The following is a 142,728-nucleotide window of genomic DNA, read 5'->3' as shown; positions in this document are numbered from 1 at the left end:
AGATGTTTTCCTCTTTCTACAGTATATAACCATCCATATGTTTCCTAGAAGCATTGAGGATAACCATAAAACTTACGGTTAATATCCGAAAGAGTTTGTTGTGGTTAAATAACTGGGACATCGTTATTGTTACTTGTCAAGTGTGTTTTGTGTACACAGTTCCACTATACAACAAAAAGATGATTAACGTGCTGTTCTGTATCATATCAGTTTTGACAATTTCAAAGTTTTGTTACGGTAAGTAAATATTTAAATTATTTGAAGGTTTCCTGGTACAGAAATCGTTTTAAAAAACGTTTGCCTCAATGCAGGCAATTTCATTGTTTGATGTTATTGTAACGCAAGCTTACATCAAAAAATTTTGGCGGTTGCCAACCACTGACATAGACAATTAGACCATCGGTCTTAAACAAAGCGTTTTAGGGCTGTTTGACATTGGGTCAGGCCCAGCAACTGGCTACTTAGTTAGTTAAACTTGTTCAAAAAAAACTGACACAAAGTGTAAAGTCACACCCTAATCAAAGCTGTTATTTTAAAGAAACCTAAGCCCCAACCCCGCCCGAAAAGCCCGGCCCAACTTAACTCTGATTCAACTCAACGCAATTATAGAATACAAACTATAGAAATAAGTTTACATATTTTTTGAACCGTTTTTAGCACAAGTACAATCTGGTTTCGTGTACGTTGACTCAAGCTCGATGACAACTAGTCAGAACTTGACTATTCCATACGAAATGTGTTTTTCCACACCGCCATTGCACGTTGAAATGCACGCAACCTCCCCAGCAACGTCAAACGCCACTTTCTCAATCGGTGTGTGGAAGATTAATGTGCTTAGCGTTGACGTTGAATTGACACGTACTGATGTGGCCACTGGATGGGGCCAGATGACGGTTCAGGTGCAATGGAAATCATACCAAAATGCAGGTATTGATCGTATCGCTTCACAAACTGTTATTAATTGCTTCTGTCAGTCATTGTAGACAAGGGATCAGAGTTGTATGCCTAAAGTACAAGCCCGAAACCAGTCACGAACTCTTAAAAAAGTCCGCATTAGACGCGGAAAGTTGTGTTGCAGCAAGAATAAGATAAATGTGAAGTCAGGCACGTTTAGTCATCAATCAAAATCGTTCTAGGCGCACTTACTTCTTAAAAGTAATACCAGTATGAAGGCTACAGCATTGTGCTGTAACAGGCGATGTAAAAAAGGGTACGCCGGAGCTTTTCAGGTTGTAGTTTTCTGTCATAATTAGTACGAGTCGAATCAAAAATGGCCCAACCGATCATCATTGGTTTTGGGCGACAATCTTGTCTTGAACGTTATTTTGGAATTGCTAACCTTGTTGGCTTTAGAAATATGTTGATATTAGTATTAATACTGGCCCTTTCTTGCTGGTCTACCCATTTAAACAGGATTTAGGTAGTACGCAAGAGTATAAAAAGTCGTCAGGTGGTACGCGATCAGTATAAGGTTGAGAACCACTGCATTAAATGACTATCCTGATCTTAAAGTTTAAATGATTTATCCTGACCTTAGGATCAATTGATCTCAAATAATTTTTAGCCGCCTACAACCGGACCCCAGGAAATTACAATATATTCTACTTTCGTTTATCATCTGCCAACATGACATGGAATTCTGCACAAGCATTTTGTCAAACAAAGCCTGGTCGGCATATTTGCACTGCACCACAAATCTGCACCAACAAGAAGATCAGAATAACTGGATCAGCTCTAGGAGATCATTGGGTCCCTGTTAAGTAAGTGTTGCATCTGTTAAGTTCCTAAGTTTAAAGCAGCAGTTTTTTAACTTTTTAGAATAGTGACGCATAAACAACCCATTTTGTCACATGGTACTTTGTGTGATACGCACAATAGCTCATATAAAGTAATATATAGATATAAAATGAAATAAAACGACGCGACCCCGAAATGAACCCGAATCGAACCCGATCCGAAGCCGACCCGAACGAGACCCGAATCCTAACTCGAACCGAACCTGAACCGAACCTGAACCGAACCTGAACCGAACCTGAACCGAACCTGAACCGAGCCTGAACCGAGCCTGAACCGAATCTGAACCGAACCCGAACCTGAACCGAGCCTGAACCGAATCTGAACCGAACCCGAACCTGAACCGAACCTGAACCGAACCTGAACCGAACCTGAACCGAACCTGAACCGAACCTGAACCGAACCTGAACCGAACCTGAACCGAACCTGAACCGAACCTGAACCGAACCTGAACCCGAGCCGAATCGAACCAAACCCGGTCCAAAAACACAGCGAGATTTACAACTCTAACATAATTTCCTTCTTTTACAGCGACACAGTTAACAACTGGATGGCGATTGGTAACGAATATCTTCCGGGTGGGAAAAAGTTGTGCTGGAGGCACTTACAGGGATTCGGGAGTTTGCCTGGTTGGGGAAACAAAGTTGGACCTTGCCCTCCTTGGACATCGAAATTCAACGAATGTTTATTGAAAGGGCATTTGTTCTGTTGTGCACCGGCAGTGTAAGGCATAAAACTGTGTTGTATTTGTAAGTACATCGGAATAGTCTTGATTGAAATGCGTTTTATATTTGTGGTCGTATTGCTTGTGAAATTGAATTGTGATTGTACATTAGCAGAATAACCTCTTTTTGCCCATGTTAACCAACTTTGCATAACCTTGTGTTAGCTTGTGTGATATAAGTTGGAATCGTACATCCACAATACAATAAAAACCAGCAAGAAGGATTTTTTAAATATATTTCCCTATATTAACGATTTACTATGCACACCATTTGACCTACTAGAAGATTGTTTTTCCAATCAAAAACCGATCAGTCCCCACAAAGGACACTACAAACAACTGTTTAAAATTTTAGCACATTAGGGGTTTGTATTTCTGACCTAAAGGAATGATAAATAATAAAACGAATCTTTGGGAGTAAAAGAATGAAAATGGGTAAATAAAACTAAAAGTTACTAAATCATTTAAAAATACCTTGATCATGTACTTTAGTAAGTATAGCCATTTTGAAAATGTACGTTTTAGGAGCCTGTGGGCGAACCGCTTGGTCCTTCGGGATTAAACTTAGTGAGGATTAACTTTGGATAACTATCTAACATGTGCTGTAGACAGAAAAAAAAAGCAAAAAGAAAAGAAACGGACTAAAACAATATGTTCCCTTCAGGGAGAAGAAAAATAATGATTAAAGACTGATGCAAAAGTAAATTAAACAGTTACACAAAGACGATTAAACAGTTACACAAAGATAGCTGTTATGACATCGGACTAATATTTTTGTACAGTTAGGTTACTTACAAAATGCTTCTATTATGTCAGTTTGTTTAGCGAAAGGAAGTTTACCAACACTTTTTCGGAACTGTGTGTATTTCCTTCCGCCAAACCAGTGTCATAACATAGCTTTTATAGTTTAGTAAGGTTTACTATAAGGGTTCAAAAAGGTTTACTATACACAAGACAGCAGGTCGCGTTATTAAGTTTGCGTTATTTTGCTCGATGAAAAAAAATATATTTTGAGAATAGAATTTCAAGAAGTGACACGAAATGATTGAAATATTTAACTGTTTCCAGTTCATTATCAGAAACAGTGGACTTCCTAAAGACCACCTAAACATCAGTCATTATGTGCAACCAACTCGCATAGTCCACTTAGCCCACGAGCATGACAAGTTTCATAGCCATTTGGAAGTACAGGTTGAGTTGAGCTTAGCAAAGTAATGTTTGGTAGAAAAAGTATGCCGTAAAAGCCAAAAAGTGGGCATGTAAACAAAAATCAGTTACGAACGTGATGTGCTTTACCTAGAAACATGCAGGGAAACCAATCAACAATTACAGGATGTGCTTTAAAAGTACGCTTTGCTTGCACATCCTAAAGAGGTATTTGTAATTATAGGTCGCCGAGGCAGTGTAGTTTGTGCTTTGTGTGACATAAAGATGTTTTCTGTACTCTGCTTTTTGGCAGCTGCTTTATCAGTAGCAACGTTTTGTGATGGTAAGTAACAATATTAAATGGTAACTGTTCAAAAAATATGATATGTGCATTTGTAACGCTTTTAACTTACCAGCAACCCTTTAGCACAGTGTTTCTTAACCTTTTTAGAGCTCGTACCCTTTGAGCTTTCATAAAAGTATCTCGTACCCCCTGTCTGCTATGGCCGACGGGAGTAAATATAATTGTAATAAAAGGAATTAAACTCAGTGTATTTATAACTTACATGTTGAATGCATGCATTAAAACAGTCTTGTAAGTTCAACAATATTTACAGCACACCAACAATCAGTCAAAGACATATAACAAAACTTAAGACGCATTCTTCACAAATATGCCTAAATAGTATATAATTTCACGGTGCATGTCGTACCCCCTGCTTTGGTGCTTCGTACCCCCAAGGGATACATGTACACCTGGTTAAGAACCCCTGCTTTAGCAAAAGTGCAATGTTTTAGATAAATGGACTGGCTAAAAGTTTGAGCTAGTTTAGCAAATCGTAAGAAAGAATAAGCAGTAAACTGACAAGATATTAAGACTTTAAATAAGAATGAATAGTAACGCCTTTATTCTTCACACGAAGGGCCAGATGATGGTGATTACTGCATTTTATTATCCGATACAGTTCGTGTTTTTAACTTTGTTTATGGTATTGTCCAAAAACTACCCACTTAGAAACGTTGAACAGAAATTAGGACAATAGCCTCATCAAAAACATAGCTGCAAGACGTTAATCCAAGTTAGGTAGGCTACTTTGTGGGGTTTAACAAATATAATTTTTTTATATAGAACGAACAGATTGCAAACTTTGTGAATCGTTGTGGTAGGTTACGACCATAAACGTTTTGTAACTCGCACATAAAAAATAAAGCAGTGGGCTTTAATCAGTGGTTCTCAAACTTTTTTGGATCTCAAACGACCCCAGTTTGAAAACCGCTGCCCTAAGTTGAGTTGAGATAATGAGATTAGTTTATTTCGCTTGGTGAAACAATCGTAGGAGCACAACCGCACTAAAATATTCACTTCATCGGAAATACCTGCTCAACGTTGAGACGTTATAAAGCACCACATATCAGAGAGCACATTTGGTGAAAAGATGGTAAACGCGCAGCAGCTGAACCGTGAAGAGCGTTTTGTGACAGGAAGTACATTAGAGGGTTAGGTAAGCGCATTTAGGACATCTAAACTGGGTTGGTGGAACCAGTCAAGTTGGCACCTAAACTAACCACCTGTGTTAGGGAAAGAGGGTGGGGTTCGACCAGAAAGAAACCTAATGAAAGAACCCAATTTGGAGAGCTCCAAACGCCGAGAGAAAGAACGCAGAACACACATCGTGGTGAAACATAGCATTCAGTTGTAGCCTACTACACATTGTAAGACTTGAACATTATGGTAGTAGGCGTTGAAATATACACAAAGATAGGTAGAAATCCAGCAGTGGTTTCCAACCCTTTTCGACAAATTCCAACCTTAACAATACAAAACATTTCCATTTCTAATGACAGTAGATGCTAAGCCCAATATAATACATAGTAACTTTAATGCTAAAGCTAAACCACACAAACATCATTTAAAAATAGCTATTTTATCAATTTCTCATATTACCAGAGCTTAAGTATCTATTCACAAACCACATGTACAAATAATAATTAAATTAAATTCTTCCCTTCAAGTTTTAAAAGAATTCGTACCCGGTGGAAACGAAGGATTGAATGTATAGGAACACTTCCTCTAATACCTAAAAGTTATGCCTGCAAATCATGTTTTATTAAACCGTCTACGAATAAAGCTACTTTACCAAGTCCTAGCAGGGTTTTTGAGAAAAATCCAAAAAGAAAATCTTTTTCTTTTCAGCAAAAATAGCCAGTGGTACTGTGTACCTGGATTCAACTTCAACGACAGCGAGTCAAAACTGGACAATTCCTTACGAAAAGTGTTTTTCCACACCGCCATTACATGTTGAAGTGGCTGCAACCTCCCCTGCTACGTCTAATGCTACTTTCTCTATCGGTGTGTGGAGAATTCATACTCTATCTATTGACGCTGAGTTGACACGGACTGATGTGGCTACTGGATGGAGCCCAATGACCGTTACAGTGGCATGGAAATCATATGAAAATAAAGGTACAAAAGTGGTAATACTTTCGTAGCAGTTTATTAGTTGACAAAATGTTACTTTCGTACATATTTTCCTACTTTTAACAATCTACCGTTTTACTTTCAGTGGCATACAATGTGACACCAGGAAATTACAACATTTTTTACACATATCAACCCTCGTTCAACTTTACATGGAATTCTGCTCAGGCATTTTGCCAAACCAAACCAAACCGGCATCTTTGCACTGCGGCACAAATCTGCACCAACAACAAAATCAGATTGACTGGTGCTACTCTTGGAGGCAACTACTGTCCCATCAAGTAGGCGTTATTCATTTGTTTCTTAAGTGACACCCAGGCCTAATCAACCTTTTTTACATCATTGGGCAGTATTACATTGTAGTGTTGTGCGGAGTAGTGTAGTGTAGTGCGATGTGGTGTAGTGTAGTGTGGAGTAGTGGAGTGTATATAGTGTAGAAATGGTTTGTAACATAACTATCGGCATGTTCTTTTTCCAAAACAAGCGAAGCATGTATTTTTGCTTAATTCGATCCCTGGGCCATACAGCATACCTATCGTACGAATTATATACCGATCCAAAAAGCATTTTTCTGAAATTAAGCGGATACTATCATACATAATGTTACTATTATTTTACAGCGACACAGTCAACAACTGGATGCTGCTCGGAAGCACATGTTTAAAGCATTTGGAAGCTTTTGGGGTTTTGCCAGGTTGGGGACAAAAGACTGGCCCGTGTCCACCGTGGACCTCAAAGTTCGATCAATGTTTATTAAAAGGGCATTTGTTCTGCTGCACACAAGTCTAGGTCTACCAGACGTTTTTTGGTGGGCCTCATTTTTGACATGAAACAGTTTGTCTTCCGAAGGCTATAAACATTGCCCAAATGTCTTTGTTAATTTCGATATTTAATTGTAAATAAACAACAATTATGTCTTAAAAACAGGGAGAAATCGTTGTGATCATTGTTGATTGTAGTTAACAATTTAAAAGTAAGGTATACTTCTTCCAATTAGGACTACACGTTATTTGACTGCATGTAATTCATCAAATATATTATGCTTTTATTTTTGATGGGCGCAAAAGTAGCTGTTGATATTCATTGTTAAAAATGTGTCCCCTTTTTGGTGATTAAATATGGTAAGCTACGGAATGTAATCTTTAAAATTCGTCTTTTTTAAGTTTTAAGTCAAAGTAAATAAACATTGATTGCAATACATGTATGTTTTGATTTGTGATTTGTACCCTACGGAATGAAGTGTCTGCTAATGAAAAGGAACAAACTGGGGTTCTTGTGTGCTCATACATACTTGCATTTCATAAGGAAAAGAGCCTAAAAAACCCGAAGTTTTGATAAAAACCCAAAAGTAAAAGTGAAATAACTACACAAATGATTCGGAGTGTAAAGTCCGGCCCGAATCAAGCCTGTTTGATTCAAACTTATGCCTAAAACCTAAGCAAACCTTCAACCTAAACCGATAGATCTGATTTCGCTTCTAATTTCTATGTAAGGATCATTCTGCGAAATTGGGCATTTCACATCACACAGTTTAAAACCTTTAATTCAAGGACAATCAAAAGCTTACACAGTTATCCAAGATGCCAAAGCCAAAACGCAAACAATGACATTTTATTTGAGCAAATTATCAAATTCGCAGACCGCGTTTTACTTTGATAATTATAATCAATGTTTAGTTAGAGCAATACACGACTTGCTTGGATTCATGTCAGAAACTGGCACTTTATCAATAGGTTTAAAACAGGTTTGCCTATCCACCTTTATTTCTAAGATTTGCCCCTTGTTTTGATGGACGACTTCTTAGAAAACATGATGTCCTTGTTTCCTGAGAAATGTCCGTACTTAGAAAACAACATAAACGCGGTTTTTCGACCTGACAGTAGATCATAAAATAGCCTATACCAGGGGTGGCCAGACCTGCTTCATGCTCGAGCCGCATATCACAAAACTAAGTTTCAAAAGAGCCGCAAGACAAAAAATCAAAAACGCATTTATTCACTCACAATGAAGTCTACGCTATCAAATAATGATTGTTCTGTGGTGATGCCGTGTGTCTCCACCTGGGCTGCAAGGTGTTTGAAATTAGGCTGATATGATGGGAAAGTTTTTGTGTTTAGCTTCGTAATGACGCTTCAAGTTACGTAGGTAGTTTTGTAATGATTGAGCGAAGCTGGACAAATAAGACACAGCAGGTTTACCTCCGATATCAATGAATGCTGCTCCTCCCATTCTGTTTTAAAAGTTATATTTCATGTTTATCTTTCTTGTTTTGCAGCTTCTCGACAACGTATTTTGGCTAAACTTTGCAGTCATGGCATGTGCCACATTAAAGAGCCGCAACCAAAGGCTCAAAGAGCCGCATGCGGCTCGGGAGCCGCAGTTTGGCCACCCCTGGCCTATACTTTACTCTCTTAAGAAACACAAAGCAAAACAGTAAAGTCGATAGGTTCAGTTGGGAACCTAATTTTGCTGCAAATATTCTGCATTTCTTCCGGCTTAAACTAAGTTTTATTCGAAATTGGTTGCATAAGTTTTAAAATATCCCCAAAGTTATTTTGAAGGAAAGTTACATTGACCCTATATGTTCCCGTCGATGGCATCCCTGCCTATGAGCATGTCGGCTTTATGAATCAAGTAAATGGTATATTAAACATTTTCTACACAAACTATAATGCCTAAAATACATTTTTCCAAAAAAATGTTATGCTTGAGGCACTTACAGGGTTTAAAGACCTTGTCTAGTTGGGCAAAAAACTGCTCCCGTCATGCTCATAGGATGCACTCAATTTCATTTATGGAAGTAGCGTGAAATTGTTTTATATTTCCAGGTGCTTAAGTTTTCGAAAGTTTTATGCTTTTCAAGTCTGGTAGCTGGCTGAATTAAATTGTAACTGTAGGCTATATTTCCGAATAACTTCACAAATTAAATTAACGCAAAATTATTGGAATATGGCAGTGGTTCTCAAACTTTTTCTATTGCGACGCGCCTGGACAAGTTTTTTGGACTTGCGACGCACCAGCAAATAAACGTTAATGAGGAAACGTATTATTAAAGTTGTGTTTATTGATACAACAACAAAAAACCACGAAACGAAACTATTCTGCGACGCCCTAGGAAAATTGAAACGACGCACCAGGGCGTCGCAACGCACAGTTTGAGAACTACTGGTATATGGTTACCAAGAATACCAAGTAGCCTATACATAACGTCGTTTAGCATGTGTATTATTTAAATGTTGGATACGTGCATCTACAATACAATATAAATAGTGACTGAAAGTATTGTTTGATAAATGAAGACTATTTGGGAAAGTCCAAAAAATAATCAGTTAACGTTTACACCGCTGCAAAAATGACTACTTATACATCAAAGAAAAAATTATGTGTAGTTACTATAGGCTACTTAGATAAAGCTTCTACCTGCCAGTTCGCAAAGGTAACAAGAGGAAGTTTCCCTTATTTTATCACTTTTTAGGGACGCACGTATTTCCTGGTGCCAAACCTGGTCTAAAATGCAGCTTACATAATGAAGCAGGGTTTTATGTAAACAATGTAGCGGGGTTTACTCATTTCGTAATGGTGTTTAGAAAGCAAGAATACTTATAATGCCCGTCTAGCTAAGAATTGTATTTAGTGGTTTAGTCTAATTCGCAACGTTAAAAACGCACGAAGTGGAGCGTACAATTGGTGGATAGATGGTAGGAAGGTGCAACGAAAGTATATAGGCAAAACCTTATTTGGCCTGTTGACTAATCATCGCCATCGCTTGCCAGTGCAGTTCAAAATTCAGATCGCGTTTCTTAAAGATATCAACGCCGATACTGAAATACGGACCCGAACCAGAAAATTTGTTGAAATAAATCCCGAATTTGGCCCGGAAGTTAGTTTTCTCAAGGTAAAAAGTAACAAATGTGTAAAATCTTGTCCATTTTGGCCAAGTTAAAGCCCGAACCCGGTCCGATTTACAATTCTGCGTTAAAGCAAGAGTAAACTAATGCGGCAGTAAACTCCAACGAGTTACTTAATACAAATACGCACACAGAAACGATGCTACGACTTTGCTATACTTCGTTGCTAGGGACAACTAAGTAAAGTTTTTTTTAAACTTTTTGATTCGTTTTTTTTTAAATGCAAATAAGTTACAAATTTGGTTCTCAGAGCATGTCCAACTAAACGAGTGGTTCTCTTTTTCATAATTTTTTTCAAGCGGTCCCATTATTTCGAGGGCTCGCGGTCCTTAAGCCTGATTGTGTATTTCAGAAAAACGAGAGTTGATTGCAGGATTTCAGCTAGTTATGCAGAATTGCGCATAATAATGATACAAAGACAGCTTGTGATATCACAGACAAGACAAAAGCATTACGATTGTGCGCGAACTATTGCATTTTTGATAGTTGTCATTCTATTGTTTAGCAATAGAGACAGTCGATTCTCAATTCTAATTTGATTTTATTCAATGAACTTATTCAGTGGCACAAACTGACGCTAAATAAGATTATAGAATTACTTCAACCGCTTCGTGGTCCCCCCAAAATTCCCTTACGGACCCCTAAAGGACCGCGGACCCGAGTTTGAGAACCACTGATCTAAACCATTGTGCGAAAGTAAATTTAACCTTGTCGAAAACTTCTCCATTAAAAAACATAAACAAGAAAATGTAAATAGAAGTCATTAACGAGCGTGTGATGTTTTGCCGACAACAGACAGGAAATTCATTAAAACTTGTTTACAGTGGGCTTTGAACGTACAGTTTATTTCAAAAACATCCGAATAACTTTGTTGTGATTAGAAAGTCAAGTCTTAGTAATTTGTGCTTTGTGATCGCAACTGTAATACAAAGATGCTTTCTCTGCTTTGGTTTATTGCATCTGCTTTATCAATCCAAGCAGTTTATTGCGGTATGTATTAATATTCTATACTAACTGTCTGAAGGTTTGGCTATATGTGTTTGTAACGCTTTTCACTTATAATGCCAGTCTTCGAGCTGTCGAATAGCTTATCGTGATTTCAATGCAGTGGTGGGATTCAGCCGGTTCGCACCAGTTCTATAGAACCGTTTCACGAAATTGTATGAGATTGTAGCGGCCTCTCTCACTACCGTTATCGTGTGCTTTCATACTACAGCGAACCGGACAGATTGCCTTCTTTCTCTGACTCTCGTCTTATGCGGCGTATTCGCAAATTGTGTTATTCTATTACGATGTACCTCGAATAAACACCTCGCTACATTTGGTGACCCCAAGCGTGCAAAAACGTTATTTTTGCATTATGACAGAAGCCACTAACTCAGAGAATGCTGTAGCAGTAAAGTTACCTACGATCAGCGAATCGGTTAGCATTGCTGGTTACTGTCAATGGACTTTTTGTAACAGAACCGGTTTAAAAATATGGCTTTTGTAATGGAACCGGCTCAAAAAATTTCGAATCCGACCACTGGTTCAATGTATTAGGTAAATAGACTGTACACTTTTTAAAACTAAAATTAACAACTTAGGCGCAATTAGTATCTTCAACAGAAGAATGAGATATGTAAAAAAAAGTGAATGGGTTTAAACCAGTGGTTCTCAAACTTTTTTATTGTCGGGGCCAAATGGTATTTTTTAAGTGTGTATGGGAGCCGCAAAAAAACGAAACCTTGAGAAAATCACTAAAGATTATGACTTTAAAAGCTAAAATAGCAATCTTTGGTGGTTTTCTGAGGTCTGGTGCGAGCCGCAAAATAAGTTGTTGGGAGCCGCATGCGGCCCCGAAAACCGAGTTTGAGAACCACTGGTTTAAACTCTAAATAAGCAGAAATAATAATGCCTTTACTACTTATACTAACTGTTTGGTGATTGTGGTGATTAATTTTTATTACGTACAGTTCGTGTTTCAACAAAAAACATAGATTATGTTAACTTGTTCTATGATAACCCTCGTCGCGGGCGATTTGGAAACGCTAAACACAATTTGACTTCAGGCATGTCAAAAACATTCTGCATGACTCCAAATGCATACAAAATAAAAAGTGTATTCCATTATTATGTGAGGTGCCTGCAGTTAAAGTAATACGGTCTACATATAAACTATTCCCTACAACTAAATTACTTTCATACAAAACCAATTGGTTACAACTTTGTTAAACTGTTGTGAGTATAAAATATTTTTTAAACTGTAAGCGGTGGGCCTTATAACAATACAAGTAATACTTTCAGGTACCTTACAAATCAGTGTTTCTCAACCTTTTTTACTCTGCAACCCCCTTTAGGGGTCGTACAGAAAAACCCCTAAAATTGTGGTTTTGGCCCATGTCACCAAAACTATTTCATGCCTTTTATGTCAAATAAGCCAAAAACCACAATCATACAGAAATATATAATTTCGTTGTTGTGGCAATTAAATCAAACTGCCGTTTCAGTTTTAGCGGGAAAAGTGAACAAAGGCACAGTGACCTTGGATACAAGTTCAACGACAGCAAGTCAAAATCTGACTATTCCCTATGAAATTTGTCTCAACAAAACTCCACTGAAGGTTGAAATGCATGCCACCTCTCCTGCCACGTCTAATGCTACTTTCAGTATTGATATCTGGAGAGTGAATCTTCTATATGTTGACGTTGAGTTGACACGTACTGATGTGGCCACTGGATGGAGCCTAATGACCCTTACAGTGCAATGGAAATCATATAGCAGGAACTTGACCGAATGGTCTGGCGCGCCTGACCCATATACAGACTTAAAAAACCCTGATCGGGATTCGTCCCCGGGAGTGTCCTGGGTTCAAACCCCGTGAAAAAAAACAAAAAAAAAAAAAAAAAAATATAGAACTAAAGGTACAGAAGTGTTATTTTTATTCTTTTTAGGAAACAATTTGTATTTTAGTGGGTTTTGAATTTACCAACTTTTTAAGGGTCTGTATTGTCCTTTCTCCTTATTGAGCCAAAACAATCGGTAGAGTAATAAAAGTTACATATCCCTGTGGTCAAAATCCCATTTCCTACACATCAACGAGAAAAAGTTGATTATCTCTATTTTTATTTCCCCAGCGGCTTTCAATGTGACACCAGGAAATTACAACATTGTTTACACCTACCGACCAACGTTTAACTTCACATGGAATTCCTCTCAAGCATTTTGTCAAAAAAAGCCCGGTCGGCATCTTTGCACTGCGGCACAAATCTGCACCAACAAAAAGATTAAATTGATTGGCGCTGCTCTTGGAGATCACTACTGTCCCATCAAGTGGGTTTTACATGGTTTACTTATTAGTTGTGTAGTCCAGGACTTTACAAAACTACTACAAAACAGTCCAAACAATCTAACTAACAACACATAAAATTATCTACCACAGCAGAACTTTATACACTCACAACCAGGGCTGCCACTGAGAATTTTAAGATATCCCAAGGTTCCCTCACTAAAAATGCCAAAGTTTGTCCAAAAATCCCAAAGTTTGTCCAAAAATCCCAAGATAACCAAAAAATGGCAAATACACAGTTTAAATCCTAGCTGGCGCAGGCAACATAATCTTTATAGTTACACCAGGTCCCAGCTATCACGTACCTTTGAAAAGACGCTAACAAATACTAGGAAAATGCAAAAGAAAAAAGTTTTTGGTGTACATTTTTTTTACTGGCACATGATACATCGAAAAGCCTGTGGTACTGGCCTGACTCAGTAGTTTTGACAGGGAATTTCAAACAACTTACACTGCTTCGAACACAAAATTCATCAAACACTGTCACGCAAATCGTTACATAAAAAGATGATTTTTGCAAAACGATCATTTTTGTTTGCAACAATAGTATTAATTGAATCTTAAACGTATTAAACGGATAATTTCAAAAAATCCCAAGGTTTAAAAAGTTTTTCCCAAGATCCCAAGCTCAGCACTGAAAACCCAAGATCTTGGGAAAAATCCTAAGGAGTGGCAGCCCTGCTCACAACTAACTCAGATACCATGTAGCCAGTTGTGTCGTAACAATGGACGTGTGCAATGGTTGCAACGGCGGGAATTTTTGTAATTGGGGAGCGTTACTGTCCGTTACAGCAACTCAGAACTTATATACTGTTTACGTCCGAGGTGAAATTTCATGCATTCTAAAGATAAAAACGCGCAATATGCCTTTGGCTTGGTTAGTTTTTTCGCTTTTTGCTTGGTTAAAAAGCCCTAGACCGAATTTGTAGTGCTACACTAGCTTACTTTAAAAACTCGGAAGCGTTAATCTTTTTTGCCGATTTAGCAACCCCGAGTATAACGATCATACGAATTATTGTTACTTATATTTTACAGTGACACGGTCAACAACTGGATGGCAATTGGAAACGATTTTGTCTACGGCCAAAAAAAGTTGTGTAACAAGCATTTGGAAAGTTACGGGGTTTTACCTGGTTGGGGGAATTCTGCTGGTGCTTGTAAACCGTATAATTCAAAATTTAATCCATGCCCATTAAAAGGGCATCTGTTCTGCTGCACCTCAGTCTAGGGCAGTGGTTCCCAAATTTTTCATATTTTTTTTAAAACGGTCCCTTTGCTATTATTTCGAGGGCTCGCGGTCCTTAAGCCTGAATGTGTATTTTATAAAAACGAAAGTTGTTTGCAGGATTTTAGCTAGTTATGCAAAATTGCGCATAACAATCATCCAAAGACAGCATGTGAGGGTTACAGGATTTTGTGGTTACCCTTTTTTCCGGACATTTTTTTAAACAGTAGTATGTCGTAGACTACAGTTTTTAAATTTGTCCAAAATTGAAATTATGGGTGCTGTAAATACATGGGCAAGTACCTCCTAAAGTCAATACTTAAACCAACTGTCACCTATTTCGATGAACATAAGGTGGAAAGTTTAAGTTTACAGTTGTTTATGAGGTTTTTGCTGTTTTATGAGGTTATAAAATGCTTATATGGGCCTACTGAAAAAAATTTGTACAAATCCAGGTAAATTGATTCTGGGAATTATTCCCTGTTCTATTACCATTCTTGCTGGGCTTTTATTGAAGAATGATCGTGATTCGTGATTGTAAACAAACTATTAGCCTTTTCTAATTGTAATCCCCTTTTATTGCCCTTTGTAGACACTCTGAAGATGCTTTTTAGTGAAATACATTTGTTCTTTATAAGATTGCAACTGATTTTTTTTTAAGAAAATAACATTTCCCCACTTGCTGTGTATTTTGTACTTTGAAATGAAACAAATCTTTAACTTCCCACTATTATTAGTCGCGAAAATGTGTCGTCGTCGAACAATGTGTACATATGGTATGTTTATTAAAAATGTGATTATATTTGGGGCCAATAACCAATGTTGCAAAATAATTTCCTAAATGTACAATTATTGTTAAATATTATTGAATTCTAAAATACATTTTTATGTAAACGATGTTTGTAGATTTCTTAAAATAACAATGTGGTTCGAATGGAAATAGAACAACAACAAACCTCATAAGCTACAAGGCCAGCATATTAAAAATAGGCGCAGAGTCGCAGAAGGTTTTGAAATTGGGTCATTTGCCGTTTCAAAATAAAGGAATAAACGTTTATTGATTAAAGAGCTCAGAAAAAACTTCAGCTGTCTCCTGTCTGCATCAAATAAAATGTTTTTTTGCCACAACCGATTAAAAGCAATAAGTTACACAAAATAACAATACACACCAACAAAACCACGCTGGGTATTCATTTTGTCTCGGTGAAAGGAACAGTTCACGATTAAATACTACTTAAAAAAGGCAACACCAAAAAAATACATTTCCCATGTTTTTTTTACGATTCATCATAGACATCATATTAAATATTACATTACCTTTCGCTGATCGGATACATGTAGAAATGTCAGTCAATGGCAAACGTTAATGCAGCAGTTAAAAGTGCAAAAATTTACTTTCTATTGTGCAGGACAAACCCTATGTTAGTTTTAATTTCGTCAAAATGACCCTTTACTTAAGAGGCACATCAAAAGTTTTCACTCAAGTAAGAGCTTGCTCGCGGTGTTTAGGCGTTACAACGACGTCTAATGTTGCATACAACAAGCCAACGAAAGCCCTCCTGATTGAGCCTTGTCAACAAAAGGCCTTTCCACTTACGCGAGCGCTGCGCCGAGAACTGTTCACATCACCTCTAGCATTTGCGTCTACAACAGTAAATTGCCCTGGTTTTGCTGAGTCCATCACAGAAGGTGATGTAAGGTGGGAGAAAGCAGCTGGTGATTCGGTAGAGGAGGACGAAACTGTGGCTGAAATAGAAACTGATAAGACGTCAATCCCTATCCCGTCACCTTCTGCAGGTGTCATTGAGGAGTTGCTTGTTGAAGATGGTACAACTGTGACACCTGGTATGCCTCTTTTCAAAATCAACACAGATGGCGCTGCTGCTGCACCTTCACAGCCTAAAGAAGAAAAAGCTCCTCCAGCACCAGCAGTGGAAGCAGAAGTACAAAAAGCAGATTCGGTAACAATTCCAGATAAAGCGCCTCCGCCTCCACCAGTTCCAACCAAACCAATGTCAACAACACCAGTGTCCGAAGTCAAGGTGACACCTAAAGCACCTAGTTCAGCGCCTGAGGTAAAAGTGGTGGGATCGCGTGCGGAGCATCGTGTCAAGATGAATCGTATGCGTTTGAGGATCGCGCAAAGATTAAAGGATTCACAAAACACTGCTGCAATGTTGACGACGTTCAATGAAGTGGACATGACAAACATCATTGCCCTTAGGAACAAATATAAGGAGGGCTTTGTTAAAAAACATGGTGTGAAACTTAGTTTCATGTCTGCTTTCATTAAGGCATCAGCTTATGCACTCCAGGTGGGTACACAAACTACATATAAATATCCTTTGAAAAATATTAAGTGTTTGTAATTTTGAAAACGGTTAAAATGCACAATGTTTTGCATTTACTAAGGTTTGGCCCCGATATCCAAGAGGCTTGAATTATTTTTTCAACTAAAAACTAACATGATTTTAACTCTTTAGGAACTTCCAGTGGTTAATGCTGTCATTGATGATGCCGCAAGTGAAATTGTCTATCGCGATCACGTTGACATAAGTGTCGCAGTTGCCACACCAAAAGGCCTTGTCGTGCCGGTTCTGAGAAATTGTGAGGGAATGAACTACCTCAACATAGAGCAAGAACTAACCAATCTGGCAACCAAGGCAAGAAATAATGAGCTCACTCCAGAAGACATGGATGGTGGTACCTTTACTATCAGCAATGGAGGTGTTTTCGGTTCCATGTTTGGCACTCCCATTATAAACCCACCCCAGTCTGCCATTTTGGGGATGCATGCTATAAATGATAGGCCAGTGGCAGTTAAGGGTGAGGTCAAAATAAGGCCAATGATGTACATTGCGTTGACCTACGATCACCGCTTAGTCGATGGAAGAGAGGCTGTTACCTTCCTCAAAAAGATCAAAGAGGGTGTAGAAGATCCCAGCATCTATCTTGTCGCAATGTAAATTATAGTCAATTTTGTTGCAGGTTTAAACTACCCAGAAATGCTTTTGACATAAGTTCAACATATGCATGTCCATGTATAGTAAAAACAAAATGTAGTAAAAGATGCTTTTGATCAAATATATTCTCAACGATAATTCAGAAATTTTTAGGGTTAGAACGCAAGGGGGTTATTTTTTGGTGTGCCTTATTATTGTTTAATTTTTTTGTGATTCTAAAAATTGGTCAGTTCTAGTTTGTTCGGTTTCCCAAAAATTTTGTTCAGATTAAGAAGTTCATTTTTTGCACAATATCTATTTTTTTTTGAGTTGTTCCATTTGATCAAATCAGTTAAAAAGTTTTTTGATTTGACATACACATATCAATATGCATTGCTAATTGCATGCACTATACCTTGTTGTGGTGTACAATAATATTTTCAATGTTGTCCATAAAATGTTATATCTTGCATTAAAGTGTGTTTGGTCTTGTGTCTAACTGCAGCTACAGACAGCAGTTATGCAATAGATTTAAGCATGGGTCACTGGCCAGATGATGCTAATGTAACTATGTGGTTAGCACAAACAATTGTCTTCACAAGGTTGTCAGGTCTAACCCCGTCCCAAAATTTTGCACTTCCCTTCAATCCAGTGAAATTTAACGGATTTAGGCTACAAACTGCAAAGAAATAATATCTTATAAAAAAGTATCCAACAAATTTGCAACAAGACACAGGTGACAAGCGGACTTATTATGTGCATAACCCACTTAGCCATTACTTGTCCAACAAGAAAGCAAACAAAAAAAACATAGTCACCTTACCTACAAATATTTAACGCTTAGAGAACATGAAACCACAAACCTTCATCAATCTTTGAAACAAAAAACCTGATCCTAACAGCTGATACAAGAAGCATCTGTATATACATCTAAGTTTTTTTGCAAAGTGTGAATGAGTTTTCGAAGATTTTTACATAGAAAATTTATCCACACCTTGCCCTTAGATACTTGAGACTCCTGCATTTTGAAGACACTGGACAAAGATCATGAGGAATTCAACATTAGATGTACACAAAAAATACCAACTTTATTTTCCAGTACTACACAAGTTCAAAAAATATTTCTATTGCACCCAACATGAAAAAATGTTGTTAAAACCCATAGTTTTTTCACAACAAGCTTGTATTTGTTGTTCTTGTTCAATAAAGTTGTATTGCTTTTGGGAACAATTTGTCTGATCATAAAATCCAAATATTTACATTTAAGGCACAATAGCAAAGAATTCAAAATTTGATAGCGTAGTACACTTCTTTCTTCACAGGAAAAGCATATCATACTACCTTTGGAGGCAAGTTGTTAAAATAGCAACATAATGTGGTGCAAAAACATCTTTTTTCTTAACACTCATTGTATATTTAAAAAAATTGTTCTTGTGATAACTATACTGGCCCAAACACTTAATAAGATTATGACCATTATGGTACAGGTTTTTGTTACAACATTACATAAGCCCCTGGCTGTAAACAGCCATATGGGCCCGTACGTTCATCACAACACAAGAATGTCTAACATATCAATTTGCTATTTCAGACTATGTAGATATTTACAAGTTTGAATAGTAAATTTCCAGTTTATGTGTCATACTTGTATTTTTACGCAGAAATTGAATTTAAATTTACTCATCAGACTACCACAATGCTGTACACCAATATAGAGCATTTAATGACAGTTTGAAAGCAGTGATTAAAACAAACAATCAGGTTTTGTACCCAATCTTTACCAGCCAGGATTGTACCGACATGCCTAGTAAAACAACTGGTAATAATGTCATGCACCAACACTTGGTATTAACAATAGAATAAAAGCCTATTTCAGCTCATAGACTGTGGATATTTCATATTGAACCTGTTAATCAAAGAACAAGAAACTAACAGGAACATAGGCCCGCTGGTTGTTGTTCAGAGTCGAGTTTAATTTTTTTGCCGCCGCCATCATGTTCCCATAATCCAGGGGTTTGGATAATTTTTTCAACAAGTTCTTCAAAGGCATACTCGACACCATCTCTCGTTTTTGCACTGGCTTCGATAAACAACATACGATGTCGTCTGGCAAATTTAAGACCCTCATCACGGGTTACCACTCTGTCTTCCTATAAGGGATGTAGTTGGGTAAATGTTTTTTTTTTGCAAGAACAACATAAAAGTAAGAAGTAATAGAAATGTAAAGAGGAAAATTTTTTAAGTTTCAAAGAGGAATTCAACTTTTTTAGATGCTTAATAAAAACTTCCTGCTGTGCAATTTGAGCAACAGTTTTGCAGGTAAAACAAACTAAAAATATTGTGCCAAACCTTGTCAATTTTGTTTCCAACCAGCATCTTAATTGTGGGTTTAGTGGAATAAGTGTCAACCTCAGATAGCCATGTGTCCAACCGGGTAAAGCTATCTTTTCTGGTGCAATCGTACACTGGTTGAAACAAATAAAGTGTCTAATTTTATACTAGCAAGTTGCTAGTAGCAACAACATTAAAATACAAATACTCAATGTACAGCAAAAATACCAATACAATGCTGTGAAATATTATGCAAGTGGTTAAGGATAGGATGGCAGCAAATGTCAAAAATATGCCTCTGATGGTTGTCTAAATCTTGTACTTTTTGTACATTACACAAGATTAGCTTACCAAATATAACTCCTTGCGCTCCACGATAATAGCTCGGAGTCAAAGTGCGAAATCGCTCCTGGCCCGCAGTATCCCAAATTGCTAATTTCACTGTGTTTCCATCAATTGTTAGTGATTTTACTTTAAAATCAACACCAATTGTCGCTGATTGATCAGGATCAAATTTGTCATCAGTAAATCTCAGCAACAAACTAAAAAATACACATGATATTTTTCTTGAGTACATCAACTATTATACTAACATTAAGAAACGGTTTCAAACAGAAATATCCATATATTTTTCATTTATTAAAGATTTTAAACAACTGCAACTTTTTCAGACTAATGTCAAAAGTCAAGAACTAACAAAAATTTGCATAAAGAGCTCTTTTTTCAGTGAATAATATAACTTTTAAGCGATTATATATAGATAAACCAACCTTGATTTTCCAACACCACTGTCACCAATAATCAAAATCTTTAGAGTGGTTAAAACGTCTTCGCCGTCCATTGCTACACAAACAACCCGCAAAAACACAAAACGTTCACTAGCTCAATAGCCTGACTCAAGTTTTGTAAACAATTTATGTTTCGTCAAGAATATTTCGATGTTTCTTCACGTAAACAACAACAATAAAAGTGAATATATCAGCTGACTTGGCATGACAGATTTTCGTGTATGTTTGCTCAGGCAGAACGACGGGGCATTTATGACGTTATTGACAACAAAGAACAGATGACGACGCGATTGGCAATTTTCTTGTGGAAATGGGTAATTAGTTACCAACACAAATTTTCAAAATTTTGTAATTCTGTTACTGGCAATTGACATCTGATGGATAAAAGACACATTGTGTCGCCATGGATTCATAAACTCCAATGCTGAATTTTTTTTGTTCTTTTACATCGGCACACATAGAATGGACCAAAGAATGGACTACGTACTTTGTTCAAGTTGTGTTATCTGTCAGTAGCACCCACACAAACTCTAATATACTGTAAAGTAAGCAACCTTGGTCGATAAAACTCGTTACCAGACAATTTCTGGTGTTTGAACTAGGGATGCCGATTGCCGACCATACCCGCAACAAATTGATACCCATCATCCCCCATATCAGCGTGCGCCCATAAATAGGGGTACAGTCAATGCACCGCACCGGGGCCGATAAAAGTCAGTTGAGGGCTGGGACCCATGACGAATTAAAATGAGCATTAATTTTATTGTTGCTTTAAAGCTAAAAAGATATTGATGCCGATTCCTCAGTACAGCCTTTGGGATTGTATACAGTTCCAAAATAGTAGCCAACATGTCCGAATTCTTAACGCAACCGCCTTGTGCTCACAAGTTTATTCCTTAGATTTATAAGGAATACAATATATCGACCATTTACATCTCTCTGAGCAAGAAACTTGAGAGGCATTGCACCAACACAGAGTAAAATGATTAGTTGAACTTAAGTCTCTATGCAACAAGTTAAAAATAAAGATTTAACGGACTTACAATAAAAAAGCAAACCGTCCACAAAGGAGAAAATGAAACAATCAAATATAGCAGCCCACTCATATGTCCGAAAGGGTCCCGAAAAAGCACCAGCACATTGGTTTTAGGCTACTCCTAGAGCAGTGGTCCCAACCTTTTTGACCTTGTTGCACCCTGTAGTGTTTTATAATGTGCCGGTTACCATCGTGTGTCGTCTGTTGCATGAACCGTTGTGTGCATGGTTATTCTACCTAGCGTGTGCTGATGGTGTGCTGCGTATTGGACAGCAACATTAATAAATCTGGTTTAATCCCGCAAAGCGTGGGTGAGACGCTACATTTGGCGACGAGGATCTGTTTTACATTTGTTTTATCAACATTTGGGTTGATTGTGGATCTTCCGGAAGGTAATGGAAGGAAATCCTGACCTCGTGGGAATGTCAAACAGTGATGTCGGTGCACTGAAACCATTTGATGTTCAAGACGGTGCACATGGTTTATCTCAACGCTGGAAACGTTGGAAACGAGCTTTCAATCTATTCTTGGTGGGAAAGGGAATCACGAGTAGCGTTCAGAAAAAGGCACTGTTGCTACATACTGCAGGTATGAATGTGCAGGAAATTTACTATACACTAGTAAACGAGGAAGATGACAACAAGACCTATGATGAAACTTTAACTGTTTTAAATGAGTATTTTATACCAAAGTGCAACATACCTTTTGAAAGACATTTGTTTCGTCAATTGCATCAAACAAATGACGAATCAGTTGATCAGTTTGTATGTCGATTAAGACAAAGTGCAGCTACTTGCAATTTCGGAAATGAAGCAGATGACCAAATTCGTGATCAAGTAATTGATAAATGTCACTCAAATGCACTACGAAGAAAGTTTCTGGAAAAGGATACACTTACCCTTAAAGATGTGTTGTCAATGTCCAAAGCATTTGAAGCTGTGAATTCCCAAGCAAAAGTGATGGAGGGAAGCCAGGCAGTCAACTACATTGAAAAGTCTGGAAAACGTCAGGTTGCTTCGACATCAAGAAAAGAGGGAAAAACCTGTTTTGCTTGTGGCCAAAAGGGACATTTTAAGAAAGATATGATATGTCCAGCTAGAAGAAAAGCTTGTGCTAAATGTGGTAGAGTGGGACACTTCAAATTAAAGTGTTGGTCCAATGGTTTCAAGCCATCAAAATATAATGGTGAAGAGGGACATCGTCCATTGGGAAGGCGATCGAATAATAACACTGTTCAAAATGGAATAGAGAAGGAAGATGGTGATGGTTTTGTTTTTGGTCTGAAACCTTTAACAGAGTTTTATACAGTGACACTGGTAATTGGTGGTGTTACATTGCCAAATATTTTGGTTGATTCAGGGGCATCAGCAAATATTGTTGACAAGGATACATGGGAATGGCTGAAGAAGCAGAAAATTAAAGCAGAAACCAGAAAGTCTGCAAAGACCCTGTATGCATATGGAAGTAAAGGGCCTCTTGCTACCTTGGGCACTTTTACAGCTCAGGTGAAGTCTAAAGACAGTCTTCATGAGTGCAAGGCAGATTTCATTGTTACAGAAAGAAAAGGTCACACCTTGTTGGGAAAGCGTACTGCAGAAGTGTTAGGATTACTACACTTGGGGCCAAGTTGTGTGAACTCTGTGTATGATGATGTTTTGTCCAGATATCCAAAACTGTTTTCTGGAATTGGTCTGTTGAAAGACTACAAGTTGAAGTTGCACATCAATGATAAAGTTCAACCTGTGGCACAGCCTGTGAGAAGAATTCCATTTCAGCTGAGAGAAAAAGTGGAATTAAAACTTGAAGAGCTGTTGAAGGAGGGGATAATCGAAGAAGCACCTGAAGGGCCTACTGGTTGGATTTCTCCATTGGTGGTTATTCCTAAACCTGATGGTGACATTAGAGTGTGTGTGGATATGCGACAGGCTAATACAGCTATCGTGAGGGAAAGACATCCAATACCCACAGTGGAAGAGTTGCTTTATGAGCTTAACGGAAGTACTGTTTTCAGTAAATTGGACTTAAAGTGGGGATTTCATCAAATTTTACTTGATGAACACAGCAGGCATATCACTACATTTAATACACACAAGGGATTGTACAGGTATACTAGACTAATGTTTGGTCTAAACTCTGCCCCAGAGAAATACCAGAAGATTATATGGGATGTTTTGAAAGGATGTCAAGGAACTGCAAACATTGCAGATGATGTTATTATACATGGGCGTACAAGGAAAGAGCATGATCAGAGGTTGTTTGCTGTGTTGGATAAAATGTCTCAGTGTGGTCTGACACTGAATGCTAAAAAGTGCAAATTTCGTATGGCTAAACTTACCTTTTTTGGACATGATTTGAGCAAGCAAGGGATTAATCCAAGTGAAGAGAAAATAGCAGCAATCAAGAATGCTCAACCTCCCAAAACTGCCAGTGAAGCAAGATCTTTTATGGGATTGGTGCAGTATTCTGCAAGGTTTATTCCCAATTTATCTTCAATTGCAAGACCCATTTTGGATTTAACAAAGAAAGATGTCAAGTTTACATGGGGCAAGGCCCAGGACATTGCATTTGTAAGACTGAAGGATTTAATTGTGAAAGCAGATACACTTGCCTATTTTCGTAATGACTGCACAACAAGAGTAATTGCAGATGCTTCTCCATACGGAATGGGTGCAGTTCTGACTCAGTGGCAATGTGGTCAATGGAGAGTTATATCTTATGCATCAAGGAGTCTTACTGATGTTGAAAGAAGATACAGCCAAACAGAACGAGAGGCATTGGCTCTAGTTTGGGCTTGTGAGAGGTTTAATTTGTACCTGTTTGGAAAGAAGTTTGAATTAGAGACTGACCATAAACCACTTCAGTTTATTTACTCAAAGTCATCTAAACCTCCAGCACGTATTGAACGTTGGGTGCTGAGACTGCAAGGGTATGATTTTAAAGTTGTTTACAGACCAGGCAAAACTAATATTGCTGATGCATTGTCAAGACTTAATTTAGCATGCTGTATTGACAACAGTGTTTCTGAGGACTTCATTGGTCAAGTTGTGGAATACAGTACACCTGTTGCTATGTCATCAAAAGAAGTGGAAAGAGAATCTGAAAATGATGAAGAACTAAGAATGGTCAGACATTGTGTGAAAACTGGTGATTGGTCAAAATGTGTGAATCCAAGCTATCTACATGTGAAAAATGAACTCAGTATATATGGTAACCTGATACTTAGAGGAACTCGACTTGTAATTCCGGGTAGTTTGCGCCAAGCTGTGTTAAAACTTGCTCATGAGGGACACCAGGGTATTGTGAAAACAAAGAACAGACTTCGTTGTAAAGTTTGGTGGCCAAAGATGGATAGAGATGCAGAAACCCTGTGTAAGAAGTGTCATGGATGCCAAGTAACCAGTGAGTACAGCAGGCCAGAACCAATTGCAAGAGTTCTACCTCCAAGTCGACCATGGCAGGATTGTGCAGCTGATATACTGGGACCTTTACCAAGTGGAGACAACATATTGGTGTTGGTGGATTACTATAGCAGGTTCTATGAAGTAGTAATTATGAGGTCAATTACAAGTTCCTGTGTAATACAAGCGCTAAGCAAAATATTTGCGCGATTCGGTATGCCTTACTCACTTCGGACTGATAATGGTCCACAGTTCATTTCTAAAGAATTTGAAGATTTTCTGAAAGAAAATGGTGTTGAACATGTTCATACAACTCCACTTTGGCCTCAAGCTAATGGGGAAGTGGAGAGACAGAACAGAACTCTAATGAAGGCAATTCGTGTGGCTCATTTGGAACACAAAGATTGGAAGGCTGAGATTAACAAATTTTTAATGGCGTACAGATCAACACCACAGTCAACAACTGGAGCTTCTCCATATTATTTAATGTTTGGTCGTGAAATGCGCACAAAGCTTCCGGAGCTTTGTCAAGAACCAAATGTGACTGAAGAAGAGTTTCATGACAGAGACTGGAGCAACAAGTTGAAAGGAAAACTATACACTGATGAGAAAAGAAGAGCAATTTCCTCCGGAATAAAAGTTGGTGATCAAGTTTTGGTGAAGCAGCCCAAAACCAACAAGCTTTCTACAAATTTTGATCCGGAACCTAAAAAAGTTGTCGGTGAAGAAAGTGGTGAAGTTACAATTCAGAACAAGGAGGGGGTGGAAATGAAAAGAAATTCATCATTTCTGCGAAAGTATGTCAATGACGAAAGTATATCAGAGGATGTTCCCCATGTACCACCATTGGTCGATGTGGAAGCCTCATCCCCAAATTCTGATGTGACAAATGGAACGCGAAGTCGCTCTGGACGACAAATTATAACGCCAATGCGGTTTCGTGATTTTGTGTAGCATTGTTATGCACATGTGTTTTAATTTCGTTGTTATGATGTTTAAAGTAAAAGGGGAGGGATGTAGTGTTTTATAATGTGCCGGTTACCATCGTGTGTCGTCTGTTGCATGAACCGTTGTGTGCATGGTTATTCTACCTAGCGTGTGCTGATGGTGTGCTGCGTATTGGACAGCAACATTAATAAATCTGGTTTAATCCCGCAAAGCGTGGGTGAGACGCTACACACCCTATCAAAGAGATAAATGGTTTGCGGCACCCTGGCAAAACTGGACCAATTTTATAAGGTTTCTGTATTTCAAATAACTGTATGAAACAACACATAATGAGTTGTACAGTATAGCGCGTGTAAATAAATGTATTTATTCAAAAGTCAGTGTGAAATTTGGGCTTGGCTTCTTGCATAAAATGTGGAGGCACATTCGATAAAACCACCCGCATTTCTTCCTTGACTATAAGTAGTCGTTCTCGTTTTTATGTTTGTTGATACGGAAAATCCACTCTCGGCATCTGCTTGTGCATAAGCTTAAAATTTCCATCTCTTTCACTGTTTTTTCCTGGGCGAGAAAGCTAAGCTTACCGTGAAGTATAAACTTACCGCCAGCGACTCTCCAGAATGGAGCTGGGAAAACTACGAGACGCGAAAATTAATACTCACTGAAACTCGGTTAGAAACAAATTCCGCACTTAATGAAAGTTAAAGTAAAGAATAGGTGTCAGTATTGCAATATCAATATCTCGCGCCACCCTTACGCATTGCAATTGGAACCCCGGTTGGGAACCACTGTCCTAGAGAAATGCACAGAAGTTTAAGACCAAACTTACCTAACGCCCAAGAGCAAAGTCTTCATTTCTTTTCTTGGTTTTTGAATAAGTGGCCAATGTTTTTATTCACTGCAAAAATCTTGCATGTTTCAAGCAATGTTTATTGGAGTAAAAAAGGAAGAGAAATAAATAGGCACGCGTGTGAAGGCTGAAGTAAGCAGACTATACTCATACTGGAACAAGACATTGAAACGAATGAAAACGTTCATATTTCCGAATGGAACAATACGTATTTTGACAACCAATGAACATTTTTCAAGAGACCAGTTGCAGGGTAACAACAGTTGAATGGAAACTTTGTAGGCCTACTAAAATAGAAAACAAAAAAAACATTTCTTTTCAGATGTTTTGTGACAGGGTAATTTTGTGTTAGACTGTAAACAAAATAACATTCTTGGTGTTAAATTAATGTCTACAAGGCCTGTCATGATAAAATGAAGAAAAAGTTGAATAGCTTCACACATCACATAGAGCGATGTCCGCATATGCTGAATTGCCCATGAAAGAAATTCCCAAATGAGCTTTGTATTTGAATGCAGGTTTTTTTAAGGTTTGGTTTGGGTGACCGCTAAATAGTTTTAAGAGACCGCAAGTGTTTCATTTAAATACCAAAAAATAGCCATTACTTTTCTACTGTAGTTGCAAGTCCAAATTTTGGGAAACCGCTGGAGAAATTTGGACACCTTAAAAAAAACACTGCTTGAATGCACAATGTCACAACATGCACGATACTGTTGTGCATTGATTTATTTCACAAAGTATTCTTTGGATATTTTCATGTACTACGTCAAATAATTTTACACGCACATTTTTCTAGTCTGTGCCTTGTCATATGGGAATGCATGGAAGACCGGCTTGAATCGGTATAACGCCTTCAATGGGCCTGGAGTATTATGAATTTTACACACTTAGGTTTGGTGTGTAAGGGGTGGAAATAAATTGAGGACCTTAATGAAACGTTTGTGTGTTTTAACACTTTAAACACCTGAAAAAAATAGTACTTTACATTATGTTAGATAACAACTTTGCAAGCTCAAGGTATAATGAAAACACGCTAGTCGCTTTGACTGATGTATGCAACAGTTGCAACATGTTGTAATAAACGTAAAAACATATGGAAGCCTTCGTTGCTCGTCAAAAATGAACAGTTCCTTCCGGTAAACTGGAGTTACAAAGCCGGAAATATCGCAAGTCGTTGACAAAACGCAAAATGTTACTGGTAAATGAGGGAAGGTCCTAAAGCATAACAAAAATGTAATATTTTTATTTATTAATATTTAAATAACATTAATTAATTCTACCAACTGCAGAGCAGAAATATTAGTTTAGAATCTTTAGATAATAATTGAACACTAAAAAATGGACAATATCAAAAACAAAATTGACAGAGAGATTGTATGTAGGAAATACGTTGTAATGAAGACGTTTAAATTTTCTTCATGACAATTCTTTGGCAGTTTTATCAAACGTCGTTACAAAAAAGTGACTCATATTGCTGCCATAAGCGAAATGCTTGTAATTCAACCGCTTAGCAATAGCCAGACTTTCATTGTTAGTTTAACCCAAATAGTGTTTATTTTTTACAATTAAACTACTTTAAAGTGTTATATATGGTATTTTATTGTAGTTGTAACTTACCGTTTCGGGTTTAAACGCATTGTAAAGTGAATTTTTTTGGTCGACTGTCAAACCCACAGTGTTTTGCAAGAATTGTTGCAGAAAATTTTTGTGAAAGAATTCCATATCGGCACTCGACATGTTGAACACTGTACCACATATCTCTTCCTACAGTAAAACCGGTTTAAAACACATTCCAAAAACATCCGGTTAATCGCAACTCATAATTGCAATTAACCGGAATCGTAGAAATCGTACAAAGCAAAAGATTCGCTTAAACGCAATTATTGATATACAGTAAACGTCGGTTAATCCGAACCCGTTTGGACCAAAAAATGGGCCCGAATTAACTGATGTTGATTAGTTCAAGTCTCTCCAAATTACAAATCATTTGTACCTCAAGTTTTGTCCGAATTAGGCGAAGATCCGGATTAACCGATGTCGATTAGTTAAAGCTTTACCACATTACAAATCATTTGTACCTCAAGTTTTGTCCGAATTAAGCGAATCTGGTTTAACCTAGGTTTACTGTAGTTTGAGAGCTAGTTTAAAATTAGTATGCCTTACCTGTAATAAGGCATGTGATTTGTTGATAAGAGTTTGAATAAGAACGTTTACAAATTGAAAAAGAACGCCTTCCTCGGAAAACAAATTGTGCAGCTGCAAACATAAAACAAAATTATTCGTTATAGTTTAAGAATTATTAACATTATCGTTACTGATGTTACCTTTTCGAAAAGTTTCTGTCTTTTGTTGAGTTCTTCCAAACTTTCTAGGTTTTGTTTAAATATTGTAATATCTGACTGGAGGAACGATTGACCGTACGCCTTTGCAAAATATAACACAAATTCACACATAAAGAGGCCAAAAATTAAACCACTTAACCATAAAGCACATATGATTAGTCAGAATATTATATAGCGCCATTATTACTAGGAGTTTATAGCGCCATTATTACTAGGAGTTGCGGTTTAATTCACACATTTACGTGTAATAAACAAGACCAAAACTTGAACTACTTAACCGTAAAGCACATATGATTAGTCTAACTGTGTACAATTTAAAAGGTATACCGTCATTATTGCTAGGAACTGTGGTTTATGCGACACAGTTCCAGTTTTGCTTGTGTTCAACGAGCCATCTTGGAGAAGTGCTGCAAGTACAGGACTTGGAAAAAAGTAACGGTGCCTTTTGGACAGAAGACGATGCAGTAAACAAAACAATGCACCTTTCACTTCAGGAGAAGGTCTCTAAAATTCAGTACAACGCGATAAAAATTGGCTGTAACATTGGTTTTAAACGTGAATAAGCCAAACGCGGCAATTTTATGCACAAAATGAATTTAAAAACAGTCACAGCATACGCTATGTTTGCATAACGATATTTTTGTATTCAATACAATTCAGCAGTGGTTCCCAACCTGGGAAGAAATTTATAACTTTAGGGGAGGAATTTACTTTAATTTTTATTTGTGGTTTGTAAATAGACACTTACGCTCTGGGAATATAATCTGTGAAGTTGATAAAAGACCCAATTTTAAATAATCTTTGTATGGTTTAGCATCTAACATGTAATCTGTTAGGGAGGAATGAAAATGTTTTTAACTATTGGAAAGGGAGGAATTTGTCGAAAAAGGTTAGAAATACAGCTTGCACGATGCGGCAGAACCTTTAAAATGAAGGGGTTCTGAACCCATCTAGGTAACTTGTGTTTCCCTGAGCAAGAAACTTGAGTGGCATTGCTCTGGCCTAGCAAAACCGGATAAGTTGAACTAATTTACCAACACTCTCAGTCGAAAAAAAAATCTAATAGAAAATCACTCAACAGGCTTGCAATTAAAACAGGCAGCTCGACGGCGGACTCAATTGTGAACATAACGCATTCAAGCGTTGCCCGCCCACCGAGGATAAAAATGAAACCAAGTAACCAAAAACAATCACAGTAATAGGTGAAAGAGTACAGTCACATATGTGCTTACCTGGCTGACGATTGGGTAAATTTGCTCTACAGCAAGTACAATAATATTCGGAGTAAAGGTCTTGAACTCAGAGCCGGGTTCGTCGATCACTAGTTCGAGAATCTTGATGAACCTAAAAAAGGAGAAAAAAACAAATGTTGTACACTTTGCCATCGACATTGATGTTTAGTTTATTTCGCTTGGTGCAAAAACACTTAAACAAGTACCGACGTATCGCCCCTTACGTCACTAATGTATGACGTCATATTAGTTTAAACACGCTTGGAAAAGGATAACTCATGTAGTTTCATAAGTATGTCTCTACAAATTTTGTTGCATACTTTTCAATGACTCTAACACCGGCAGAGTTTTCGTGCAGAATTGTGGATTGTAGTTGCTCTGGTGTGAAAGTAACGAGGAATGATTGGATGATTGCTGCAATTTGCTGCGCTCCCATTTGGCGTCGCAATGCTCGGAAAATGATGAGAAAGAATCCCATCAAATATTCGGTGATATCTGTAAAGTTGGTTTAAATTGTAAAACGTATTTAAATATATACAAAGTTCTTATAGATCTCAACCAGTGCAACCTTTAACTAATGGCGTATGACCTTAGTACTTGTGTCTTACATAAATTGTGTTTGAATGGGTAGACCAGAAGCCTATTGTTTGACTAGGCTAGCACCTAAAAGACCTGTACTACTGGAAAGGTGGCTAATGTTTTGTAGAAATCTGCCGTTTAATTGTTGTTGATCTGTTTTTACTTTCCAACTGGAAAAATCAACTATCTATGCTTTATCATGAAGTATGGTGTAATCTTAACCCTATTCACAAACCATTACACAAAGAGAACAAACAACAAACAATATTTTATTAATTTTTGTGATTGTTTTACCTGGGTGAGTGAGATATATTGGAAACAATTGTAGAGAAAATTCGATGCAATGTTGTAAAGATCGGTAACATATTTCCCTTGATTTCAAAACCTCATCTGCAATAGCTTCCACTATTTCACTGAGGATCACCAATGTTCGATTTATGACTGGTTTTGCTGCAATAAAAGAAAAACGCGTAGCATAATGAAATTAATGATAAGATTGGTATCTTTTAATTTTCTACGTCCAATTGTCCATGTATGGTAAAACTTTATCAGTGCCTGTCTTAAAACTTTATCAGTGTTTGTTTTGCAAAAAAGCAGCATAAAAAAGACAAAATAATAGAAAGTAGATGCACAAAAATGGCTTGAAAACCATACATTGTCAAGAACAACCCTGTAATTCACAAAAACTTATTTTACTTAGCATTTTAACTACACTATTATAATCTTTAGTGAAAACTTACTATTCTACAGTACAGTATAAATAGGATATTATTCTTTGCAAAACCATATTTGTTGTTGTTTTGTTTTTCAACATTTTTTATACAGTGTATCTTAGTTGCTATTTCAAAACTAAGACTAAAAATTGAATTAAAATCTAAAACATGGCTGAAACCTGTCAATAAATATTAACAAACAATATATACCTTGTTCAATGACTGCAGAATTATGTTGCAAATCTGCAGCATTATTGGAGAGTGCATAAAAATCGGCAAAGAGGCTTTTAATAAATGCGGTGTGGTGTTGTTCACGTACTTCCCATTTTTGTTCACACTCTGGTGTATTGGGCCATGGAAGAAGCAAAAGATTGGAAAGAGCTTTGTATATTAGACACTGAATCTGCGCAGATAACAAAATTATAAAATGCAGTTTATCCAACTAGTTTTGTATACAATATACATAGGCCGTGGACCATTGGTTTCTAACCTGTGGGTCGGGCCCCCCTTTTGGCTATGTTTGCTATTTTACTGGGAGTCAGTTTTGATTAACAATAAAAGGTAACCATCTTAAAGTATTAATTTACAACAGGTTATGTTAGGGTATTTTTGATCCTTTCTGTTTGCCTAAATTCAAAAAGCACATCTACTCTTACTACGAAGCTGGCATGTGCAGCATACAAGGCAGGCAATGGTGCTTGTGATTTGACTTTCGGCGGTTTCTCCACTGAGCCTGTGTAGCTCAGTTGGTAGAGCGCGAGTCCCAGAAAGACTCCTGTCGTGGGTTCGAATCCCACCGCAGGCTGGATTTTTCTAGCCTGTGCCTTGCCATATGGGAATGCTAGGGAGACCAGCTGATTCGGTACACACCTTTAAGAGGCCTGGCATAATATGAGATACAGAAAGGATGACTAAAAATTGAAAATTATTTATTGCGTTTTGATACCTAAAATGCCAAATTAACCTATTTGGGTAAATACCTACAGGCTAAGAACCACTGACCCAGACATTGTAAGATTATCATAAACAGCAGTACTTATTGTTATTTGATTTACTTAGTAGTATTGATATTCAGCAACACAAAAAGACAAAAATATTATTTTTATAATGCTTAAAAAAAACAGGTTATAATGTAAAAACGTTTTCGATGAAGCAGTCACTTCACAAAATTGAACAGAATTGTGAATTTTGTGGCAAATTTATGTTGATTTTTCAGTCTACAGACCTGCATGGCAAGTTTGTTGCATGATCCATTTGAAACGTCACGAAAAAGTTTTTCAACAATTGGAGATTGAGACAAGAATGTTGCTCTGACTGTCGTTACCATTGACAATAAAGTGTGGGAAGCAGATAACACAACCTTGTCAGGCACCTTAATATCATAAAACAATTAAAAAGGGACTGTATTTTTCTTTTACTCATATTGGTAATGTTTTCATGAACCCATACATACCATGTAGTTTTCATTGATAATTAAGCAATTTGACATGTTTTTACATACCAGTCTAAAATCAATAACACAAAACCTAAACCACTTCACGAGAAGGGTGGACTATTTGCAGATAGGTCGGGCAAGCTAGCATGTTGTTGTTTTATCTTTATTTTTAATCCATACTTTTACAGAAACTAGCATACTTTTACAGAAACATCAATAAGTATAACGCCTGTCAAAGGGTTAGATACTGCTCAATCGATCAATTCTAATGTGTTATCAAGTTTGTAGAGCTCTTCTGGCAAATGTAATTTTATTCCGACGTTGTTTCGATGTCCTATACAGGTCGTCTTCATCAGGGTAAATAACACTGAATGCAACTAGTACAGTGCACGATAAACAAAGGAAAAAAGAATAAAACGCAAGCACATCACAACACAACGAAAACACCGCACGATAACATGCTTGCGTTTTATTCTTTTTTCCTTTGTTTATCGTGCACTGTACTAGTTGCATTCAGTGTTATTTACCCTGATGAAGACGACCTGTATAGGATGTCGAAACATCAGAATAAAATTACATTTGCCAGAAGAGCTCTACAAACTTGATATTTTGCCTGGCAGCAATAGCTTATGTACTAATGTGTAATGCTTTTAAGTTTTTTCTTAATTGTGTGTTTTTAAGCCTCATTTTGAAACTGAAATAATTACATTGGACCATAAATAGCAATAAAGCAAGTTTTGTTTAGCTCCTGCATAGATACTATAATAGAGTATGCTGTTAGGTTTGTCTGAAAACTACATACATGTTTTAAGGCTAGGGTGGATAGCACCTAACCTGTTTGGTAAGGATTGGTGAAATAACATCCAAGTAGCCATTAAGATATTGAGCTAGTTGTGCTTGTGAGTCTCCTGCTTGTTGTGCTTCACTATACAAGCGAGATAACCAATGTGAGAACGGTTGCAGAGCTGCAAGTGCCTCTGCATGTCTGAAAAATGATAAAGAATATTACTTATATGCAAGAAATGGTCAACCATTTTAAGGTATTATACAATGCACAGTGTAAGGTATACAGTGTTTGCATACCACCAATATCCAGAAGAAAAACAGGTTACAAAACAGTTACAACCAGTACTAAATTTGTTTATGCCTCCAAACAGATAAACCATGGTAAAAACGGATTCTGTTTATCAAGATCTTCACCTAATTCACACAAAACTTAAGGTACAGATGAATTTGCAATGCTTTTCTTGACAAATAACTTTGATCAATCCAGAATATTGTATCATCATATAAACCCAATCCGGAGAAAACACTACACTTTCTACATCCCCTAATCCAGAATTCTTACCATAGCAAATTCGAACTTTAATACATGTTGCGGTAACATAGAGATTTATAGTTTGAAAAAAATAGATGGTTTATATCAGGGGTGGGCAACCTGCAACCCGCAGAGACGCTTGGATTTCAAAAGTACCGACAAACAAGTCCAATTATTACATATTTTTAAGCTGATCAATGCACCTGATACACAGGTGCGGCCTGCGATTCAATTTTGACATTTGCAATTGGCCCCACAGTAACAAAGGATTCCCGTCCCTGGTTAATATGATCACTTACACTTCAATAACATCTTGTATTATCTGGGCTGGAACTAGTGAACTGTTTTGGTAAAGTTGCAATGGAATTCCATAGTGTGCGATTCTTAAACATCTGAAGAAAAATATTTGTTAGTGGTGTGAATGACATACGTTCAAGTTTTAGTTAGCAAACTGAAAATACATTTATTCCTTACTTTTCGATTAATGCTGATGCTTTGTCCATTCTGTCTCGAAAATGTTCAACGATAAAAAGTTCCGACAGTCGTCCAAAACACTAGAAAAGTTCAACAAAAATGGTACACTATTCTAAAAAATTCGTTGTTGTTAAACAGGATTAAGTATCACATGCTGGAATTTTTTTATTTCCAGGTTTAAAATCAGTTGACAATCCTATGAAGAACAAATATATTTTGCTAAAAAAAGCATCTTCAGTGTTTATAAAGGGCAAAAACATTGGATTATGATGACTCAGAACATATTGCCATTAAACATGTACTATAGTCTATTTTACAACATTCTTTTCGACCTATTTACTTAAACAACATTTTTATAACCTTTGTTTATACTCGCAGAAACACATGGGTCCCTACCCATGCAAAGTTGTAAATGATGCATTTTACGAGATAATGATCATAAAGTTTGGTGCTATGAGAAACATGGCCATCAATATTCTGCATTTTTGCGGTATAAACTATTTAAATCTCTTTTAATTCAACCAATGTTTTAAAAATGCAACGAGTTTAGGGGGTTAGTGGGGGTAAATTTAACAATCAACACCTAAAACGGCACATTCTACAACTGCCAAACTTTATCCAATTTGGACATTGTTTACAAATTTCACCGATTTGGGCAAACCAAAGCCTAATGAGGCAAACAGTCAAAGTTGATCGAAAGATCATGTGTTTGACTGAAACTTCATGTTACAAAATTGACTCTAAAGCCACCTTCAAAATAGTGACTTTGCCGACTTTTAATTCTGACTACAACTGCACAAACCAAACCTGCAAAGCTGTTGTGAGATCTTTTAATGCACAGTGAAGCTGGGAATGATTTTGTTGAGGCTGTTGATGAATAAGTGACCAGTTCGCCTGCAGGTAAACCAATGATGTCTCTTCAAGAATAGGAAACTAAAAATAAACAAATTATTTGTAGGTGATCAAGCAGTAGAAAACTGATAGTATGCCAGGCCCATTGAAGTCATCATAACGGATCTGCCAGTCACAGAGCATTCCCATATGGCAAGGCATAGGCTAGAGAAAAATCTAGCCTGCGGTGGGATTTGAACCTACAACAGGAGCTATTACGAGACTCACGCTTTACCAACTAGCTATACACGATCTTGAGCCCATTCAAAGTCGAATCACAAGCACCGGCCTCGTATGCTGCACATGTCGGCTTTGTAGTAAGACATTGCCAGATTGATCAGAAATCAGTTAAGATGGACATAAATTCATAACCGAGATCAACCCTGAAGCGTTCTTGTATGCCATGTTGGCTGTGGTGGACGACCGCTTCAAGGCTGATCCTAGTTATGAATTTCTGTTCATCTCTTCATGACGTATTCTTTATACACCAGTTCATTGGCAGTAATGTTTATGATTAGATGTTCATCTTTGGAAATGTCAAACATTTCTTAGCTTTGGAAATGTCAAACATTTTAGACAATAAAAAAGAAAATTATAGCTGTCTTCTGCAACAATATTAGTAAAAATAGAAAAAAAACACTTTTAAGGCAGCACAAAACCAAAATACTTTTTTGCACATGCTCCTGTCAAGCAACAGTGATTTGAAGCATTTTTATTACTAATTAAAAACATCTTAAGACATCATTTTTAGCCCAATATTAACTTACCAAAATACTGAGCATTTCAGTTGGATACAATCGACATATTTTTGCAACAATTTCCAGGTTTTCTATAAGATAAGTTTGCCACTCGGTGTGTCCCTAAAAAACAAAGAAAACAGTTTTCAATACCACAGTATCTGACCCTCTGACAGGCAGCATACTTATACACAAACAATGCTTTTTTAGTATCTAAATATGGAAACAGGTTCCGAGGAAAACAATCAGTCTATAAAAACCTAATAAAGTACATAGTTTGCCTATTGCTTTTACAGAAATATACATCCTCGAGTTATAGGTAGAGTTACCAACACCGTTACTCAACTGACAACCTCGGGAGATTCGCTTTCAAAACGGGGCATAAAGAGCTGAATTTTTTTCTTTAGCGGCTATAAATGGGTTGGGTTGGGTTGGGTTGGGAAATAAGTTTTTACATTTTTTCTATTAGTAACTATTTTTTGGGGTTAGTTTTATTGAATTTTAAGTGCTAATACCTTACCCCGACCCTAATAGCCCTAACCGTGAGCATTTTTGGAGATATAACCTATCGACTTTTGGTTGTCAGTTGAGCTACGGTGTTAGTAGCTCTACCCGAGTTATAATCATCAGATTTTGTTTCCTTGGAAACTTGTTTCCACATTTACATTAATTGCACTTAGCATTTAAGATTCTGGGACTCCCAGTGCCATTTTACAGGCAAATAAAGGGAAATATGTTATGAGATTGAGCTTTCTAATTTACATGGTAAAAAGGATTAGTATTCTAAAAGATCGTGGTAGCAAATATAATCACATTTCCAATTTGCAAAGTTTTGTTTTGCAATTGACAGGAATATAACATATATTTTTCATAACAATTAATACACTTTAAATTCAAAATCTGTAAGGAATGGCATTGAATATGCGAGTTACCACAACCATCCAAAAATTGCAAGCCATTTTACCAAGATAAAACTGATTTCACGACAAGGGTACAAAATAGACGGAAAATTTGTATTACTCACATTTTCGTCAGTAGCTACATTGTCCAATTCTTCCAAGTAGGATTGATTTAAACGAAACTGTATGTGCTGAAGAGTGGCAGTAGCAAATTGAAGCATTCCTTCCTTGTATCTACATGTTAATATTAAAACAGCACATTATTACTTTAAAGCACATATGCAAAGTGAAAGATTTATAATGTGGTTTTGTACAATATAAGGTTACCAATGATCAAAAGCAGTGGTTCTCAACCTTACACCATCTGGCGACTTTTTAAAATAAAAATTTGACAAAATTAAAGTGTACTTTATAGCAGATGATGTGTGTTGCCACAATAGTATCCGTAAGACTACAGTATTTTAAATGTGCCTATTTTGGACATTTTATTCAGGAAATTCATGTAAATAGCACTTACCTTGTTAAAGTGGATTTTTTGTCGTCTTTTTGCTGTTCAGCTTTATCTATGATGTAATCAATTAGAACTTCCCATATGTCCATGCAGTTAAGAAAATGTTCATGAGATGACTACAAAAAATTGTTTAAATTACCTCATGCAAATTATACCGTAAAACTTGTCACAACATACTAAATACAAAATCTGGGGGGCGGGAACGTGGCCGAATGGCCTGGCGCGCCTGACCCACATACACCTGATCGGGATTCGTCCCCGGAAGTATCCTGGGTTCGAACCCCGTGAACGACAAAGGGCAAATTTCAGTTCTCGGACTGCCGCCTGATTGTCGAAAAATACAATTAAAAAAAAAAAAATCTGAAACAAAACCTTCAATTAATAGGTTTTTATTTTATCTTTTCAGGTTTTTACGGGCAAAAACGGTTAAATGTTAAAATACCTGATTGAAAGTGAATTTGAAAAGCAGTGTAAGGAATGGCATCAATGGAAAACTTGCGTTCATGTCAATTCTACTAAAGTGCATTGTCACAAAAAGACGAAGAAACTCAATGAACTTCTCAAGATAGCTGTTAAGAAAAACAGGTAAAACTGTGTGTCAAATAATAAAAAAGTTGCATACAGATAACAAAGCCGATCAAAAACAAAATTTGCAATAAGGTTATTCGAACTGGTTAATTGCATACAAGTTAATCAGACAATCTGTATAATTGCATACAGATCGTGCAACCTATCACTTGTTAAAGAATATTCCGCTTATCCCAGTGGTTCCCAACCTGGGTTTGTCGCCCCCCTAGAGGTCCATGGGATGGTTCTAGGGGGTGCGTTAGAGGACACATTGTCAGACAGGTTTCAAAATAGACCTTCTGGCAAACTTTAGGGCTTTGTTTCACTATGAAATTATCAAAAGGATTTGGTGCTGCCAAAAGTTGGGAACCACTGACTTAATTGCACGTAAAAGATTGGTAAATTAGTTATGCAATTAACTGAATTTGAGATTGAGCTTTCTATCCATTTGCAAGACAAAGTATTCACCAATACATAGTGTTCAGTGGTTTAATCAAAAAACACTTAAGTTATAAGTATTTCTTCACCTGTCGTCCAGACCTTCCAAGCACTCCCTAGTGTTGTCCCCTTTAGTAAGTTGTTGTAGCAAATGAAAAGTTTGGCGAAAAATCCTGTAAACACAAATGCTAGTGTGAACAATATGCCAGTAAAAATAATTATGCCAGTAAATTTTTGTTTAATAGAAAACCTAGAGTAAACGACATACATGCAAAATACATTTAAAAAAAGTTGTACATACAAAACCTAGTGAGAACGATATGCCAGCAAAAAATAAATATGCAAAGAATTTGAAGCACAATACGATACAAATAAGCTAGTGTAAACTGCAATTCAGTACAAAAAGTATGCAAGTAAAATTTTGTCAGATGTACAAAAACCTAGTGTAAACGATATGCTTGCAAAAAAAATTGTTCAGTAAAACTAAATGCAAAATACTAATGTTAGTAAAAATGCAAATAATCATGGTTTTCATACTGTCTGTACTTTACATATTTTTTTACTTAGTGCTGTAATACCTGACAAGGAAGTCTTCAAAATTGTGTGGAACAAAGTTTTTTGCAAGCAGTTCATTAATGCAGCCCATTGCATGTGAACCAAGGTCAGATAGAACTGAAAGGCTAGAAATAAAGAATAAAATTGACTTTTTTTCTGTAAAATACCCTAAAAACACATGATTATGATCTTAAGGTTATGTTCATGGCTAGATCAGTGGTACCCAGCCTTTATTGACGAATTTCTCACTTAAAAATTCAAAACATTTTCATTCCTCCCTAATTTACTACACAGTAGATGCTAAACCAAAAAAAGATCATTTCAAATTGGGTATTTTATCAATTTCACAGGTTATATTTCCAGAGCTGAAGCGTCTATTTCTTCCCCTAAAGTTTTAAATTCTTCCCTGGTTGGAAACCACTGAGCAAGATGACTGTTTTCTAATTATTTTGTGTTGCACACAGGATTTAACTGTTTCCTTCTTTGTAAACACCCCAATTGGCCAAATTCACTGTTACATGATATTTTAAGTAGATGTGTTTAGTTATTTAAGCAAGTATACATTCAACAAAAATTTTAATTTGCTGTGCATTGCTTAAAAAGGGATTTGAAACCGACCGGATATGATGTTTATATCGTTTCATCAGACGTTTAAAGAACCTGTCATCTGTTGTAAGACACCCACACACATATGCAATAAGGAATGACTAATACATAAAATTATGACATAGTGTGATTGCATGAGCAACACAAAAACAAAAGACAGAGTGTACCAAAAACACAAAATAAAAAAGGCTACATTAGCTCATATATCCTATCTCACATTACCAGCTGCACTGGTGAGACATTATAGGTCAAAACAGTGTGCACTGTCTGCAGCTTATCAAAATGAAAAAAAATCCCAAAAGACAAGATGTTCTAAAAATTTGACAACATATTAACAGTACTTGCATGATCACAATGAAATCTTACTTTTGTGACTTGTGGCCAGATAAACAAGATCCAAGCCTTGCGTAGCGAAATATTTGGCTCAATAAATCGTTGTTGATATTCACTGTCAAGGGGATCCAGCTGCAAAAAAATGCAAATGTTTCTAAAAGAAAACATGACTCACTTTGCATTTTAGTTTTGTTTATGTTAGTGCTGTTCTTAAACGGCTTACAAGTTCATGACTACTGAACATTGGTTTGGACAAGATATATTAACCAAAATCAGTTAAGTGTATTAAAGCTGTTACTAAGATGAAAATTGTGTATTAGGGATAGACCGGTTATCCGCAGATATTTTCCATACTATTGATTATTATCGGTAGCGACCTTTTTGTTGTTGGACAGCTGATAAATGATATGTTTGTAACTATGTTTTTTTAGGTTGGCCCAACTGTGTCTTGAGCTTAAGCATTGCCCAGTCACTGGTCAGTATCAAGGCAAATCAAAGTCAAAACTTTGGTGCTGTGACAGGGCTTTGAACTACAGTTTTTGTTACTCTGCAAACATTCACCCAATGTTCACAATTTAAACATTGTTGGAGTTTTTTTACTGTTAAAAAGGTATAAATTTAGGCATTTTACTGTAAATAAAATTTTGGCATTAAATATTAGTTGTCACCCTCTGCAAGTACCAATATTTAATTAATGGTATTGGCCTTAAAAAACCCATATCGGTCTATCTCTATTAGGTACACACAAATATAAATTCAAACAGGCTTGCCTGAACAGATGGCAAAGGCACTCCAGAGCATGTGTTATGATGGTAACAGAATGGGGAGAAATTTCAAAAGCGTTCGTTACTCGAGGCAGGGTGCCATCCTGCGTAGTGCCCGAAAATAAATCAAATAAATTTGATTCGCCCGAACTTGGTGAAGGTGGTGGCGTAGTCATTGACACTTCTGTAAGTTGCATGAAATGATGCATCCATTCAGCATGCAACACATCTGTGAAAAAAGAAAAAAATCATTACCTATGAAATATGTAAAAAGTACAAAGAGTCTATGGTCCAAAGCGTAGGTAAAATACGAACCTGTAATGTGGCCTACTACAGTAAAAAAGTTTGTACCCGCTATTCAAAGCATGGTTAGAACAAAAAGAGCAAGGCATATACAGTAACCTTGGTTAACCCAGTTTTGATATAATTTGGACAAAACTTAAGGTGCAAATAAATTGAAATGTGGTAAGGCTTGAACTAATCGACATCGGTTAATCCAGATCTTCCAAAATTTTGGGTTTTAAACGGGTCCGGATGAACCAAGGTTTACTGCATTCTAATACCAACAGGCCATTTTTAAACTCTGTATTGTAAACTTGTTGTTATAATTTAGTTCAGGCAAAACTTGCCAAAATAAATCTTTTTTACACCAAAACAAAATATTTTAGAATCAAACGCATTTTAAATTCTAGAATTTCATGCAGACAATAGAATGTAAAACAAAAAATAATTTTAATAGTCATTTACCTAAAGTAACTTTCAGCATAGATGGAACTTGTGCAAGTAACAGTTTCTTTAATTCTTCCTTTCTTTGGGCAGAAACATCTTCTCTGGGAGCAGCGAGTTCCTCAGAAGCGATACGGAGAGCAATTAGGCCCAAAGTTCTAGTATCTCCGAATTCGCCATTAGAAGAACCTGCCAACTCCAGTAGTCCAGTAAAAAAGTTTGGATAAAACATTGGCCAGTCCACTCGCCCAATGTCCACAATCACTTTGATAAGTTTGTTTGAAATAAACTGTGGAACATCCTGTAAAATAATTTGACAAAATTTTGATATTTAGTAGTTGAATAGGTGGTTTGTTTAAATTTGATTTAACCCCAACAAATATCATGACCATAAGACAGTGGTTCTCAAAGTATGGGTCGCGCAGGGTCAAAAAATGGGTCGCGCTATGATGATTCAATTCTGAACGAACTATTACTGCATTAAGTGAACACAAACGAAATTACCTAATGTAGTAGTAAAACCACCTCACTCGACCACGTTGTACAGTAATATGAACCATTCATTACCATATACAGACGACAGTATGTTATGCTGTGTTGTCGAATGAATCGATCTCGTTAAGCCTGAAGCCATTTTGACATGGGCAGACTCCTATGCGGCGACGACGTGGCCTCAAGATTGCAGTCCGTCCCGTTATCGAACAGCACAGTTAAAAGTCGAATCACAGACCTTTTACTAATTATAAAATATCAAGTGGTCTTTTGAATGTAAAATAGAGCCGTGCATTGAAGATTTATGAAGGAAAAATTTCGGTTTCATCAGCCACCAAAAAACAATCAATAATTTGTTTGTAATAAATCATTATTTAAAAGTACTGTGTACTACAACTGGTTGTCTGCGTCCTTTTTCATGCATATCAGAAAAAAATACATTTTTGATGTTTGAGGCTTGGGTCATGAGATGTTCATAAAACTCAGATTTGGGTCGCGGTCAAAAAAGTTTGAGAACCACTGCCATAAGAGAACACAATTTTTTTTTAACAAGATTTGTGATAACTGTTAATTTATCCAAATTGTAATGCCAAATACTTCTAAAAAAACATTGTCTGTACTGAACAATCTACATACACTGATTGCATTTTCTTCGTTTCAATTAGTTTTTTTTTAAATTAAAAATTACACTATTATCTGCAACCAATACAAGAACATGTAAAAGCATAGAGCCAATAAATGATAAGCTGCAGGCAGTGCACACTGTTTCGACCTATGAGGTCTCATCAGTGCAGCTGGTGACAAGAGATCGGCCGTATTGGCTAGTGTAGCCATCAAACGGCACTCCAGTTTGTGGTGAGCAACAGGGTACAATACAAGAAAACATCAGTAAAAAGTGATCATAAACACTGGACGTGCCTCCACTGATATCTAGCTTTTCTTTTAATATTTGTGACAAATATCAAAGCGACAGTGTGAAAGAGCTGTGATTGAGTACTAAAAAATGCAGAAAGTTGGAAAAAAAAGGGATCAGCTCACACACCAAACACAAAAAGTCAAAATTAGTTAAAAACATGTAGTATTATATATGTTACCTTCCGATGCAGAAGAATGTGATTTAATGATTGTCGTATTTCAGATTTTGCTCCAGGGTCAAATCCAACCCACATTTTGTTCACTAAATTCTGTTGCAATGTTCAAAGCAATTATAATTTTGTTTTGTAGAGAAACCACAATAAATTATTCCGGTGGTTACCTCCAGAACAGAAAGACAATACATCATTACATATTCATTCCTGGTCTTAGTGAATATGTGTAAACAGTTTTTCCATGCTCCGTTTTGGTTTCCAAACTTTGTCAGTTGCTCTTCTAAATAATAAAGTAAATACACTTTACTAATGTGCAAAAATCACCAAAAATATATGTGAGAAGTGCTTTAAAAAAAGGGAACATCTTAAATATACAGGACTGCTTGGATCACTTTACCAGTTGGCACACTATTATAAAATTTGACACACCTTTATATCACTTGGTGCACATTTATACTACTTGGTGCGGCTTTATGCCACTTGCTGTGCCTTACCATTACTTTAATATTGTTTGGTGTATTCTTATATCATTTGGTTCACCCTTGTATTGCTTTGTGTACCTTTACTCCGCTTGGTGCGCCTTTATATCGCTAGGTAAAAGGTCCACCAAGCAATATAAAGTTGCATCATTTTTATGTTTTACAATTTTGTAACATTTTACCTATTTCTCGTTTTCGTTGATTTGAAGTGGATGGATGAAAGAATTCTGTCATCACCCTTTCCAAACCAGTTAACATTTCATCTTCCATATTTTCACTGACGCTTGTATTGTACCCAATGCGCAAAGTAGAAAACACTATTATGTCTTAATTGTTAATTATACTAATTATCTTGTACAAAGGTCAATTTTAAGACAAAATACAACTGTGGTACTTTTGGTAAACAACGCAATGGGCGACAAAAAAGGAAAAAATCTAAATTATTGTTTTTTAGGTTTTTAAAATTATTGGCACATATGATAAACTAGACAGTAAGTCAAACATGTAACATTCTGGTATACACAACTATTTTTAATGTAAATGGTACAAATTTGAAAGCAACGCTAACTACAAAACATTTTTAATTTTTCGCATTTGCTTCCGTCATGTTTCCCGGTCCAATATTTTTCCGCTGGTAATCACTGGACCGTATCCACCAGAAAACCTTTTTAGAGCATTTTTTTAATTTTGCAAAAATATAACGTAATAATTTCACAAAACGTTACTAATATCTGTATTCACTCTACCTATATCCTTTTTTATTTTGTCATTTGACTAAGTTTTACCCAAATTTGAAAAAAAATATGTTTTAAACTTTTTCTGAATAGCAAGTTGTTTGGAAGTATTTTAGAACTCAGAAAGAATATTTATGTATATTGTTGCGATTTGTTTGATGTTAAACCAATTGATTTTGGAGGATAAATGTTTGTTTTTTTAAATTGTCATTTGTAATATATTTTTCTGTAGCAGGTTGCATTTTAATTTTTGGGGAATTTCCCTACTATGAACACCATGACGAGTGAATTTTGCAATTTCAAAAGTTTTTTTTCGAAGGTTCTTTCAAAGTTTAGTCCAATTGTTCTGCTCTGCCACTGACATAAATGAAAATTTGTAGGGTAGTGGTAGCATGTTGCGATGTAGGTTGATATGCAAACCAAAGACATGAGCATTGATTGTATAAAATGATCAAATCAAGTCAATTGTTTTGCTGTTGCTGATTTTAGGCGTTTTCGCACATTTTTTGCGTGTAGATAACTTGTGTTGTGACAAAACTGCAAAATGTTTGTTGGTAGAAAAATAACACAGGAGTTCAAGATGCCTCGGCATTTAGTTTCAATAATAAACAATTCATTTCCGCACACAAGACAAAACATACGGAAAATTACTTCACAAAATCGCTTTTGCAGCAGTGACAACAAAGTCCCTGAAATGGAAACACAAATCGAACGCTTTTTAAAAGAGGAACCAGACTTTATGAAAAGATTAAACAGTGATTTTGCACAGCCATATACTGATATTTATAAGATTCTTTCACCTTTACCAAAAGACGTCAAAAAATCTGGAAGCCCATTGCTTGACCTAAATGCAAACACTGTACTTGAAAAACCTGGATTTGACATAAAAAAGATTATTGCTAACATTGATAAAGTGGAACGGAATGCCAAAGCAAGAAATTCAGCATTAGATGTAGATTTTAAGGAAATTCCTAAACTGCACAAACGTTTAATAATTTTAGACAAGGAAATTGAAAAGTATCAGCAATGGAATAATGAAGTGAAGCAACATGATGATGATCAGAATGATACTACCCTTGAGGGAAATAAAAACATAAATTTTGGAAAATGCATTTTAGCAATTTTGTCAGCAGTCAAAAATGAAGTAGAGCAGTTGTTTTATTTAAACCTGCTCCAAATTCCTAATGAAACTCATCATGAAGTAACAACAGAGGGCATGAATGAAACTGATGGCAAAATTCTTGAGGTTGTTGGCCAAAAAAAGAAATTTGAACATGAGATTTTTGATCACATATACATTGCTGAAAAACTGCAGATTTTAAGGCAGCGGGACCTTGTGGCTTATACAGGGCCTAGAAATTATTACCTAATAGGTGCTGGTGCTGAATTGGAACAAGCTCTTATCCAGTATACCCTAAGCAAGTTACAGTCGAAAAATTTTACTTTAATGACTACACCGAACATAATAAGAGATGGTGTTTTTGAGGGTGCTGGACTCGAAGCAGGGAAAATGGATGAAATGGTTTATTCCATTAAAGGTACTGAACGGAATTTTTCTCTCGCTGGTACTTCAGAAATAGGATTATGTGCGTATTTCGCAAACCAATCTATTCCTCATAAGTATCTTCCTCTAAAGCTTTGCTGCATTAGCACATGCTATCGAAAAGAAACTGGTTCTAGGTTAGACCCAAGAGGATTGTTTAGGGTGCATCAGTTTCAAAAGGTGGAGATGTTTGGTGTTACAGCAAATGAAACAGGCACAGAAAGCCAAGAACTGCATGAAGAGTTTGTTTCCATACAAAAAGAGCTTTATCAAGATCTTGGCTTGCACTTTAATGTGGTAGATATGCCAAGTGGGGACCTAGGACTTCCAGCGTACAGAAAAATTGACATTGAAGCATGGTTTCCCGGGAGAAACAAGTATGACGAAATTTCGAGTGCATCAAACTGCACCGAGTTTCAAACCAGCAGACTTCAGATAATCTATGAAAAAGACAAAAAGTTTAAGTATGCACATACTGTCAATGCCACGGCTTGTGCTGCACAGCGTCTCATTATTGCACTGCTTGAGAATGGCCAGCAGGCTAACAAAACTGTTGCTTTACCCGATTGCCTTGTTCCATTTATGTATGGGAAAAAAATTATTAAATTTGTGAAGCCTTGGACTATGAAATATATAGGACCAAAACTATCACATAAAAAGCATGTTACACCAGCTGATATTTTGTACGGATCTGAAGAATAAATTAGTGCTATTTCAATATGTACTTAAAAATTGTGTTTTAATACATTATAGGAATTTACTTTAGTGCAATTGTAAAGCCACACTGCATCTGTAATCAAACACAATGAGCTTCAAAGTGAAGTTATTTATTTATGACATTTCAAAAGGACTGGCTCGCCAAATGTCACAGAGTTTGTTAGGTAAGTGTACAACATTAGACACATTAAGACATTTTTTGGACAACATGCACAAGAAAAAACTAAAAAATTACGATGCTTGTAACAAGAAATGCTGGAGAATAGCAGTTAAGAATTGTTTAAACTGACATGAATTGATATGTGTTCATTTGGCTTAACTAAGTGATGCATTTGCACTGAACAATCACCAAGCATAGCTATGCAAAATAGAAATGTTCTGTAGCACAACAGAGTAAGAGGGCACAATTGATGGACCTTGACTAAATGCGCTGCAGCTACATTGTATTATGTATACAAGGCATTATATCAAAGGTGGGCAACCTTTTTGCATCCGCGGGTCAAAATGCAGTGATATATTGTGGAGGCGGGCCGCAACGATGGTCATGCAATAATATAGCAGTGCTAGGCAACGTCAAATACACAATGATTTTGTCTTTGTATGTAACAATGCCTATTCTTAGTAACAAACTAAAAACTTAACGTTTAATGTAACAACTCTTTGGTGCAAAAATGGGATTTAACATACACATTCCGTTCGGCCGACCAAAATTAAATACCATTCGCGGGCCGCTTAAAGGTTGCTCTCGGGCCGGATCCGGCCCGCGGGCCGTAGGTTGCCCACCCCTGCATTATATGATAGCAGCTCACCAGACAGTGAGGTTGGCGTAGTGCATCATGGACAGTTAATCTACTTAGCTACTTTGAATAACTTTAGTATTTTTTTACAGGACGACAAATAGAGGGAATTTGGTAAGTAGTTGTAATGCTTTTTGTTGTACACAAATTTTACGTATTATCATAATGAATCAATGGCTTACTAGTACAATTTAGTAACCCCACTAGTTTGCAAATTTAGGCACACATCAATTGTCGTATACGGATCTGAGTTCTTCTTTGGAGGAATGGGAATTGAAAGTTGCCCTCCAGTAAGTTATCAGTACTAAAAATGTTGATTTTTAGACATGTAAAAATACTTGGACTTTTTTGCAGTGTGGAACAGTACTTGGTCCGCCAGACCAGCAAGTAGATGTTGGTGAAACAGAAATACCACAAGAAATGTTTTATGAGTACCTCACAGAACTTGGTCAAGACACCTTTCTGTAAGTTACTGTTTGTTTTATATCTCCAAATAAGTCCCGTTGGTTTAACTTAGCAGACATTTTATGCTGCATGTTTTTAGTGCAATTTTCAAATCTAACTTCAATTTGAACTTTAATTTAAACCTTGGTTCAGCCCTAAAAGCGTTCATGCAGACCAGTGATCACCACACATGTGAGTTTGAATCTCACCGCGAGCTACATTTCTAGCCTATGCCTTGACCTATGGTAATGCTTGTTGACCGGCTGATTCAGTTTAACACCTTCAATGAGTCTGGCGCACTATGACTAAATTCCATTTATTACAGTCGTTTATAAAAAAACGTAATGTTCTTAAGATTATAGTATTTATTTTGCATTTATGGCATGATATTTTTCAAACACAATCTCTTGAAGGTGCTTCAGGTTCTGCTAGGATTGGTGCAAAAAAATCACCAAAGACTTCTTTTTTGTCTGTTAAGCTTATAGATCTTAATGTACGTTTGTTTGCAGACCCAACAAATATTCTTTGTTCGAACACAATTGCAACAACTTCTCGGCAGAGGTTTCCCAGTTCCTGACTGGAAACGAGATTCCATCGTACATAACCAACTTACCTAACGAAGTCTTGCAAACGTAAGTTGCAGAAAGTGCTTCTTGAAATAAAGTAAACCTTGGTTAACCTGGACCTGTTTGGACCAAAAGAATGTCCAGATAAAATAAAGATCTGGATTAAGCGATGTCAAATAGTTCAAGCCTTGACACATTAAAAAGTTTTGTCCGAATCGTACTAATATCCAGGTTAACAGAACACATTTTAACCGATGTTTATTTTTTTTATAATGCTTACATTACAAGTTGGGTTCCTACAGAAAATTTTGAAAAACCATAGCAGTAGATAAGAGGTACTGTTTTTCTTTTTAGGCCATTTGGACAAATGATAAAAGGGGTTGTGGAAAATTTTAAAGTCACTCCTTCATCTAGCAGTGAAACCAGGCACTACTGACACTAGCCTTTCCACGTATCAGTTTTCTGGTATTATGTGCACTCGTTTACTGCATTTTTTAGAATAGTTCAATTTTTTTATTTTTGTTCAATAACATCTGTGTATTGCTTTTGCTGATATATCCAAACTGGTGGATTTATTTTTTGTGTCTTTTTTTCAGAAGAAATGTACTTTTTGTCATTTTTGTAAAGTGTTTTCATTGTTACTATTTTCCATGTTGAATTCTTGGCAATGTGAATGTAACAAACCACAGTTAACCTTGTAATATCTAAAGAATATTGTATTGTAACATAAAATGATTTTTATCTGTGTATTTCACTGGTCCCTAAACTTTATCGATGAATTCCTCCCTTAAAAAATCAAAACATTTTTATTCCTCACCAAAAGACTACATAGTAGATGCTAAACAATACATAGATCATTTGAAATTGGGTCTTTTATCAACCTTACAGGTTATATTCCCAGAGTTTAAGTGTCTACTTACAACCACATGTACAAATTAAATTCCTCCCTAGTTAGGAACCACTGGTGTAACATGTTCTGCAGGACAATTATACTGATTGTAAAATTTCTATCATGAATTGTACTCAAAACAACTACAAAAAAGTATAGTATGCAACAACAACAACAACAAAATTGGTTTTATGCAAAATGCTTTAATATTTTTTTCATCAGACAAATCTGCATGGCAGGAAAGAGATAGGAAGGTATACACTTCATAAATGCAATATAAATCCCCCCTCCACAAATTTAACTTTAAATTGTTAGTTGGACATGCAAAATGGGGTTAGTATTGCAACAAACAAAAGTATAGGTTTATAAGCGACACAGCAATGTAAGGTATACTGCAGTGGTGTACTTGAACTAATACAGGAGGCGTGATTGTGCTAATCGTGAAATGTTTTTGCAACGTACCCATACGTAGTAAGTGCACCACAGTGCTTGTAAAGAAATTTATGGGATGTTTTAAAGTTATGAAACAGCTTCTCAGGCAAGGCAAAGGAACAAAATGTTATATATATGTGTAGAACTTTTGGAAACAAAAAAGGAAAAAAGTTTGTTGAGGATTTTTTGTAGCTTTACACTCCCCCTCCGCTTCGGTCGACCGAAATCGCTTGTTTCTGCTGTAATTCACCGATTTTGAGCAGAGTGGCAAGGCGGTTGGTTGCTACATCGCCTGCGGTGACATTGCTCATCAGCTGCAAAAAAACAAGTTACATAAACTGTTGTCTGTTGCAAAAATGTAAGAAGTAAAATTTTGAAGGCAGCAAACCCAAGCTGGTTTTCAAACAGACCTTATGCAGTTAAATGTAAAACTGTTTGAAAATACTTACTTTGGTTAAACTAAAAAAGTATTTTATGTGAATATTCTACATGTATTGTTCAACGTTTTTTACAAACTTGGACCAAAATGGTTATCTAGGGCAGTGGTTCTCAGCCTGTAGTCTGTGTACACTCAAAGTTATCAAATTAAAAATTGTAATGAAACTGACCCAATGGATCATTCCTGTGCCTCGGACATTTTTCATTAAATGCTAACCATGCAGTTTTCAGAAATATGCTAGTCCATTTAAGAAGAATAAGTACTTTTCTTGGTTGACCCATTCAAACAGGGTTAAGCTGGTACAAGTAGCACAGTGTACTTGATCAGTATAAGGTTGAGAACCACTGATCTATGGATCCTCAAATGAACAACAATTTATTTCACACCTTTGACAGATGACTGCAAAAGGTGGTTTTTAAACCAGTTTCACACATTTCACGCCCAGTGTATGTTTTAATATTTAATAGTAATCAACCACAAATGCAGCAAAACTTAAAAACGCTAGGCACATCATATTCAAACAAAAAAGTTGGTGTTATATAGCTATTAAATCTGTAAGTTAAGTATATTGTATTTTGTGCATGTTTTATGCATAACAGATATAGATATATATAAGCATTCATGCCTTTATTTCGTTAAAATAACATATATTAGTGAAACAAAGGAATTGCCTATCCATTTTTATTGTCTTCTGCAGGTACTAGTGATGGGACGATACCAGGTTTTGAAGCGAGTATGAGTACCACATATATATACAGAGTACTAAAGTACAGTGTTGTACTTAGTATATATTTCTGGCTAATTTATCTGCCATGGCCGGGGTCCAGGCGTGCACTCAAACATGCGAAAAATGTAATCTCCATACAATAGCGAAAAAAATATACATAATCTGGCGGAACTTTTTCCCGATTTTGTGCTGTCTGAAGCAAGTATTGGCATAAAGTTGCCCTATTCTTATGGTGTAAATCGGCCTTTGGTATTCGCACGTTGGTATCGAAAACTGAGACAAAATATATCGATACCGAGAACCGATACCACTAAAATCGTTCGATACCGAGTACCGGGTACCCGTCCCATCACTAGCAGGTACAATACTATAGCATTAATAAAACTATAGCATCATCATATGAACAAATCTTGAACAAATTGAAAACTGATTGGTACACTCAAAATATGTTATGAATATAAATGTATTTAGGAAAACATTTTTTTGTTTGGTAATTAGGAGACACTGCACGTTTTCAACCACACTTAAAATATTATTACAAAAAAGAACAAACTAGTCAAATTATTTAACCACTGTAGCCAAACTATCTCACCAATCCATCAGCTTCCAACGCTTGGAAAATTTTCTGCATCAACACTGTTATTTTAACATGCAGTATTTACAGCCAAAACCATGCCTTACTTAATGCAGCTGTTCTTCAATAGCATGGCTTTAATATCAATCATCAAAAACTACCAAGTAACAATATTTGCAGAAAACTTTGGTTGAAACAAACTTTTTTAAGGCTTCTTGCAATTAAGGAAGACATTTTCGTAACAAATGATACAGTTTTGAATTTAGTTTGTAATAAAAACATGATTAACTTGAATTGTCTGCAAAACAATACCAAATTGTTACCGTATTTTACGGACCATAAAGCGCACCCAATTATAAGGCGCACTGTCAATAAATTGCTTTGATTAGTTTTTTGTTCATACATAAGGCGCACTCTGCTATAGAACGCAACATATTTTAAGGAGTATGGGTTATAAAAGTTTACTTGTTACGTAATAAATGTAATCAAGTCACAATAGTACAATGAGCAAAAGAAAAAATGAGTCTAGTGAATATCACAGTTGCTAGTTGCTTTTACCGTAGTTTATTGTGTAAGACGGTGGTTTATTTATATAATAATAGTATCGGTACTGGAGTGTAGGCAATAAAGCACTACTTGATCCATACATTAGGCTCACCGGCTTATAAGGAAAAAAAAGATCGCACGATCAATTTATGAGGAAAAAAAAGGATTTAAATTGCGCCTTATGGTCCGTAAAATACGGTATGTTACAATTTTTTAAGTGTGGCTTATTTAGGATCAATTTTTTCTTGAGACTATAGTTTTTATTAAGCATTAAAATCTTATATTTTTCCCAGTTAAAAATGCTGTCTTTCACAACAACTTGTCTAAGTTGTCACTGAAACAGCTTGTAACATATGTTGCTTGGTGCATTTAGAAAAATTAAAACTCATTGAGAATATGCATAACAATTAAAAAAAGTAATGAACAAATTTCAGTGTGTGTATTGCATTACAACAATAAATATCAACAATTTTTAGCTCTAAATTTCAAGTATGTTTTTGGTTTAACTGTGTAATGAATTTACCTAACTGGTTTATAAAGTGGTTTATAAAGCAGAAAAGCAGAAAATTTTCACCAATTTTTGAAAAAATACAAATGCCTTTATGTAACATACTGGTACTAATGTTACAAAACATACCACCCAGCATCCAAGCAAAAAAAATTCATTGATGTGATAGCATACAATCAACATGCCGAAACTTATTTGAATGACGAAATAATAGATTTTATGTAAATGGCCATTTGTACAGGCAGACAAACCTTTTTTTACCACACATTACATAACAACAGTGGTTTGCAGGTGATACATGAAAACTTTTCCATGTATAATTTTCAAAATCTAATAAACACGAAATAGTTAACAATCCATTATTAGACCTTTACCTAATTCAGCCATATTACGAACAAAATCTATGAGAGTGCTTCTTAATTCAAATGTGTTTACAGACAATAAATTCAAAATGTCTGTCCACATTTTTATCTAAGATTGTAACCTGCTTGCTTAAGCACAAAACAGGCACAATTCTTTTTCACACAATGTAAGAAAAAATGATTTTTAACTCACACAATTTTTTCTCTTTTTGATGTGGCTAAAGCCGGTGGTACTTAATATCGCATGTTACTGCATGTTACCATGTGATACTGTGTGTTACTGCATGTTATCACATGACAAGCAGTTTTTCTGGACACAAAAATGCTTTGCTAAAGTTCTAATTTTGTGGAGCGCTGCAGTTATAGGTACTTGGGTGGGGGATGAGGGTTTGAAATACAAATAGAATCTAGTTTAATTTACCTATGTTATTTTATCCAGCTTTTTTATGCAATTAACTGGGGCACCAATGGCTATGATGAGATTTAAATCCCTATGCATTTAAATGGACTAGGGAATATGTACCTCTAGAAATTCATCCAATTCTACTTTTCCATTCTTATTAAGGTCAACTTCATTGAGCATGTCCAAAAGAGTATCGTCATCCAAACCGAGGTTGAGGTCCTAAACAGAATAAAATATGCTCTTTATTAAATAATAATAAAATAGTTTGCAACCTAAAAACTTTATGCGGTTCATGCTTAAAACACATGAAAATAGTATGTATTAAACATTTAACTTGAAGTTTGTGCATGAAAAGCAATGCACAGTGGTCAACCCAAAATCTAACAAACATATATAACCGATCAACACAAATATACTTTTACACACACAAAATACCTTCAGTAATAATGAAAACTGATTTTAAGACTAATCTCTTGTCTAAATGAGACATGATAATATCTTAGCAAATAAAACAGTGCAAAATCATTCGTATTTTTTTTGTAAACTAGGTTTGAAAGTTGTTAAAAAATTTAACAAAGGCTGTATATTGTCTTTGTTTGTGCTGTTTTTTTTACAAAATTTGCTAGAATGTTGTAGCCAAAAATATCGCAACATTGACTAAGCAATTAAAAAAATGACTTTGATTCCACTGTGGCAAATTCTATTGATGCCACTTAAAAACTTGACAAAATCGTACCTTCAGCAGTCTTTGTATGTCAACTGTTGTAATGAATCCCTTTCTTTCCTTGTCCACCATGTTAAATCGATGCTTGTATTTTTCAACGTCGATAGCATTCAGACTGATTCCCTTTGATTGAAGACCTTCCTTGGCCTAAACAGTTTAAAGAAAGTGGTTTACAACTTAGCTGCAGACAATGTACACTGTTTCAACCTAAAAGGCAGTGATTCTTACACCTTTTACGATCATAAATCATGAGAACATCCAACTGAAATTTAGTTCCCCCTTGCAAAAAACTAAAATTGCCATTTATATGAGCCATGACATATCACATGTCATATTTTTTGCCAGAAACAATGTGTTCCAGCAACTCGCGATGGCAAAAAATACTTCACGCATCTCACAACAGCTCAGGTATATAGGTTTTCTTTTACTTATAGCAGAAATTTGACTTGTAATTGTCGAAAATAAAGACATTTCTTGGAAATAAGGACAATACATTTTTTGACATGTTGCCCTTCAAAATAAGGACAAATTCTAGAAATAAAGACGTATGGCAACCCTGGGTAAAGGACACCCAACTGGTTAAAGGACACCGATAAAAAGAACATTTCTTACCCCTTTTCCCATCTCAACAGACAGAAATTGCATAGCAGCCTCTCGTTCTTGTTCTGTTCGCTCTTTAGACCATCCTAGATACCGTTGCATGAGGTTGAGTATCTGTGGAAGCGCTTGTTCCGCTGCGTCTACGTTAAGGAATGCTAGCCTAGTTCTTCTAGCAAGGACATCAACCACGGTACAGGCATACTCATAGATGGCATATTTTACCTGTAAATACAAGTGGGAAGGCTTCACTATGCAGAACATATACACAGTAAACCTCCGGTAATCCGGACCCGTTTGGACTTAAAAATAGTCCGGATTAGCCGAAGATCTTGATTAACTGATGTTGATTAGATTAAGTCTTACCACATCACAAATCATTTGTTTTGTTCGAATTAGGCGAAGATCCGGATTAAAGAATCCAGTTTACCTGAGTTTTACTGTAGTAGATAACTTTTTAGTAATTCAGAGTGTGTCGGGCGATTGAAAGCATTAATGCAAATCAAGCTAGTCTCTCAACAATTACCACACATGACAATCAGTCAGCAAAAATCTAGCCAGAGATGGGATTCAAACCAGTGAAAGGAGCCTTTTCAGGGGTGGCACACTGTCAAGTGAGGCTCCGTGGTTAACCCGCCGAAAGTTGAATCACAAACCTGTTGTCTGCTTTGTATGCTGTACATGTCAGCTTTTGCTATTTGAAGCACTACAATGTGATTTAGCAATTTTTACGTCATTCTTACTTCAGCTTCAATGTATGGGAAATCTTCTACCAAGCGCTTTCCAACTACTGGCCATCGTTTGCCTGTTACTTGGGCAATTTTTGCCACATGTTCAGCTTGGTCGCCATAGGTGTTAGAAAGATGTTTGGCCACATCAGTTTCAAGACCTGAAAAACAATGCAAACAGGGTAAAGATCAGTTCAATAATCTGACCAAAGGCTTTTGCTCGAGTCTGTGGGGTTTTCAAACAACCAATACCTGTTTTTCAGGTTGGCTTTTCTGATAACTTACAGGGTGTTTATTAGTATTTAATGAAGGTTTTTTTTACCAAGGGTATGCACACCTCCTGGGGTACGAAGCACTGAAGCATGGGTCATAAGATATGATGTCCAATTTAAAGTTGTGCAGAACCATTTGTGAAAAAGTAATCTTTCAGTTGTGCTTAGAAATGTTTCTTGCATAACATTTTCAAATATGCCACTAAATGGGGAAAAAATTACTTTCCTATATATTTTTCTGTCACATTTACTATTTATTTCTGTCAGATGTTTGGACAAGGGATACATACATATTTTATTCAAGTTCAAAGTGTATGGGTGCAAAAAGGTTAAAAAGCACTGATTTACTGCTTAAACACTAAGTAAAAACCAGAATCAAATAAAGACTGCAATACAACTGTATGATTATTTTTTAAATTATAAACAAAAATTGAGTATTTTAAATAAGTAACAAAAATTTTTAAATGAAAAAAACTAAGTTTGCGATCTTACCATGTATGCACCCTGGTAAGTAGGTAATTTTTGTGTTTAAAGCACTAACCGTAATCTTGAGCGAGTTTAATAAAATGGTTTGGTGTCCATTGATATCCTCCATCAAGTAACATCCCATCTGTACCACTGGGACTCTTCTCAACAAGACCGCAGTGTTTTACAGCCGCGTCTACTGCATCTACAGCCATGGATCTATATGTCGTCCATTTTCCACCTACAATTGTAGTTGTTGGTGGTAAAAGTAAGAAACAATTGGGGATTGAAAAATGTGGCCTCTGTGCAAACCATGACCATTTTATTGTGTCTGTTTTGTGTGTCCATAACCTACATTTAATTTATCCTGCTGGGTTTTGAGGTAACTATTAAAAGTTTAAACTAGTGATGCACAGAAGTTTTGGTTAGCTAAAACATTTCAGCAGAATATGCTGTTTTGCCGATGTTGGTTTTGACCAGAACTTGTTTGAAAATTCTAAACCGAGCTTTTTTAGTGTATGTAACGAATGTGTAAACTTTCAAAATTGCCAATTCAGAACATCGTATTTCAACTAATCGTTATGTCAAGAAATACGAAAAAATTAGTCTGCAAAATATTAGATGTTTTGTTCTGCTTGTATATTGAAATAGTTCTATTGGAGTAACATAAATAAATTCATCAATAATGCAAGGTTTAGTTGAAAACATCTATCAGAAAGGGTATTTTGGGTTTAGCCAAAAATTATAGGGCCTTGTGGCCGATCACACTGTTAAATATGATCAGACTCAATTAAACCCTTTGTGCAGTTTTTGTGACAAGGCACAATACAACAAAACACTAGAAGAGTGGCTTTCTGATATACTTCCATTTTATATATTCTATACGATATTAACCAATTAACTATACACATCATTTGATCTACACATATGATTGTTTTTGTAAACAAAAACTGATGGGTCCCCACACGCGCGTTTGTGCGGATTTACAGTAAACAAATGTTGCGGTGATTTTTACATTCTTAAGGACAAATTTTTAGAAAGCATTAACCCAACAATAAAAAAAAATTGTTCGTATTCTTTTTGCACTATTATTGTCATGTAATTACAAAATTAAAAAACGTAACAAAGACTTAAATCTAATCTCTTGCTTATAGTCCTCCAAGGTCGGGATTTGAACACAATTTTTTTAGAAAGCTGTAACAGTTGTGTTACAGACACTTTAAATTAAAAAGCAATTTGCTACAAGTGTATACATAACAAATTGTTTTTCATTTAACTTTGTTTCGCAAAACGAGTACCATTGACCAGTAGTAACCTCTCAGGGTGCACACGCCAAACGACTGTTTGACCTTTTGACACCGTTTTCAATAGCACGTCGTCATTCGTGTTCAACAATACTGTTAAGCCTAATTTATACATGCCTTGAGTATTGACTCCTTAATTGATTGTCAAAAAAAACGCTACGTTATGAAGAAAGTTCTGAGCTGTGTTTGTAATACCGACTAGTTGACCTTAAGTAACCCGTGATCATGCGGCAGCCAACCTGACAACGAGCATTTAAAAAAACATTTATTTGGCAAAACTCAAGTTAATTTTTTCATCTTAACTTTTATTAACAAAGTTTTTCTTGACATATACAAAACCGAAGCACGGTTATTAGGTTTAAATCACGTCATAGGTGTAAAACCTTCGCCAAAACTGAAAATGTGAGTGACCACTTAATAAAACGACATAGCATTGCTGTGCAAAACAGCTGATTTCTAATCACTGAAACGACGTCTCGTAAAACGTCTGTCCGACGTCAAGCTGAGCCCTCCCGCTATCGTAAACCAGTGAGTTACTCTCTTGGTACTTCTGCCAACTGTGTCTTTCTTGACCAAACGGGCGTTAGACACATTTATGTTTCGGGGGCCTATGGGTGAACCTCTGGGTCATACGGGGTCAAAATTCACATGGACCATATTTAGACCAATATCTGCAATGTGTGTAAATTTGAAAAAGTTTGAACCATTCTTTCTTGACCAAAACGTGGGAACAATAGCCGCGCTAAAAATTTCACGTTTTGGGGGGCTGTGGGTGAACCGGGGGATCAAACGGGGTCAAAATTTACATGGACCATCTTTAGACCAATATCTTTAATGTGTGTAAATTTGAAAAAGTTTGAACCATTCTTTCTTGACCAAAACGTGGGAACAAATCTGCGTTAGAAAGAAAAAAAGAAAAAAAGAAAAAAGAAAAAAGAAAAAAAGAAAAAAGAAAAAAAGAAAAAAAAAACATAGACAAAAACAATATGTGTCCCCTTCAGGGAAGGGGACCCATAATAACCAATTATGTCATACACTGTGACATAAGGCCTATGATGACATAATGTCATGAAAAAACGATACGATGAAAAAAGCAGCATAAACAAAATGAGTGCAAACCTGCAATAGTGACCAAGCCTGTCTTGCTCACTTCTACAACATGGTTTCTTGAAATAGATTGAGTGTTCTTTGAGTTAGGGTCGGTAACAAGGGGTCGAATCCCACTCCATGCTGCTTGAACATCACCTCTGCGAACTACAAAATACTGGCCATTTTAAATGTGACTATAATAGATTTTAGAAATATCTCTCGCTTAACTACAATTCAGGACTTAAATAAGAAGTTGTGACAGATAAACAAAAGTAAATTCGGTAACACTGGGACCAGGAACTCTAAAAACTACGATAGAATAGTTTACCAGAATTAGAGAACTTTTTGTGACAAAGAGCATTAAGGGATATAGGTTTTTAGGACAACAAAAATCTGGTGCACAATCATAAATGTAGTGACCTAAACAGAAAAACAGAAAGATTAAAAAGTATATTTTCAAAACGAGATTGTGCCTTTTTATATTTAAAACCTATGAAAAAACGACCAGATCCCTACAAGAAAGACAATTTGAACTTAAACAACAAATCATGCACTAAAAAATTGGCAACATTAGGTCTAACACTTTTTTTACAAGTCAAATATAGTGCAGTAGTCAACTGACCTTATTTAACTGGTTGGTTAACATGTTTGACAACCCAACGAAAAGTTACATTTTGACAACAACACAACACAAAAATTCACTTTCAGTAATGTAAACATACCATGTACTTCCTTGCCCAAATAATTTTTGATTTCCTTCAAAATAAACTGAATGTCTTCCTCTCTGGGGGCAGGATGGTGTGTTACATCAGTAGGGCTGTCTGTTGTACCGGCAATAGTCAATCCAGCCCATGGTAGGAAAAAAATAACTCTACCATCTGATGTGGCTGGATCCAATAATCCCATACTGTCAGGACTGTAAAATAATTATGATTTCAAATGTACTGGCAAACGAGTCCAATTATTATATTTTTATGAGCAGATTAGTGCGCCTGATGCTATTTTTTTGCGCCATGGCAATAATGTGGCTAAAATCAAATGCGAATATTACTTGTAGTTAGGCATTTTTGGTATGCAACGGAGTAAAATCACCTCGTGTTAAACACTGGTGCGGCCCGCAATCTAATTATCGCAATTGTATTTGGCCCCACAGTGACAAAGGTTGCCCATCCCTGATTTAAAACTATGCTGCAAAAATATTGGGAACCACTGTTAAATATTTTGAGACTGGAAATTTAAATAAACTTAATGATGCACATTGCAGTGGATCCTTGTTTAATCCCAAAATATTAAAGCAATCTTGTAATCCAGTTTGCACAAACTGTGTTCATTTTTTGAGCATGACTCAACATAGTCAAGACATGATTTTTGATGACTCCGCAAAACTTATCAACAAAGCTGTATCACAGGAAATAACCCAAACACAAACCTGTAATAGTCGGGCAGCATAATATGAACGCCGGCACTCGGTTGACAAATGTTTTTTTCCTCTTCGTTGTTCATTTTGCGAATTCCATCGGTAAATGGACCGGTGGAGTTGATTACTGCTTTGGCATGGACATCAAATACCTTGCCTTAAATATTACAGAAAATTCAAATTATTGGGTATTTAGTAAATGGAATTCAACTAGGTATCTAAAAATATGCATTTGGACAATATATACATTAGGACAATAACTATTTTAGACAATAGCTATTGAATATTTGGACTAAAAACACATAAATATTTCATAAAGCATGATTTTTTACTTGTGTACACAAAAAGGGCTGCACTGAAAAGATAGTTTGTACAAAAAGCTTAAGTTGTTTACTATATGCAATTATTTAGATGAACTAAAATGGGTTGACATAAATATGTAACAATTTTATACATAAATGCATTGTAAGCTAACCTGTCATGTTATCGCGCACTGTTGCACCACATAACTTTTCCTCTCCAGTTTTGGGGTCAGTCCGTTTTAGCAGCTTCAAAACTTCAGTGTGGTTAGCAACGCACGCTCCCTGTCTTGCAGCAGTCAGTCCGATAGCAAGGTTCATTCTTGCATCATTATGCTGACCTAAGCAAAAATTCAAAATTCAAATCCTGAAATGATTATATGGTACCACTCACTTAACTTAGTTTTGTTTGAAAGCTACGGCATTAAATTTGTAGAATAGAAGTGTAATGAAATGTAGAATAGAAGTATAACACACTATGTATATATATATATATATAAAATATATATAAGCAGATTAATAAGGTTTATTGCATAAACAGTTTAGTTGCATAGGAATCAGAAATTTTCATAGCGATGTAAGAAAATCGCAAAGTTAATAATAAAAACTGGTTGATTGCAAAAAAGCTTGGCAATATGGTGATCCAATTAACCAGATTTCTCTACATGTGCACATTTATATGCTTTTATGTAATTAACCAAATAATCTTGTTATCCAAATAAAACCTCCAATTTCTGGAAAGCTATTTCTCTGAGCAGAACATAATTTTAATTGGTCCATTTTTATGCAATATATAATGGGATAAATCAGTTTATTTTCTGTTTCAACATTTTTGAAATTTAAAACTGCTACCCATGCCCTAAGACTTTGGTTTTAGTGTATATAACAGTTAGCTGAGTTACACTTTAAAAAGAAGCTAAATTTACCATCATAATATACAATTGCAGCCTTCAGCTTGTCACGCTTAAGCATAGGAAACTTCTCAAGGGCGTTTCGCTTTGAAAGTACATAACTTGGTTTAACACACTGGCTTCCAGCGACCAGGTCATATGCTTTAATTCCAGCCCAGTAATAGGGAACTTGCCAATATCTAAAAAAATAATAATCAATTTGTATCATATGTTAAAAATGTGTTTCAACTAAAAATGTAGTTTATGAAAAAAATGGATACAGAGAATTTGTGTGTTGAAATTAGTTGACATAAAACTTTAATCAGTTGATGTTAGTGGAAAGTATCAACAGACAGTGTATACTTTTACTGACGTATAAACAGGAAGCATAATCGGTAGCGGCCCAGAAAGATGAGGTGCTATACGCAACAAATTTGCCCTTTCATGCAGCGCTTCTTTGACCAGTTTGTACTGCTCATAGTCTAATCCCATAATGGCCTTTTGAAGGTATCTGCAAAGACAAATATAAGGTTGAAAAAATGCATTAACCCTGAATTAACGTGTTCCAAAACAATTTATTGTTGAAGTGTAACCACAACATTAAGAGTGCAATGTAAATTGATTCTCATTAAATGTACTGATTTTTTTCCTGTTTACGACTGATGATGCTTATTTTTGGGCGAAATCTATATTCGCAGTGGTTTGCAATAAGAATTACACCGACTGATTTGAGTGTGCTGATTTCAACAGCTAAGCAATAACATTGAATGTACTGTTTGAGCAAATAGAACAATATTTTTATATTATGACAAGTCTTCTACAAAAAAGTTTATATTTTATGACAATGAACAATATATGCAAACACACCTTACTCCACCATGAATTAGCTTAGTACTTCTGCTACTGGTTCCAGAAGAAAAGTCATACTTTTCCACCAAGGCAGTTTTAAAGCCTGGAAAACAATCAATGGTCAAAAAAAGTACAAAATCAAAGTGCAAAATGTTTTGGTCATTTTTTGTTCTTAAATGGGCTGTAATAAAACCCCTTCTTGTTTTTTATTGCTCAATAAGGGACCTAGGAAATTGAACAGGACACTTTACCTTAAATTGGGTTAAGCATTTTTTTGTAACTACATTGTTGGTAATGCTGCAGACACCTGCCCTGAGAGACCTTATAGGTCAGTGTGTACTGTCTGCAGTTATTGGTTGGATTTATTGGGGCTTTTACATTGCTGTTTAGTACCTTAAAACTAGCTTTGGTCAAACTTATAGTTTTATTTAGGTAAAGCAACAGCTCTAGGGCAAACTTGCGACTTCAAGGAAATAATTTGAGACCATGGGTCATGCAATTCACATAACACACATACACATTAGGTTACCTCTAGTAACTGCATCAAGTGCAACACCACAGCCTGTTGCACCACCACCAATGACAAGAACATCAAATTCCTGAGTGTTTTCCATTGTTTTTAGCTGGACCTGTCTCGAAGGCAGTGGGTTTTGGGTCCATGCTGGGACAGGCCCACCTGGTGGTTCCATAGACATCTGAAGAACAATATGTATTGAAAATAGCAAACTGGCAAAATTTGAAAACTAGAATAAAAACATTACCTGTCGTCCAGCAAGAAACCAAAGACAGGCCCCACCAGTACCAACCACTCCGAGAATCTTTCCATAGTTGTTTTTACTCCAGTGCAACAAACGCTGAGCCATCTTTACTGATTACTGATACCTGTCCTGATTCTAAACGTAAATTGTACAATAATTTCAAGGTTTAGTTCACCGACTAAAATCAAATACGATTGCATTTGCAAAGAGTGCTATAAAATCATTCGAGTTACTGATATTTTTTGATTGGCAACTAATCGCATGGCACCTAAACGCAGTTGTAATGAATATTAAACCGATAGTATTTGTTTTACAGACGACAAATACGATTAGCATATTATTACGATTCGCAGACGCAAACACAATGCATGCAACAGATGGGTTTCGCCGGCAATGCGCTACGTCATCACATAACAACGGCATTTTCACTCATTTTTTGCCTCCATACGTATATTCTAAATCAACAGGAAAGTACATACAGGGACTTTTACGGATGCGTTTAATGCACTAATGCAAATTTTACCTTTGAGATTTTTGCTCGAAGCCGCAACAGGGGTTTTGTTTATGTTTGCCACCGGGGTCGGTCGATTATGACGTCACTTTACACAGGGAAGAAGGCTGCTTTTACTTGTTGAAAACTTTTAACTTATTACCGAACCAGAAATATTTAATATTATACCCAAACCTACTGCTAAAATCGCTACAAAACACATTCAAAACCTAAATATTGCCATAAAATTAGGTGTAAAAAATCAACTTGAAGCTTATATATTGAAGTTTTAAAGTCGTGTTTTTGACGTGGAAAATGAAAGGAAGCACAAGATTGAAAGTTAGTTGGCAAAAAAAAGTGTGTGATCATTTTTATTGGTCTTTTTTCCTACATGATAAGTATCAAAAGGAAGTGAGCCTGCTTTGAGACTTTCATGTTTCTTGAAGGCAAACGTAGTAATTCACACCGTTTCAAACATTGATGATCTCAGTCAGTCATTTATGTGACGGCCGTCATAAAGTTTTAGGCTAATTTGTACATGAGGAAATGAAGTCGATATGTAGGATTTTTCTAAACAAAACACGCTGTAATTGTGTAATAATGTAACTTTTTCATAAAGCACACAACAGATGGTTGTATTTGTGGTAAAAATGTGTGTTAAGTTAGTTGTATGAAAAAGCCGAACCTTGTCACAGCTAAAATGTAAACTTCACTTATCAAAATATAGTCTTTTGATTCGTGTACTAAAAGGATAAAAACTTGCATTCAAACTTTTGTGCATTCAAACTTTTTTTTTGCGTCAAGTTGTAAACGGAATATGATGTGACTGTGTTTGTTGACAATTTTTTTCTAAACTATGTTCGTTTCAACTTTGCCTTTTATTGTTTTAACCTACATTAGATTAGATTACTGAAAGGTTGATTAGTTAACAATTGAAACAGATGATATACCACAACCATGGCTGTTTACTGCAGTAAACACATCATGTTTTTGTTTGGAACACTATACACAGATCTATTTATAAGTTTAACATAACTTTTTTTGCCTATAAGTTTTTTGTGATGCTTGTTTCAAACCTTTTTCTCAATTTTTTATGTGACTTGAGTGTTTATAAATAGGTGTAACTGATGTGGCCCCTCATATCACTGATTATGACCCAGTCTGCAGAACATGGCAGTTCCCGGCGAGATCTCGCGCGTGCAGGACCTACTTGTCCTGCGTGCGCGCGTGCAGGACCCGTAAGTTCGCGTGCAAGACCAATTTCTGCAGGCCACAGGAAGTAAAAGAGGTCAAGACAGGCCAATTTGATGCAAAATTTTCGCGTGCAAACCCCAAAACTTGGCGTGCAAAAATTTTTTTTTCAAAAAAATCGCGCGTGCAGCTGCCATACTCTGCAGACTGGATTATGACATTAGCATTTGCCAAAACTTATTGATGAAATATTTTAAGAAATAGGCTTACAAAAAGTCAGACACAAATGGTTTCTGGGTGGTTAATGTTTTCTCCAGTCTCACAAAAGCTTTTTTAATGTGTTTTGCAATCCAACTATTTAGCAGAAAAAGTTTTATTTCTGTCAATACATGCATTTAAGTCCCATAAATTCATTTTCACATTCAGGCGGACACAGGTTGTGCATTCATAAAAATAGTTGAGTAGTTATCAAATAATTAGACCCATGGTATAATATATATAGCTGGTTTACATTTTCTACATAAATATAGTATCATTAGCTTTTTTCTTAATAAACCTATTTAAAGCAGAAATTAGTCTACTGTAGAACAACTAGTGACGAATTAAAACCAATTTTTACATAGTTTGTGCTTTGTGGCTACTATTCCAAAGTTTTTGAATGGGAGATTTTAGTTTCAAAGTACAAAAGTAATGCTTATTTCAATTTTTATGTCATTTTAGTAGTTGTAAATCTAATATAAATATGAACAACACCTGAAAAACAGAAATGGTCAGCTTCGTTTGTGGGTATTAGCAAGAAATTTTTTAAACCAAGCCATATGTAATGTCGTCCGTGAGCGCTGATATATCTCGCAAAAACCCAACTGATGACTTTGAACTTCTCCAGAGAGTGGGAAGTGGAACGTATGGAGATGTGTATAAGGTTAGTCCGCAAGATGACAGGTTTTTAAAGAACCACAAATTTATCTGTTAAGTTTAAATGGGCCCATCTATTAGTTTATTGTTGTAAACTTTGCATTCCATTTCCAATGTTATTTTAGCAAACAGTCATTGTGGTTATATGTTGTGCAAGTTTTTGTAGATTAGAGTATTCTCTATTCCTAGAGTATTTCTTTTTTCCTTTGTTTCTCGTGCACTGTATTAGTTGCATTCAGTGTTATTTACCAGGATGAAGCCGACCTGTATGAGGTGTTGAAACGTTGGAATAAAAATACACAGTAGTTTCAAAACAAAATTTACTTAACCCACACAATTGTAAAGCTTAAGTTTTCTAGATACACAAAATCTGTTAATATTACATTTTTATGTTATTGTAAATCGGTGGTTTCAACCTTTCTGTGGCCACATACCACTTTAATCAGACAGCTTTTAATTTATAAATCTAAAAATATAGTACAACTAAGAACTCAGCACACTAATGTATTACCTATAACTTTTTAGTAAAAATTCCTTGTCTGATTATGCCATTTGTGTGCAAAAAATGGAATAAATAAAATCCCCAAAGATGCTTTGCATATCACCAGGGATAGCACCGGTTGCAAACCACCAAAGTGAATGGTGCAACATTTTTGTCATTATAATTATTACATTTTTATGTCACATTATTATTGCTAAACTGTTCTATTTGTTGTAGGCTAGACACAATGCAACAAAAGAACTTGCTGCTATCAAAGTCATCAAGTTGGAATCAGGTTAATTTTCACTGTTTTCTACATTTTGTGGTGTGTTACACATTATAGAATTTGGTTATTAGCTTTGTTACTTTTTCGCAGGTGATGACTTTTCAATCATACAGCAAGAAATCATTATGATGAAGGATTGCAAGCACTTAAACATTGTTGCCTACTATGGGAGCTATTTAAGGTATGTATAATGTGAACCACAATCAATTACAACAAGCTAATCTATTCAGGTGTCAGAAAGATTTTTTAAGGACCCAATATATATGTGTAAATACAAAAATTAAAAAACCATTCAATGTGGCAAATGAATTAACCTAACTTTCATTGCTTTTTTATGCTGTTTGATTAAATATGGGTAATTAGCTTGTTTTGTTGGTACCTGACACACTTTTTACTAGGTGTGGGTGTTGACAATAAGTATGCATTAATTTGTTAACCAAGAATAGAAAAACTTTTATGTAAAACCATTGTACGTATGTGATACTTAATGGTATTGCAGCCTGGTAGTTGAATTGGCTTGGGAGCTAACATGACTGACACTGTCAATTTATTTCAAAGTTTAGCTGGTGCCTAATATAACCATTGTGACTGTGACATATGCTTTGTAGGAGGGACAAATTGTGGATTGCTATGGAATACTGTGGGGGTGGATCTATGCAAGATATTTACCATGGTATGTTTATAAGCTATGCACTATGACACCCATATATTTGATTTTATAAATTGTTTTTAAACATAAACAGCAGTACAGTTTCCTTGACGCAATTTAATATGTGTACAATGTTTTCAAAATCGTATATTTTTAGTGACCCACTCTTTGGACGAAAAGCTGATAGCCTTCGTCTGTAGAGAAACACTGCAGGTATTGTAACATTGCATTCACCTGTGGTCTATTAAACTTTTTACAGTGTTTTTGTAAGCCAAATAACTTTATTTTATGGCATTTTTCAACTGTGCTGTGTTATTTTGCAGGGCCTTGCCTATCTCCATCGAGAGAGTAAAATGCACAGGGATATTAAGGTGAGTGTTTTCTGTAATATCTGGCCCATTGGTAATGCTACTTTTACCTTAACATACTATTGAACATCATGCTGTTTTATTTATTTATACCTTGGTTAATTTGGACCAATTTGAATCACAAAAATCGGACTAACTGATGTCGATTAGTTCGAGTCTCACCACATTACAAATCATTAACAGAATCTGATATAACGGAGGTTTACTGTATTTTTTAAAAAAAACTTTTTTTAATTTATACACTATTACTTTCTCAAAGATATAAAATAGCGCTAAAAATTTATCACGAAAAATGCTTTTGTGGGTTTACCTTTTGTTTAAAAAAGAACATTTCTCAATAGGGTGCGAACATATTATTGACTGACGAAGGCAACGTCAAGCTAGCTGACTTCGGTGTCTCAGCTCAAATTACGCAGACTATCGCTAAGAGAAAATCCTTCATTGGAACTCCGTATTGGATGGCACCTGAGGTAGCTGCCGTGGAACGAAAAGGCGGTTACAATCAACAGGTAACAATAATGGATACTGTCATTGTGGTTTTCCCGTTAACGTCACATCATATGCTTATGTACAATAAGTTAGTCATGTTGCTGAATTGTGTACTCAAAAGGTGCTTGGCCAAATTTTGTTTATTTAATGCAGTAGTGTATTTGCAAAGGATTTATTATTTACTAGGGTTTGTCTGGGCTAGGGGGAGGCTGTATGGCTGCTATAAACATCTGTGAAAATCTAAAAAGATATTATTATCTCAAAATTTAAAATTCAAAAAATTGACATTTACTTGTTAGTAGGAAGTACAACTGTGTCAGTGAATAGATTTGTGTTATTACAACTCAATTTTGACATTTAATGCTTGTGTAAAAAACAATTGCTGATTTAAGCATCATAAAATTGCATACACAATGCCAACATTTCTATGACATGTTTTTTCAAGTTTAAATTACTATAAAATGTAGATTTTAAATAAGGAAAAATTAATGGAGTTTTCTATTAACAGAAAAGTATGCACTAAAATCAGTGTTCTGTTTTTTGTTACTGGAGTGTTGAAACTTAAAAAAATATTGGCAAATTCATGTGGCCCAAAAAATAGTTGTGTGCATATCTTCTTTTAATATTATACCCAATTGCATGACAAATTGCACAAAACAACCATTTCCTGTGCACTAGACTGTGTTACTAACTATGTCATAGGAGCTTAAGGACTCTTACTTGGAAGCAAAGGCATGAAATGTCACTTGCACTGACACGTGTCAGTATTCCTGGGATTTATAAATAACCTTATTCAAGTGGATGTGATCGGTGGTTAGCTGGCATTACCAGCAGTCCCTTAGAGAGCTACGATCTACCGCAACGCTCCTACACTAATCTACCCTTATGCTAAAACTTCGTGTGGCTTAGATACCACACAACGTGATGTATGTAGATGTAGCAATTTAATGGTCGAAAAAGAATTTTCGTTATTGACTGCATTTATAAGAGTTTGTAAAAAATAACTGCAAAACTTACAATGAATATTACAAACAATATAAGACACCTATAACAATGAATAAATAAGTGTAATTAAAAGTCTGAATAAGGCCATACAATACATCATAAGTTTTTCTGCAACAATTATTGTTTTAATGATGAAAATAATGGCTCAAATTGACGTAAAACGCGACATGCTTTATTGTTCAAACATTTCGGCAAATCCTCATGCCATCATCAGTGATATGAAGGGTCACATCTGTTACACCTGTTTATATACTACCGCTTGAGTCACAAAAAAGATTTGTAAAAAAGGTTTTACATTAATCTTCACTGTGATTTGGTCTTAGTGTTTTTATTATTTATTATTTTTTACATAAATAATAAGAATTTCACACTATTGCATGTTGAGATATTTGCCTTGTAATGGATACCTGTAGGTATTTTTCACTACCTTGTAATAGTTTCAAAGAAATTAGACATAAAAAATTGCTTACATTTAAGTTTTTCGCCTTCCTGTGAACTTTCTTTTGTCAACATAGTGCGATGTGTGGGCCGTTGGCATAACAGCAATTGAGTTCGCTGAGCTGAAACCACCCATGTTCGATCTACATCCCATGAGAGCGCTGTTCCTCATGTCCAAATCAAGTTTTCAACCACCCAAGCTAAAAGACAAAGCAAGGTAAAAAATCCAAATTTTATCTCTCTATCTCTACTGTTAAGCAATAACCAGTGGTGGGATTCAGCCGGTTCGCACCAGTTCTATACAACCGTCTTAAAAATTTTTATGAGATCAGCGAACCATTTAGCATTACTGGTTACTGTCAATGGAATTTTTGTAACAGAACCGGCTGAAAAATGTGACTTTTGTGATAGAACCGACTGACAAAATACTTGAATCCCACCAGTTATCAAATTTTGCAACAGTTGTAAATAAACAGAAATTTGTTTTGAAATTTGAATTTTTTTCTAATATGCCTGTTCACAAAACAGTTTAACTTTGGCTGTCATATTTTGTGTCAATTAAGCTCTGGATGAGATAAGGTTGCAAAGAATGTAGTGCTATATTCCTTGGTGTGCTCAATTGAAGCTAGGTGTGTTTTTGCATTTTCGGATTGCATTTAGAACAACAATACCTAGCTAGCTGTTGTACACCATGAATTGATGTTGTTATTGTAATTGCTCACACAAACACAACAGTCTCTCTAAACACCTATCTTGTAGTCATTGAGATATTTCTAGCAAAATTAAGTTCAAAATGTTTTTGTGAAGTTTTATCAACTTAAATCAAATTTCCATGCAAACTTTTAAACAAAATAAAAGTTGCAAGTTTGCATTACCAACTTTAGATCATATAAAACACTGGTAAATGGTTTAAGAGAGTATGTCATGACAGATTAGAGTTTGATGTAGATTCATTCATGTCCCTATTGTGGGTAACAGTTGATTTAGGCTTGAATGGCTGAGCTTAGCGGCAAGGAATGCCTTGTTCACTTTGCTGTTGTAAAAACAAATACTTAAGTCTCTTGTCTGTTGTATAATGGCTACAAAGATCAAAGACAATTTGAGCTGAAAAGTTGTTACACAGCTGAATTTCACAATGCTATATGCGTACACATGTTGTAGGCTATTTCATCACCGTGCTATTACAAAGTTTAGAAATAATTTGAAATTATAAAAACGACAATCCAATAAATAATATGGTCCAATCTATAAGGTCTCATCAGTGCAGCTGGTGACAATAGATAAGCTGTCTTGGCTATTGTAGCCATCCAATGGGACTCCAGTTTGTTAATGTGTAATCGCTATGGGCTGCAAATACTGAAAACTGGCAAAAAAAATAATGATAATAAAAAAGTTATGCCTTGCTATTTTAGATGGTCACATTTTTTCTACTTTGTTAACAGTTCTTTTCATTTGCAGATGGAGCCAGGACTTTCATTCATTTGTGAAGGCAGCACTGACTAAAAATCCAAGACGAAGGCCATCGTCAGAAAAAATGCTCACTGTAAGTAAAAAGTTTCCATCCTTTGTGAGTTATATAGAAAAACATACTCTTTTTCTGTGTGGTGATAGTGTTGTTTTGTTCGGGGTTGTGAAGTTGGTTAAAAATAACTCTGACTCCATTCTTTAACAGTTTCAGACCCAAAAAACAAAGTATATTTTTTGCTGTTTTTTCCCAAAATTTGCCGATTGTAATCAGTCCCCTCAAAAAGAATTCAATTTCAATTAAGAAGTGTGACTTTATGGTCATAATGCAACCCCACAATTTTGTTTTTTGTTGGAAATAGACTGATTACCACAATTAAGTTTCTTCTATGTTTTTTACAGTTGTCGTTTGTAACACAAGATGGGCTCATTCCCAAGCTTGGAATGGATATACTGAAAAAAGTGAGGGACATTCAAATTGGGGACCATGTAAGTACTATTGTCAGATATTAAAAATGTTTTCAGTTTTGTAGAGGCATTTGGTAAAATGAATTCAGTTGTTCCAGACTTGTACAAACCCCACAAAATTTAACAATTTACATACCCCATGTTATACCTATATTTCTGCCTAAAAACAGATCTGTTCATAAGTTTAATGGCAAACATAACGTCCCAAATACACCTAAAAACGATTATGCTTTATTATTCAAACGTCTTGGAAAATGCTTAAAGCTATCAGTAGTAATATGAAGGGCTACATCAGTTACATCCATTTACAACCGCTTGAGTCGCATTGACATATCACTGATATTGTAGGTATGAGTATTTGTTGAAACAGTAAAATAATAAATCATGACCCTTTTTCTGTCTATTTGGGCTGTTATATCCATCATTATACTTTTGTCATATTTGATAAATGCCAACAAATAACTTTTCCTAGCCATTGGTCACATTTTTAACAAATATATTGGCTTGTATGGCTGTTCAAGTTACCTGGTTGGAGAAATAAATTCATTGTAGGCTTTAATACATAATGTGGGTTACATCGTATTTATTAAGATTGTAAATCATTGGCGCGTATAGCACTCTTTTTAAACAAAATTTCAAACCCTGTCTAAAAAGCCTACAAAGATTCTAACAACATGTGCTACGACAATGTTTCAGAAATTGTCGACTGATTTTAATTTTTTCGCAGAGTCCCCCTGATGAGGAAGAAGATGAGGACCTGATCCGAAATCCTCGAGTTCAGATTCGACAATCGAAACCTGGTGAAGACAGACAGGCAAAGTCAAAATCCGAAGTAATAAGTAAGTATTTGTCTTCTGTAAAATTTCAATACCTTGTATGTATAAGTGGGATTAAATTTTTTTTGTCAGGCGGTTGTATCACAAAAGTCATATTTTTCAGCCGGTTCTGTTACAAAAAGTCCATTGACAGTAACCAGTAATGCTGACCGGTTCGCTGATCTCATAAAATTTCGTGAGACGGTTCTATAGAACCAGTGCAAACAGGCTGAATCCACCACTGCGTGTATGCTTGCATATTAGTGGTTTTGATAGTGAATTTTTTTGGGGGTAGAGGTCTGCAAAGTTGTAAAAGGCTTTTTTCAGTTCCTTTCATATCATTGATTTACAAACTCTATTATTTGTGATCCAAATATTTTGTCAAAATTGGTTTGTGTTTCTTATATGCTTCAAATTTTCTGCTTGATTTTTTAGTGGAAAACTTCAAAATTCAGCCTCCACTGCACAGAGAAACTGATCCTGAGGTAAGCTACACTAAATTTATGTCAAAACTCGATAGGGTATATTGCTCAAAAATATCCTTCAAGGTCTTTTTTATGAAGGCCAGGAAACTTAGGTTCTAAAATAGTCTTCACATAAATGCACAGGCCATTGCAAATCTGCATATTTTTTGCAGGCAACTAATGCTTTTGATTTTGCTTTTATTTTCGCATTTGGACACATTACTCCTGTGTTTCAACAGTATTCCTGAAAATTTAAAATGATTCACTTGGTTGGTTTACTGCAATATTCGAATACCTGTACTGAAAACATAATTTTTGGTAAAATAAAATTTAAACATTTTTACTAAGCAGGCATTTCGACATTTAAAACCAAAAGTGATTTTCGAATTAGACGCCATGAACTAAAGCACTTTTACCATATTGATGTCTTTCTTTTTAACAATATTAGTAAATTGAAATCTTTTTTGGCCAAAACAGCATTAAAATGTTTTAATATATTAAATTCCACAGTACTTTGCACTTTTTTTAAAAATTTCTCATCCTAATTAAATCTTTTAGGATGTGGATGAAAGGTGGACGGGAGAAGAAGGCTCAAAGTAAGTTTGTCTCACAATTAGTTGTATATTAATACAGCATGAATCACAAACCTAAAATTGTCCTTTCATTGTGGTATGCAAATGCTGTGTAAATGTGTGCACCACAGGTCCTGGTTGCTTTTAGTCTTTTGCCATTTGCACTAATGCCTAGTTAATGCTTAGAAATTGAACAGTTGCATTATTGCTAGGCCATGTTGCTGTACTTTTAGATAGGATTGGTATAATTTTTTCTGTCACAATTTTGTTAGTTTTGGGTTCTGTTTGTCTCCACACTTCATCATTACTAAATAGGACAATTTTTTTCACACACAATTTTGGTTTGGTTTGCACTTAAATCTGTGGTTCCCAACCTTTTTCAACGAATTCCTCCCTTGACATTTCAAAACATTTTTATTCCTTCCTAATATACCACATAGTAGATGCTAAACCATAAAAAGATCATTACAATTTGGTAGTTTATCAACTTCACAGGTTATATTAGCATACCTAATGTCTATTTAGGTGTTCTAAAGTGTCTATTTTCAAACCACATTTAAAAATTAAAGTAAATTCCTCCCCTCAAGTTATAAAATTCCTTTCTTGGTAAGAATTCCTCCCGGTTTTTGCCCTACTAAAATGCATTACTAGTTAAAGTACATGTTTATGTGGTAACATTGGTTCTAACATGTCCTTTTTTTATTGTATTTGTACAACAAAACTATTGTCAAAATCATGCTTTGTTTTGCTTATGGCACCTCAACCCTTAAAAACCCACTGCTCATGGCTAATGATGTGCTTGAAAAACGCATGTTGCTTTGCCAATGAACACGGCAGACTGTTGTGTGCTTTTCTACAATAGTTCACATGCACTGTAGTAGGTGTACATTTGATTAATAAAAGTGATTTATTGTGGGAACTTTAAATATTTTGTTTGCTAGCATTTCCTAAGTGTGTGTGAGTAATGAGTAACACAAGGCAATATGCAAAATTATTTAGCCATAAAAAAGTAATTTAATGTTTTCTGTCGCAAAGTATATACTATTGTTGTTTCAAAAAGTTTTTTTATACAAATAACGTGTAGGCATAAAGTTGTAATGCAATGGTTCCCAACCTTTTTCGACGAATTCCTCCCTTAGCAATTCACATAGTAGATGCTAAACCATACAAAGATCATTTAAAATTTGGTCTTTTATCAACTTTACATGTTATATTTCCAAAGCGTAAGTGTCTATTTACAAACCACATGTAAAAATTAAAGTCAATTCTGCCTTAAAGTTTTCAAATTCCTCTCCTGTTGGGAACCACTGATGTAATGGCTGTGACAAAAATCACATTTTTTCTAAAGTCTTTGGTTGGATTTTGTGTGTGGATTTTTTAAGCCTTAGTTGAGTGTCGTTTCGCACATGTTTCATTTCTTGAAATAGTTGTGTCTGTATGTTTGGTATTCACTTGTCAGACTGCTTTGACTGCATGTTGTTTGCAACCACAAATGGATTGCCACCTGTGGAATCACGTCATGTTTTTAAACAATCTAGTTCAGGCTGGTCTATAATTATAGCTGCAAAAATCTCTGCCCTGCTGTTGTATGTCATTGTCAAATATAGTCACCTTAATTAAACTTATAATATGCGCATAGTTTAATGTGTGGGTGACAGCGAAATAGTCTAAAACTGTAATTTTTTTGACAATTAACACTGGTAAACATATAAAACTGTGAAAAAAAGCGTTTTGTGAAAAATACCTGATCAAAAAAACTCCCATCACACAAAGTTTGAAAAATACGATTAGGTGGTGCAAAGTATCTGGTACACCAGCCCTACTAAAGGCACAATTCCAAATTAAATTGGTCTCTTAAGCATTTCCAATAATAAGTGAATACTTGTCTTAGCTGAGTTAACCCAAATACATTCAAGGAATTTCAATAAATATGCTAATGGTTACGGCCATGCGGGTTTAAAAAAACTTCAAAACTTATTGTTTATATGTTAGTGCCTCTATTGTTTATTGTGTTCAGTAAACCTTGGTTATAAAGGATTCAGTTAATCTGTACTTCCCCTAATACGGACAAAACTTGGGGTACAAATGATTTGTAATGTGGCAAGGCTTTAAATAATCCATATCTTCGCCTAATCCAGCCACATATTTTGGTCCTAAAGGGGTCCGAATTAATGGAGATTTCTGTATGTAGTAAACCTATTTCCAGTTTTATTGCCTTTGTGTTTATTGCTTGTAGTTATAGACCACCCTGTGCTAGTTCTGTATTATTTCATTGATCACACATTGACTTTTGATTTGTTTCTTATTTTTTTGCCTTCTAACTCGTTCAGAAGCCTGCTCCGTTGCGTTGAAGAAGAGTTACACTCACGGTAAATACTTGACACTTTATGCTCTCTCTCACACTTGCTACTATCTCGATTTAACCATAAGCTGGGTGAAACAAAAAACACATGCATCAGTATTATTGTTACTAAGTGGTGTGTACTAACAATGACTATACAGCTGACAAGGTTAACTTAACAAATTTTGTAATTTTTTATCATTTTTGCCATGACCTTATTTCACGCAAAAATGTTTTGACACAAATTTTTTCGAAGTCTCGCAAATGGCAATGTGAGAATATGATCACATCTCAATATTAGCTGCAGTAAACCTTGGTTAATCTAGATCTGCGCCTAATTGAGACAAAACTTCAGGTACAAATCATTTGTAATGTGATAAGGTTTGAACTAATCGACATTGGCTAATAGGGATGTGCCAAAACTGCAAATGTTCTGTTTGGTCGAGCACCGAGCTTCTCATGTTAATGCTCGGTGCTCGGCCGAGTACGCTCGGTGCATTATGACGTCACAAAAAATCCCCTTTCTACGTTCTAGCTCTACAAGGTCTCTTACGTCACCAGCGGTGTTTTTTAAGCTGACATGCCCATAAAGTACGCGCTTTTCCACCATCTAAAACATTTGAAAAATCATTCGTTTTTGTTCATAGATACCGTTTCGAACACTAGTTACGTACGTTAGCAGGGCATAAATGTGCAAATTTAATGCTCGGGTCAGTTTGTGTAACTGCTCGACCGAGCATCAAAAACAGCGATGCTCGGTACTGAGACCTCTGGTTCGGCTCGGCCCATCCCTATTGGCTAATTCAGATCTTTTCCTAATCTGGACAAATTTTTGGGTCCAAATGGGTTGAGATTAATCAAGACTTACTATATTTGAAGTTTAATATATACACCTTTTTCCTTTTTAGTTTAAAAATACTTCTATATATACAAACATGTACATCAGTGGCATACAACATTTTTTTATACTGAAGTTCTTACCCAGATGCATTTTGAATATTTTGGACATAGATATAAAACATATTTAGGACACACACACAATTACTGTCCTCAGAGTAAATTTTAATCTTTAAAATCTACCGAGTGGTAAATAACAGAGAAAGGGTTAAGAACCTGTGTTTTAGACCCAGTTATCTTAACCAAACAAATTGCAACCCTTTTTATTTCTCCATTTAAACCCACATGATTTTATGGCTTAAGCTTTAGATATGCCAATCCCCACTTTATGGTTAAGTCTGGATTGCAGCAAATGCTTTTTACATTCAGGGCAATGGCTGTTGACTGTAATGCTTGCTTGACTTCGTTTAAAGTTCTATTGTACTGCACCAGCAACATGCATGTACTTTCATGATATTTTCTTTTCTGTTTTGCACGTTTTTATTGCATGGATCAGTTGATTATTATTTGCGTGGCTATATTCACCTTTTTTGCATAACAAACCACATACACATAATCTACATCTGCAAAAACCCAGTACATCTGTAATTGACTCTAAATTTAACTTTTTTAGCATCCACATAATTGTGAAATTCGTGTAATTCCTAAAAAAGCACACTTAGCATAATTATGGACATAGCAATTAAAATATTAAATGTGGCTTCTATTTGCGTTTACATCAAGTAATTCGGACGTTTTCAGCAATGACTCATTTACATATTATTTCGAAACCTGCATGACCAAATCTTTCTTACAGTTTCGCCAATTTTAATTTATCTGCTAAGACATATTTTCTTATTCATTCATAGCAATTGACCCAATAATTTACATTACAGGGGTCATGAAGCCTATTTTGATCAAGAGTAAGTAATCAGCTTTTTTCTGATCTTTGTTCAAAAGTAGTTATTGTATAATTGTGCTTTAGATGTTTCTCTTAAATTTAGAAATGCAATTTTTTCACGCAAGATTAATTTTCTTGATTTTGGTGACCTTAAAAAATGACTCACATGCTTGGTGCATTGTGATGTCACAAACATTCCCATTTCCTCACTAGTTTTAAAGCTTTCCAAGGTCCCTTATACAAGCAGGGCATGAATATGCAAATTTGAATGGTTGGGTCGGTTTGTGCAACTGCTTGACCGAGCACCGAGCATCAAAAACAGCGATGTTCGGTACCGAGTACTCTTGCTCAACTTGCCCATTTCTATTGATTATTAAAATTATTGAATGCATTTTTTTTAAAAACCTTCACTGCTCAATGTGAAATCACATTGCAGAAAAACAAAACTGTTTGACGTAAAAACTTCAGAATATACATTTCAATCAAATTGGCACTCTCAGTTTATTGTTTAAAAAGAGGCTCGAAAATGTGTTTCCATATTTGGCATTTATAAACCTAACAGCAAAACAGCAACATGAGCAATTAGCCTTTCAACCTTTTCTCCTTTAGTTCATAACATAATCTTTTATATTTTCATTGTAGAGAGGGTTCCGGAACAATGAGACCATCTGATGGTTCATCTGGAACAATCAAAACAGCCGGACCCCCCATTCCTCCCAAGGTACAAAGTGTTTGTGTTGTTTGTTTCTTCGCAAAAACGCAAGGTTTGGCAACCCTTTTTAAAAAGGAATTTGAAAAAACTATTAAGTTTTATAGTGATGTATAATGTGATAATGTTGCAAGGTGAAAGAGAGCTTCTGTCTTGCCATATCCCTATATTTATTAAGTAGTATTGGTGATTTTGGGTTAATTATAAATTTTGTATTATGTTGCATAATGAATTCAAAAACAGTAGCCTATCTTTAGTCAAGGAGCGAAAAAAATGCGAAAAAAATGAGCGAATAAAGTTGCTATTATCCAGAAATATCCATACATTGATTAAAGAAATACTTGTGTTTAAATTGTAGACACAAATTAGGCATATAATCCCAAGTTTTCATTTTTGTTGGTTGCCTTACCTTGTGAAAAATTGCAGATGTACTGAACATTCTGATTACAATTTATTTTATTTTCGTTGGTGTTTGATCAAGTTATGCTTTATTTTACTGCAGACGTTATTTGCATGTTTTGCTTTTTATTTTTGCATCATACGTTTTTTTAGCCAAGAGAGTACGGATCAGATTTTATCGGACCTGTCAAAAACGCAATGGGACCGCCAAGTAGGCCACCCAAAGAAACTGGCCCCACGTCAAGCGCTGCACCTTCACGGCCACCAAAGCCACCACCCTACAATGCAAACTATGCTAACAATGGGGTAACTGCAGAAGAAGACCCACCAGTTGTGCCCCCACGGCGCAGAAACTCTCCAAGTGTGATAGGTGGTTATGGACCCCTAGCTGACCCAGCAACGGGAAGACCGCCGGTCCGCCCGACCTCACGGGCATTAAATGGTGGCCTTTTGGAAACTAGTTTAGTTAATCGAATGCCTGCAACTCCGCCCACTGCAATGACTAGAGCGAGTCTTGCACACCCTGAAGACACTGATGATATAACGCCAACTGGAAGTCCTGCTAATCAATCAAAGTTTACCACATCTGTGGAAAAAGAGATTGCCTCTGCGCCCAAACCAGCCTTAGTGAGAATGCTAATTTATTTATTTTTATAAATTTAAAAGCTTGCTGATTACAATTTTTTGCCTTTTTTCTATTTTTTCCTGCATGAAGAAGCTGGTTGCATTAAAGTTTGTGGGAATGACATGATTTTGCAAACGTTGTTTTGTCTGGCTTTAAGCTTTAGCTCGGCCAAAAAAGTACTGAAAATGTGTTTTTCATTATTTTGCAGTCAAGTAATCAACAGACAATCATCAATGGGCTGCCCCCAACCCCCAAAGTGCATGTAAGTGATATTAACGCCAAAATGATTATTCATTTATACTTTTATTATGATACATGCCAATACAGAAAATTCTGCATAAATGCACATCCAATTTGCCAAGCTTTTTATGCTATTAACCGATTTGTTTAATTAATTCCGAACAACTAAAGGGCTTTGGATTCACAAAGCAAATAAATGATATACAGTAACCCTCGGTTAATTCAGGCCTGTTTGGGCCAAAAATTTGTCCGGGTTAGGCGAAGATCCGGAGATCTAACTGATGTCACTTATGTAAAGCCTTACCACATTACAAATCATTTGCACCTTGAGTTTTTCTGAATTAGGTGAAGATCCGGATTAACCGAATCCAGTTTAACCTAGGTTTTTTTGCATTTGTAACACATACAGCTTTGCCTGGACAATAAAAATATTGAGGCTGTGTGATTTTATATTACGGTTGATTGCAACTAATGCTGGTATTTTACTTTTACTTGCACAAAAGTACATATATTTTGTATCACAACTCATAAAATACTTATGTTGCAGATGGGAGCGTGCTTTACGAAAGTATTTAACGGCTGTCCATTGAAAATTAACTGTGCATCAAGTTGGGTAAGTACTAGATTTACAGTAGACATTATATTATATATAACATTAGTACAAGGAATGTTTATTGCCACAGTTCACCATTTTGACTAGTGTTTTAAGAAAACATACCTATTACTTATGTGGTAAGATGAATGCATTCATAACTGGGATCAGCCCTGAAGAGTTCATGCACACCAGCGATCACGGCACATAGCTTGTAGAATGTGCCATTTATAGGTGTAGAACGTTGTATTTAACCCTGTTGCCCCGACATTTACCCCACTTACCCCCCAAAATGCTTTAATTTTTTAAACAATGTATGAATTAATTGAAACTTGGACAGTTTGTAGAGTGTACCATTTGTAGGTGTTGGTTGTTGTGTTAAACTCTGTAGTACCTATTATTTACTCCACTAGACCCCCTACAGTCAAGTGCAATTCACCATTAATAGCAGCTGATTTTTGTGTTTTGGCCTGTTTTGTCACTATTTAACACTTTTTTCTCAGATAGCCATAAAAGAGAAAAACCTTAATAAATGTATGAATGGAATAAATTTAAATAGTTTGTACTCCATATAGCATATTTATTTGTGCACAGTACCGATCACTGTGTTTGACGTTACAATGCCAAACTTTCTCATTGTTATCTCTTGAAATGCATTATTTACAACTTTGCATGTGTGGGGACCCATGAGTTTCTGCTTGCAGAAACAACTAAGGTTATAAAAGACAGTGACTGATATGGGACCCAATATAAAATAAGTGTCGGATGTAAATATATGTTAAGAAATAGGTCACAGTGTATGTGCAATGGCAATATGTGCTAAGCCATCCTAGTTTTTTACTTATATGCTGACAAAAAGCACTGTTTTTTGGAGTGTCAATGTTTTAATGGAAATTGTACGAGTTTTATGATATTATAATTTTTGCTGTGTTAAAAAATGAAAACTTTTTCCCTTTGAGTTAAAGATGTTGCAGAAACATGCTTTGTTTTCTTGCAGGTACACCCGGACTCACATGACCAATATATTTTGTTCGGTGCCGACGAAGGCATTTACACTCTCAACTTGCATGAGTTGCACGAAAACACAATGGAACAACTATTCCCACGAAAATGTGTGTGGCTCTACGTCATAAGCAACATGCTTATGTCTATTTCTGGTAAGCTAACTTAAAAATACAATAAACTTATGCTAAAGCAGGTTAAACTGCGAAAGGGTGCACATATTGTTTTCGTCTGAATCTTTTCTGTCTAACGCTGGTTTGTCCTTGGCATTTGGTCAAGAAAGAGTGCTTTAAACTTATTCAAATTTACACTCATGTTAGTTAGTTATAGAAAGTTGATCCTTCAAAAGTTTGACCCCAGATAACCCAGCCATATACCCTCAGGCCCCCAAAACATAAGATTTCAAAAAATGTCTATACTTACTAAAGTATGTGATCTAAGAGTTTCATACTTTGTTGGATGTACAGTATGTTAAATGATTTTGTAACTTTTAATTGAATTTACCCCCTTTTGCCCCGAAATATTCATTTTCAGGTTTAGGTCAGAAACACAATCCCCAATGTGCTGAAACTTTAGATTCTTGATGAGATTATCATGATCACAGGAAAACTTGCAAGCAACATAAAATAAATGTTTTATTGTTAACCTTGAGTATATTTTGTACACAGGCAACAAAACCCCACAGTTGTATGCCCACAATCTGGTTGCTCTGCACGAAAATGCACAAAGAAACCAGCGTATACATTTGCCTGAAAAAATGGTTCCTAGGTAAGGCCATGCTATGCTGTTTATAATCTCTGTTTTTTTTTCAGATTTCACTTTTTACGAGAATTTTTACAACTTCAACTTCTAGAAATTAAAAAGTCTGACTCTTTGAGATTGTCATTCAACTTTAAAGAGTAAAAAATCGACAATAGATTTCTTATGCAGCCCAAATTAAAAAATGCTCTAATATGTTTTGTTAGTGGCTGTGTAAAAAAGTCCTATTTCTTTGGGCCTAGTTGGTGCGACACCACAAGTAAAGATGTGATTTAAATATATAAGCTGTTTTATTTTTGTACTGGCAGTTCAACGTCCTATACAGGTTGCCTTTATCAGGGTAAATAACACTGAATGTTTGTATTACAGTGCGCGATAAACAAAGGAATTAAACGCAAGCATGCCACACCTCGACTTTAAATGACACCAAACATAGACTGTTGTCTGATTTAGATGAAAAAAAAAGATTTTGCAACCCCTGAGCAATGTACGCTTGTATGATATTGTTGTTAATGCCTTGTACACATATTGTTACAGACGGTTTGCTGTTTCGATGAAAGTGCCTGACACTAAAGGATGCCAACGCTGCTCAGTTGTTCGTAACCAATATAACAGCCATAAATATCTATGTGCTGCATTGTGCCAACAAATCAGCCTACTGCAGTGGTATGAACCTATGCAAAAGTTCTTGTTAATCAAGGTCAGTGTGTTTCAAATTTTTTCTTTTTTGAGCTTAAATTTGCACTGGGGTCGTTGTATTTGAGAGTCTGAATTTTATGAGCTTGTGTGCTGTAAACATACCATTTGTTTACCAGTGAAGCAATAGAAATAATTTTGCCATTTTTAGAATAGCTTTTTTTTAAATTGTTTTGGTTCAAGATAATAATAGTGTTTGTGCTTAGTGTTATGTGCCCATGTGTCACAAATTAAATATTGTAACATTTACACTGTACACCTAACTGTAATGACATTGCATTGAAGTGCAGAGCATGCAATACACACTAACTGTTAAAAATTAATCACCAATAAGAATAGTAATGTTTTAATCAACCATAATTGTTCTTAACCTTTTTACTATTCTTAACCGCTGAGAATAACCACATAATTTTTTTTTATAAATATTCCATGAAATGGATAATGTCTGGCAAAATAAAAAATAGGCCTAATTATCTCCAAAAAATTTTAATTTAGCCCTTAAGGTACAATTTTCCACAGGTTGCGAACCACTGGTTTACAACCACTGGTGTACAAAGTTATTTTTTGTGTTGTAGAGTTTTGAATACCCCCTTCCCCACCCGCTGCGCGTTTTTGAACTTCTTGTCACGCCAGAGGCAGAGTATCCATTGATTTGTTACGGAGTGAGTCATACCAAGCCTTCAGCAGCAGTTGGTAAGAAAACATAGCAAAAGTCTTTGTATCACAAGTTGTGTGCCCTTGCCTGACTCATTGTAATGTAAGGAGTCTGACTAGGGATGGGCCAAGGTGACCCAGAACCCGAGTACTCGGTACCAAGCATCACTGTTTTAAATGTTCGTGCTCGGCCGAGCAGCTGTACAGACTAACCCGAGCATTAAGTTTGCATATTCATGCCCTGCTAACCTACGAAACTAGTGTTCGAAATGGTATCCAGGAACAAAAATGACTTTTTTATTGTGTTAAATGTTGAAAAATGCGTACTTCTGGGGCCTGTACAGTTTAATACACCGCTCGTGACGTAAGGGACCTTGGAGGCTACAATACTAGCATGGAATTGGGAATGTTGGTGACGTCATAATGCACCGAGCGTGCTTGGCCGAGCACCGAGCATTAACATAAGATGCTCAGTGCTCGACCTCCATTTAGCTACCCTTATCAAACAATTGCTTGTGGGCACTGAATTACACTGGTCTAGGCTAAACTTCAAAATATTACTTCATAGTTTTGAACACCTACTTATTTTTAGCCAAAGAAGGTCCGCAACCCTCCTACCACCTGGACACTATCAACCTCAACACCAATTCTTCATGGTTTGCTGATCCACAGAATGCAGGGACTCCTCTGCAAGTTGTCAATGTTACTCAGTTGGAAAAGGACACTTTGCTTGTTTGTCTGGAACGTAAGTTACTGCTATGTTTACAACTACCTAATGCAGTGGGTTTTTTTCCTGCATTGACAATTCAAAACTTTTTCATGACTCCCAATATACCCCATAGTTAGTGATGGGACGGGTACCCGGTACTCGGTACTCGGTATCGATGGTATCGAACGATTTCAGTGGTATCGATACTCGTACTCGGTATCGAAATATTTTGTCTTAGTTTTCGATACCAACGTGCGAGTACCGAAGGCCGATTTACACTATAAGAACACTGAAAACTTTGTGCCAATATATGCTTTGGACAGTACAAATTTGGGAAAAAGTTCCGCCAGGTTACGTATTTTTTTCGCTATCGTATGGAGATTACTTTTTTCTGCATGTGTGTGTGCACGCCTGTACGCCGACCATGACAGATAAATTAGCAGGTGATACACAACTAAGTACAACACTGCACTTAAGTACTCGGTAATCGTACTCGGTACTCGGTATCGAAGGTATATACATGTGGTACTCGTACTCGGTACTCGCTTCAAAACCTGGTATCGTCCCATCACTACCCATAGTAGATGCTAAACCATACAAAGATGATTGAAAGTTGGGTATTTTATCAACTTCACAGGTCGTATTTCCAGAACTTGAGTGTTTATGTACAAACCATATATGAAAATTGTAAAAAAATATATCTGACCATCACAATTGCTTTCAGGTGATGTCAAAATTATCAGCCTCTCTGGAAAACTGAAGTCGAGCAAAAAACTTGCGTCAGAATTGCACTTTGATTTCAATACGAAAAACATTGGTAAGAAGTTGCTCATAATTATTGATCATACCTAACGTTTCAATGACCTCTGAATTTGACCTTTTTGTACAGTGTGCCTTCAAGACAGCATACTAGCTTTTCATGAGCATGGCATGCAGGGAAGAAGCTTCCGAAATAATGAAGTCACTCAAGAAATCTGCGATCGCAGCAGGATTTTCAGGCTGCTCAGTTGTTACAGGTTCGTAAGTGTCCATTAAATGCTGGTTGTGAACCCTTTTTTTTATAAATGGGGCACTGCTTGTGTCTTTTATTTCTATTTTCTAAGATTAGATGTGTTCTCCTGTGCGGTGAATGAAGAGTAGTTTTAAATTTAATTAAATTTACATATGTGATAGGTATATAAAGATATACACCATAGCCAGTGGTGGGATTCAGCCGGTTCACACCATTTCTATAGAACCTTCTCACAAAATTTTATGTGATCAGCACACTGGTTAGCATCACTGGTTACTGTCAATGGACTTTTTTTAACAGAACCGGCTGAAAAATATGACTTTTGTGATAGAACCGGCTGACAAAAATATTGAATCTCACCAATGACCACAAACCATAGGGACACATGAATTAGATTAACACTAATTTGATTGATTCTAAAATTCTAAAATCAGCCTATTTTGGAGAATGAAACTGAAAATGCCAATACAGTGCGAGAGAAAAAAATTTAAATAAATTGTAAACAAAATTAAGTGGAATTTCAAATGGAAGTTTCAAATTACAGAGTCATCGTGCTTGAAAGCAAACCCACCGATAACCCAAAAGACCTTTCCAATCTCTATATCCTGGCTGGCCATGAAGATATGGTAACTGGGTACTGAGAAAATAGTGAAAACAGCGATGAACTTCTGCCTAAAATTGCTCCACTATCCAAACCCTGTGCTGAAAAATTGCTGCATTAAGTTGCTCTATTCAATTTTAGCCATGGTGGCCTACATGCAGTATTGGTTGATTAAAGTTTAAGTCAGAACAAATATGTCATAGACATTACAATTTCAAATCTATTACCTCAAAGTCAGACTAAAGGAATTTTTCACCTAAAGTACTCAATAAAAATATTGAATTAAACTTTTTAAAAAACTATTACTATTGAGGTATTTGTGTCAAAAATCCTGAATTTTTGTGGTGATTTTATTTGTTTACTTGTTATTGCCTTTGAAAACATTTTGTCAGTATACATAATATATACATACAAAAATTGCTTTTTACTTTTCTTCTTTGAGCTGTCGAGGCAATCTGTAAATAGCGAATTCATTTGTAACTTTCCCCTTTCAAGGCCAATACAGCTTTTGCTTTTTGTCAAAAAACTCTTTTGCTGCCACTGAAACCTTAGGTTGCTGGCTGGATCAAACATATTTGTGTTAAAATTGTCTTCATGCGCCAGTTTTTATGTCCAGGCCTTTGGGGATCTTTTTCCCCCTTGCAAATGTTTTAATGGGAAGTAAAGCATTGCTTGTGTCATCACTCGGTGGATGACAACAGTCTAAATGTTTTGCACTTGAATATACTGTATACTAGCAACTTGGATTTTGCCAAAAGTTGGCCAACAATGTGCATTAAAGGTCACAAAAAACAGTTTCATTTCTAAAATAAACCTATTTATTGGTGGTGAAAATTCTTTTTATATATATGGTAGACATTTTTATCTATGCCGAAGGTTGAAATTATTTAGTAGGTCATTAACTGGTTGGGCAACCGCAAATTGTAGTTTTTCTGCACTTTGTAATTTGTTTGTTGGCAAATTTAATGCAGCCTTGTATCCGGAATTCAAATACATTGTTGAACTTGGTATGAAATTGATTATTTCATTGGTTATTACTGGCTACTGTCAAGCTTCACCTTGGTCAATCCCATAAACTAATACCAAACAAACGTGAAATTGTTATTTACGAACCTTTTACTTACCGCTGGACTGCATTTGTTTGTTACTGCATGTTTTATGAGCCCTATTCAGGGTTGCTACATTGCCTAACCCCCACAAACATTTAACTAACACCCTTTTTCTGTTTGCTTCTTTTACTCTTTAAAACGTTTTTATTCCTATGCTTGGTTTCTCTTCTGTTGTAAAAGACACTGCAAACATTAATTGTGCATTTGAACTTGCAAATTAGTCGGTATATTTGCATAATAAATCTTAGGATACGAAAATGTTAACCAACACCCTATGTTTAGGGTTAAAGCCCAAACTTCGTCAGCTTTTTGCATCTGTTTTTAATTGTATTTGCTCTTTGAGGACTATATAATAAATTTGTGAATTTACATATTTAGTGTGCATTCATTCCAGTATCGACAAAAAACACAAAAAAGAATCAACATTTCATACTGTAGCACATTTTTAGTGAACTTATATATATATATTTTAGTGAACTGGTCATCAATTACGACAACAGAAAAGAACGTTTTTCGATCTTAAGAAACGGGAAAGAATTTTGGGGATAACATATTAAATGTTCAAGGATCCTTAAGGATTTGCCTGGCAATTAATTCCTTCATAATTTCATTGCTTCCACCATAAATGGTCTGAACACGAGCATCAACATACGCTCTGGAAATAGGATATTCCCACATGAATCCCCATCCTCCATGCAACTGAACACATCTGTATGCCACAGTGTTGTTCAAGTCGGTGATGTAGTATTTAGCCATCGAAGCAGTTGATGTATCCAGTTTTCCAATGTTGTGCAGAGCGTTGCATTGATCTAAGAAGGCTCTAGCCACTGCAGTCTGTAATGTAAGATGTTTCCACTAATAAGAATGTAAGGTGCTAAGAAAATAGATAACACAATTTGTCAATAGGTGGTTATGTATGTTTCCCAACAACCCACCTATGAAAGTAATTTTTGCCTATGCAGTACATTTAAGTTAATTAAGTGTACTACACACTTGAAAAGGTTAAGAGTCACTGCCCTCAAAACAATGAAGTGCAATTTTTTTACCTCTGTTTTAATCTCAGCCAATTTATGTTGGATGGTTTGCAACTGGGAAAGTGTTTTTCCAAATGCCTTTCGCTGTTTTACATAATCTCTAGTTTCTTCGAACATGAATTCACATGCAGCCATGCACAAGTTGGCAATTAGAAGTCGTTCTTGTGGCAATTCTTGCATAAGCTGATAGAAACCCTTGTTCAAACCAGCTTCACCACCAAGCAATGCACTGGATGGTAATCTGCAGTCTTCGAAGAAAAGTTCTGATGTATCCTGAATCAACACAATGGTGTAATTTTGCATATTTTTAGGTGTTTTAATGTGTGTGTTTTTCGCATTTGTTGACCTTACACCTTCAGTGTGTTTGTCAAAAATGTTTTGAACAAAGTGCGAATTGAAATTTTTGTCAAGCGTTTTCGGACAAAAAAATGCGATTGCATGTTAATTTACATTGAGACAAAACAGCCCAAGTACTAAACTAGAGATCGACGCAATGACAATTGAAACTAGAAGGGTGGCTTAGCACATATTGCCCTTGCATATACACTACAACCTATTTGAAAAAAATAATATATTCCCTACACTTATTTTATATTGGGTCCCATATCACACACTGTCTTTTATAACATTAGTTGTTTCTGCAGGCAGAAACTCATGGGTCCCCACACATGCAAAGTTGTAAATAATGCATTTCAACAAATAACCATGTGAATATTTGGTATTGTAAGGTCAAACACAATGATTGGTACTGAGCATAAATAAACATGCTATGTGGAGTGCAAACTATCTAAATTTTCTTCCATTCGGTCATTTTTAAAGGTTTTTCTATTGTATGTTCTATCTGAAAAATGAAGGGGTAAATAGCGAAAAATTAGACTAAAACACAACAATCAGCTGCTATTATTGGAAAATTGCACAAGCTGTCCTAATTTCATTAAATTCAGACTTTGTTAAAAAAAGTCACCCACTGTAGGGGGCTAGTGGGGTAAATGTTGGGGCTACAGGTTGGAAAACAACAATCAACAACCATAGATAGCACCCACTACAAGCTGCCCAAGTTTTATTCAATTCAGACATTGTTAAAAAAATTCACCCATTGTAGGGGGCTAGTGGGGTAAATGTTGGGGCCACAGGTTGGAAAACAACAATCAACAACCATAGATAGCACCCACTACAAGCTGCCCAAGTTTTATTCAATTCAGCCATTGTTAAAAAAATTGTCCAATTTTGGGGGGCATGTGGCGTAAATGTTTGGGTTACAGGGTTAAACACAAGAATCAACACCTATAAATGGCATACTCTACAAGCTTTCCAAATTTTATCCAATTCAGACATTGTTTAAAAAATTCCCACTTTTTAGGGGGCTAGCGGGTAAACGTTGGGGCTACAGGTTGGAAAACAACAATCAACACCTAACAATGGCACAATGGACAAACTGTCCAAATTTCATCCCAATCAAACAATACTTAAACAATTCACCCTTAACAATTAACACAAGCTTGCACTGAGCATTAGTTTGTGTAATCGCATGCCATACTAAATAGGGTTACCAGACATCCAGAATTTTTCCCAGACATGTCCAGAATTCGAGCGTATAGTCTGTGTCTGGAAATAATTTTTAAATGCGCTCACAACACCAGAATCCCGTATCAGATAAGCAGCCTACAAGTTAGGTGCCCAAAATTGCCTTGCTGGAGTGATTCAAGCAAAAGGACAAATGCCTTATTGGCTTATTACATTAATATTCAAAACCGACTGATTGGTTTCTTTACTTATTTCAGCAAGGATGTTTAAAGCGATTTGTGTGGTCTTCGATTCTATGAAATGCAAAATGGACAATGGATTTTTCTGGCCCAAAATTACCTGAGCCTTTAATCCCATCTTTTTCAAAGGCTTCCCTTTTGTGAATCCTGGGGTGTCTGCATCCACCAGAAATAAGCTGATGCCATGTGCAGCAGATTTTGCATCTTTGTCTGTGATCGCAACCACAATAACGACGTCGCACATGAAACCATTTGTAATGAAGACTTTGCTTCCATTCAGTATCCAGTCATCACCATCTCTTTTGGCAAAAGTGCGAACACCCTGTTAAAAAGAATGATGCAATTTTTTACGAAGCATTTATTCAATACATTGGTAGAAAAAAAGGTAAAAATGTAAAATTTGATGAAAAATGTGTAATAATTAAACACAAAAATAGCAATGTAAAGGCTATCAAATAAATTTTCACGACTACCAACTTGCATTTTGGCTGGATGACAATACCATGGATATGCTAAAAACAACTGGTTTTAAAATCGGTTTCAACCGCCAGTTGACCTCTGCCACATTTACACCAATACATACATGGGCACAAAGTAAAAAGGCAATCTTATTTGTTGCATGACAGGGTGTGGGAAAATGATCCAATTGAACACACTGCGAGCATTATGGCAATGAATACTGTGAGAAAAGCAATCAATTACCTGCAAATCACTTCCTGCAGACGGCTCCGTCATGGCAATTGCACCAATTCGCTTGCCCGCTGTCATATCTGGAATATATTTGGCAATCTGCTCTGGTGTACCATACTTTGTAATATAAGGCATCACAATGTCAGAATGCAAAGCAAACCCAGGGCCAGAGCAATTTACGTAACCTTGCTCCTCATGAACAATAGCAGCTGATAACCAGTCTCCCCCAATACCACCATGGGTATCGGAGATGTTAACCCCTAATAAGCCCATTTCACCAGCTTTTTGCCATACTTCTTTGCTCACATGACCAGCCTCTTCCCATTCGGAATGGTAAGGGGCAACTTCTTCTTGAAAAAACTTCCGAGCTGACTCCCGAAACATGTCATGGTCTTCGTTAAAGATGTGTCTTGTGCCAACATCAGTAAAGCGTCCGGTTTGGAAACCTTCCAACCTTATGCCTTGAAATGAGGCTGAGCTTGAACTAAAGAGTTTGTTGAGAGGTGAATTTGGCTTTATAACTGACCGGATTGCTCTTAAGGTTGCTGCCATGTTGCCAGATATGAAAACCAAATATTCAACAGAATTTGGAAACTAAATGCTTGAAAAAAATAACAGTTGTGATACAATGCATTCAAGATTTTTTTCTATGAATGCTAAAATTACCCAAATATTCAAAAAAATAGGGAAAAACGTAATTACTACTTGGTAGTTAGGTTTACTAATGACGTGTTATGAATAATAATATCAAAAAATAATATTAAAACCGACAACCAGCGTACAAAACTATTCGTTTTTCATGCATGTACTGCAAATTATACTAACCCAACATATTTCAATAAAATTAACCTAGCTTAGGCTATAATTTGTCAGTAAAGCCATTGAAAACAGCAACTATAGGCCTATAACCTGGAGGCTCGGCGCATCCAATAAAAATTGGCATTTTTTTAAATCGTTTAATTGTGCAGCGAATGCAATATGTACGTCACCGATACGCGGATTTCCTGTTACAAAGCTAAACTATACTCATACAATACCAATTTATTACCTTACAGGGCAAAATTGACCTAAACGAACACGAAGTTTATTGAATCAAGAAGCAACACACCTCAAAATCAAACTTTACTCACTGATGCAAGAAAAAGTCTCCTTTTTCAAAAGTCCAAAGTTTATTTCGTCAAGGTCGAGTTGCTCTTGGAAAAAGCATGTCATTCTCCCAACAAATGTTTAAAATAGGGGTGGGGCTTCGTTCGCAAGTTTCATTGTCATTTATTTAAAAACAAAACAATAAAACAGTCGGATATACATTTTTACACATCCTAAAATTAAAATCTAAACGTCAATAAGCGTTAAAACTTGTAAAAATACAGCACATTTTTGCTTTGAACGTAGGTCGGTATTGCGCCCGAAATTGCGTTTTTGGCGAGAGTCTATCTTCGGCAAATCTGAATATAGTTTGATAAGTGCTTTATACTGAAATTTTAATTCTGAGACACCCAGAAACTACATGAAGAAATCAATCTTCGTCAACATGCTCATTAAGATCTAAAATGTGTATAAAGGCATGAAACACAAAACTTCGTTAAAACTGTGTATTTTAATAAATTTGATTGTAATGTCGTTGGAACATTTCTAATAAAATGCGACTAGAGTACAGAAGTTTTCGGCCCGTTTTTATTTTATTTTAAATAACGTTCCCCTTGTGCCTCGGTTAAATTAAAAATGTAGCAACGCAAAATTGTTTGCGCCTTTTGTGCGCGGCGAGTTGCTTCTTGCTGGTTTTGAATTAAAAAGAAGTTGTTTGCGTTTGCAACAAAAGCAGGATATGTTCCTGTTACATGTTGACAACATCACTGATTCAAGGGCAAACAATGAACGATGATTTAGCCGATGACCTTTAAACCCCAAGATAAGTTTGCGAACAAGGTGATTTAAAAAAAAACCTTTTTGGCATTGTTATAATTATTGAAACGTAACTTTTTGCAACAAACCACGTGTGTAAAGCTTTGTGACTTAGTTTGTTGGTGATTTGCATTAAACAAGGTCTGTGTTTGTGATGAAGCATCTTGTAATTTTGTGCTTTTTATCAAAGTTTGAATTAAACCAACGAGAAAAGTTTCCACCATGCAAAAGATAAATTTAATGCACTTCACTTTTGCTTTTAACACAATTGAATGTTTAGTGGTTCATTGTATGAAGTTAAGATGCCATGTTTTTATTGCAATTGCAACAATATAACTGTTAATATGATGCACGAGAATTAATGTGTTTGAAAGTAACCAAACAAAAGTCGGTGTTATTCTAGTAGGTAAATACCTGCTTTGATCATTTTTTTACAGAAATGGAACAGCCACTTGAAAATATTTCTCTTGAAGCCAAATGCCTTGAAAACCAATGGGTTGATCCAATAATAAAAAAGTTGGAGGCAAGATTTTAAAATTATTATTTATTAAATTGTGTTAATTCCAACAATAAAATTGAAACAACCTGTTTTCTGCAGAATTCACCTTTTTCACCAACACACATAACACCTGGTAAGAAATCGTTGTTTTATTTAATTATGTGCAAAGTGGTAAAAATCTGTAAATGTAAAAAGGTGAGAAACTGGAAGGTGATGCATCAGTTGGAATGGACTCTTCAGTGTCACTTATTGATTTGGAAAACATGTGTGAAGTTGATGACCTTCAATTTGTGAACAAAACCCCAGAAAAGGTAAAACACCATTTTAAGTCAATTAGTAACCATTAAACCAAATTCAGGAAATTTAAATGTAGTAGCCAGCTGTATTGTTTTTAATCATGTTATAATTCCAAATCAAGTTTACAAAGCTTCCATATTATTGTTAACACCAAGTTTACAAAGCTCTTCTGGTCAGCAGAGCTCGAGATCTGAAAACTTGATTATGTCTGGCAGCAATAGCTTATAGTTAACATGTTTTATTGCAAACTTTAATATTGTAACCCACAGTGCAATAAAACATAGTTGTCATGTAAAAATTATGTTTTAGTTTTGATTTAACCTACCTTTCAAGTCTGTGTCCAGCGTTTTAATGTATGGTTTAAACCAGTGGTTCTCATTCTGCGGTACACATACCACTAGTGGTACGCCAGACCTTTTCATGTGGTACGTGTTTGACTTTCTGTTATTTTTAAAGTCAGAATTAAAATCAGTTCTGTTTTTGGGCAAAACTCATGTTTTGAGTATTCTGTTGATATTGGTACCTTAGTCTACCCCAGTGGTTCCCAAACTTTTTTCTTTGAAGGCGCATTTTAGAAAAAACAAAAATTATTTGGCGCACTTCGAACATTTGAATAAAAATATGTTTGAATTTTTTTATTTCAGTTTTAAATGGCACAGCAAATTAGCTGACAAAGGCACTAACTATGGGGTCATAAAGCCGCTATACAGGTCACTCTTATAGTTAAATAGCCCAGTTGAACATCACAGAGACGTGGAGCATGTTGGCCTAGTGGTCTAAGCACCTGGTACTACTATTCTACTTGATTGATTTTAATTTCAATATTTTTTGCGGCACACCTAATGACATCTCGCGGCACATAGTTTGGGAACCACTGGTCTACCCATTCAAACAGGGTTTATGTGGTATGCAGTGATAGAAAAAGTCGTCACATGGTATGTAATAGTAAAAGATTAAGAACCACTGATTAAAACTATATAATTTCACTCAAATAAATTACATTGCAATCTGTTCATAACAAAACTCTAATGCTAAACATGTCATATAATTTTTGGTCAACAGAAACAACTTAGCCATAATGATGAATTGGACCTAGGGGCTTCACCAATACCATTTGCAGAAGAAATGGATGCTAGAATTGCCAAAACACCAACCAGTTATGTGCCACAGGTTTGTCCTATGGGTTTTGTTGAAACTGATACATCTTATTGTCCGGACATTCTGTCTGTGTGTGCCTTGTGTCAATATACTGGCTTTCTTCAATGTGTATTTTGTCTAGACTTGGTATGTGAGGTTAAGATGTAGCAATAAGCTTTTTATGGAACTTTGGAAACAACTGGTAAATATTACACATAGCATCAAAAACTTATAGTGGTAAAATGCACGTATGCCATGTTGAAATCAGTGGTTCCCACCCGGAGAGGAGCAAGAGCAAATTTTTGCAGAGTTTAGGCTTTAAGTATTATATATGCAATGTCAGTTGCATAGCATTATGTGAAAAGGAAGTGTTACACAGGAACTCTGGTATCATGTCACAAGTTGTAACCTCCCAGGTTGATTTTATTTAGGTATCCTCGCCATTTCACACCACTGAAGGCAACGGCCAAAAGCGACAATTTACCATTCCGTCTACCACTGCATCACCAATTAGCACAGGTATTACAATAAGGACAAATACTATTAAATCGAAATCTCTGTTTGTTTGTGATACTGTATTTGTATTAAAAATTAATTGTTTGCACCAAGTATAATTGTTCCAATCTTACATAATATTATATTGCCTAAGTTTAAAGCAATTTTGTTGAGATGTGTGCATGGCAAGGCTTTCATTTTGTCGTGTATTTAATTTCAGCCAGCTAGTATATCGAGTTTTTGAAATATTTATGCCAGTCTTATGTTGTCTAGGTAACATCGTGGCATCTACTCCCTTTCACAACAGAAACCACTTATCATCGGTTTCTGAAGCCTTCGAATTTCCAGTCAACACCACTTATAATATTGGCGAAAAAGGTAAAAATGACAAGTTCGAAAATTTACTAGCTAAAATCAGTTAGCTATCAATTTACAAAGGTAAAGAAGGATTAAATGCAGAAAAATTGCAGAAGAATGGTCAATTATATATAAAAAAATACGTTACAACTGTCTGATCTTAATGAAAATGGATTTCTTTAGTATAATGTATATGTAAAAACCATAACTTAAAAACGGTTTTGGTCTTTTGAAAACAATATGTCAAAAATATGTTAATTACAAAGGTCCATGGAATTGCAAAACCTGTAACATAGGAGGCATGAGAAGGAAAAAAAATAAAGATCACTGCTATATGTCACAAACAATAAACAGTGTACCAAGAAATAAATTGCAGTGGTGACAGTGAAAAACTAGTGACTTTGTTACAAACCAGGCCCTTAAGTACAAAGCCTAATAAAAAATCTGTATTGAATTCACATGTATTTTGACTTCAGACACTGCAGCAGCTAATGCCACATTTTCCAAACCTGCCAATGCAACGTATGACGCCGGCATCCAACCGACCACCCAACCACGTCTTAACTCTACATACAATGCTGCAACCACAGCAGCACCTAATACCACAGGTCCATTGGGAAATGCAACATTCAATATCGAAACGGCTGATACCAAAGCCAACCCTAGCAACGCAACTTTCGACAAACCATGCCCAACTGCCAAAGTCAACACTACGTTCAGCAGGGATAGGTCACCTGGAAAAGCACGTAACAGCGTGGAAGTTACATTTAGTCAATTTACAGACACTGGTGTGCCAAGCAAAGAGTTGCAGCCCTCGTTTGAGTCGTCAGACATTAGCCGCACTGACAGCACAGGTATGGCTTGTGTGAAAAACGGGTTAGGTTGGGCAATTTCGTCTGAAGTGTCATAGGTTTTGAGCTTGTTTATTTGTTCGCCGGTTTCAACCATCTTTGGTTTAGGCCCTCAGGTCCAGTCTCATGTCGCAATTTCCAGGGATTTTTATGTCTGCGAATTGCCTTTGGGTGCGTTTTAAGATAGACACGCTATTTTAGCGACCTTTATAACTTTAAAACTACCCTGTCATTACTCTAGGCTGGATTATTATTTGCAAAAAATGACATTTCAGCACGAAAAACTGTATTTTGTGTTTTTTTAATCTTTACCAAAGCAGTTTAAATGGATTTGCAATAAAGTTTAAATTATTAAGGGCGTTTGTAAAAATGCGCAAAATGCGTTCGTGTCAACAACAGTTTTATAACAGCAGCAAAATGCGCGTAAATTTTTATTAGAAGCCCTTGCTACACCAGCATAATGTTTAACCTCCAATTAAAACCAAACTGTCTGTATGTGTGCAACCGCTGTGAAAAAATGCCACAAAATCTCTGCGTTACTTCACCGTTTTCCCTTAGTGCCTGACAGGCCAAGTTATTTCGTTTATTTGTTCAGATCAGTGAAGTGGCTTTCGTCCCTAGGGACCCTAGCTTTTGAGACATCCTGTTTTATATTCTTCCCCGTTTCAAACCAGTGTATAGCTAGTAGTGCTTGCGGCGTTGGCGCTATGAATGGCCTGTAACTTCCGTAGTGTAGTTTTAATTCCTAGTTATGCCCCACCAGTTATACGCGGCAATATTTCGCCGTAAAGCTGAGCAAAAGTTAATGGGCTCGTCCGTTAGTCACACTATTGGTTTAACAGTTTTTTAGGCATTTAGACCTCCAGATTTTTGCATGTGCAACCCTGCCGTTGCTTTGTTAGTAAATGCAGCATTACTGAATTATGTTGCATAGACTATCGAAGCATTGGCCGGTGTTGGCGCTCTCTACACTATAGCAAAGATGTATGTACTTCAACTTTGATGGCAAGTCCACTTACATACAACTCTTACCGTTGTTATATGCCACTATTCAGCTTTGGTGATGCGAAACTAGATGCGCCATTACGGGTACTTAAGCCAACCACAACTTTAGAACCATTCCACTGGGATTACTAGGATGTCTAGTGACATGCCAGTACTCTTTATAAGGCAATAGTGCGCCATTGATGTACGTAGTGAAATAGCTTTGCATAAGGTTAAACACTATGTGCTTAATGTACAGGTTAAGGCCCATGTTATAAGTGTATCCCTGTTTAAACCAGTGTTTTAAGTTTTCAATGACCCTTGCGTTTTTTCATTTCTTTCGTGTTAGGCAGCGACGGAATGGATGACGCATTTGTGCCGGCCACCGTAGCCTCATCTACGTCAGCGACACGTCGTCAAAGGAAGACTTTACGCAAACCTCTAGCGTTAGTGGTAAGTTAATGCAACCGTAACACAACTTGTAAATCCAATACTTCAGCTAAACAGCAACCGCTTAAGGCAATACGCCGTAGGTTTTAACATAGGGTGAAGCCTGCTTTTTGATGTTTTTTTAGCTATACCGTTTTTTCTTTTGATAAATAATTTATAGTGTTTGCATTTGCCCGCTGGAATGTATTCCTGTATTCCATATCGTTAAGTTCAACTTATTAAAGTAAACGGACAGAGATAAGATAACAATTAGACATACAGAATTAAAACAACACATTACATATTAATACTGTAACAAAAATTGGTTTGCGATAACTTTTACGTAGCGTACATTTTACATCTATTGTTCAATAAGGCGTTACTGTGTTTTACGAATTATATACATTACCATAAAAACTGAATACCAGCAAAAAAATCAAAAATTCGGCGCCCAATAACGCTTGGCCACCCCTGGCTACTGAAGCACAAATCTGTTTTGTTTGAAACCAATGTTCGCTTGGTCTTTGCAAGAATTGTTGTGCTTACCCACTGTGGTCAAGCTGCTATATAGGCTTGGGTTACGCTGATGCCATTGTCCTGATATGTTCCAGTGTAGGTCGAATTCGCGCTACGTAACCTGTAGTAAACAGAATTAAGGGACAAAACGGTAAAACCTACTTCTACTTATTTGTAATTTAACCTAGTAATATTTACCTAAAGGTGCTAGCTAATGTTTTTCAAACCAAACTGATTTTGGCATTTGGGGAGCAAAGGGCTAAAAGTGAAATGTATATTCTTTCTTTGGTTCAAAAGAAGACTTTGCATTCGTACAAGTATTTTAAAAAACTTTGTTTGAAAAAAAACGGTTACATGGCTATTTGTACTTTTATTTATGGGGTCAGCTCTAAAAAAACAAAAAAAACAGATTATGCGAAAGTGAAGTATTTTTTATCAATGAATCCAAAATCTTATTTATTCCCCACGAGTAATAGCCGTGCCGATTCTCTAAAGACCAACAAAATTCTGCAAATTGCTTAAGAGACATCGCATTCTAAAATAGACGAAACCACAATCGGCATCATTGTCACCTCACAAAGCCTGTTCCAAAGGGAGTATGTCGCCTCTTAGCAGACATCGTCGCGATATATCTTCCATTGCGCAAGATTATTAATTACCCCGGTGTTAAAAGGCGTTTGACTGGCGTCCAAGTTTTTTCACTTGTTGTCTGCGGCACCAAGTCTGACTACTTACACCCGACATGCTGCAATCGCGTCAATGCATTTTCCAGACCTTGTGGGCCCTTATGGTAAATCTAACGGATAGGGGAGTCTCTAAAAACGCCGCCGTTGGTCTGTGGAGAGTTTACTCAGAGCTGAGAGTCCAGACATACACTTCTTGTATTATTCAAGCACTTGAGTAAAACTAATGAACCGCCAGTCATTGATAGACACCCTGCCATGAAAATGAATTCAATCATTGTGGATGTCCATTGCAGATGTAGACAACGGGCAGCTGGCATTTTAGTATTCTTTGTTTTAGACTTAACCGTTTGAACATAGGTCTTAGTTCCTTTGTTAAGGTGGTCTAAGTTTTTTCTAGTTTTAAGTGGTATTTTAATTGAGAGGTTTAGGTAGCATTCTTAATGTTCACGATTTTACTATAGAGCAAGTGGTTTTGGAGTAGCACTTAGTGTCTAAAGAGTGGTATTTTTGCGAGTTTTGTGCAATGGGTAAGGTCGTATTACAAAGAGGTTCTATAGACAGCTTTTATGGTTAAATACACAACAAGTTTCGAAAATCCGCTTTAAATTATATGTATATAGTGGCGCGTTGAACAAGATTCAGATTTTTAATCGACCTTCGCAAGGCATAGATTATTGTTTATGGATTAGAAATTGAAATTGACGTAAAAAGTGTAAAAATCTTACTTATTTTACACTGTGGCCTATATATTCAGGACCCATGGGATTCTTAAGTTGGTAGTCGTATGTAAGACCTGTTTTGTATCAAATAGACGAGTTTCTTTAGGTTAAGGATTTGTAAAATTGAGATATATGTGATGCAGTCATGTAATAAGCTGTCATTTATCTGTTATTTGTGAACGAAAGTTATCGCAATTTTGACCCTATACTGTGCCTAAAGGCTTGCCAAGTTCAAGGTGAGGCTTATACCGCAAACGCACTCGCACACACATATTTATGCACATACATACAGATACACACGCATACCATTTCGAATCACTCGAAAATAAATGAAATGTCAACCCCCAGTCATCTTATTCTCTTTCATCCATAGAATAGCACAGGAAACGTTCGGCCGAAATCGAGTGAAATTTCAGCTGGAGAGAAGAGCAAATTGGCGAAGAAACCGCCCCGCATAAACCCACCACGAATGAACACAGCTGCCATGTCTAGGATACAGGTAATAACCACCTGCCGCCGGTGTTCGATGGCAATAACGGCTTGGGTAAGATTGTGGCAGTCAGCAACGCCAACCAATAATTATGAAGCTAGCTGATTTATATTTGGAACCCTAGGATTGTGTTTTTATCCGCTTCTTTCGTCCTTGGGGCTTGTGAGATGTGTCAATGGTGTAATAAGCTATAGGCTATGAATAACAACCTTTTGTAGAGTATTAGTGTGAGGTAGTTGCTATGGTTACGTCGTAAACCGGATCCTCTTGTTCACATCCCTTTTAATGGTCGGTTTTTGTTAAATTTTAGTGCCTCAAAATTTAGCGCCTTGATTAAAATTGCAAAATAGTGATGTCATTGCCATTATGGCGTCATATTGGCAAGTCTCTCAGAACGGAAACGGAAAATTTAAATATGTCTTGTTTAGTTACGTCATTATCCAAATAAGGTCATAGATTTTAAACTATTGCTGACATTTTTCGAAACTTAAAGTTGGCCCAAATCTGTTACGTACTTGAAAAACGCGTGATATTTAGCTGTGTGAGCAAGTGGTTTTCTATTTTAGGCTCGCTCGCCACAGAAAAATGCCAACCACGACCAACAAGATGAAAATGTCATTGCCAGCTCCATGAAGCCACCATCTAGCACCAGTATGCTGCGAAAACCGCTAAAAAGCGTTTCAGGTAACTTGCCTGTACCACAGTTGCAAGTAGGTCCGAGTTTTTCGGGACGGCTTCGGGCTGTGTTTTTTATGGTTCGGGCCTGACTTGTAAATTACCAAGCTGAAGTGTTAGTTGCTGGATTTAACCTAATGCCCAAAATCGTCTGGATTAGCCCATTGTTTATTATTGTCCATAGTGTACAGTAAACCCTGGTTAACCCTGACCCGGTTTGACCAAAAACATAGCCTGGATCAGGCGAAGATCCGGTTTAACCGATGTCTATTAGTTAAACTCTTACCACATTACAAATCATGTGTACCTGAAGTTCTGTCCCTGGCAAAGATGCGGTTTAAACCGAGATTTACTGTATGTCTTCTTTATTATAGCCCTGTCAATCAAACTTTGGGGCCAAAACGGGCTTCTCAAAAACGATTCTGGTTCGAGTCAGGTTCGGGCCAGCTTGCAACTCTGGCCTGTACAACGCCATTGGTATCAGTATTGATTTGATAATTTACTGGAATATAACACGCCACGAAAAAATGCCCCGTGCCGCCTGTGTAATATAAATGTAAATGAATCGTATTGATTTAACACATATGAGAAAGCGTTTTATTTTGTGTTGTAAATCCTGAGTTTTTAGTTAACATAGTCTTTGATACCCTTTCCAGCCAAATTTTGTAATAGTTCCCTATCTACTTATACAGTGTATGCTAAGTTAGATTTCTAAATGATTTGTTTATTTTTGCTTGTCCAAAATTTATGCATTTCTAACTTATTCCAGTGTTTAATATTTCAATTATGTTTTGCAGCTCCACGAAAATCCCTTCTACCGCCACCAGCAAGCAAGACCAAACCAAGTACATCGTCTTCAAGTGTGTTGTACTAAAACAATCACTCAGTTGGTAGTATTTTCATGTCATGTAAGATAGACTTCCTCTTAAAACACACCGTTCAAATTTGTACCTGATGTATCCTTCTTTTTACACATGAATAAATTTGAATCTGTTTATAACATTGTTAATGCTCGTAAGCATAATGGTAAAAGTTGTTATATTTACCTTATGCCAGTACATTTCCAAGGACCACATAACGCCAGGCCCATTGAAGACGTTAAACCGAATAAGCCGACGCCAGTGGGTTCGAATCCCACCGCAGGCTAGAATGGGAATGCTTGGTGACCGGTTGTTTCGATGTAAATAGGCCTGGCGTACTGTGGTTCATGTACAAGTTTGTCGTGATTGCTGGTCTGCGTAGACGCTTAAGGATTGATCCCAGTTATAAATTTGTGCATTTACAATAAGAATGACTTTACCCACATTGACCTTAACAAAGTTTGTGTTAGCAGTGCCCCGCCCCGCAGGCCGAAGTACGTCGTCAAGTTCGTCAAAACCAAGTACTGACAATAACCCATTGACGCCCAGCAAACGAAAAGCCGACAGCCCTAAACACTCAGGTACGTGTTTTAATTAGCTGAATAAAAAACAATGCCATAAAAGGCCAGTTTTACAGTTTCTACTTTGTTTAACTTAGGGCTATTCACATTAACACTTAACCGCAAGATTGTCGGCTAAACCAAAGTCACGTGACCTATTGCCGCTTTGCGATTGGTCAAACCGTCTCCAATTCGTTTACATTACTAAACATACCCACTATTACTTCAACCGTTTAGCTTAAAAGCAAATCGAAATGCCTTGCGCAGAAAAGGGATTATGACGTCATCGTAGCGTGTCTAATTGTTACGTCACGCGGTGCATTCGAATATTAATCCACAACCAACGGTGGTGGTTCTTTTTTCTTTTATTTTCGATTTTTTAAGCTCAGCCCTTTGCGCGAAGGTAGTTGTGTATTGCATGCAGTTGTAGTGTCTGGGCTTGTACTTACATATGCAGTTAATATTGATTCGTCAGTGCAGTTGTTCACCAGTATAAAGGTATGTAAACCAAAGCATTAGGTATTGTAAAGCTACAGTCAGTTTATATTGTTTTATCAATTTTGAACAGAAACCTTAGAACAGATCTGCAAGAGAATGTGTAAATATATGCCTAATTATTTCAGTGTAATGATGTGAATAAAGTGAGATATGTGCAGTTTTTAGTAATGTTTAGTGCCTAAAACGAAAGTTTTGTTTCCAAAAAAGGGTTAGTTAGTGTCACAAACAGCTGTTCAACGTTTCTGCTTTGAAGTATAAGAAAGGAGCATTAAAATATCCAAGATTTACATCAATCGGTAACAGAAAAACGTACTCGCTCTTAAGAATTGTAGGCCATTAAATTTGCGACGTATAGATGTTACAACAGAAATCTAAACTTTAAAAGGTCACAAAAATTCAGCCACATAAATGTGGTAAACGAAGGCTTTTTGGTCAAGATAAGTCAAACTTAGGTTTCTGTAAAATCTGAATGTGGTTACGGCCATAATGAACACAATGCCAAAAGTTTATCCAAGCAACGAAACGGCCATACCTGGCAGTGATGGATTATGTGCACTCATGCGTAGGATGTTAACCAATAAGCGGTCACTCACTGCCGAGCATGGCGACACAGAAGGTTAGTTGCTATGCAGGTTGCTTAATTCCAGCGGTCAGTGGAATACATCTCTAAAGATATTAAAACACCAACACAATAACTTTGTTTTTCATTGGAAGTTTGTTCAGTGTTGGCAAAGGCATCAGTTTTATGCAAATATTGAATTAATTATTTATACAGCTCAATGTGGTACAACCTTTTGTACCACATGATGACGTAACTTTTAGTGCGTTTTTATTCCAAACGATCCGTTCTAATAGTCAGGCATGCTTTCCACTAATTTTTGTCACTAAAATAAACTTTTAGGGTCTGTTGTCAGCCGCTAGGGGCAGAAAGGAGTAACACGACAGCCCTGTTTTGTTGTTTGTAAAATTAAAAATCATTTTTTAACTAATAATTTCCACTGAAAAATCACAAAATTGGCCGTTGCAATGCTTTGTTGCATCACTTAAACGTGTTTGCAAAATGGACATAAGATTACATTTACCTTTTCTGCCTGATCTTGATGCTGCCAAGAACATGTTTTGTTTTGGTTTGCTATTTCACATCAGATAAACTAATTTTTCGTCATGAATAACTAAATTTGTAGGAAAAAGTCTTTCTGTTGATTGATTCTTTTAAAGTTTTGTCCGGATCAGGCCAAGGTCCGGGTTAACCAAACCAGGTTTAACCGAGGGTTACTGTGTAACATTTTTTTGATTGGTTTTATTCAAAGATTATAATCAAACGAGGCTTGATCAATTTTAAATCGGATTTGGACAAAGCACTGTTGTTTCAGCGTATTTGATCAAATTACATTTCAAATCCATGTGTTTATAAGTAAAGTTAACCAACTGTGTGTTTCCAATTTTCGGATTTGAGGAAATATTATATTGTGCCTATGTTGATGAAGTAAAAGTAACACAACAGTCACAGAAATGTATGACGTTCATGTTTTCCAAGCCCAGCTAACAAAGATCTACGTCACTCGTATTGTCCCAGTGTTAGATTTAAACTTTATACAATGGTGAAGTCAAGTGGCAATATAACGTGTAGTTTGCTTTCAACTTATCTTATTTTCTCCGTTTTGTGCGTACATTTTGTTTAAGTGCGATTGTTAGGGTCTGTACAATGGTTACTTTTAACATTTTAAAGATGAGGTTTTTGATTTCTTTAAAAGTGCCTACAAATATTTAAAGTTAGATTACTGTTTGCAAGTCGTTTTTAGCAGTTAATCTTTTTCTGTTTAATAAAAATGAAGCCGATTTACCAACTTAACAGTCGAACGCAGCCATTTGAGACAACCATGTTTTAAAATGTCCTTTCAAACTGTTTGTAAATGGGTAAAGCGGGTAAATAGACGTTTAACGATTAAAAAGGTTGCTTTTTGACTAGAAATAAACGGCATATAAAATAGTTGTGGACAGCCACATCAAATAAGGCCCTTAAAATTTCTCATTCATATTTCAACAAGTAAAGTCGAGAATTTTTCCAATATAAAGTCAAGCCTGTATTTGCTTAGGTTGTATTGACGTTTTCCTTAAAGTTTAGGTCTCACCCAAGCTGCCCTGGCGAACAATGCCCAACAACAGGCAGCGAAGAATGCGCATTATGACGTATCAATAACCGGAGAACGCTAAGTGTTGTGTTTGGATTTCGTGCCGTAGAACTCACTTTAATGTTTGTTCAGTCCGAAAAAGTGCTCTGCATCACTATATAGCTGTATTTTATCCAGTCCTAAGCCGTTTAAGTAGTGTATTTTGCTAATTGTGGAACTTTTAACCTGCTGTTAAGATTATTACAAGCATCAAAATGCATTACAGCAGGACTTATCAGCTTATTATGCATTATGAAACCGTGACTGAGAGTAAGTTTTTAAGCTGAGGTTTATGAAAGTGTAATGAGTGTTTAAGAGATCAATTACTTAACTTCGTTGGTTTTCGTCCTTAATTAGTAACGGTTGCTTAGTAAAGGTTGTACTTAAGTTGCATCAAACTTTAAAAACGTAATTTCAAGTCGCAGATTGGGTTGTATTCTATTTTTTCCGGCTATTTTTGACCTCTTATGTTTAAATAGTAAAAAGTTTAACGTATTTCTAGTGTTTTTGTATCTCCACAGTCACCATTAACGATCGATATTATTGAAGAATTTAATGAATTTTAATTCGAATAATAAATATTTTGTCCATAGTTGTGCTTACAAATCCCAATGTAATCGAATTTCTTCAACAGGAACGTCTTACGATCACGCGTTTTGTTCAAGACTTTTAACACTGTAGTGTTCGAGCAACTTGATTGTTAACTTTGTTCGACCCTTTAGCCACACGCTTTACGTGTTAGAATCTCAAATTCCAGTAACTTGCCGAAAAATCGTATTATCATTGCAACCAGCGACAAAAAAGCCACCGTTGAAACCCATGCAATAAATCTATTGAAAAAAAACGAATATTTTAAACCGAGACAATCATTTTTTCTCAGCTGGAAGAACTGCAAAATTTGACCCCAACCGAACGTCCACCATCCGACCCAGTTCAACGTCATCATCTGTGCGATCCAGTGGCATTGTAACGTCACGAATTGCGTCATTGTCTAATCGTTCAAACACTAAACTGCAAAGACCTCAAGGTAAGCAATAAACTATATCCAATAATATACGTGCTTTCGTTGTGAAAGTATCACAAGCAAGGAAAAGTTAAAAAAAATATATGAAACACCTTTCTGGTTGCAGGACCCACTTCACAATCCGTGTCGTCATCAACATGCGTCACTACCTCCCAAACGACAATGTCAAGTGTCAATGTGCCAAGGTCAAGGGGAACCAGCAACAAACTTGCAAAACCTGGTACCAAGCGAAGTAAGATTAAGTTTTTGCTCCGTTTATTGTAATATTTTTGCCACACCCATGTCAAGATTCTCTGATGACTACTTGACAGAGATAGTTGAGTATTAGGTAACAAACATTCTTGGTTAAGATAATGGGTCCTCGACTAAAGTCTGCTGAGCATTACAAACTTAGATGCGAAAATACGTCGTACGAGCAAATTTTGTTATACCGATTCTGAATAGTTCCGTTTCGTGGCTTTTTGTTGTTGTCCAATAAACACAATTTTAATAATAAGTTTCCTCATTAACTTTTATTTGCTGGTGCGTCGCAAGTCCAGAAAACTTTTCTAGGGCCGTCGCAACAAAAAGTTTGAGTACCACTGGATTATAAACATCACAGTTTTAAAGATTAGAAATAGATCGTCTAATTTAGTGGTTCCCAACCTTTTTCTATGAATTCCTCCCTTAACAGTTCAGAACATTTTCATTCTTCCCTAATATACTACATAGTAGATGCTAAACCTTAAAAGAGCATTAAAAATTGGGTCTGATATCACAACTCCACAGGTCTTATTTCTAGAGCTAAAGTGTCTATTTACAAACCACATGTACAGTTCACATTGTGTTGCTGGTAATCTCAACGTATTCTGTTCACATCTTCGCAGGTCGACAAAGCCCAGAGAACACGAAGTCATTACGTCATCGACCCGATCATACGTCACAGTGCGCTGTCGCCATGGCAACCCTTTTGGATTTTGTTGTCAACAAGGTTAGTATAACGAGTAGTACCACAAGATGTTTTGTGGTGTCGTTAACGTGAGTTATAGGCGGGGTTGCCATTGACATCGACAGTGTTGCAGTATTGCAAAAGTCGTGCTTGTTGAAAGCACAGTTTTTTGCAAAACGTATGCATAACATTTGTGCGGACCAGGTTTTGACGTGGCTATGAACATAATCTTACTAGTGTGCAAACTACACAAAAGTTATCACAGAAACCAGCAAATAATGAAACACAAGTCAAGTTAAGCTGGACAAACAAGTAAACAGTCTTACAGCCATTAACTGCTTTAAATAAATCGTGAAAGAACAATCATGAAGTAATAAGACTTACCCGTCTATATCATCAAATGACACTTCATCAATTTATATAAAGCGCAAATGACATTTTCCCTACCATTTCCTACTACGTGCAATTTGACGAGCTGACCGTGGGGATAGTATACCGTTAATGTAAAGACGAAATTTGTATGTGTGTCTGTACTCTTCCTGGAAACTGTCGAACTGTTGGGTAATTCCGCTGATAGTGTGGGGATCCTCAACTCGATTGTACGTTTCACTGTGGTACGCTATGTGTGTTATCTGTTAACTGATAGTTAATGGATGACCACATGTCGAACTTATCGTATATCAGTCTTTGAGGGCTTTTTGTACTTGAATACGTAGACACTGTTGTGGGTACAATAAACAGCGGCCGACAATTAGTAATGTTATTGGTTTTGCAAGTTTGCTATTTCTAGATAGATTTAGACCAGTGCATTAGGTAGTGAGATTAGACCAGTCTATTGGGTAGTTGTGGACAGTCAAATTCAGAGGTGACGTATTATGTTAGAGTTTTCAAAGTCTGTAGTAGATTGTTGTGTTTAGAAACTTGTAGTTTTTCAAAAAAAATTTAAAAAATTGGAGATTAATTGCAACATTTTGTAGTAGCAAGTTTTTTCTGCAATGCATAAATTGGCGCCACAAAAAGCCTCACTGTAGACTTAAGAGTGTAACGACCTACAATAAATATGAAATTTAACAATGTGGCAAACTTCGGGCCTACTAAGCTTTTATATAAGTTTTCCTAACTTCAAACACAAAGAGTGAAACAGTTTATGGGCCAAGAACGTGATTTATAAAAGGTCTCGTTTTAAAATTTTCAAATGAACTACTTGGCGCCCAACATGGCTGAAAAACCACAGCTTAAACATTAACTTAGCCCAAGGGCCGCCTTATGTATACACGTATTGCCAGAGCTGGACCAAATTCGTAGCAAAGCCACTGCTAGAAAATGATTTGCTATTCAGTACTGGGTAATGGTGTTAAATGTGTATGATACGGTGGTTGCTTTTCAATAAGCAGACTAAGGTGTAGCAGAAGGCGAGACGGTTTGGGGTGGGCAATTTGGAAAAGGAAATTTTATGATTTTTGACAGTTGCCAATAAAAGTAAAAAGTCGAGAATCAACAGCGTAAAAAGGACACAGTTGCAAGCGATGCCTTGATAAATTTCTCGTTTGTACTGAAGAAGAATATCAGAAAAGGACAAAGAAAAAAAACGAAAAAGGGGCTTTTTTGAGTAAACCTCAACAACTGCATAGGGTGTAAGGAAATTCTTTTAAAGCAAGTCGTAGAGTAATTTTAAAACTTGTGAGGTAAATGAACTAGCCTACTTTAGTAGCTATTTGCTAATCATACAGTAACAAAGTAACTATAATAGTGTGATTTGATTCAATAGAATGTTTAAAACGTTACTTGGGAGAAAAGAGGAGGCCACTGCCCAAGCTTGGGTCGTTAAATATCTTCGTGCTGTTTACTCTATGAATTCTAGATGGAGGTCAGTGTATAGAAGTGAGTCTTGTTTATACAGCAGCATGAGATCAAAGCTGGACTCTTTGCGACTTATCTTTCAGTTCTAAGTCAATTTATATGGACCTACAGAACAGGTTTTCTATCGTACTCTTATATGTATGAAAGTTCGGACAAAAAATACAGGTGTGTTCAGTTGTGTCACAAGTCAATTCCAAAACGGTTTTAAGGATTTTTGAGACTACTTTTTAAAAATATATTAAGTTGCCTTAAAAGTCACAAAAACGATATTTAGTTTTAATGCAATCTAAGGATTAGAAAAGCAGTATAGCAGAGCTGTGATTGCTGGTTATCAATATGGGGGCTTCCCCTTCGAAATGTCGACGACGCAAATCTGTTTTGTGTTGCGTCCGAAACCAGCAACCGAAAGAAGATGAAAATCACGAGGTGGGTTTAGTTATTGTACGAAACTTTTACGTATGCCTCTACATTACAACGCCTTGTGAAAAACAGTATTAGTAACTCTTTCTCATAAGTGAACACAAAAATATAGGTGGTATGATTGAACCTTCCTTCACGTTTCGTGTGAATTGAAAAACGTAGAAATAGGAATTTGTCTTTTCTAAATGTGTTCTGAACATCACAACAGTTTTATAAACATTTGGGGTCTAGATGACCTTTTCAAAGAAGGTTAAAAAACGGTTAAAGTTACATATTGGAGGCCTTAACAACGCTTATGTAAATAAAATGTTTGTACGCATGTCTTTATTGCTTTTAAGCAAATAACAAGTTTACATTAGATTTGCTAATCATGCCTGTTTGGCAAAGGTACACCGGTCTTAAAGTTACGTGGAGTCATTCAATCCCTAGACAAGCGATTTTCTTAAGCTTTTTCCCTATAGTTTTTCTGTAACTGATTGTGAAAACCGAACTTTCCAGCGGGTTTACTTCTGCAGTACACAGTCTTCCCGCGCAATCATGGACTAGAACAAATTTACACCAGACCACAATTTTCTCAACCTTTCTGCCAGTTTAACAAAGCCTCGTGTACACACATGCGTTCCCGGGCAAACACAGAGGTGCCATTCATTCCTGGCACGGTTACTCCAAGCAACGCGTGTCTGTGACGTAACAGATTGACTTGGGCGGCCCCTCGTTCATAATTCATGACGGCCGTACTTTACACGGGCCAAGGGAGCGCTAAGAAAAACAACCAAAAATTCCTTTCTTAGTGTGAGAATGCAATCCGTAAAACCAAGCTCTTTTGTCAGAGAAAAACATAGAGTCTATTTGCCCAGCCATTGTCGCTTGCTGCTTGGTAGTAGCCGCATTCGCGAAGAATGGCCGTAGCCTTAGCCTAGTGACAGTTGACAAATGCCACCCTGGTGGTGTAACTACAGCCTGTTATGGTCAGGTATAGCAAACAGCGGTGAGAATGCAAGTTGCAGGAAAGGCATGCGAAGGGGTGTTGGCTTATCGTTCTACATTCTATGCCTGTCATTGAAAGTCTGTTCAAGGAATGCGGCCTTAGATTGTGTCCTCTTGCTTCTCCCACTGTTCTGGCTTACTGCTGTGACAGCCTTCGAGGGTCTTTTTAAGATAAGATTGTGGCTGCGCAAAAAGGTTTGTTAGAATTCTTTGAGGATTAGGTCAAGCAAATTAGACTTGACTGATAAGTTTATTAGAGGTGTAACATGTTTTTTTTGCCCAGTTTGTTTGGTGTAAGACTGTAAGGCCAATTGCAGTCTCCAGTCTCCAGTTTTTCTGCGAAATAGGAAATCTTTTTTTGTTTTGCACATTGTGGTTAAAAATTGGTAAAAAAAGTAGACATTTTGGATTTTTATCTTTTCATTTTCAGACTTTAAATTCTTTTTGTTGGTTATTTATCCTACAAAATTTTATTTCAGCTCGACGGTTTATCTGCACCGGAATTATCTGCCACAAAGCAATGCCTGGAACGACTTGTCGACGAACAGAAGGAAACAAACAGTAAGTTCCATTAAGGCGCTATTAGAGATAGGCCATACGGACGAATCCGTTTAATCGCATAACCAATATGTCAAGCTATTTATGCATAAAACCAGACGATTTTCAAACAAATGCCTAATGTTGGAACTTTCGTTCTGTATGGTATAGTACGGATTATACGAATAACTGGATTTATCTGTAGGCTATTACTAAAATTGTCTGGCCCCGAGTAAGCAGATAGTTGTTCCAGAATCTTAAAAGCTAGTATAAATCTTAGTTGATAGTTGAACAAGGGTCATTCTGACAATCTCCTAATTAATGTTGGCATTTACTGAGTTTGCAGTAGGACAGTTTCAAATTGATTTCACTTATTTGCAAGTCTAAACACAACTGTAATACAGTAAACCTCGGTTAATCCGGACCCGTTTAGACCAAATAATTTGCCGGGATTAACCGATGTCGACTAGTTTAAGTCTTACCACATTACAAATCATTTGTACCTCGAGTTTTGTCGGAATTGGTGTACTGGAATTAATTTGTAAGCACTATTTAGTATTTAGGTGGATTGAAGGCTTAAACTGTTTCTATTTTGCAGCGGGTTTAAACTTCCGCGTGGTGGAGCTAGAGACTTCAGTGCGAGATTCTCGTGAAGCTCACGCCCGTGACGTCACCGAAGCGAATGAGCGGTACAACAATGACGTCACCAGGCTGAAAGAAGAGCATGAAAGTGAACTGAAAATGTTCAACGAAACTTTGCAAGACATTACGCAACGTCTTACGAAGCAGGTACCATTTTTAAGAGTTTGCTGATATTATGATTTTTTAGGGTTAATATTGCTAGTAGCCTACTTTAACAACATATAAATGTATTTAAGTGATTTTGGTTGTTTTATTGGTGTAAAATTAGTATATATTTATTTTGTCCTACAGCTATAGGTAGCTATGTAGTTTTCAACGTGTAAGGATTAATTTAGCTAAAGCACAATTACTAAGCAAGAAACAAAAAACAGAACAAAAAAACTTTTTTTCATTATAGGAAGAAGACCATGTAAAAGAAGTTGCAACGATCAAAGAAGATTTTTCCAAGAAAATAGAAGGTACCGATTTGTATTTTATCGTAACGAAAGGTTTTTGCTATTGACTGACTTTACCAAAAGGTTTCTCAATCAAGCTTTGTCCTGCACTGTTTTGTTGCTGCATTAGTTAAACAGAGTTGTAAGCGGGTCTGAAATAGAGGCCCTAAACCAGGCCAAAACTCCATGATGCCCAGTGTGAAGTCAGGCCCGAATTTAGCGTTTTGTTAAAACTTATTCCTGAACCTGGCCCGACTTACTACTCTGGGTAAACAAACAATAGTGAACCAGGCCCATTAAAGTCGTTATATCGAATAAAGTCGGTCTCCCAGGCACACTATATAGCAGGGCATAGGCTAGAAAACCTATTCAAACTCACGACAGGAATCTTTCCGGGACTCGCGCTCTACCAACTGAGCTACACAGGCTCAGTGGAGAAACTGCCAAAAGTTGAATCACAAGCACCGTTGCCTGCCTATGTCAGCTTCGTAGTAGAGGATCGCTAGTTCGACTATTGGTCAGCTAAACAATATACACATGCTCGTTTGATGTACTGCACATTAGGTTTATACTTTGCAAAAATCCTTGGCAATTTTAACTTTTTAACATGCTTTTGTAGAACTCGAATCCAAACATGAAGCCGAAGTCGCTCAATTGCGCCTCGAGTGGTCGGATGAGCGAGAGGAAATGGAACGTGATACGGAAGATTTACGAAATAACCTAAAGACTCGCGTGGAACAAAAAGTCGAGGTAACAAATAAATATAATCTGTATTTGCGAATTTGGTACATCCGTGTATTAGGTCCAATATGTCATATTGCGAGTCATTATCTAACCCTCTTTTTAAACACCATTTACTAATAGCTGTGCAACGTTGAAACTAGTGATGCACCGAAGTTTCGGTTGGCCGAATATGCTGTTTTCCGATGTTTCGGGCTTTGGCTATTTTGCCGCAAACACAATATCAGCACGGTAAAAAGTCCATTACTTACGTAAATACCAATCAAGATTTGATAAATGTAACACTTTAACTGTTTTGATGATCTCGTATTCGGTTTTCAATTTTTTCTTTTTTTCTTGTATTGCACTGTTGAGCCTGGGTTTATGTAGTCACTGTAATTGAAAACTAGTATGCCACCCGAGACAAGAAGACCCATCAGCATCTGTAACAACATATCGTATTTTGTCTCATTTAAACGTTATGACTTTGTCCAAACGGTAAAGTAAATAACAGAAACAATAGCCAATGCTTCTATGATTGGCGCAATGGAACTTGTTATCTTTCCACCTTCTATGATACAGTTTAGGCCTTTATTAACAAAACCGTGTAGTTCTCCGCTGTGTTGACTATTCTTGCTGTAGAAATCTGTAATGTTACTTGTACTACCTCGAGGCAGTCGTGTAGAATATGTCCAAAACTGAGCCCACCACAGCATGCGATTAAATCATACGAGGATTTTGCTATGGGCAATGGCGTATCAAGAGAAATCATTTCGTGATACAGAGTTCTGTCAAAGTAACAAAGAAAATCACTGGTTGTCACAAATTCTTTACTGTTGGAATTTGTGTGCTTGTTTTAGTTGTTGCGTTATTTCTTTCTTACATGTGTTTCGGTGTAGTCATTTCTATTGCCAAACAGATTTGATATTTTGCTCATACAGTATTGGACCGTATTGAAAACCAGGTAACTTCTTACTACCAACCTGAACCAGGCTTTTTGTTATATATTTGGATAAGGCCTTGAAATCGTTGGAAGAGTAATCTTAGAGTGCAGCTGATTTTATTTTATTTTTTCAATTGGTCAGGTACTTCAATGCATTTGGACAGATACTAAAACTTGTAGTACGTCCACGACCGGTTAAATACTCAAAGACTAGTGCTAAACACATCTCTTGCGAGCGTGTAAAACTTCGCTATTTAAATAATGCTGTATTCAACCCACCGATAAACATTCTTGGTATTTGCAACCTCCAACATATCGTGGCACCCATCAAGACCATCAATTGGTCCAAGTCAGCCTTCGTTACGTAATGCGACAGCACATCGGCCCGTTGCTGAAAATTTGATCGTGTTGAAATGAGAGATGAGTTTAAATTTCACCAGCATTTGGTTGTGGTCGAACCATGTTACAAAGATTTTGTAAATAAAAAGAAGGGACACATAGTAAAGTATGTTACCTTCAAGTATTGCATGGTTGTTAAACCTTCTAAACATGCTTTACCGAAAAGTTTGATTTGATTTACCGCAGGCAACGTCCAAAGCTGTTAGATCCTCAGTCTTCATGTCTTTGTATATCTCCATAATACCCTCCGTCATTTGAACTGACAAGTCAACACTCGCTGGGCTTTGTCGAGGTGTTTTGCTACTTTTTTGTAGACTTCTTGATTTTGATTTGCTGAATCAGTCAGCTGACTCCACATTTGGGGAACAATTTTTTGTTGGTCTGAGTCCATGGTTGTGCGTTTGGGCTGAATGAACAAGCCCAGTGTATTACACAGGCTTTTGTGTGGCTATGACTACGGAAGTATCTTATTACACCGACAAAAACGCTGCAACATTTTTTTGCAAATGTGCCATTAGGGTTTATGTTTATAGTTTACGATAACTATAGCAATTACAACAACACTAACGTTACAGCAGTTACACAACAAATCACTTTGTTGCATTGCAACAAATCTTTTAAATCGCAAAAAGGTTGGTCCTTAAAAGGCAATGGGACTAAAACAAAGCGATAAAACCTTGCTGCATAGGCGCCGAGTTTTACAAAAATGCAAGGTGACGGACGTAAAATATGACGTCAATTGATGTGGCGTCACCAATACGGGCAACCGCAAGAGCTCAAACTTCAAAAAGAGCTAGGGGTGCAAGCTGTTTAAAACAAAATTTGCATAACTGCAAATCACTTAAAAATTTCAGTGTCCGACTTTTTACCTAAAGTTGATTTGATTTGCAGGAGCTTATGCAGCCATATCGCAACGCACACGAGGAAAACAAAAGTCTACGCGCTGTACTTGAAATGAAAAGTGCCGAGTTGCATAAAACGCAACTTGAGGTAAGAGCCATTGTGATTTATCTGTACAGGATGCTGTCATCTTGTCTAAAGAGCTTGTGTTTTATTAACTTTAAAGCATTACTATGTGAAACAATAAGTAAAATGCAATTGTATATTCAATTTTGGTATGATGCAGTAATGTAACTCGTCAGTAATCTATTGGTGGCAAAATTTGCATTGTAGGTTGTTTGTTAAAGTTTATTAAGAGATAAACAATACTATACGACTTTTTAAACTGTACAAATGTTAAGGTCATTAACAAAAACACTAACTTGTTTGCGGCATAAAACAAAAAATAAGGCTATGCCAAGTTACAGAATAGGTCTGTAATAGACATGTTTTAAGCCAGCGATTTCCGCCCTTACGAATAAAAAAACATTTTCATTCCTCCCTTATATACTATATAATAGATGCTAAATGGTCTTTTATCAACTTTACAGGCCATAATCGCAGAGCTAAAGTGTCTATTTGCAAACCACATGTAAAAATTAAACTAAATTCCTCCCTGGATGGAAACCACTGTATTAACTATTACTTTGACATGCTTCTGACTTATTAATCAGTGGTTTATGACGCAACAATACCTTGAAAATGTGATTGCAGATCTCACAACAGAGCGATCAACACCACGAAGTACGAACTCTGCGCGATCACGTGATCAGCTTACAGCAGAAAAACGAGGACCTGACATCGCAGGTCAACGACAAGTCAAGTGAACACAGGTAATGTATGAAGTAAAGTCGTTTGAACCTTTAAGTAGTATCTTATGTATACACCGTTATAACTTTGTGTTCAATTTATTACGTTTTCTAATGCAGAAAATTGCAGTGGGCTTAAGAATTTACGCGTTCTGTAGATTTAAACTTTAAATCGTACCTAAAACCTAAAAAAAGTCGTGGATAGACTTTTTTCAGAAAAGTGTTCAGAAACACAGTAAAGCTCGGTTAAACGTGATTCGGTTAAACCCAGATCTTCCCTAATTCCGACAAAACTTGAGGTACAAATGATTTGTAATGTGGTAAGGCTTTAACTAATCGACATCGGTTAATTCGCAAAATTTGTTTGGTCCAAATGGGTCCCTATTAACCGGCGTTTACTGTATTGTTAAAAAACGGTTTGCCACATAGTCAAAGGATGTCAATATTATAGTCAATATTAAATTAATCATAGCAACTATTGGTACTACTGCTTTTAATATGATGCACAATACGCCAGGCCTATTGAATGCGTAATACCAAATCAAGCCAAGCATTCCCATATGGTAAAGCGTAGGCTTTAAAAAATCCAACCCGCGGTGGGATTCGAACCCACGACAGTAGATGGGGTTTTCTGTAGGTGGTTTACGTTATAACCACAACGCTTGATACATAAACTTCATCCGCTAGTTTTCAGTCGTAATCGCCAGGAAGTTTGCTTGACAACTTTACGCCCGCCTTGCTGTGTGACGTAATGCGCTCATTTCACAGCCTGTAATTATGGGGATTTCGTTGTACGTTGCTGTAAGGCTGTAACTTTCATCGAAATAGTTTTTGCTTTATCTGTTTTGGCAAACATTTTTGTTTTACGATCCGGCATTTCATGCGCAAATACGGTTTGGGTGCGATGTCGCACTGTCTTTGTATACTGTGTAGTTTTTTAAAATACCATATACCTGTGAACTGTATTCTGGTTGCGTGCCTGAACGGGGTTTCACAAAATATAATTTCACCTGTGAATTTGTATTCTGGCTGTGTTTTTGATAAGGATTTACAAAATAGAATTTTACCCATTAGTTAGTTTTGGCTGCGTTCCTGAAAAGGGTTTCACAAAATATAATCCCACCTGCAAAATTTGTTTTGACTGCGTTCCTCAAAAAAGAGTTTCACAAAAAAATTTTCCCTCCAATTTAGATCGATGAAGCAAACCATCCAGCAATTGCGACAGGACCTCGAAGAACAAAAACACCAAAATAACAATCAACAACAGCGCATAGAGGAGCTTCTTTATCGCATCAACTCTAACAGCCCCTCCCCAGCGTCCCCTTTTAACCCCATTTTCACCCCCTCACCCACCCAGCCAGGGGGTGGGGGCGATGTTTTCGATACCCCGATTCGAAAAAAGCAATTCGGGCATAACAACGGTCACTCGGCTGTAGCGACGTCACGTGAAAATGGCACCCACTGAAAATTGTCCACGTGGCGAGCTGCCATTGGCTAGTACTAAATTTCTACGCAAACAATCTGTCGTGTGCTTCAGGGCTGGGAAAATTTAAACACATCAAATAAGTATCCTTTTTTCGATATTTTCACCAAATAATTTTTATAAAGACTCACATTATTAAAGACTATTTAAGAAAGCAACAATTGAAAGACTTTTCGGCGTTGTAAAAAATGCTTAGATTAATTCCATACTTCAAAAAAAAAACTTTTTTTGCTAAATTTATTGTAAGACACTCGTTTTTGTCAAGCCATATTTTGGCGAACACTACAATGCTATATTTTTGCTGGCTTTAAAACATGGTACGAACAATAACTATGCTTATATGCCCGCCTTAAACGGTGACCCAAGATCATAGCTGATGCTAATATTCAGCTTCTTGGAGCAAATGACACGTTAATCAGTATAATACTTGACTTGGTTGGTTTGTAAACTTTTCTTTAAATTGTCAAATTAAATATCGATAAATCACTGCTATACCTACAATGGTAGTTCTCTAAATACCGCCGTTTGTGTAGTAATAGTGTGTTAAATTGACTGCCTGTTAATGCATGTGTGTCAGTGGTATATTGAAAATGCTTGGTGGCCGGCTACTCTAAGGCTACATTTAGGGTTAAAAATGCAATGCGCTGCCGTTAAAGTGACTTGCTATGTGTTTTCTAATGTACTTGGGTGCGTTGCTTGCAGTAGGCGGCTTCGGTATTGGTTGTGTTATGTTATCTTAGTATTAAAGTAATTTAAGTATTTATAGCAAGGCGAAACTATTATTCTCGCGTACATTTGATGCAATTCAGAAACTCTTGCAAAACCACCATTTGAATTTATATTGGTACACACACAACATTTCAAAGTAAAAATAACGTATTTTGTCATCTCAACTTAGTATTACGCTGCAATCATTGTTCAAATTTGCAGTGAAATAACACTACTGTCAGTACTTTGCTAATTGCAACTGGTCAAGAAACTTAGGGCCATCTTTTCGCCTTTTGGGCTTAATTATCACGTTGCCTTACCAAACTTGTGGTTAGATTATGCAGTATTGTAACACGATATGCTCGTATGCTTTCTAACTTGATCTTTACCTTTTTCCTTATTTATTGACACCCTTCCCCCTGTACAAACAACTTACAAAATTTTAGTCATGCCTTGGCATTTGCTGTGATATGATTTTGTATTAGCAATTGAATAATATTAATCACATATTCATTATTGCTTTGACAACACATCGTTTTTGGCATCCATGAATTGATTTAGTACTGAAGTAACAAGCAAGTTACTAAATTTGAAGGTACAAAAAAAGTTTTTCTACGATCAAAGCAATTTTTAAGTCCATTTTAAGATGCTCGTTTTGAAATGTAACTGGTTTGGAATCGTAGAAAAATTCTTCATCCAGTTTTCAGTTTCAATTTTGCATCACTTCCCTAAAGCACAACAACAAATTGGCCAAATAGAATTGGACAACCATGCTAAATGGAAAAAAAAAACTTCAAATTGACTAATCAATGTTTCAGCTTTGTCGATAGGAAACAAATTATCTTGCCAACCGCGACAACTGGAAATTTCAATCAATTTTAATGGATTTGTATTACGGTTGTAAAGCTTTTCTAGCATTGCTGCATCAGAAGGCAAAAACCAAAACAGCAAAAAAGTGATTTACTCCAATTAATACGAGTATTTGTTGTGTAATAATGCACCCTGGTAATGGACTCGTTGGCGAAGTTCTATTTGTTCGACTTATTGTGAAAATTGTTCGCAAATCTTTATGTTCGGTTCTATGCTTACTCGTGCTAATAAATTTTGCGCAATTTTGGTTGAATTTGTCTTGTTTTGTTGGTAAAGCAGAAAAAAACGTGCCTACATGGGTAAATTATAACCACACTGAACTGTTAATTAACCCTATTGTATTCTGGTGCAGTAAAACTAATGAGAAATGTTCTTTATAGGATTTTTTTAATCTCGTTTGTTGACTTGCCTCCTACTCACAACAAAATATGCTATCTTTAACCACGATATAAGTAATTGTGACAAGAGTTTTCGTAGGTAAAGCATTTGTAACTTACTCACAAAAGCTTGCTTTGTTTAAAAATCTGTAAATATTTGGCCAAGGAACAGTAAAGTGCAATCAAATCTAATTCTTATTAGTTGCACTTTATCGATGCTTGGGTCGTTTTGCTGTGTACCTTTTGTCGTGGTTCAAACTTTGTTGTTTCTACATGGATAAGCATAACTACACTGTCAGTCATGCAACCCAATGTGGCAATAGCAACCAACGCAAAGAGACTATTTATTGACATTTACGCTTTTCTTCCTGTAACGTATAGGCTAACATCCGGTGTGAGGAAGGCAGTATGTATAATATGCATGTCAACAGTCTACATTTCGATTTGAACCTGACAAGCTATCAAGCTTACGCAAACCAACGCAGGTTTATTTTCCTAAATAGGCAGAAATACTTTACATAATCCCAACACGGCCGTTTTCGATTCTTTTCAAGTGCCGTCTGTCAGGCCGGCCAATTAAAGACATGATTGACACCTGGTACAAATTACAGGTGGCAGGCAGGCAACCTAACGACACCACAAGATCTTCGTTATGGTGTGACAGCCTCGTGGCCTGCCTAATTGCATCATAGGCAATGGGCATGTGGGTACTAAAGGGCTTGAACTAGCTCAAACTGTTCAATCAGGCAGCTCTCTTGGCGCTACACAAGAGAAAAACGAGCTGAACCATCGAGTGTAAGTCAGTTCCTGTTGAGAATGGAGAGTGAATGAGCGTAAGCGCTGTTTCACGCTGCAAAGCTTGTTGGTTAAGTCAGTTCACGAAGTTAAAAAGAGCCTATAGAAGCCTACATAGTGTACCGCAGCATTAAAATGGATCAGCCAGATCCTAGCAAATTTGTCACCGATGATAAAACTGGCAACGTACCAGGTAATTGTTAGCCATTCTGTTGTGTTTATTAGGCCTTATTGTGACGTTTCAATGGGTTGTTTTTGTGCGAAGGGATACCTACTATTGTGTTCAACGTCTCTCACTCAAACCATTCGGCAAAAGGCAAGTTCTTGTTTACACTTTAAACTTTCATTACAGCAGATTTCCGCTTTCGCTTAATTGAATTACACCCCAGCCATTACTGTATCCCCCTTTTTCGCAGGGGATTGCAGTGTATCACAGCATAGCTGTCAGTTCTGATAATAAACTATAAATATGGCTTATAGTGGCTACACGCTGCAATAATAATCCTGTTTTGTAAACAAGTAGATAGTTCTACAGTGTTTTTGACGACCATTTTAGCTGTATAATATGTAACTACTTAATGGTTACTTTTGACCCACTAAGCAAATAGAAGTAAAGTGCTCTTTGTCACCTGCGCGATATGGACGCGCCCAATTAGAACAAACATTAACGTCATAAAGTATATGACAAGGTAATACAGTAAGTTTTTAACAATCAATAGTGGCCAAGATTAACAAGTTTCCATTTTTTTGTTTAGTTTCGGCCATGAAGCAAAATTCACATCTGGATGTAATTGAAGAAGGTAAGAGTCGTGCTAAAAACAAAGTAAAAAAAAAAGGTTTCATTTTAGAACAATGTTTTGTTCACTTAATATTTAAAACGGCTGGTGTTGTTAAAAATACATTATTTCTATAGTTTAAAATTAAGTGTGAATTAAGTAGCTAAAGATAGATTAGCTGTAAGGATGTGTGTATGGTGGTTTACCTTTTTGCATACGTTTTAATTAAGTTAAATAGTTTGAAACTGTATGTCACTAATAGAAGTATGAGTATTTGTGTATACGTTTGAAATAATAGCATGGCGCTTTTTACGTCAATATGGCCAATATATTCCTTGTAACAATCAAATATAGATTTATTAAGCCATAATTATAAAACCATAATTACATATTCCGTGGTACTGCAGTACCAATCCTTCTTAGGCCGTTTGCAGTGTAATAAGGCATAAAATCGATCGCAAATTTAAATTACGACTTGACTTGCGTTCTGCCGCATTGACAGATGACCAATAGACGTTCAACCCCTATTCGAATGTGTATCAAAATTTGAACACAAATGCATTTGTAAATCGATAATAGGAGTTGCAACTTTTAAGGCACAAGACGAAAGCATTAAACATCAATTATGCATTTTACGCTCTTGTTTATCGATTTGATGTCGTTTTAATGCGTCTTGGACACGGTTAAAATAAATCCAACTGTGTTATACTGCGCTAACAATATTCTGACTAGCTCGAAAGTTATTAAATACAAGTAAATTGCCCCCTAAAAAGTAATTTCGACACGCTTTGCATTTTTTTTAAATCGGGTGAAAAATGTAGTAATTTTGAAAATCAGGTAAAAAAATTATGTTTCCATGCTTTAGCTATTGCGTGGTCCCAAATTTTCATATTATTGCAAAATCAACGCACTATTTACTGTCAACATCCCTTTTATGTGGGGAAGTTTAAATTAGTCTTATTAATATCTCCTAAGTGCTGTCGCACGATCGCTTCAAATTAAACGAGCTTGCATGGTTGCAAAAGAAAACGACTTTTTTGACACTCGTTTTATAATACGATGTAGCCGTAGTGCGTTTAGTCTTGCTGGACTAATTGTGTCATCCACTATTTGCACCCATAACGTTTTAACGTTGCGCAGCTATTTCCGGATTGGTGATTGTTTGCTGCAATTGTGTGGCTATGTTTTCTTTCACCAAGCGAAATAAACTACCAAGTTCAAAGCACAGCATAAACCATACGACATTTTGTACAATTTTCTGCCTAGTGAACATTCTTATATCACTGTTTTTCAACGTTACGAATTGTTAAATACAGATTTCGCATTGTCACATCACAAACGCAACATATTTAGTCATTTATTTTGCATTTTATGCCCATCCCCTATGACCCATGCTCTTCCTTGTTCAAAAATTCAACGTACAGCGCTCTTTGTAAGGCAAAGGTCCTTAAATGTACATCATATGTGACCAATTATTCTACCTATAATGTCACCCAGCGCTCTTTACGGCCTTAGTTTGTGTTGTTTTCCTGCTTCTATATTTGCAAGTAGACTATGAGTAATAGTTTCATTACAGTTTCGGTTTCATTTCAATGCAAACATGTCACCGTTCATAATCCATAACCTTAGTTTGGTCTTTCGTAGAAACCGATGGCAATACACTGGATGCTGCGATCTTTAGCAAGCTTCGTATGCTAACTAAACAACGTATCAACATAATGCGATCCCGAAACCAGATTTCACCGTTCTTTGTTCCGCCAAGACTTGTAGCTGCCGACTTTTACGCCGGCGAAAGTTGGCACCAATACGAGGAAAAGAATTTAGGCTGCCATAAAGCGATTTTACGTCTCCCAGACCAACCGACAACCCATTATTCCGATGTTTTTGAGCCTAAAAACGGTCATAAGCCGCGATATGTGTCTCTGCTTGGTCATCCGGGCTGTGGGTGCACAACTGTTTCGTTAAAATTTGCCGATGAGCTGCTAGCTCAAAATAAACGCAAGTCAGTGGTTCTTGTTTACAACTTTTCATGGATGCCAGCGGTACCATCGGAACGCATGACGTTGCAGCAGTTGCTAATCAATCGAGCTTATCCAAGTTTTACTGACTCTGAGTGCGACATTTTGTTCAACTGGATAAAGGCAAATCAAAAGCAGTGCATGCTGATTTTTGACCATTTTAACGTGAACCGGTTGAATATGGATAAAGCTTCACAAGAGATAGACTACCAGACCAATGCAACAGTCGGCCAGCTATTTGCTGCTTTGCTATCTGGTGATTTGTTAAAAGATGTCAGAATTTTGACAGCTTCTCGGCCTAACAGTGTCCTAATGCTATCAGGCAGACATCGACCAGACGTTACCTATCTTATGTACGGCTTTAGCGAGGAAAGCGTACATACTCTATGGACTAACCTCGTTGGCAAAAACTCACGCCAACTCTGGCAAGAGCTTCGGCAGAAATCCAGTCTAGTGTTAACCATAATGCCTGGCTCACCATTCCTAATGCATAGCGCTGCATTGGCTATTGAAGCCGGCTGCGACACAACGGCTCAAGTCTACTGCTTCATGTACAAGCACTACCTTCGATCCAATCACTGTGATCTCAAACCTGTCATGTTCGACCGCCTACGCCGCTTAGCTTTTGACCACACTTCTGCACCGCTATCAGCTCTTTCGATGTCTATTGATGACATCAAGGACTTCATGGTGGCCTTGCCGGTGCGACGTGAAAAGAGGACCTGTGATCGTTTGACAGATCGGGACATTAAGCTCTTCTTTATACATATCATTGTCAAGGAGTACCTAGCTTGCGAATATATTCTATCCAACTTGTCTTGCACTGAATTGGCCGACTACTTAGCGACTGAGGTTTCAAAGAGAAAGCATCTGGAACTCCTTCTTTGTTCGATCTTGCTAGATGAGCAAGTACAAGTCGGTAAGTTATTTTTTATGTAATCAGATACCATGTATCATTTGACCTGCAGTAACCAGTTTTTCCCACTATTAACCAGAATAGTTAAGTTCTCTTTTAGCCCATAGGCTTTTTAAAAATAACTTTGATTACAAAATTTCTACACTTGAAATACGTTTGTTTCTTTTGTACAATGTGGTATAGTTTAAGAAATTGAAGTATTGGCATTATTTACTATAAAATCTGGCGCGTGCCCGACTCATAAACTTAAGTCGAGTCGGGTTTGGGCTCGGACTTTTTTTAACAAACGTGATTGATTCGGGCCCGACTTTACATTTTGTGTCCGTAATTTTTACTAAAGAAACTAAAGATACCTAGGAAGTAGATAGTTGCTTGACATAACCTAATTCCAAACAGCCTTTAAATGTCTTGTTTAAGCCATTGGCTATTATTGTCCATTGTGTATCTTATTATATACTTGTCAATCAAACTCGTGGACCTAAACGGGCTTCTCAAAAGCGATTCAGGTTCGGTCTGGGCTTCGGACTTAAACTTTCGGGTTCGGGCTCGAATTTCGGGACCGCTTACACCTCTATGTTGATAATTTGTTGCATTTTAATATTGCGTTGGAAATTCGTTATGAATGTTTCGGTCTGTGGTTAGTGCATCTAAGTGTAGCTTATGTTCTGTGTAGGCTGAATATATGCGTTTAGGCCTGTATCAATTAATTAACAAAAACGTATTTATATTTTGCCCACGTTTTGTAGAGTTTCCTATTGAAGAGGAGAAACGGGCAATTTTCTGTGACCACGTGATCGACGTGTGTAGGTCTACAACAGCTCCTGTATGTAAGTACTCAGTTTGTGGATTTTGTAAAAAAATAGGATAAAAGCAAAGAAGAAAACCCAGCAAAACATAGCATGTCCTTTGTTCTTTCTTTTTTTCCTATGTTTGTCGTGCACTGTACTAGTCGCATTCAGTGTTATTTACCCTGATGAAGATGACCTGTATAGGACGTCGAAACGTCGGAATAAAGTTGCATTTGCTAGAAGAGCTCTATAAACTTGATATTATGCCTGGTAGCAATAGCTTATAAAACATAGCATGTCAATAGAACATCAATCGCTACGCAAACTATAGGCATTACCCCTTGAAAATTGACATAATTCAAAAAATCCTATATTAAGTGTTGGCTAATGTGAAGTGAAATATTGGTTGAAAACAGCTCTATGTAGATTATGTTACTACGCAATAATTGATAAACAGTTTTACGCGTGTCATAACGATCGTAGAAGTCGTGCCATGCAACATCAGTAGTCGGTCTCATTGAGCGGATGTTATATTATGTTTCATGATGGGGTTTCCCTTTACAACATTCAACTTACCTAAATCGACAGGCAATGGGGTATTATGAAACAGTTTCTGCTTATTTTGTAAACGTCGCTGGTGCCTATAAGGGGGACTTAATCATGTAAATTATAATACTATATCTGCTGGGGTCCTACATTTGGGCTAAAATGTTAGTCGTTTTGAGACATTATGTTTTAAATCAGCATGTTTCCTGCCATTCACGCGTGTTTTCGCCTTTTTTACTAGTTTTTATTTGCATCTTGGTTTTTACATTCATTTATATGAGAATGATACAAGTTGCTGTCGATACGTTATGTTTTACACTAATACAGTGGCTTGTTTGTTTCTGGTTAGGATTTTTAAAACCGTGAATTGTGAACCTCAGCATTTCTTGTAACAAAAACTGCAATCAGGTTAAGATTAAAACTGACATTTTTTCAAAAAAAAACATGAAAGATGATCGATTTTTGTACAAACTATAACAAACAACGTTAAATTATGTTTGTTTTACAAGCTATATATGCTTCTTCGGTAACAGTTGTAATGCGAAAATAATCAAACCGTCGTTTTTATGTTACAGATGGGACATGTCGAGTCCCGAATCAGCTTGACGCTGCCAAACGTAGCCGTTACTTGAACATCCTCCAGGTGGCGCGCGAGGGCAACTGTCCTGAGTTGACCAGAAGTGTCGCTGCGGTTTTTCCCGATTACGCCGATTTTAGCGATCACAAATTCACCGAGAGTGAGTTTCATTCCCTTTGCCGCGTCCTGGCTCGTTGTGAAAACTTCATTCAGCATCTTGTGCTTGTAAGATGCAGGTTAACGCCAGGCGCAGTGGATTATCTCACACAAGCGCTTGCACGTATGTCTGGTTGGGTAAGTGTTGAGGTATTTTACCGTGTTTATATAATATAACACAGTAAAGCTCGGTTAAATCGGATTCGATTAATTCAGATCTTCGCCTTATGAAGATAAAACTTGAGGTACAAATGATTTGTAATGTGGTAAGACTTGGACTATAATCGACATCGGTTGATCATTTGTAACTTATATTAAGTTTTGTCCAGGTTAGGTAATGATCCAGATTAACCGAATCCAGTTTGGTTTACTGTATATGGCCTATTGGTCACCGATTCGGTTTCGGCCCGAATCTTTCTAGACCGGTTGGATGCACCCCACTTTTACTTTTGTGTTATTATTTAACAGAAATCACAATTAACCTTACGTGCACAATTAACCTTACTCGTGCATTATTTCAAACAGGTTGTCACTTTAAATTTGAGCGGGAATCGATTGTCTACTAGAGAAATTGCAATGCTGTGTCGGTGCCTTGGCAAAATCGAACGGTCGCTTATTCTTAAGTCGTGTCTCTACGATAAAACCGACAAACTTCGGACCTTCAGCGACGACGAGAGACTCCTGCTGAAAACCGCCATTTCCGAGACGGGCTCGGTAAATATGAAAAGAATTATATTTTTGAAAGCAAAAAACAATTATTAACCTTTTGGGTAATTCTGATATACGCTAATGTGAGAGAATATAGGGTTACCAGACGTTCGGAATTGGGGAAATCTGTGTCCGGAAATAGTTTTTAAATACACTCTTCATGTACAGAATTTTAGTGTTTTGTAGCCTAACCAGCAGTAGTTTTTGGAATTCTTTAAATTTATAACTGTTGTCTGTGCTGATTTTATTCACTATACATCCTATGGCTATGCGTATATTCATGTATAACAATACTGTTAAAAGACCTGTACAACATTTATGAAAAATGGCACTTTTAGTTGGTAATATGTAACAACATGCTACATAATGCATAGTAACAACTGTTTGGTTTCGCCAAAAATACTTATTAAAATCGTCAGGAATTTGGCTCACGCACATATAGTAACCCTAGTCTAGCACCAAACTAGTTGTACAGTAACTCTTGTCAGCAATTTCACACCCTAATTGTACTATCATATTCACTTAGTGTGTTTGTGCATTAATCAAAATGTGAAACATTTGTCGTTTTGCAGGAGGCTAACATCATTGGAGACTAAAAGTTCCAGTTGATGGGAAAATACATTGATGTTTCGTGTTCAAAATATCACATACTTCTATCCTTGCTGCTTCAATTTTTATTTTTGTTTCAGCATGTTGTGTTACATATAAAAACAGTAACAGTTCAAATATTTTTGTTATCTATTAACTGTGTTTTATATTTCATTTTATTTTATGACCTTTCTGTTTTTTCCATGCAATGCCAACAAAATAAATTTTAAAAGCGTCACTTAAGTGTTTTCAAAAACTTTTTTTTCTTTCGAATTTATTGTTGCACAAGGCAGTTTAAAAGATGTAAATTCGTTTACACACCACACATTTATGCATACTGAAAAACAAAGTGTGTCAGCTAGAAAACACAAAAAAGTTAAATAATAAATTCAAGATTACTTCGCCTTATCAGATAAATACTGGTAACATTTTTTACACTGGTTGGTTAGGTTGTCTGGTGCATCTGCAAGGAAATTAATGGACTTGTCAACTCCATAATTCCACTTTTCTCCAAGATTTGTGTTTGTTGGAAGTCCAACCTCAAAGAAAATGAACAAATTTAAGGACATGTTGATAAAGTTTAATTTATCTATGGCACTGACAGGTGTAGCAACATCAAAATACTTTTACAAGAATTAATTACATACAAAACTGTGGATACTAGGGCTACAAAGAGAACATATTTTGTGTTGTAAAAACAATTTGATATTTCTGGACAGTTTCATAGCTGAAGTAAATTTAAAGTCATAATGTCTTAACATTGTGCAGCTATTTCTAGCTAGGTGGATACTTTAGCACAATTCTGCTATTATGATTTTTTTCACACGATGAAATAAAATCAACTCAAAATGGTCAGCTTATTGCAACAAAATAATGCTTACACTGTGTTGGTAAAGACAAAACTTTGAAAGAAATCTGCCAAAAGACCCAACTTAACGCATGATTTGTAATTGCTTCTGTGGAGCTGCAGTAATATCATATCACTAAAACTAATCCCTTTTTCTTATTTTTATATGTACCCTATTGAATATTTAAACTTTAGTAAATACTGGAATTAAAACTGTTGGTTTTTTGTACCAATTAGCTATGTAAGGGACATCACTGGTTAGTAGTGTACCCATGTCAAAATTTTCACATATATACCCTTATACATCTCACTTATTTATAAATCTTCCAAACATTTAGCCTACTTCTATCAAACTATTTATGTGTCTATGAGAAATTAATACAATAATGCATGTGGTTTTAGATTTGTAGATTGTATGGATTAAAAGATCATGCTTTCGAATAGTATGCAACTAATCAAGAGTAGTCTGTACATCAAATGAGTGAAACAAACTTTGCCCAAATCACGAAGTAACTAAGTTTAGGTTTAGTGTGGGGGCACTAGAATTGTGAATTAAAGTAGTTAGTTAGTAGTTTTTTTGTGGCTACACTAGCCCATACAGCCAATGTCCTATCACTAGCTCCTGCGATTGGGATAGGTCAAAACAATGTACACTGTCTGCAGCTTAGTTTTATTTTATCTCATAAAATGCAACTTGAAACAGAATACCACTTTATATGAAGTGGGCTAAGTATAGTCAAAGATGTCCCTTATAATACAATTTGTTTCATAACAATTGTGTTTACAACAAAATGACCATGGTACTTGCACAGTTGGTTTTAAACATATCAAAGCTTATGCAAAAATTGATAAAATACCTTTGTCAAATAATTTCCCCCGAGTCTGTTGTCAACATTTTCGGTTATATTTTTAATTGCAGTTAAACTTTGGTCCGTATCATCTCCCCATAAACCATTTCTTGTTGTAAGATAAACTGCTCCACCAAATATTCCAACCTTTCCACTAAACCTAATTCAAAGTAAAAGCAATAATAAAATCAAAGGTTGCTTTAAGGTTTTTTTGCTGGAAAATAGCCATGTTGAAAATGAGATGCTTTTAAAGAAATAGCGGCATAAATTTTTTTGGGAAATTTTAGGGTTACTGCAAATTTGAAATTTTTATACACTGCAATAATAATTACCTTTAAATTCTGTGTGGTCATACTTTACAATTTGGCTAGTTGCAACCTTAATTTGGAACAATATTTTATACCAACAAGATTAAAGGTAGAATAAAATAAAACACAAATAATTTGCACAATACACATAAAACAGAAACACGTATGAAACACATTGGTCAAACTTACTTGGCGGCAGATGCAATAGCTGATGACATTCTATCACTTTTTCGTTTCAGAAACACGCAAGTCCTGACCTGATTGTCACTTGACTTTACTGAACCAGAACCAACAACAGAAAGAAGCAACCACAACGAAATCTGACAATTTAGCCAATAAAGTATTGAATAAATGAAGGTGATGCAACAAAATGAAACGCCAATGTCGATAAGGTTTCGTCACTTTTAGTATCTAATGCTATTGCAAAGAAATCACTTTTAACACAATAAACCTAAAATTAGCTGTTGGATAGTTTTTTTTTACCGGTACTCTGAATTGTTTAATATTCGACTTGCCCATACTGCTCTGGTCTGGACCTAAAAAGTGGGATTTTACCTTTCGGGAATTTTTGGTAATGAAAGTTATGCGTCGTGTAAAAAAATATGTAAAGCCATAGTTGTCTTGTTATGTAATGTTGAAATCTTGCAACCAAAAGCAATGGACATCTACTGCTATGACAAAAGAATATTAAAGCAGGCAAGTGGCATTTTTCTACATATTACTTGCCTTTTTGGTGGGAAAAGGCCTACTCTAACGTTCTTTTTAAACAACTGACCTTAGCTTGGGTTTTGTTTTCTTGGAAAGTGTTTACTTTGGGGGCTCGGTTTCTTTTTGTTGGCTAGTTTTCTATCGTACGCTGTTTTACCTTTCATGAAAATGGTAAAACACTGTCAGAACATGCCAAAACAAGTCGTGTACTTTTTTAGGGATGCAATGACGCATTTAACGGTCGTGACTGTAGTGACTTAACAAGCAGCGCTGGAAGTTACGCAGTTTCAGTGTAGAAAATACAGTTTCAGGCTGTGATCTCAACTCAAAAAATTACAGCAGTTAAAATGTATAAGCATGGTCAGTGGTGTAGGCGCGATGAGTCTTGGACTTAACACACAATCAATATTGATATTTCCTCACATATATATATTGTTTTAGTGTTCTTTTTATTGTTAAGTGGCTTGCATTTGTTTTTGTTTTTCTTTATGTTATGTAGTAGGTGGCCGTTTTACGGTTAGCCTTATCATTAGCCCCGCGAAAGCGTTTTTACGAGGGTGCTTTTCGGTGTTTCGGTTTCGGTGAAAGTTAAACAGCTTTACGATTTATTTAGTACGTGTTGTTTTTATTCCAGTAAAGAAACAATTGAAAAGGCAAAATGATATTTGACGATGCGTTAAGTGGTGTTGACCTTTTGGCAACCTACAAAATGAAACCATGGTGGGAAACAATACGCACCGCTACCATGGCTGTTATGGCCAGTACAAGTCTTCTTCTGCTTTACAAATCCGACAAAGATTCTTTGAGATGTCTTCCAATCAACGCTAATAGCTCAGCGGCATTTACTGAACCCCAGTTCTCGTTTGTAAACCAAAAATGCACGACAGAGGCCGATTTTTTTGTGCACAACTCTTGGTGGATAACAATTGTTGTTACTGGATCTTTATTTCTCGCCAACAACTTTTGGGAACACGTTCCTTACGCTGCGAATGCCTTCTCAAGGTTTCGAAAAACGTTTGACGTGGTTGCTGACTACAGTGGAACCACTGAGTCTCTGATAAGGCTGGTGACTACCGTGGACACTCATGGTTCGTCAGAATTCGAGAGACTACAGCGAACCCAATGCCGAAAAATTGTAACACATCTACTTCCAAAACGGGAAAATAAGGTGTCCTGGCTTTTAGAGATTAACACCCTGCTGGATCAAGTACATGGAAACGCGGTGCGTATTCTAACCAGCTTTCCACGCATTGAGTTGGGTGAATTGCACGGGAATGCTAGTGTGTGTTATGGATTCGATAGATTTTTGTCCGGGGATATTAAGCTGGACAAACTACTTGAAAAGCCGGCGGAAAAGGACTTACAGTTTATGGAGTTTTGCGAAGAAAACGCTAGTTCGAAACTGGAAGTTCTCATGGAGCAAGTCTGTCATTACGTTTCACCAGTAGCCAATGATCTTAATAGGTTCTATTCTCTGCAGCCTGCTGAGAGGCTAAGGAGGTTATTGACGAATACTTTAAAATGGTGTAGCAGTGTTCTTCTTGACAAAACTTCAGATACTGAAACATGTTTTGTGAGTAGGGTCGAGGCGTTACGTGAGCTGTTGGCTTTACGCCAAATCGAAAATGTCCGTCAAATTAGGGAACTATTTTGTGATGAATGGAAAGAGACCGCTTTCCAAATACTTCGAAATATCCAGGCGGATGCCGAATCCTTACTACAATTGTTGCGTAACAAGGAAGAAATCGAAGCTTTGCAGAAGACACGCTATTTATTTTTGTCAACGCAAGAAATCGAGACTGAACAATGGCGAAATAACGCCGACGTTTTAGCTTACAAAGAAACGAGAAATACGGCTTCCAGAGGAAAACTAAGCAGCACTAAATATAGCACACCGAGCGAAGGTGCGCTTCAGCGATCTGGGGAGCAAACAACAAATTGTGAAGCAGTCATATCCAAATTTATAAACCGCTTGGAAGACCCAAAAGTCTTAGAAAGACTGGAATCAATTCGACATTTGTCGGCAAGTAGACAGATTTTAAAATTAACAAATGAGTACAAGGACCAACACGTAAAAGTCGAAAGCTGCATAATCGACAACATTAGAATGGTTGAAGCTTACAAACAACTTCTAGCGCTTTACCAAGTTGAAACTGTTGGTGAAATTACAAGAAAACTCAGAAAACAGCAATCTGTAAAAACAGCAAGGCCAACTAATCAGCATAAAAACAAAGAGTTTAATATAAAAAACTTATTCCTTGTTCGAAATTTTGTGTCTCTACTTGTGGCATTATCTGGAATTCTGCTGTACACTTTTGGTATTTTTGTCACTAACCCAGGACCCATGTTTGTATGCAGTGGAATATACTTATGCATCCAATCCACTTACAGGACGACGTACTTGGTTACATTAGTGCAATGCGTTTTAATGTTTTTTCAAGTCATAATATTCATCGGCTTGATAACAGAATACGTTTTGCACTTAAACGACAACAATGGCGGTACTTTGTTCTTTCTACGGTTGTGTAAAAGTAGCGGGGAAACAAAAACTGTCAAACATTTTCAACATCTAACAGGAATACAAGAATATCAGCAGTTAATCTTCTACGGGTTACGTAAAAATCTTCCTAACGCGGCAATGGTCGGCGACGTTGGATTTTTTCTCTTTTACCTTGAGACAACTGGTGATAAAATAGAGAAATTTTTGGACAGTAGATTTGTTCAGAAAAACCAGGACCCCAATTTTGCAAGTACCATAAAAACTCTGCAGCGATTTCGAACCGACGCTTTATATGGACAAGGCAATACGGAATCCCCTTTTGATTTCTTTAAAACTCATCAACGAACCGGAAGAAACCTAACCTCGGGTGTATAAACATTTATGTCCCACCATAAAAAGCTAAAATGATGAAAAAAATGATGAAAAAAATGATGAAAAAAATGATGAAAAAAATGATGAAAAAAATGATGAAAAAAATGATGAAAAAAATGATAAAAAAAATGATGAAAAAAATGATGAAAACAATGATGAAAAAAATGATGAAAAAAATGATGAAAAAAATGATGAAAAAAATGATATGCACACATGAAAATTGCTTTTGTTGTCACTTGGTATGAAGCTATGATTTTTATGCAATTTCATGTTTTATTTACGACACCTGCAGTGTTAAGATATTTACTGTATAATAAACACATTTCGACAAGTGTAAAACAGCCTTGCTTGCTGCAGTAATAAAAACAAGTGTTTACATCCAAATTGGAACTATATAAACGAACGAATTACACAATTTTGGACTAAATTACAGTAACGAAATGAAAAAAAAAAACATTTTTAAAATGGGGGAACGGAACGAAATGGAGTCGACTTTTAATACAGGATTAACACAGAAAAGTTGTTTTTATTGATGTAACATAACGCCCGACACTAATCGCTTTGTGTTGTTACGTTTTTGTTAGGTTAAGAGTAGTAGGCTAAACACCACGAAGACTAATATGCTTAAAAAAACGTTATAAATTTGTTTCGGTTAGACCTGAACGGTGCAAGGACGAAATATCAAAATAAGAAATCGTATAGACCTAAAAAGTGGGATTTTACCTTCCGGGAATTTTTGGTAATGAAAGTTATGCGTCGTGTAAAAAAATATGTAAAGCTATAGTTGTCTTGTTATGTAATGTTGAAATCTTGCAACCAAAAGCAATGGACATCTACTGCTATGACAAAAGAATATTAAAGCAGGCAAGTGGCATTTTTCTACATATTACTTGCCTTTTTGGTGGGAAAAGGCCTACTCTAACGTTCTTTTTAAACAACTGACCTTAGCTTGGGTTTTGTTTTCTTGGAAAGTGTTTACTTTGGGGGCTCGGTTTCTTTTTGTTGGCTAGTTTTCTATCGTACGCTGTTTTACCTTTCATGAAAATGGTAAAACACTGTCAGAACATGCCAAAACAAGTCGTGTACTTTTTTAGGGATGCAATGACGCATTTAACGGTCGTGACTGTAGTGACTTAACAAGCAGCGCTGGAAGTTACGCAGTTTCAGTGTAGAAAATACAGTTTCAGGCTGTGATCTCAACTCAAAAAATTACAGCAGTTAAAATGTATAAGCATGGTCAGTGGTGTAGGCGCGATGAGTCTTGGACTTAACACACAATCAATATTGATATTTCCTCACATATATATATTGTTTTAGTGTTCTTTTTATTGTTAAGTGGCTTGCATTTGTTTTTGTTTTTCTTTATGATATGTAGTAGGTGGCCGTTTTACGGTTAGCCTTATCATTAGCCCCGCGAAAGCGTTTTTACGAGGGTGCTTTTCGGTGTTTCGGTTTCGGTGAAAGTTAAACAGCTTTACGATTTATTTAGTACGTGTTGTTTTTATTCCAGTAAAGAAACAATTGAAAAGGCAAAATGATATTTGACGATGCGTTAAGTGGGGTTGACCTTTTGGCAACCTACAAAATGAAACCATGGTGGGAAACAATACGCACCGCTACCATGGCTGTTATGGCCAGTACAAGTCTTCTTCTGCTTTACAAATCCGACAAAGATTCTTTGAGATGTCTTCCAATCAACGCTAATAGCTCAGCGGAATTTACTGAACCTCAGTTTTCGTTTGTAAACCAAAAATGCACGACTGAGGCCGATTTTTTTGTGCACAACTCTTGGTGGATAACAATTGTTGTTACTGGATCTTTATTTCTCGCCAACAACTTTTGGGAACACGTTCCTTACGCTGCGAATGCCTTCTCAAGGTTTCGAAAAACGTTTGACGTGGTTGCTGACTACAGTGGAACCACTGAGTCTCTGATAAGGCTGGTTACTACCGTGGACACTCATGGTTCGTCAGAATTCGAGAGACTACAGCGAACCCAATGCCGAAAAATTGTAACACATCTACTTCCAAAACGGGAAAATAAGGTGTCCTGGCTTTTAAAGATTAACACCCTGCTAGATGAAGTACATGGAAACGCGGTGCGTATTCTAACCAGCTTTCCACGCATTGAGTTGAGTGATTTACACGGGAAAGCTAGCGTGGATTATGGATTTGAAAGATTTTTGTCCGGGGATATTAAGCTGGACAAACTACTTGAAAAGCCGGCGGAAAAGGACTTACAGTTTATGGAGTTTTGCGAAGAAAACGCTAGTTCGAAACTGGAAGTTCTCATGGAGCAAGTCTGTCATTACGTTTCACCAGTAGCCAATGATCTTAATAGGTTCTATTCTCTGCAGCCTGCTGAGAGGCTAAGGAGGTTATTGACGAATACTTTAAAATGGTGTAGCAGTGTTCTTCTTGACAAAACTTCAGATACTGAAACATGTTTTGTGAGTAGGGTCGAGGCGTTACGTGAGCTGCTGGCTTTACGCCAAATCGAAAATGTCCGTCAAATTAGGGAACTATTTTGTGATGAATGGAAAGAGACCGCTTTCCAAATACTTCGAAATATCCAGGCGGATGCTGAATCCTCACTTCAACTGTTGCGTAACAAGGAAGAAATCGAAGCTTTGCAGAAGACACGCTATTTATTTTTGTCAACGCAAGAAATCGAGACTGAACAATGGCGAAATAACGCCGACGTTTTAGCTTACAAAGAAACGAGAAATACGGCTTCCAGAGGAAAACTAAGCAGCACTAAATATAGCACACCGAGCGAAGGTGCGCTTCAGCGATCTGGGGAGCAAACAACAAATTGTGAAGCAGTCATATCCAAATTTATAAACCGCTTGGAAGACCCAAAAGTCTTAGAAAGACTGGAATCAATTCGACATTTGTCGGCAAGTAGACAGATTTTAAAATTAACAAATGAGTACAAGGACCAACACGTAAAAGTCGAAAGCTGCATAATCGACAACATTAGAATGGTTGAAGCTTACAAACAACTTTTAGCGCTTTACCAAGTTGAAACTGTTGGTGAAATTACAAGAAAACTCAGAAAACAGCAATCTGTAAAAACAGCAAGGCCAACTAATCAGCATAAAAACAAAGAGTTTAATATAAAAAACTTATTCCTTGTTCGAAATTTTGTGTCTCTACTTGTGGCATTATCTGGAATTCTGCTGTACACTTTTGGTATTTTTGTCACTAACCCAGGACCCATGTTTGTATGCAGTGGAATATACTTATGCATCCAATCCACTTACAGGACGACGTACTTGGTTACATTAGTGCAATGCGTTTTAATGTTTTTTCAAGTCATAATATTCATCGGCTTGATAACAGAATACGTTTTGCACTTAAACGACAACAATGGCGGTACTTTGTTCTTTCTACGGTTGTGTAAAAGTAGCGGGGAAACAAAAACTGTCAAACATTTTCAACATCTAACAGGAATACAAGAATATCAGCAGTTAATCTTCTACGGGTTACGTAAAAATCTTCCTAACGCGGCAATGGTCGGCGACGTTGGATTTTTTCTCTTTTACCTTGAGACAACTGGTGATAAAATAGAGAAATTTTTGGACAGTAGATTTGTTCAGAAAAACCAGGACCCCAGTTTTGCAAGTACCATAAAAACTCTGCAGCGATTTCGAACCGACGCTTTATATGGACAAGGCAATACGGAATCCCTTTTTGATTTCTTTAAAACTCATCAACGAACCGGAAGAAACCTAACCTCGGGTGTATAAACATTTATGTCCCACCACAAAAAGCTAAAATGATGAAAAACATGATGAAAAAAATGATGAAAAAAATGATGAAAAAAATGATGAAAAAAATGATGAAAAAAATGATGAAAACAATGATGAAAAAAATGATGAAAAAAATGATGAAAAAAATGATGAAAAAAATGATATGCACACATGAAAATTGCTTTTGTTGTCACTTGGTATGAAGCTATGATTTTTATGCAATTTCATGTTTTATTTACGACACCTGCAGTGTTAAGATATTTACTGTATAATAAACACATTTCGACAAGTGTAAAACAGCCTTGCTTGCTGCAGTAATAAAAACAAGTGTTTACATCCAAATTGGAACTATATAAACGAACGAATTACACAATTTTGGACTAAATTACAGTAACGAAATGAAAAAAAAAACGTTTTTAAAATGGGGGAACGGAACGAAATGGAGTCGACTTTTAATACAGGATTAACACAGAAAAGTTGTTTTTATTGATGTAACATAACGCCCGACACTAATCGCTTTGTGTTGTTACGTTTTTGTTAGGTTAAGAGTAGTAGGCTAAACACCACGAAGACTAATATGCTTAAAAAAACGTTATAAATTTGTTTCGGTTAGACCTGAACGGTGCAAGGACGAAATATCAAAATAAGAAATCGTATAGACCTAAAAAGTGGGATTTTACCTTCCGGGAATTTTTGGTAATGAAAGTTATGCGTCGTGTAAAAAAATATGTAAAGCTATAGTTGTCTTGTTATGTAATGTTGAAATCTTGCAACCAAAAGCAATGGACATCTACTGCTATGACAAAAGAATATTAAAGCAGGCAAGTGGCATTTTTCTACATATTACTTGCCTTTTTGGTGGGAAAAGGCCTACTCTAACGTTCTTTTTAAACAACTGACCTTAGCTTGGGTTTTGTTTTCTTGGAAAGTGTTTACTTTGGGGGCTCGGTTTCTGTTTGTTGGCTAGTTTTCTATCGTACGCTGTTTTACCTTTCATGAAAATGGTAAAACACTGTCAGAACATGCCAAAACAAGTCGTGTACTTTTTTAGGGATGCAATGACGCATTTAACGGTCGTGACTGTAGTGACTTAACAAGCAGCGCTGGAAGTTACGCAGTTTCAGTGTAGAAAATACAGTTTCAGGCTGTGATCTCAACTCAAAAAATTACAGCAGTTAAAATGTATAAGCATGGTCAGTGGTGTAGGCGCGATGAGTCTTGGACTTAACACACAATCAATATTGATATTTCCTCACATATATATATTGTTTTAGTGTTCTTTTTATTGTTAAGTGGCTTGCATTTGTTTTTGTTTTTCTTTATGATATGTAGTAGGTGGCCGTTTTACGGTTAGCCTTATCATTAGCCCCGCGAAAGCGTTTTTACGAGGGTGCTTTTCGGTGTTTCGGTTTCGGTGAAAGTTAAACAGCTTTACGATTTATTTAGTACGTGTTGTTTTTATTCCAGTAAAGAAACAATTGAAAAGGCAAAATGATATTTGACGATGCGTTAAGTGGGGTTGACCTTTTGGCAACCTACAAAATGAAACCATGGTGGGAAACAATACGCACCGCTACCATGGCTGTTATGGCCAGTACAAGTCTTCTTCTGCTTTACAAATCCGACAAAGATTCTTTGAGATGTCTTCCAATCAACGCTAATAGCTCAGCGGCATTTACTGAACCCCAGTTCTCGTTTGTAAACCAAAAATGCACGACAGAGGCCGATTTTTTTGTGCACAACTCTTGGTGGATCACAATTGTTGTTACTGGATCTTTATTTCTCGCCAACAACTTTTGGGAACACGTTCCTTACGCTGCGAATGCCTTCTCAAGGTTTCGAAAAACGTTTGACGTGGTTGCTGACTACAGTGGAACCACTGAGTCTCTGATAAGGCTGGTTACTACCGTGGACACTCCTGATTCGTCAGAATTCGAGAGACTACAGCGAACCCAGTGCCGAAAAATTGTAACACATCTACTTCCAAAACGGGAAAATAAGGTGTCCTGGCTTTTAAAGATTAACACCCTGCTGGATGAAGTACATGGAAACGCGGTGCGTATTCTAACCAGCTTTCCACGCATTGAGTTGGGTGAATTGCACGGGAAAGCTAGCGTGGATTATGGATTCGATAGATTTTTGTCCGGGGATATTAAGTTGGGCAAACTACTTGAAAAGCCGGCGGAAAAGGACTTACAGTTGATGGAGTTTTGCGAAGAAAACGCTAGTTCGAAACTGGAAGTTCTCATGGAGCAAGTCTGTCATTACGTTTCACCAGTAGCCAACGATCTTAATAGGTTCAATTCTATGCAGCCAGCTGAGAGGCTAAGGAGGTTATTGACGAATACTTTAAAATGGTGTAGCAGTGTTCTTCTTGACAAAACTTCAGATACTGAAACATGTTTTGTGAGTAGGGTCGAGGCGTTACGTGAGCTGCTGGCTTTACGCCAAATCGAAAATGTCCGTCAAATTAGGGAACTATTTTGTGATGAATGGAAAGAGACCGCTTTCCAAATACTTCGAAATATCCAGGCGGATGCCGAATCCTTACTACAATTGTTGCGTAACAAGGAAGAAATCGAAGCTTTGGAGAAGACACGCTATTTATTTTTGTCAACCCAAGAAATCGAGAGTGAAAAATGGCGAAAAAACGCTGACTTTTTAGCTTACAAAGAAACAAGAAATACGGCTTCCAGGGGAAAACTAAGCAGTACTAAATATAGCACACCGAGCGAAGGCGCGCTTCAGCGATCTGGAGAGAAAACAGCAAATTGTCAAGCAGTTATTTTCAGATTTATAAACCGTTTAGAAGACCCCAAAGTCTTAGAACGACTGGAATCAATTCGCCATTTATCGGCAAGTAGACAGATTTTTAAATTAACGACTGAGTACAAGGGCCAACACGTAAAAGTCGAAAGTTGCATAATCGACAGCATCAGAATGGTTGAAGCTTACAAACAACTTCTAGCGCTTTACCAAGTTGAAATTGTTGGTGAAATTACAAGAAAACTCAGAAAACAGCACACGGTTAAAACAGCAAAGCCAAATAATCAGCTTAAAAACAAAGAATTTAATATTAAAAACTTATTCCTTGTTCGAAATTTTCTTCTTGTGGTATTTGCTGGAATTCTGCTGTACAGCTTTGGTATTTTTGTCACTAACCCAGGACCCATGTTTGTATGCAGTGGAATATACTTATGTATTCAATCCACTTACAGGACTACGTACATGGTTGCATGGGTCCAATGCGTTTTAATGTTCGTTCAAGGCATAATATTCATCAGTTTGATAACAGAATATGTTTTGCACTTAAACGACAACGATGGCGGTACTTTGTTCTTTCTACGGTTGTGTAAAAGTAGCGGGGAAACAAAAACTGTCAAACATTTTCAACATCTAACAACGGATTTGCGAGAATATCAGCAGTTAATCTTCTACGGGTTACGTAAAAATCTTTCTAACGCGGCAATGGTCGGCGACGTTGGATTTTTTCTCTTTTATCTGGAAACAACTGATGATAAAATTGAGAAGTTTTTGGACAGTAGATTTGTTCAGAAAAACCAAGACTCCAATTTTGCAAGTACCATAAAAACTTTGCAGCGATTTCGAACCGACGCTTTATATGGACAAGGCAATACGGAATCCCTTTTTGATTTCTTCAAAACTCATCAACAAACCAGAAGAAACCTAACCTCGAGTGTTTGAACTAAGTCCACTGAAAAACCTGAAAAGCTAAAAAAATGACATGCACGTGTAAAAATGATGTTTTGCTGCTACTTGATATGAAGCTATGGTTTTTGTGCAATTAGCCTCACCTCATTCTGATTTGTTCCTTACCAATAAAAAACAACAGTGCCGCATATTTTTGTCTGCAAACTGTGTCTTTGTTTTTTCATGTAAACAAACATAATTTGTGCTTAGTATGTGAATTTCAATGAATTGTGAAATCTGACGAAGCTCTAATGTTTATGTCTTTGCTGCTGACTGCTCGTACCGGATAATAATTGTACATTAGGGGTCGCCAAATATTTTTTGGTCCTACCCACAAAATTAGTCTCAGCGCACGTGAAGGTAACTACTCTTGTCCAAATTTGACTTGTGAGAACCAAGGTCACGAAAAATATAATACTCAAGAAAAGTGTTATATTTTCAGCAGATTGACATTTGGGACACATTTATTTATTACGCAACCAGCTGATACGTCGCTACAATCAAGGAGCCGAACCGCTTGTCATTTCGCTTCAGGTTCACTTTTTATTGCTTTTAGAGGTTGGGGTTCAATTTCGGTTCGTTTTTTTAAAAGAAATAATTTACGGTTTGGTTTCGGTTCGGGTTTAAAGAGACAAACCGGTCCGCGGGTTCGGGTTCAGTTTCGGTTCGACTCCCTGGTTATAATATGCATAAACATTTTTGAATTTTGGTGGCCCAGGGTACCTTGCGCCCTACCACTGTCTTATACCACCTAATTAACAAACATACTACCGTATTTACTCGATTGTAAGCCGCCCTCGTTTATTAGCCGCCCTCCGTTGTAAGCCGTTCGCTGGGATGTTAGTTACTTTTGCTTCATTATAAATCATTATGTTGCTACGTAGTACAACTTTTTTACCAAGTTTGTTAGTCACGTTGATAACTGTGCCCAACAGAACGTATATCGACGTACAATCTGTACATGTTTTGAACCCCAAATAAATTAAGAAGTTGAAGTGTAGAAATAATATCAGTATAAAATTGTACTGACCTTCAAGGTAGACAATATAAAACACTACCGTTTATCTGACTCTAATAAACAAACTATCGCTGGCTAAACAAACCTAAAAAGACGCTAAATTAACGTTCCCACATTATATTTCAAGAAAGCATGCCACAAAAACGCCTCTTGCGGCTGTAGGCACGCCTGCCTCAATGGCGGCCTGTGAAGGACCGCTACGGTGTGAACTATGATGTTCATTGGAAATTGTTTGGAGAGTCAGATCTTTGCATCTCAATAACAGCTGACTGATTAACAGCCACACATATGTCTCTTCTTTCTTTGTATTCTTGAATAACATTAAAGGCGAACGTCCAAATCAGCTACACATCCACATGGGATAAAAATAGAAGCCAAAAATAGAAGCTTTCCCGGTGGAAATAGAAGCCACCAATCGCCTCAAATAGAACGACGAATAGAAGGCCGAAAATAGCCCCCCGCAAACATCAAAGTCCACGCTTATATAACAATGCGAAACATAAGCCGGTGTACGAATTCTTTTTCTCATATTACTTATATTATTTATTTTAAGGTAGCCATGTAATTTACACAGGGTGGAAACGACGCGTTATACACGAATCACGACTGCGGAAATATGTGTCATAAGGGAATAAACACTATGTTTACTGTTAGATCTTTCTGGAACCCGAAAAATGGCTGAAAATAACTTATGACTACCATAGAAACGGAAATATAAACATTAGTCTATGCAGAAATGAGGGTAAACATTTCCATTTCGTGGTGTGAAACGTTATTGCGAAATAACATGCAATCGTTTTCATAAACATTGCACAATAGTGTTGTAACCGCTACAAAAAGCTCCCCCCAAAAAAGGATGCACAATGTGTTTGAATGAAAAACACATTTTATCAATATTAATGGTCGTTAGCGACACGCGACAAGAGAGATTGGTCAATAGATGGCGGTAGGTGCTGTAACGTGGGGATTTATACGTTGGGAAAAATATGCACAATTAAAGACGAAAAATGAACATAACAATTATATATCTTGTCAATAAGGGTATGACTCTTCGGCTCTTAGGATAAATATCGTAAGGAAAACAATAAACGTCGTAAAGACAAGGTCAGACGGAGGAAAATATTGTCTGTAGGAATAAACTGGCGAAACACAAGTTAATGACATTTAATAAGATATATATTGACTCTTCCCTAAAATTTTGGAAGCTAATCTTAACAGAACGATGTATGAAGGTTAGTGAAAGAGCATATGTGAACAAGGTTGCTGTAGGCGTTAAACTATTTACGAGTAAAGGGCTGGCTAAAATGTTCACGCCGTGTGAAAAGCTCATGTTGCTGATTGTTGGCGAAGTGCTTCCTGTTGATCTTGTTGTTGTTTGACGTCTGAATTCATCTGTTTCTGTACCGTCACGTGTGTGATGACGTGCCCGGTAAACAGGTGCTTAATAGCACTGCAAATCTGGTCATGGATATGACGATTGCAAATAATTTAGTTGGTGCCAATTGTTGCACGTTGGTACCCACTTGAGAGAAAATATCGTTCGCTCGTGCTGGCTCATAATTTTGTAGGCTTGTAAATAGTAGGAGCTCGTGGCTCGAAATGTTTGTTTGTAGACTTGTGAACAGTTGGAGCTCGATGCTCAAAGTGGTATGCACCATGCAGACAAATATGGCGTAGAACGACGTCGTGTTTCGGTTAGGATGCTTGTTTTCTTGGGTTTGGGCAATTGTCCCCAGCGTAACTGAGCTCACTTATTTTTGACAGGTTGGTCGTTTACATGTAATATTTGAGTGTGGAAAATGTGTGATCTTATTAAACAGCTCAAGCCAGGGAGTCAATACATATGATGCAGCGTTAGTAGTGAAACAAAAACGTTTCCGGCTTGACAAAACCGTTGACATGAAACGTGAAACATAAATTGACGGTGATACACACCGAAGCACACGTGACACTAGCAAAAATATATATCAATTTTTACTGAATTATAAGTTATATACACGCACACAGCTTAACATGCAACATACATCGATGAATAAACATAACTAATTTATCTTGAAAAGTGTTATTAAGCGAATAAAATATATATTTTACAACACAGAAAATTGTCAAGTGCAGATTTCACACGCACTTACTTAACAGAGGAAAAGATGTCAGTCGGCGCGATCGCGTGAATGCCATTTCCGTGATCTTGGTAGTCGAGTTGTTCCTCCTCTTTTGTTTCTGATTCCATTGGGATGTCAGTGGCGTTGCACATAACTAAAATGTCTGGTTGTGCTCGAAAAGTCTCTAGAAAGTTCGGTCGACCGTCAGGGCAATCTGTGAGAAACCCTTGTCCAAATGACGTCTTGTTCGAACCGTTCGGGGCATCGCTTTGAACGTGCTGTCCGAACCTTGCTCGTAAAGTACCAATTTGAAGTGACATCTGCCTGCGCTGGAAGTGAGTTCGGAAGATCTGTAGCAACTCGTGGGCACCACTTTGTAGGCACGCCTGCCTCAATGGCGGCCTGTGAAGGACCGCTACGGTGTGAACTATGATGTTCATTGGAAATTGTTTGGAGAGTCAGATCTTTGCATCTCAATAACAGCTGACTGATTAACAGCCACACATATGTCTCTTCTTTCTTTGTATTCTTGAATAACATTAAAGGCGAACGTCCAAATCAGCTACACATCCACATGGGATAAAAATAGA

At 36.5% G+C, this 142,728-nt stretch overlaps 12 protein-coding genes across 16 annotated transcripts; 7 read left to right on the top strand and 5 right to left on the bottom strand.

The window, feature by feature from the left end:
* Positions 1-1,575: 1,575 nt before the first annotated feature.
* LOC145205719 (uncharacterized) lies at positions 1,576-2,643 on the top strand. The gene is made up of 2 exons (XM_080078466.1): positions 1,576-1,760; positions 2,326-2,643. Exons 1-2 carry the CDS (start codon positions 1,627-1,629, stop codon positions 2,519-2,521), a joined length of 330 nt encoding a protein of 109 aa, XP_079934592.1. The 5' UTR covers positions 1,576-1,626; the 3' UTR covers positions 2,522-2,643.
* A 13,316-nt stretch (positions 2,644-15,959) lies between these two features.
* Positions 15,960-18,023, top strand: LOC145204967 (dihydrolipoyllysine-residue succinyltransferase component of 2-oxoglutarate dehydrogenase complex, mitochondrial-like). The gene is made up of 2 exons (XM_080077587.1): positions 15,960-16,919; positions 17,088-18,023. The coding sequence occupies exons 1-2, from the start codon at positions 16,047-16,049 to the stop codon at positions 17,568-17,570; spliced, it is 1,356 nt and encodes a 451-aa protein (XP_079933713.1). The 5' UTR covers positions 15,960-16,046; the 3' UTR covers positions 17,571-18,023.
* Positions 18,024-18,615: 592 nt separating this feature from the next.
* LOC145204968 (ras-related protein Rab-18-like) lies at positions 18,616-20,982 on the bottom strand. The gene is made up of 4 exons (XM_080077588.1): positions 20,648-20,982; positions 20,229-20,419; positions 19,896-20,011; positions 18,616-19,696 (listed from the first exon to the last, which is right to left on the bottom strand). Exons 1-4 carry the CDS (start codon positions 20,716-20,718, stop codon positions 19,475-19,477), a joined length of 600 nt encoding a protein of 199 aa, XP_079933714.1. The 5' UTR covers positions 20,719-20,982; the 3' UTR covers positions 18,616-19,474.
* A 5,974-nt stretch (positions 20,983-26,956) lies between these two features.
* LOC145204588 (exportin-6-like) lies at positions 26,957-44,479 on the bottom strand. Its single transcript, XM_080077181.1, has 26 exons — positions 44,259-44,479; positions 43,765-43,877; positions 43,604-43,693; positions 42,039-42,318; positions 41,298-41,520; positions 40,561-40,659; positions 39,612-39,713; positions 39,123-39,206; positions 38,471-38,597; positions 38,035-38,144; positions 37,643-37,751; positions 36,649-36,741; positions 35,798-35,923; positions 34,991-35,070; positions 34,816-34,908; positions 34,033-34,183; positions 32,989-33,135; positions 31,974-32,166; positions 31,345-31,500; positions 30,792-30,966; positions 30,472-30,583; positions 29,567-29,743; positions 29,222-29,320; positions 29,061-29,153; positions 28,515-28,661; positions 26,957-28,112 (listed from the first exon to the last, which is right to left on the bottom strand). The coding sequence occupies exons 1-26, from the start codon at positions 44,344-44,346 to the stop codon at positions 28,011-28,013; spliced, it is 3,369 nt and encodes a 1,122-aa protein (XP_079933307.1). The 5' UTR covers positions 44,347-44,479; the 3' UTR covers positions 26,957-28,010.
* Positions 44,480-45,119: 640 nt separating this feature from the next.
* Positions 45,120-47,112, top strand: LOC145204444 (serine--tRNA ligase, mitochondrial-like). Its single transcript, XM_080076989.1, has one exon. The coding sequence runs from the start codon at positions 45,355-45,357 to the stop codon at positions 47,053-47,055; it is 1,701 nt and encodes a 566-aa protein (XP_079933115.1). The 5' UTR covers positions 45,120-45,354; the 3' UTR covers positions 47,056-47,112.
* On the top strand, positions 47,111-49,741 carry LOC145204445 (desumoylating isopeptidase 1-like). Its single transcript, XM_080076990.1, has 6 exons — positions 47,111-47,234; positions 47,960-47,981; positions 48,088-48,157; positions 48,222-48,331; positions 48,821-48,943; positions 49,232-49,741. The coding sequence occupies exons 1-6, from the start codon at positions 47,159-47,161 to the stop codon at positions 49,311-49,313; spliced, it is 483 nt and encodes a 160-aa protein (XP_079933116.1). The 5' UTR covers positions 47,111-47,158; the 3' UTR covers positions 49,314-49,741.
* Positions 49,665-63,757, bottom strand: LOC145204443 (glycerol-3-phosphate dehydrogenase, mitochondrial-like). Its single transcript, XM_080076987.1, has 16 exons — positions 63,673-63,757; positions 63,153-63,284; positions 62,921-63,086; positions 62,410-62,494; positions 61,916-62,053; positions 61,579-61,742; positions 60,829-60,993; positions 60,366-60,510; positions 59,659-59,852; positions 58,967-59,101; positions 56,620-56,784; positions 55,822-55,967; positions 55,094-55,303; positions 54,494-54,628; positions 53,878-53,976; positions 49,665-50,512 (listed from the first exon to the last, which is right to left on the bottom strand). Exons 2-16 carry the CDS (start codon positions 63,252-63,254, stop codon positions 50,393-50,395), a joined length of 2,169 nt encoding a protein of 722 aa, XP_079933113.1. The 5' UTR covers positions 63,255-63,284; positions 63,673-63,757; the 3' UTR covers positions 49,665-50,392.
* A 1,775-nt stretch (positions 63,758-65,532) lies between these two features.
* On the top strand, positions 65,533-86,840 carry LOC145203764 (mitogen-activated protein kinase kinase kinase kinase 3-like). 4 transcript variants are annotated; one of them, XM_080076068.1, is made up of 27 exons: positions 65,533-65,752; positions 66,464-66,521; positions 66,603-66,693; positions 67,121-67,185; positions 67,319-67,374; positions 67,485-67,532; positions 67,871-68,038; positions 69,539-69,678; positions 70,920-71,004; positions 71,328-71,414; positions 72,121-72,232; positions 72,644-72,693; positions 73,231-73,268; positions 75,575-75,613; positions 77,358-77,384; positions 78,005-78,083; positions 78,624-79,097; positions 79,304-79,357; positions 79,883-79,948; positions 80,925-81,084; positions 81,598-81,697; positions 82,226-82,388; positions 82,960-83,077; positions 83,631-83,783; positions 84,472-84,564; positions 84,637-84,763; positions 85,304-86,840. In XM_080076068.1, exons 1-27 carry the CDS (start codon positions 65,654-65,656, stop codon positions 85,398-85,400), a joined length of 2,847 nt encoding a protein of 948 aa, XP_079932194.1. In that variant the 5' UTR covers positions 65,533-65,653; the 3' UTR covers positions 85,401-86,840. The 4 variants fall into 4 exon arrangements, with proteins under 4 accessions (XP_079932194.1, XP_079932195.1, XP_079932197.1 ...); XM_080076069.1 differs by lacking the exon at positions 75,575-75,613; XM_080076071.1 differs by lacking the exon at positions 78,624-79,097.
* Positions 86,666-90,592, bottom strand: LOC145203766 (long-chain specific acyl-CoA dehydrogenase, mitochondrial-like). The gene is made up of 4 exons (XM_080076072.1): positions 89,969-90,592; positions 89,367-89,588; positions 87,516-87,776; positions 86,666-87,303 (listed from the first exon to the last, which is right to left on the bottom strand). The coding sequence occupies exons 1-4, from the start codon at positions 90,506-90,508 to the stop codon at positions 87,031-87,033; spliced, it is 1,296 nt and encodes a 431-aa protein (XP_079932198.1). The 5' UTR covers positions 90,509-90,592; the 3' UTR covers positions 86,666-87,030.
* A 1,104-nt stretch (positions 90,593-91,696) lies between these two features.
* Positions 91,697-117,972, top strand: LOC145204106 (uncharacterized). Of its 2 annotated transcripts, none has more exons than XM_080076532.1 (23): positions 91,697-91,882; positions 92,296-92,381; positions 92,457-92,490; positions 92,553-92,668; positions 93,717-93,824; positions 94,223-94,310; positions 94,560-94,664; positions 95,120-95,497; positions 96,828-96,931; positions 99,202-99,327; positions 99,885-100,002; positions 100,791-100,853; positions 101,324-101,434; positions 104,963-105,109; positions 105,213-105,338; positions 105,973-106,076; positions 109,781-109,862; positions 110,437-110,627; positions 110,878-110,938; positions 111,534-111,664; positions 113,868-113,966; positions 114,570-114,688; positions 115,856-117,972. In XM_080076532.1, exons 2-23 carry the CDS (start codon positions 92,298-92,300, stop codon positions 116,127-116,129), a joined length of 2,769 nt encoding a protein of 922 aa, XP_079932658.1. In that variant the 5' UTR covers positions 91,697-91,882; positions 92,296-92,297; the 3' UTR covers positions 116,130-117,972. The 2 variants fall into 2 exon arrangements, with proteins under 2 accessions (XP_079932658.1, XP_079932659.1); XM_080076533.1 differs by having other exon boundaries at positions 91,698-91,882; positions 101,327-101,434.
* A 765-nt stretch (positions 117,973-118,737) lies between these two features.
* LOC145204993 (uncharacterized) lies at positions 118,738-126,208 on the top strand. The gene is made up of 8 exons (XM_080077615.1): positions 118,738-119,090; positions 119,163-119,213; positions 119,653-119,697; positions 121,318-122,610; positions 123,354-123,434; positions 124,517-124,812; positions 125,200-125,388; positions 125,955-126,208. The coding sequence occupies exons 1-8, from the start codon at positions 119,033-119,035 to the stop codon at positions 125,976-125,978; spliced, it is 2,037 nt and encodes a 678-aa protein (XP_079933741.1). The 5' UTR covers positions 118,738-119,032; the 3' UTR covers positions 125,979-126,208.
* Position 126,209: 1 nt separating this feature from the next.
* On the bottom strand, positions 126,210-128,446 carry LOC145204994 (uncharacterized). The gene is made up of 3 exons (XM_080077616.1): positions 128,163-128,446; positions 127,675-127,825; positions 126,210-126,509 (listed from the first exon to the last, which is right to left on the bottom strand). Exons 1-3 carry the CDS (start codon positions 128,189-128,191, stop codon positions 126,366-126,368), a joined length of 324 nt encoding a protein of 107 aa, XP_079933742.1. The 5' UTR covers positions 128,192-128,446; the 3' UTR covers positions 126,210-126,365.
* Between the last annotated feature and the right edge of the window lie 14,282 nt (positions 128,447-142,728).

Source organism: Phallusia mammillata, chromosome 8 (assembly GCF_965637545.1).
Source record: "Phallusia mammillata chromosome 8, kaPhaMamm4.hap1.1, whole genome shotgun sequence".
Lineage (NCBI taxonomy): Eukaryota > Metazoa > Chordata > Ascidiacea > Phlebobranchia > Ascidiidae > Phallusia > Phallusia mammillata.
Note: the sequence above shows the minus strand (reverse complement) of the source record. Positions and strands in the feature narration are given on the sequence as shown.

Bases quoted from the DNA above. Each gene is read 5' to 3' on its own strand.
- LOC145205719 (XM_080078466.1), top strand. From the start codon at position 1,627: ATGACATGGAATTCTGCACAAGCATTTTGTCAAACAAAGCCTGGTCGG. The intron at 1,761-2,325 runs GTAAGTGTTGCA...CTTCTTTTACAG, and splicing joins GATCATTGGGTCCCTGTTAA to CGACACAGTTAACAACTGGA.
- LOC145204967 (XM_080077587.1), top strand. From the start codon at position 16,047: ATGACCCTTTACTTAAGAGGCACATCAAAAGTTTTCACTCAAGTAAGA. The intron at 16,920-17,087 runs GTGGGTACACAA...TTAACTCTTTAG, and splicing joins CATCAGCTTATGCACTCCAG to GAACTTCCAGTGGTTAATGC.
- LOC145204968 (XM_080077588.1), bottom strand. From the start codon at position 20,718: ATGGACGGCGAAGACGTTTTAACCACTCTAAAGATTTTGATTATTGGT. The intron at 20,420-20,647 runs GTTGGTTTATCT...TGTATTTTTTAG, and splicing joins AGTGGTGTTGGAAAATCAAG to TTTGTTGCTGAGATTTACTG. The intron at 19,697-19,895 runs GTTTGGCACAAT...CATCCCTTATAG, and splicing joins TTGGAAACAAAATTGACAAG to GAAGACAGAGTGGTAACCCG.
- LOC145204588 (XM_080077181.1), bottom strand. From the start codon at position 44,346: ATGGAAGATGAAATGTTAACTGGTTTGGAAAGGGTGATGACAGAATTC. The intron at 37,752-38,034 runs GTAAGTGCTATT...ATTAACATGTAG, and splicing joins AAAAAATCCACTTTAACAAG to ATACAAGGAAGGAATGCTTC. The intron at 29,744-30,471 runs GTAAGCACATAT...ACTGAATTTTAG, and splicing joins TTTACCCAATCGTCAGCCAG to AGACCTTCTCCTGAAGTGAA.
- LOC145204444 (XM_080076989.1), top strand. From the start codon at position 45,355: ATGTTTGTTGGTAGAAAAATAACACAGGAGTTCAAGATGCCTCGGCAT.
- LOC145204445 (XM_080076990.1), top strand. From the start codon at position 47,159: ATGAGCTTCAAAGTGAAGTTATTTATTTATGACATTTCAAAAGGACTG. The intron at 47,235-47,959 runs GTAAGTGTACAA...ATTTTTTTACAG, and splicing joins AATGTCACAGAGTTTGTTAG to GACGACAAATAGAGGGAATT. The intron at 48,158-48,221 runs GTAAGTTATCAG...ACTTTTTTGCAG, and splicing joins GAATTGAAAGTTGCCCTCCA to TGTGGAACAGTACTTGGTCC.
- LOC145204443 (XM_080076987.1), bottom strand. From the start codon at position 63,254: ATGGCTCAGCGTTTGTTGCACTGGAGTAAAAACAACTATGGAAAGATT. The intron at 62,054-62,409 runs GTGTGTTTGCAT...TTGTCTTTGCAG, and splicing joins CTAATTCATGGTGGAGTAAG to ATACCTTCAAAAGGCCATTA. The intron at 59,853-60,365 runs GTTTGTGTTTGG...ATTATTTTACAG, and splicing joins ATGCTGCCCGACTATTACAG to TCCTGACAGTATGGGATTAT.
- LOC145203764 (XM_080076068.1), top strand. From the start codon at position 65,654: ATGTCGTCCGTGAGCGCTGATATATCTCGCAAAAACCCAACTGATGAC. The intron at 75,614-77,357 runs GTAAATACTTGA...TTTACATTACAG, and splicing joins GAAGAAGAGTTACACTCACG to GGGTCATGAAGCCTATTTTG. The intron at 84,764-85,303 runs GTTCGTAAGTGT...TTCAAATTACAG, and splicing joins AGGCTGCTCAGTTGTTACAG to AGTCATCGTGCTTGAAAGCA.
- LOC145203766 (XM_080076072.1), bottom strand. From the start codon at position 90,508: ATGGCAGCAACCTTAAGAGCAATCCGGTCAGTTATAAAGCCAAATTCA. The intron at 87,777-89,366 runs GTAATTTTGGGC...GTGTTGATTCAG, and splicing joins AGATGGGATTAAAGGCTCAG to GATACATCAGAACTTTTCTT. The intron at 87,304-87,515 runs GTAAAAAAATTG...CTTACATTACAG, and splicing joins TGGCTGAGATTAAAACAGAG to ACTGCAGTGGCTAGAGCCTT.
- LOC145204106 (XM_080076532.1), top strand. From the start codon at position 92,298: ATGGAACAGCCACTTGAAAATATTTCTCTTGAAGCCAAATGCCTTGAA. The intron at 93,825-94,222 runs GTTTGTCCTATG...GATTTTATTTAG, and splicing joins CAACCAGTTATGTGCCACAG to GTATCCTCGCCATTTCACAC. The intron at 110,939-111,533 runs GTACCGATTTGT...ATGCTTTTGTAG, and splicing joins TTTTTCCAAGAAAATAGAAG to AACTCGAATCCAAACATGAA.
- LOC145204993 (XM_080077615.1), top strand. From the start codon at position 119,033: ATGGATCAGCCAGATCCTAGCAAATTTGTCACCGATGATAAAACTGGC. The intron at 119,698-121,317 runs GTAAGAGTCGTG...GGTCTTTCGTAG, and splicing joins TCTGGATGTAATTGAAGAAG to AAACCGATGGCAATACACTG. The intron at 124,813-125,199 runs GTAAGTGTTGAG...TATTTCAAACAG, and splicing joins TTGCACGTATGTCTGGTTGG to GTTGTCACTTTAAATTTGAG.
- LOC145204994 (XM_080077616.1), bottom strand. From the start codon at position 128,191: ATGTCATCAGCTATTGCATCTGCCGCCAA. The intron at 127,826-128,162 runs GTAAGTTTGACC...ACTTTGAATTAG, and splicing joins GCTATTGCATCTGCCGCCAA to GTTTAGTGGAAAGGTTGGAA. The intron at 126,510-127,674 runs GTATTTTATCAA...ATTTTCTTTGAG, and splicing joins GGGGAAATTATTTGACAAAG to GTTGGACTTCCAACAAACAC.